Source organism: Pseudorca crassidens, chromosome 13 (assembly GCF_039906515.1).
Source record: "Pseudorca crassidens isolate mPseCra1 chromosome 13, mPseCra1.hap1, whole genome shotgun sequence".
Classification (NCBI taxonomy): Eukaryota; Metazoa; Chordata; class Mammalia; order Artiodactyla; family Delphinidae; genus Pseudorca; species Pseudorca crassidens.
In genome coordinates, this window is record NC_090308.1 from 45306625 (window position 1) to 45450803 (window position 144179).

At 39.3% G+C, this 144179-nt stretch overlaps 1 protein-coding gene and 2 long non-coding RNA genes across 5 annotated transcripts in view; 2 read left to right on the forward strand and 1 right to left on the reverse strand.

Annotated features, from left to right (window-relative positions):
• Positions 1-97, forward strand: part of LOC137204997 (uncharacterized) — an 11080-nt gene extending 10983 nt beyond the window's left edge. The window contains exon 5 of the long non-coding RNA XR_010933948.1: positions 1-97. This exon is cut by the window's left edge and continues 235 nt beyond it. This is a non-coding gene — a long non-coding RNA (uncharacterized lncRNA).
• Positions 98-16708: 16611 nt separating this feature from the next.
• MARCKS (myristoylated alanine rich protein kinase C substrate) lies at positions 16709-22738 on the reverse strand. Its single transcript, XM_067702316.1, has 2 exons — positions 22182-22738; positions 16709-20383 (listed from the first exon to the last, which is right to left on the reverse strand). The coding sequence occupies exons 1-2, from the start codon at positions 22281-22283 to the stop codon at positions 19481-19483; spliced, it is 1005 nt and encodes a 334-aa protein (XP_067558417.1). The 5' UTR covers positions 22284-22738; the 3' UTR covers positions 16709-19480.
• A 2425-nt stretch (positions 22739-25163) lies between these two features.
• Positions 25164-104166, forward strand: LOC137204998 (uncharacterized). Of its 3 annotated transcripts, none has more exons than XR_010933949.1 (4): positions 25164-25351; positions 28097-28229; positions 33534-33620; positions 103893-104166. It is a non-coding gene; the product is annotated as an uncharacterized lncRNA (long non-coding RNA). The 3 variants fall into 3 exon arrangements; XR_010933951.1 differs by lacking the exon at positions 103893-104166 and adding an exon at positions 78197-78378; XR_010933950.1 differs by lacking the exon at positions 103893-104166 and adding an exon at positions 70851-73141.
• Positions 104167-144179: the final 40013 nt, after the last annotated feature.

The window sequence follows — 144179 nt, forward strand, 5'->3', positions numbered from 1 at the left end:
GCCTCTCCTGTTGCGGAGCACAGGCTCCGGACGTACAGGCTCAGCGGCCATGGCTCACGGGCGCAGCCGTTCCGTGGCATGTGGGATCCTCCCGGACTGGGGCACGAACCTGTGTCTCCTGAATCGGCAGGTGGACTCTCAACCACTGTGCCACCAGGGAAGCCCCATGTTTGCTTTTTAAAATATCATTTTTTACCAGTGCTTTTAAACATATGTTCTGGACTAAATTTGGTTTAGAAAATAGTTTTAAATTTTGTAATATTTTGTGTAAAAAAATGAAATAGTAAATATTAAAAAAAATTAATGTCTTAAAACTTTACAAACTCCACAAAAACCAAAATTCTGTAATAAAAATAGCATGCCACAGAGATCATCTATACAATGATTTAAACTGAGATTGCTAACAAATTAAATGGATTATTAGATGTCAAATACTGTTGCTTTCCACTGTAATTCAAATGGAATATTCCTAGGCCTTAAACATCACCATGAACACTGTGCTCTAAAGCCAACCTCCCTATCCTTATCATTGGTCTTGGAACCCAACCAAGGGAGTTTAGTTACTGAATTGCTAACAAAACTCCCTTGATGAAATGATTCTCCCCGTTAAATGGTCCTAACAGTGTTAGAATCCAGCTCTTTTCCTGTAGGTAGTAGTATGTTTATGTTAAATCACTGTACTCTACATCCAATCAAAAGGATGCAGGGAAGCTTCAAAGTTTATTAATACCATGATGACTAAAATCAAGTAGCTTTGCTTTGTAATTTCCAGCTCAGCAGTATCTTACAGTGCAATGTGGCAGGAAGTCTACAAACTGGAAGCCTAGCCACTCCTGCTATAAATTAAACCTGTTTCCTTATTGTTATAAACAAAATGCTTAATTATCACTCTGCTTTTTCACCATCCTTTCATAGTATTCAAGACTCTTTGGTCTTCTTATTTTTTTCACCTCTAGAAAAGGACATTTTTTTAAAACTTCCGCCATTTTAAGGGCTTGCCTAGAAACCAAACCTGACTTTAAAACTGGGTAGAGAATTCCCCATGATATCTGAGCACTTGCTCTGTACCAGGCACTGGTTGTAATATTGTACTTTTACATATTTTATTACCTCATTTAATCCTCACAACAACCCTAAGAGATAATTCCATTATTCTCATTTTACAGGTGAGGAACCTGAGGCCCGGAGAGGTTAGTAGGTTACCCAAGGTCATGCCATTAGAATTCAACAGAGCAGAACATGTGCTCTTACCCACTGGTCCCCACTCCTATCCCCAATTTGAGCTTACTTGTTTGGTAGCCAAATTTCTAAACACTGATGATGCATGTAACTTAATTGCCTTCAGAACATTCTCCTGGTAAGCAGTGTTATTGCAAGTCTAAAAGCAGGCTTGTTAACACACTCATCATCAGAGAAAGAAATGATGCTCTAAACGTTCCTAGCCTGGCACCAGCTCCTCCCAGACTGCTCCCACCCTGTTTTTTTGTTTGATTGTCTGTTTTGCAAACGGTGCCCTTGATATTCCTTTTTCATGTTGAATACTTTGAATTTCACTTTAACTCTGAGATGTCTGTGCAGCATTTTAAAAGGAACTAAAAACATAGAGATTGCGTAGAAAATGTTAGACTAGAATTGGTAGTTGAAAAGTAAAACAAAAATCGATAAAATTACAAATATAAAAATAATACAGTATTCTGAATTTTTCAAAAGATAGGCTAAAAGACTTCCTTAGAAACAATTTTCTACATGTCATTCTCACTCAACCACTACATGGTATAAATGTGTATTTTCAGATAATTGGGCAAAGCTAATAACTTCAAAGCGATAAAAGTCTAAACAAACTGAAACCGCAGTTTGAAGGCTAAAACCATATTTGCAATAAGTGTAAATGTTAGTGCTTAAACTGCCCAGGAGCGTCCTTGGCCTTTGAATTGAGATACAGTGCACACTAGTGGCCTCTTTGTGTCACTGGTGACCTTTCCTGGACCCCCTTGCACCTCAGCTCTTGAATGGGTTTCCACTCAAGTGTCATAGATGTTCTTGCAAAGGCCACTGGAGATAATGGCTTTTATCACAGCGAATCTCTTCCCAAGACGTATAGTATTCGGGATGAAAAGAATGTTCCTGGCTAATTTATGTTGCTCAGAAAACTGAAACAGATAAAGGAATCACCTTTAAAAATCACCACCACACTGTAATATAATCAGGAACTGGGTAAACTCAACAATAGAAGGAAGTCGAATAGGCTGACCTTTCCCAAGTTGTTTTTAAACTGACATGTGAGTGGAAATTACTGGTGTGGTTTTGTTGCAGCTTCTGTTTTCCTAAGGAATTTGGAATTTGAGCAGGGAAGTAGTCTTGTTCTTTGGACATAGAACAAGAAAGAATACACCCATAAACAAGAAGTATTATTTATCTCTTACTATTGACCTGCACAGTTCTACACAGTGGTAGAGCTTGAGGGGAACAAGGTTTCAAAAGAAGTATTGGAATACACTGAGTTAATAAAGGGTCTCTTCTCTCAAGAAGTTTTTACAGTTTAACTCAAAATTTTTGCATTTTAAACATGTTTGGAAGTATTTAATTTTCTTGCATCGTCATTTGTCATTTTAAAAGTTACATCTATAGGGCTTCCCTTGTGGCACAGTGGTGAAGAATCCACCTGCCAATGGAGGGGACATGGGTTTGAGCCCTGGTCCGGGAAGATCTCACATGCCACGGAGCAACTAAGCCCGTGCGCCACAACTACTGAGCCTGCGCTCCAGAGCCCGCGAGCCACAACTACTGAGCCCATGTGCCACAACTACTGAAGTCCGTGCACCTAGAGCCCGTGTTCCACAGCAAGAGAAGCCACCACAATGAGAAGCACACGCACCGCAGCAAAGATTAGCCCCCACTCGCCACAGCTAGAGTAAAGCCCACGCACAGCAACTAAGACCCAACACAGCCAAAAATAAGTAAGTAAATAATTCAATAATTTTTTTTTTTTTCGGTACACGGGCCTCTCACTGTTGTGGCCTCTCCCGTTGCGGAGCACAGGCTCCGGACGCGCAAGCTCAGCGGCCATGGCTCACGGGCCCAGCCGCTCTGCGGCATGTGGGATCTTCCCGGACCGGGACATGAACCCGTGTCCCCTGCATCGGCAGGCGGACTCTCAACCACTGCACCACAAGGGAAGCCCAATAAGTTTTTTTAAAAAAATAAAAGTTACGTCTGTAGTGTCTACATAAACTGTGATTCCTGGGTTTTCTAACATGGTACCCAAATACTGTGTATGTTGTATACTGTGTTGTCTTTTCATGTAAATATATTATTAACAAATTACCAAAAAGTAGGGGACATTGTTAAACCATTTGTTTTTAGTTTAAAAGATATGGTTTTTAGTTTAAAAAATATGGTCACTCTAACCATGCGTCAGTGTTCTAAGTGGACTTATCCAATCTACATTATCAGTCCCATAGTAATACCCCCAAATAAAACAGTGGCAATACATTTCTAACAACCAACAGTAGAAGCAGAACCCCACGGTCCGTCATTCCTTGGATTGTACCTTTATCCAGAATCGTCCTGTGTTTGAAATCTTTGACTTCAAACCACGAATCAAATTGTCTTCTACTTGTCTAACTTCACCACCCTTACTCCCATTCTGGGTCCTCTCCACACTGCTCACTTTTCATTGTCTCCCATTTCTTCTGAATTCCTGTCCAGGATTGCAGGGTCCATCGCTTTTACATCTCTCACACCAGAGTCCTTCCATATTCTCTTGTCCTTCTCCCACACCTGTCTCATCCATCTTCAATCCTGGATCAGTTCATTATCTGTTTTCTCTGTATCTGAGTCAGCAGAGAAAAATCTCATCACTGTGTTGATGGCAGGATTGCAAGCTCAGGTCTTTTTTTGACCTGGCTCATCTAGTTGTTCTTGCTTGTCTTACTCATTTCCTATGGAAATGCTGCCAAAATTTTTCATTCTCTCTAAGCCTTCCCTCTTACCGTGAAAAATTCATATTCAAGAGATGACCTTGCCTCCTCTTTCACATAAAAAATAGAAACCATCAGCATTGACCCCTCTCAATTTCTTCTTACTGCAGCCTACCAATATTTTCAGGCCGCCTTTTCACTCTTCAAGCCTTAGCATAAAAGCCACCCTGGATCATTCTCTCTCAGTGCAGGTCGTCAGTTCTGTTTTCTGAGCTTCAATCACATAATGAATATAATCACTGTCAAAATGATAGATTTTTTAGGAATAGATTTTAAATTTCCTGCTCTCCACTAAATATATCTGATGAAATAAAAATCATACTTTAAGGAAAGACAAGAAAAATTTAAACATGAAATTCTTTTCTCTGCCCATTTGGACCTCCTCCCTCCCTTCTGGTATGCACTGTGCATCTGCATTATGATAAACCAGACCTTCCCAATGGCAGAGATACCTGCTCAAGCATAAAGATCAATTTTTCTTCTTCTGGCACCAGCCATGTCACTCTTTAAAAGGTAACCTTCCTTTCTCAATCCTGTGAGGGGTTACGATGACCCACTAGTTGCCTCAAACATGCATGTCTTTGGTGAATTTTATATACAATGCCAATATATCATTTTCCTTAAAGTTAGTGACTGATGCAGAACAGACTGGGTCAGATGACCTGGGGAGATACTGGGCCTCACCTAATGGAATTCTTAGCTTAAATTCTTATTTATGTCCTTATTAATGTTACTTGCTATATTGCTTGTATTCTGCCTATTTTACAAGATTATTGTTTCTTGCACTACCAAATGTGTGACTGAGCTTCTGATAAAATTAATCATGATTAGGTGACTTGAAATGATTGAGCAAATATATAGTTCTATGAGATCAATGATCATGATAGTAAAACTCGAGATATGGGAAGAGGCAACAAACAGGAAACATCTCCTGAACCATAACACACTAGTAAGACAGTCGGTCCAGAGGCTTTTGGCTGCTGTTAACAGGGCCAAGTCCAGTAATAGCACATTGAGTTACCTATCAATGAACTCCTCACCTGACGTGGGAACGAGCATTCCTAGCATCTCATGAAATGCCTCCCAAACTTGGATGAAATTAAGACTGAAGGGCTTCCCTGGTGGTGCAGTGGTTGAGAGTCCGCCTGCTGATGCAGGGGACACGGGTTCGTGTCCCGGTCCGGGAGCATCCCACATGCCGCGGAGTGGCTGGGCCCGTGAGCCATGGCCACTGAGCTTGTGCGTCCGGAGCCTGTGCTCCGCAACGGGAGAGGCCACAACGGTGAGAGGCGTGCGTACCACCAAAAAAAAATTAATATTAATATTAGCAAGCACACTTTCTGATTTATGCCTGAGTTATATATATATTAGATTTATATTAGACTTATTAATAATAGTAAGAATATTTGTATGCTTGCTATTATTAATTTATTATATGTATATAAATTAATATATTGACTACATATGTATTACTTGTAAATATACTTTTGATAACAAAATCGGTAGGCAGGACAGTAAGAAATTAGGGAGGACGTATGCTTTATGAGCAACTAGTTGTAATGAGCCTTCTTGATAACCAAAAAATATCAAAACTTTTTATTTTCTCAATAAATGTTTATTCTGTGTTTTAAGATATGGCAGAATGTTTCAAAAGAGCTAGTCTTCATTTGCTGTTACTATGACTATATTTTTTACTAACTGTACTAAATACTTCTTTGTCCACTAAACATTCATAAGCATGAAAAATCAGAGTGGTTCAAGATGGCAGAGTAGAAGGACGTGCGCTCACTCCCTCTTGCGAGAGCACTGGAATCACAACTAACTGCTAAACAATCATCAAAAGGAAGACACTGAAACTCACCAAAAAAGACACCCCACATCCAAAGACAAAGGAGAAGCTGCAATGAGATGGTAGGAGGGGTGCAATCACAATAAAATTAAATCCCATAACTGCTGGGTGGGTGACTCACAAATTGGAGAACAACTATACCACAGAAGTCCACCCACTGGACTGAAGGTTCTGAGCCCCACATAAGGCTTCCCAACCTGGGGGTCCGTCAACAGGAGGAGGAATTTCCAGAGAATCAGACTGTGAAGGCTAGCAGAGTTTGGTTGCAGGATTTGATAGGACTGGGAGAAACAGAGACTCCACTCTTGGAGGGCACACACAAAGTAGTGTGTGCACCAACCCAGGGGGAAGGAGCAATGACTCCATAAGAGACTGAACCAGACCTACCTGCTAGTGTTGGAAGGTTTCCTGCAGAAGTGGGGTGGGGTGGGGCAGCTGTGGCTCACCACAGGGACAAGGACACTGGCAGCAGAAGTTCTGGGAAATACTCCTTGGCCTGAGCCCTCCTGGAGTCCACCATTAGCTCCACCAAAGAGCTTCTAGGGTTGAGTGCTGGGTCACCCCAGGCCAAACAACCAACAGGGAGTGAACTCAGCCCCACCCATCAGGAGACAAGCAGATTAAAGGGTTTTTTTTAATTAATTAATTTACTTATTATTTATTTTTGCCTGTGTTGGGTCTTTGTTGCTGTGCGCAGGCTTTCTTTAGTTGTGGCGAGCAGGGGCTACTCTTTGTTGCGGTGTGCGGACTTCACATTGTGGTGGCTTCTCTTGTTGCGGAGCATGGGCTCTAAGCGAGCAGACTCAGTAGTTGTGGCTTGTGGGCTCTAGAGCACAGGCTCAGTAGTTGTGGAGCACAGGCTTAGTTGCTCCGTGGCATGTGGGATCAGAGCAGGGATCAAACCCATGTCCTCTGCATTGGCAGGCAGATTCTTAACCTCTGTGCCACCAGGGAAGTCCATAGATTAAAGTTTTACTGAGCTGTGCCCACCAGAGCAACACCCAGCTCTACACATCACTAGTCCCTCCCATCAGGAAGCTTGCATAAGCCTCTTAGATAGCCTCATCCACCAGAGGGCAGACATCAGAAGCAAGAAGAACTACAATCCTGTAGCCTGTGGAATGAAAACCACATTTACAGAAAGATAGACAAAATGAAAAGGCAGAGGACTATGTACCAGATTAAGGAACAAGATAAAACTCCATAAAAACAATTAAATGAAGTGGAGATAGGCAACCTTCCAGAAAAAGAATTCAGAATAATGGTAGTGAAGATGACCCAGGACCTTGGAAAAAGAATGGAGGCAAAGATCGAGAAGATGCAAGACATGTTTAACAGAGATCTAGAAGAATTAAAGAACAAACAAACAGAGATGAATAATACAATAACTGAAATGAAAAATACACTAGAAGGAATCAATAACAGAATAACTGAGGAAGAATGGATAAGTGACCTGGAAGACAGAATGGTGGAATTCACTGCCACAGAAGAGAATAAAGAAAAAAGAATGAGAATAAATGAAGACAGCCTAAGAGACCTCTGTGACAACATTAAACACACCAACATTCACATTATAGGGGTCTCAGAAGGAGAAGAGAGAGAGAGAAAGGGTCTGAGAAAATACTTGAAGAGATTATAGTTGAAAACTTCCTTAACATGGGAAAGGAAATAGCCACCCAAGTCCGGGAAGTGCAGAGAGTCCCACGCAGGATAAACCCAGAGAAGAAACATACCAAGACACATAGTAATCAAATTGACAAAAATTAAAGGCAAAGAAAAGTTATTAAAAGCAACAAGGGAAAAATGACAAATAATATACAGGGGAACTCCCATAAGGTTAACAGCTGATTCTCAGCAGAAACTCTACAAGCCAGGAGGGAGTGGCATGATATATTTAAAGTGATGAAAGGGAAGAACCTACAACCAAGATTACTCTACTCAGCAAGGATCTCATTCAGATTTGATGGAGAAATCAAAAGCTTAACAGACAAGCAAAAGCTAAGAGAATTCAGCATCACCAAACCAGCTCTACAACAAATGCTAAAGGAACTTCTCTAAGTGGGAAACACAAGAGAAGAAAAAGACATACAAAGACAAAACCAAAACAATTAAGGAAATTGTAACAGGAACATACATATTGATAATTACCTTAAATGTGAATGGATTAAACACTCCAACCAAAAGACACAGGTTTGCTGAATGGATACAAAAACAAGACCCATATATATGCTGTCTACAAGAGACCCACTTCAGATCAAGGGACACATATAGACTGAAAGTGAGGGGATGGAAAAAGATATTCCATGCAAATGGAAATCAAAAGAAAGCTGCAGTAGCAATACTCATATCAGATAAAATAGACTTTAAAATAAAGAATGTTACAAGAGACAAGGAAAGACACCACATAATGATCAAGGGATCAACCCAAGAAGAAGATATAACAATTATAAATATGTATGCAACCAACATAGAAGCACCTCAATACAAAAGGCAAATGCTAACAGCTATAAAAGAGGAAATAGTAACACAATAATAGTGGGGGACTTTAACACCTCACCTACACCAATGGACAGATTATCCAGATGGAAAATTAATAAGGAAACACAAGCTTTAAATGACACATTAAATAAGATGGACTTAACTGATATTTATAGGACATTCCATTCAAAAACAGCAGGTTACACTTTTTTCTCAAGTGCACATGGAACATTCTCCAGGATAGATCACATCTTGGATCACAAATCAAGCCTTGGTAAATTTAAGAAAATTGAAATCATATCAAGCATCTTTTCCGACCACAACACTATGATATTAGAAATAAATGACAGGGGAAAAAAACCTAAAAAACATAAACACATGGAGGCTAAACAATACATTACTAAATAATCAAAAGATCACTGAAGAAATCAAAGAGGAAATAAAAAAATACCTAGAGACACACGACAACAAAAGCATGACAATCCAAAACCTATGGTATACAGCTAAAGCAGTTTGAAGAGGGAATTTTATAGCAATACAATCCTACCTCAAGAAACAAGAAAAATCTCAAATAAACAATCTAACCTTACACCTAAAGGAACTAGAGAAAGGAGAACAAACAAAATCCAAAGTTAGTAGAAGGAAAGAAATCACAAAGATCAGAGCAGAAATAAATGAAATAGAAACAAAGAAAACAATAGCAAAGATCAATAAAGCTAAAAGCTGGTTCTTTGAGAAGCTAAGTAAATTTGATAAACCTTTAGCCAGACTCATCAAGAAAAAGAGGGAGAGGACTCAAATCAATAAAATTAGAAATGAAAAAGGAGAAGTTACAACAGACATGGCAGAAATACAAAGCATCCTAAGAGACTACTACAAGCAACTCTATGCCAATAAAATGGACAACCTGGAAGAAATGGACAAATTCTTAGAAAGGTATAACCTTCCAAGACTGAACCAGGAAGAAATAGAAAATATGAACAGACCAATCACAAGTAATGATGTTGGAACTGTGATTAAAATTTTTCCAAAAAACAAAAGTCCAGGACCAGATGGCTTCACAGGTGAATTCTATCTAACCTTTAGAGAAGAGCTAACACCCATCCTTCTCAAACTCTTCAAAAAAATTGCAGAGGAAGGAACACTCCCAAACTCATTCTACAAGGCCACCATCACCCTGATACCAAAACTAGACAAAGATACTACAAAAAAAGGAAATTAGAGCAATATCACTGATGAATATAGATGCAAAAATCCTCAACAAAATACTGGCAAACAGAGTCCAACAACACATTAAGAGGCTCATACACCATGATCAAGTGGGATTTATCCCAGGGATGCAAGGATTCTTCAATATATGCAAATCAATCAATGTGATACACCATTTTAACAAATTGAAGAATAAAAATCATATGATCAACTCAATAGATGCAGAAAAAGCTTTTGACAAAATTCAACACCTATTTATGATAAAAACTCTCCAAAAAGTGGGCGTAGAGGGAACTTATTTCAACATAATAAAGGCCATATATGACAAACCCACAGGAAACATCATTCTCAATGGTGAAAACTTGAAAGCAGTTCCTCTAAGATCAGGAACAAGACAAGGATGTCCACTCTCGCCACTATTATTCAACATAGATTTGGAAGTCCTAGCCACGGCATTCAGAGAAGACAAAGAAAAAAAAGGAATCCAAATTGGAAAAGAAGACATAAAACTATCACTGTTTGCAGATGACATGATACTATACATAGAGAATCTTAAGATGCCACCAGTCAACTACTAGAGCTAATCAATGAATTTGGTAAACTTGGAGGATACAAAACTAATGCACAGAAATCTCTTGCATTCCTGTAAACTAACAACAAAAGATCAGAAGGAGAAATTAAGGAAACAATCCCATTCACCATTGCAAAAAGAATAAAATACCTAGGAATAAACCTACCTAAGTAGGTAAAAGACCTGTACTCAGAAAACTATAAGACACTGATGAAAGAAATCAAAGATGACACAAACAGATGGAGAGATATACCATGTTCTTGGATTGGAAGTATCAATATTGTGAAAATGACTCTACTACTCAAAGCAATCTACAGATTCAATGCAATCCCTATCAAATTACCAATGGTGTTTTTTTACAGAACTAGAACAAAAAATCTTAAAATTTGTATGGAGACACAGAAGACCCTGAATAGCCAAAGCAATCTTGAGAGAAAAAAACGGAGCTGGAGGAATCAGACTCCCTGACTTCAGACTATACTACAAAGCTACAGTAATTAAGACAATATGATACTGGCACATAAACAGGAATATAGATCAATGGAACAGGATAGAAAGCCCAGAGATAAACCCATGCACCTATTCTTAGCTAATCTATGACAAAGGAGGCAAGGATATATAATGGAGAGAAGATAGTCTCTTCAATAAGTGATGTTGGGAAGACTGGACAATTACATGTAAAAGAATGAAATTAAAATACTCTCTAACACCATACACAAAAATAAACTCAAAAGAGATTAAAGACCTAAATGTAAGACTAGGCACTATAAAACTCTTGGAATAAAACATAGGAAGAACACACTTTGCAATAAATCACAGCAAGATTGCTTTTTTACCCACCTCCTAGAGTAATGGAAATAAAACCAAAAATAAACAAATGGGACCTAATGAAACTTAAAAGCTTTTGCACATCAAAGGAAACTATAAACCAGATGAAAAGAAAACCCTCAGAATAGGAGAAAATATTTGTAAACGAATCAATGGACAAAGGATTAATCTCCAAAATATATAAACAGCTCATGCAGCTCAATATTAAAAAAACAAACAACCCAATCCAAAAATGGGCAGAAGACCTAAATAGACATCTCTCCAAAGAAGACATACAGATGGCCAAGAGGCACATGAAAAGCTGCTCAACATCACTAATCATTAGAGAAATGCAAATCAAAACTACAATGAGGTATCACCTCACACCAGTTAGAATGGGCATCATCAGAAAATCTACAAACAACAAATGCTGGAGAGGGTGTGGAGAAAAGGGAACCCTCTTGCACTGTTGGTGGTAATGTAAATTGATACAGCCACTATGGAGAACAGTACAGAGGTTCCTTAAAAAACTATAAATAGAATTACCATATGACCCAGCAATCCCACTACTGGGCATATACCCAGAGAAAACCATAATTCAAAAAGATACATGCACCCCAATGTTCATTGCAGCAGTATTTACAATAGTCATGTCTTGGAAGCAACCTAAATGTCCATCGACAGACAAATGGATGAAAAAGATGTGGTACATATATACGATGGAATATTACTCAGCCATAAAAAGGAATGAAATTGGGTTATTTGTAGGGACGTGGATGGACCTAGAGACTGTCATACAGAGTGAAGTAAGTCAGAAAGAAAAACAAATATCGTATATTAATGCATATATGTCGAACCTAGAAAAATGGTACAGATGAACCAGTTTGCAAAGCAGAAATAGAGACACAGATGTAGAAAACAAACGTATGGACACCAAGCGGGGAAAGTGGGGGTGGGTGGGTGGTGGTGGGATGAATTGGGAGATTGGGTTGACATATATACACTAATATGTATAAAATAGGTAAGTAATCAGAACCTACTGTATAAAAAAAATAATTAAATTTAAAAAAAAGCATGAAAAATCATTGTGCTCTGTGTAAGAATGTTGAAAATATAGATTTTCTCAAGAGATACTAATGACAACTTTCATTATAGTTTTGAGAAGAAACTCTAGTATTTGCATATTTTTTTGTTTGAAATAAATACATCATTGGAGTGCTAATAAATTTCATTTCTGGATCAAATGAAAATTTAAATTTAGAAGGTATATACCAATAATTTTTTTTAATTCTCATTAAAATTTTTAAAATTCTAATTCCAAAATTTCTACCAATAACTTATGTTTTTAACATATCAAAACATATATGTTAAAAAGAAAATAAGACATTATTTGTATCAGTTTATTCCAATACTAAAACTATAATAGTGCCCCAGAAATGGGAGGAAAATGACATTGTCAAGATAATTAATTTTTCTAGTTAAAAATTAATATTTGGTAATATGACCTGACCAAGTCCTTAGGCTTCTTTTCCTTTATAATTTCACTGTGTTCTCATCTCTGTTGAAATGTTATGTATTTTAAATACTCAATTGCCTCATCCAGTGCTTGCCAATTTTTTAAAAACTTTAAAATAAGTAGCTCTAGTTGGTAGTTTCCTTAAAAGAGAATATTACCTTACGGTACTTAAATTCAACTTCCTCAAAATTTCTGTATAAAAGCAGCCAATTAATCCTGCCATATGGGGCTCTGGGCTCTACAATGAGTATAATTTTTCTTTAAAAATTGCCAGTTTCACTGACCTATGCTCCATCACAGATGTTTTAGTATTCTGCCGGGGAAATTAGTAATGCCTGCCGACCAACATGTTCTATTTAGTGTACTGCTTCATCAAGTGCTAAAATGTATGTCTCCATGACTAGTGATTGCTGAGGCTCCTCAATCTTGTAAATTTCCAGACATTTTTCTTACTACATGGAGTAAAGTGTTAAGTTCATAGATTTTGATGACATTTAAAATGATTACCCAGCAGTAATCATTGGGTAAGAGAAAAAATTGCAATGCTTCCTATTTCTTTGAAATTATGTAAACAGAAGTCTTCTCGACATGACACCTCAACTAAAATTTATGGGCATGCCCACATTTAAATATGTAAATCCAATTAATTTGAGTAAATATCGAGTTCCATTTGTGTTTTGCACATTCCCATGTAGCATCTTAATAAAATTTAAACTGATTTCATTTATTGAATTCTGTAAATTTAAAAGATAATCTACCATGAATCTATCAGAGCATCATTTACATTGCTTATATCAAGTAAGCTTAAATCGATGAATGTGTAAGGATATTAAACAACAAATACCATCATTGGTCACCTTTGGAGGATATTAAGGAACCAACTCATTATTCCGAAAATTGGTAAATAGAGGGAAAGAATCAAATATTTATTCTGCCTTTCCATAAAGAAATGTACCTCAGAACAACAAAATGGTTGATAAAGGAAAGTTTCTTTTTATAGAGTAGCTGCACAAATAATAGAAAAAGGAAAGACAATTAGAGTAATGCCATTTTACAACTCTAAGTTAAATTAATGGATTTAAGCAAAGATCAATGACTTCAAACATCACAAAAAGAGAAACAACCAGGCATATGTGCCTTCTGATAGAAATATATACCATCACCTATGATATAGTCCTTTGAACCTGAATCTGATCAAGCCTCTAGATCTATTGATCAATTTACAGAAAATACAAGAAGTACAGAAAAGAGGAAGGAATGTATTAAATGACAGCATGAGGTGCAATTGGCAAAATTCACACTGGAAATTATAGGACAAATAACTCAGTTTCTTGCACAAATAAATCGCAAGGAAAATACAAAGAGATGGATAAATTCAGACATAACACTACATTGTATTTTTAGGCAATATTTTTTTACTATTCATGTTTCAGAGATTTTCCCCACCAACTTATTAATAAAGAATTAAGATAGAGATGTAATCTATCTTTCTAATTTTAAAACTGTTGTTTCTCTTTTCTAGGGTAAAACAATAATAATAATGATAAAAATCTCAGGCTAGAAAGTAGTCTCTCTTCCACTGAAGGAGGAGAAAAAGCAAGCCTGTAAAATTCTTTACAACTTCAGCTAAGGACAGACAATCTTTCTGTTCTTACCCTGGAGTCCTGTTTTAGTTTGCTAGGGCTGCCATAACAAATACAGTTCTGGAGGCTAGAAGTCTAAAATCAAGGAGCTGAGAGGTCTGACGTCTTCTGAAGACCCTCTCCTTGACTTGCAGATGGCCACCTTTTGTCGTGTCCTCACATGGTCTTTTTTCTATACACATGCGCCTCTGGTGTCTCTCAGTATGTCCAATTATTTTCTTCTTTTAAAGACATCAGTCACATTAAATTAGGGCTGACCCTAACACCCTTATTTGAACTTAATCACCTCTTTAAAGACCCTGTCTCCAAATACAGTCACATTCTAAGGTACTGGAGGTTAGAGCTTCAACATGAATTTTGGGGGGGACAATATAGCCCATAACAAGTTCTTTCAAGAATCTAACCATGTTTATTTGTAACATCAATGCCATATTAACTGTTTAAAATGGTTTGAAATCTAGAAAAAACTTGATGTTGAGTAGAGAAACAAATGTTGACTCAAAAGCTAAGCCCTTGAAACTCATGGAATTAATTACAAAGCTACACTTTGCAAATAGTCTGTAGCCCAACACTTCTAATCATTCCTTGACTCTCACACCTTAATTCTCCAGACATGTGCCCTCCAATATGGTAGCCACATGTGGCCAGTAAGCATTTGGAATGTGGCTGGTCCAAATTGAGATGTGCTATTAGTCTAAAATCACTGAATTTCAAAGACTTAGTAAGAAAAAATATATAAACTATCTCAGTAATTTTTATATTTATTACATGTTCAAATATCTTGGATATATAGATTATTGAAGTTAATTTAATCTGTTCCTCATTTTTAAAAAATTATGGTTACTGAAAAAGTTTAAAATTACATATGTGACTAGAATTATATTTTTATTGGATGGTGCTTTCCCAAAATGCAGGTATGTGTCATTTGAATTAAGACTTGTTTTGAAGGCTTTCTTAGACTTCTGATTTATAACTGTCCCCAAGGATCCCTTTCCTTTTCTCACCCCCACTAATTTACACAGGTACAGAATTCTAGCACTTTATCCAGTCCATAACACACATTTCAAAACTAAGGAACACTTGCCCACTTGTTAGGAAGACAATCTGTAATGCCAACTTAACAAATTCAACTGAAATGTTATATTCATTGAAATTTTAAGTGATGAGTAATCCTGTTGCCTTTCACCTTTCCCTGGAAATGAGAGAAATTGTAAAAGGATCAATTGACAAAGATATTCTCATTTCGCATTTACTAGTAGTACGAAAAAGCGTTATGCTCTAATTTTATCAAGACACTAGAACTGAGGACTTCCCCGGTGGCGCAGCGGTTAGGAATCCACCTGCCAATGCAGGGAACATGGATTCGAGCCCTGGTCCAGGAAGATCTCATATGCCGCGGAGCAGCTAAGCCCGTGCACAACTACTGAGCCTGCGCTCTAGAGCCCGCGAACCACAATTACTGAGCCCCGTGCCACAACTACTGAAGCCCGCGCGCCTAGAGCCCATGCTCCGCAACGAGAGAAGCCACTGCAATGAGAGAACCCTGCGCAGTGCAACAAAGAGTACCCCCGCTCTCTGCAACTAGAGAAAGCCCGCGCAGCAACAAAGACCCAACGCAGCCAAAAATAAAATAAATAAATTTATTAAAAGAAAAAAAACACACTAGAATTGAGATTATCAGGATAGTTTCTAAAAATTTTGAAGGAATTATTTTACGTACTTTCAGCTGCTAGATCTTATGATGGAATAGAAATTTTGGTTTGTTTTAAAGTTGATGTTGAACAGTTGAGAGGAAGAACTATAGATAGGAGTACTTCAGGATCAGGAATTTATCACTTTTTCAGGAACATAAAACATGGTTAACATTCACATCTTTTAGAAGTATTTATTTTCCATTTTTAAAATAGCATTGTTGGGTGTAATTTAAAGGAGTGCTAGAACTTGAATACCCAGCAGGGACTGGAGCATCTGAAAGCATTTTAAAATTCCTGTTTGCTACACCCTGCTTTAAGCACTTTCATATAGCTGGGAAGTGGAGAGGGAAAAAAATGCTCAATTTGCACAGTGAATGATTAAAGGAAAGATAAAAGCTAATAGCCCTGTTACTTAACTAATTTTTTAATTTTCAAAGCTAACTTGGGCTATGTTAAACTACATGCCCCTCCCAGTTGGACCTACCTAAAATATATAAAAGCAAAAAGCACCCTTCCCCCAAATCCTTAACCTTAACTGCAGTTTTATTAAGTTTATATTCATATGAGGGGAAATATAAATAAATTACATTGTTTCTCAAACATATTATCAAGTTCTATCATTAAAATTTTTATTTGACTTGTGAGCATTGTAACTCACCTTCAATGGATATAATTTTATATCCTAAGTATGATGTCAAGCATACCTTCTAAATTCCTTAAATTGAATAAGTTATACTTACCATCAACACTTAAGATTTTAAAAATTTCTCTAAAACTTGCATTTTAAAATTAAATTTGTAAAAAATCCTATTTTAGCAAGCTTGATTATATCAACTGGTAAAACTTTATTTTACAAGCAATAGGAATTGGATCAAATGATTATTATAATCCAGAGGAATTATTTTATAACCATAGCAAATGCCATTATACATACTGCCAAAACAGATTTAATAGACAATACTGAACTGTACAAGAGTTATTTATTTTTCCTTAATCTCAAAGCTATTTTAGTAATACAAAAAGCCATATTAACATTTTTCCATTAGAAAACAATGTGATGTACAAAACTTTGGATGAAAGGATATATGTCAAATTTCACTTAATCATTTGGTGGAAAACCCACCACTCCATCAATACCACCCAAAGTGTTTTAGGCAATGATTAAAGTCAAAGTAAGCATCTTAATAAATTCCAGCTGTTAAAACAACAAACCTAGTAATATAGTTTGCTACATAGTATTTTTGACTACTCAGGAGTTACTTTTTAAAATCTATTTTTTTTCTGAGTCCTACCACATACCAAGTGCTATACTTGTCCAAGTGGGTATTTGAGAAGTTGGTAAGGTGGAAGACCCCATACAGCGGTCCTTGGGTTACCAGACTTGACTTTTAACTTTCAAACATCCTCCAAGATCAAGAAACACCAACTAAAATTACACACTCCTCCAAGTGTTATTTGATTTTATTAGTGGGGAGGGTAATAGTGGGGAGGGTAAAGAGGTCATGAACTATTATTTATAATCCATTATTCCAATTAAAACCGTATGTCAAAAGCTAATTTATTTTTCTAATGAGTTTAAGATTTGACATTATTACAAACATGGTTCACTACTGACTTATTGTGAACCCTACAAGGCACACTGCTCAAAAACAGCAAAGCAGGTGTGCATAAACGCTTTTCTTTGCATTTAGTGAAATAATGATATTTGATACCCATCTTTGTCTTAAAATTCCATTCAGTTTAGGGTCCAGTGAAGAAAATAAATCCAGTTACAGATGGTAAAGAGCAAAGAAGGTAAACTAGTAAGGATTATTACTATACAAGGAAATTTATTCTCTGTCTTTTCCTTTGAATAACAAGATGCTAACACACTACTTTCATTTAAAAAAAAAATGCAACTATTGAATTGAGGCAAGTACTAAAGGCCCATAAACTGACAAAGTCGTCCATTCACCACCATTACTTCTTTACATAAGCTTGTTTTCCTAAGTATAATGCGTACTCTAAGCTATAATTTGGAAATTAGCCAAGCACTAAGCAATTACAATGGCAGGTAATACACCATCGGTTTTTGAAACACATTCGGTCACTTTTCATGACCCACCTGCAGTTTGGATTAAATAGACTCTCACTCAGTATAAATTTGTTTTGGGATCTGCATGACAACAACAACAAAAAATGTAGTTTTATGACATTTTCACATAAGACATTTAAAGAGTCTTTGGGTCATACCACTTTTGTATTAAGTGATTCATCCTGACATGCTATTAACTACAATAAAAATAATTGTTCAATTTTTAAATGAAAACTAAATGCAGATAAATGGTAACAGATTTGACATGGAATGCTGTAAAATAGTCCTGTACGTAATCTGATACTACTGATTACAAATTTCCCAGTTTGAAAACTTCAGATTAAAAACCACAAGAAAATTTACTCTTGATGGCATGTGAGATCTTCTTCAAAATGAAACTAGAACCTCAAAGTCTCAGTATTTTATCAAACATAAAGAAACACAACAAATTTGTACATTTTATTCACATTTATTTTTCGCTTTTAGTGTGCTCACAGAAAATTAGAACACCTTAAGCAGGAGTTTAATAGCAATTTTTGTAAGCAAAGTTACATTCCATCTCTAAGTCAAATTGGTCAAAGCTTCTCCAGTATTTACAAAACATGATAGACAAGATGCTACACAAAACCATTGCATCTGAAGATTTTTTCCTTATTCTCAAAGACGACTGGAAAAGAAAGCATTGTCTGCTGTAATCAAAAACATACCACAGTATAAACAGTAACCATTCCACTTATCACAGCTTGGTTGAGTTTAAAATTTGTGTTTAAAAGGTCCAAGATGACTGCAGTTTTACAAAAATGGGCAGGGTGGAAAGTTGCAAACTTCATGTGCTTCTGGATATCAAGATTTGTTTTTATACAATAGTCACAGTTAAAAACACCCTGCTGGTAATACATAATTACACTTTATTAAGGTCATAAACCAGCAATAAACAATAAAGCCTATACAACTTGTAGTTCTACTTAATCACTGACTGGTACAGCTAACATGAGATAAGTGAAAAGTTCCTATGGTTTAAATGAACTCCTAAGACTATGATCTTTTTAAAAATCTGGGTATTGGTGTTTTTTTCTTTTTTTCCACTTTCCTTCTTAATCAAGACTTGTAGTGTTGTAAACCTGCCTCACAAAATACATCGTAATAACTTTTCTTTAAAAAAAAAAAAGACTAAGCCTTTACACCATCCTTTCTAGTGGTACATTGTCTTGGCAATGCTATGCACCACTAAATTTCTCCATCGTGGCTCCTATCACTTCATCGGATATCCCTTTTTGACCCACCCATCTCCTTCATATATGGGCATGTCCATAGATTGACAAAGAAAGTTTACATTTTTGAATAAAGATGCAAAGTATGCAAAAAACATTAATACTGATGCAAAAAATAAAAATAAAAGAGAAACAAGGCAGAGGAAGGTAACTAAGCTCTCCTCGACCTGTTGGAATGGTGGTAACAGAATGATCTGAGATGGGATCTGTGGGTAGGTGGTTAAAAACAAAATTTGCTGCTTAAAAAAAAGTAAAATAAGAAAAGACATCTTTAAAATCAATCCCTGGTTGTAGACAAGTTCTCCAAAACCAGTACCTGGCACCACTCCAACAAACAAACGGGGGGGGGGAGAAAAGTTCTTCGATTATCTCAAAAAATCTTGCCCTTTTACTCTGCCGCCTCCGCTGGGGGGGCTTCTGGACTGCACTCGGGCTGGGCCTCCTGTGAGGGAGCTGCGCAGGCTGACGACGCCGCAGCGGCCGCCGCCTCCTCCGCGGGGGCCGCCTCCTGCTCCGGGGGCGCGCTGGGCCCCGCGGCCGAGGGCGCCTCGCAGGTGGCCGCGCTGGCCCCGGCCTCCTCGGTCTTCTCCTCTGCCTTGCTGGGCTCCTCGGCGGCCTTGGCCTCCTCGCTAGCGGACGGCTTCTCGGGCACGACGGCGGCCTCCTCGGGCTTGGCCTCCTGCGGGTCGCCCCCCGCCGCCCCCTGCTCGCCCGCGGCCGCCTCCTCGCTCGGCGCCGCCGCCGGCTCCCCGGAGGCCGCGCCCGCAGCCTCGCCGGCGGCCGCAGCGGCGCCCCCGGCGGCCTCGTCCTTGCCGCCTTCGGCGGAGGCGCCGGCGGTGCCTTCGGCTTCACCGCCCTCTCCCGCTTCCTTCTTGTTCTTCTTGAAGGAGAAGCCGCTCAGCTTGAAAGACTTCTTGAAGGAAAAGCGCTTCTTTTTTTTTTTCGGGGTCTCGTTGCTGGGCGAGGGCGTGGCCCCGTCCTCGGCCTTGGGCGAAGACGTCGAGGAGGCGGCTGACGCGGCCTCCCCCTCCGCGGCCGTGGGCGAGCCGGGCTCGGCGGCCTCGCCCTCCGCGGGGGCCTCCTTCTCCGCAGGGCTGGCCCCGGCCTCGGGGGCGGCGGCGGCCAGCTCATCTTTCTCGGCCGCGGCTGGCGACGCCGCCCCGCTCCCGGCGGCCGCGGGCTCCTCCTTGTCGGCGGCCGGGGCGCTGCCGTTAGCCTGCAGCTCCTCCTTGGCGCCGGGCTCGGCGGCCGCGGGAGAAGCGTCGCCGTTTACCTTCACGTGGCCATTTTCCTGCGGGGCAGAGAAAGCGGGAGGTCACTGAAGGGGGCCTGGGCCTGTCATCCCCGCCCCCACTCCAGGACCGGGAGGGACTGGCGTCCCCCGGGGCCCCTCTGGTTTTGGAGACCTTCTCCTTAATGGGGAGGCAGTATTGGATGCCCAGAGGAGAGTTCCTCGAAGACCTGGGGGCAGTGCTGTTTGGGATGTCTAAAGGAACTGAGGAAGCCTCGACTACGCAATAAATGCCCCCGAGGCCTTAAAAGGGCCGAGTCTGAAACGTGGAAAGCAAAGGGTAACCCATTCCAACCTTTGCCTCAAGGGCTTTGGGATAAAGGAGTCACGTAATATATGATACGCCAAACGCCCTTTGGAGGGAGGCACAGAGCCGGAGCGGGTGATCTGCGCCTAGGTTACACATCCCCCTTTCTCCCTAAACTCTAAAGGCGCCTTCAAAACACCAAGAACTCCCAGGGGGATCCCAGCGTTCCAGCCAGAAGTGCCTGGGCTGCGCGCGCAAAGGCCCTACGCCCGCCAAGGGCCTGGGGTCGGCAGGGGGCGCTGCGGCTCCACGGCGCGGAGCGGGGCGCAGGCGGGCGCGGAGGGGCGGGGCGGCCGGGCCACCCCGCCCTGCCGGGTCGGGCCCTGCCCGCTAGCCAAGGCGCCCCCAAGCCCGGATAGCGCAGCGCGGAGTCCGCAAACAAAGCTCAGGTGGCATCCTAGTCTGGATAAAACTAACAAGGCAGGGGGAAACCGATTATTTCAGAGGTCTCGCCTCTTCTTCCACGCCCACCTTCGCCAGTGATTCTGCGAAGCCCGGGCGCGCCCAGGCGGCTCGTTTTGCATTTTTAACGGGTTCAAAGCCTCTTGGCAGAGCTTGCCGCCGAAGCAACACGGCCTCTGCTCTAGGAAAAGAGGCGTGGTGGGTGCCCGGTGTTTGCGAAGCAGCCACCCTTGGCCGACCTCTCGGGCCCACCCAACCGTAGCCATCCTCCTGGGTTCGGGCATCGCAGGGGCAGCCCCCGCAGTGGTCCAGGCGGCACGCACAGCAACAATCTCGACCGAAACACAAGAACTGCCTCTGGTTGACCATCTGGACAGGTTCTTCAAGGACCCACAGTCTTCCCACACTAGGGAGACCATTTAAAAGTCAGATGGGTGTGTAATTCCAGAGACAACTACGAATAAAGATTTAGAACAGTGGGAAAAGCCCACCGAAAGGTAGTGAAACCCTTCTGCCCAGCTCCAGCCAGCCAGCCAGCAACCTTTCCAAGAACCCGGGGCACGCCGCCTCGGCATACAATAAGACAGCCCTTCTTCCCTCCTCGCCTTTCTCCACCGCCATCCCTATTCGCCCTCCCCCCGCCCTTCCCTACCCACATACACAATCACACCAGTTCAGAAATCTTGAAGGCGACCCAGTCTCGACAACAAACACTAGAGACACTCAAATACCTTTGTGCCCACTAAACACAAATGCAACCTGGCTGGGTGCGGGGGTGTGGGGTAGCACCTAGCTAGTCACGTTCTGCCAAGCTCCAAACACGCCATTTTAGACGATTTATCATTCATTCCTCCCGTCTACACAAGAATTCACCAGGATTCTCCGGGAACCACTACTTTGGAGTGGGGGGAGACCCCACCTATAAGAAATTGACAATTTAAGCTATCGATTTCCATTCAACTTTCAGACTGGAATCTGGTCACGGTCCTCTCCGCCGAAGGCGCTTCGGGCACGACCAGAAGGGAAGGGGAAGCGTCGGGACTAGAGAAAGACACCAAAGAAATAACCAGAACCACAGGTAGAATTTACCTGCCCATTCGCTTTAGAAGGCGACGAGGCCACAGCCGCCTCTCCAGGCCTCTCCGCGGCGGCTTCTCCCTTCGCAGCGGTCTTGGAGAATTGGGCACCCATGCTGGCTTCTTCAACAAAGAAACTCAACAGATCCAAGGGGGGAACAAAGAGCTTCGGGTTGGTGTAACGACGGGGCAAGCAGTAGCGGCGGCGGCAGCAGCAGCGGCGGCAGCAGCAGCGGCACACACACCGGAGGGAGGGGGGAGTGGGGGTGGTGAAGAGGACAGAACAGAACCGATTAAATACACTCCGGATAAAAAAATTTTAGTCGAAGAGATCAAAAAGCAGCAGCGCAGGAGGGAGGGAAAAAGGGTGGAAAAGTCGAGCACAAAAAAAGGAGCCCAAGTGTAGTTTTTTAAAAAAAGAAGTAATAAAAAAATCCCAGATTTGTAGCCGCACTGTAGACAAGAGGAAAATGGAGAAATCTCCCTGGTTGCTAATAAGATGCGGGGTCCAACGCCCAAGTGCACAGATGAATGGGCTCGCGGGCGCTGACGCGGCCCCCGCGCGCGCCGGCCAATCCGCGCGCCGCACACAAAGCAGGGGGCGGGGCCTGTGCGCCCGGCGAACAATGGAGCCGCGCTTTGCAAACGGTTTGAAAATCAGCCTCAGACCGAGAATTAATGTCCTCCAAATAAATAAATCAATTAAAAAATACATGCCTCTCGCCTCCCTCTGCTTGAAAATACTAATGCATTACTTGATTGGCTTGCTTTGTTTGTAATTAATTAACGCGGGAGGGGTGGTACTTGTGGATGGGGGCGGAGAAAGCGTTAACTTGACTCGCTTTGACTCTGGTCGGTCTATATCCGTGTCTGTCTCCCTCCCCTCCCTCCCCTCCCCCATCTTTCCCGTGTGTTTCTGTGTATGTGTGTATGTATGCGAGTTTTTAAGACAATGGTGGGGATATGTGTGCAGCATGTTTTCTGTCTCTGTGTTCCATATTGGTTTCACAGATACTGCACAGGGTTTGTTTTTCTAACGGTTGCAAATGTGAATTAGCCCCAAATTGAAAGGTATTTAAACCAAGAAGATCGAATTTCATCAAACGAGATCGCGAGTTAGAATTAGGTCTGTAGGCCAGATGTAGAAAATGCAAAAGCAGCACGCAGACGAAGCCACACTCCCTTCTCTATCCCACACTGGCATGAAATAAAATATTTCGAGATTGGCCTGCGGCGCTCATCAACCCCCCGCCCTCCCCGTTCCCAATTAGTGATTTTCCCCCCAACAATATAAAGTGAGGGCCATGTACAAAAGATCGGAAAGGTCTGCATTTTATCATTGTATGAAATGACAGTTTTTCCTCTGTGGTGAAATGAGACACAGCCTAGAGTGTACGAATCCATATTTACAGTTGGGATGCAATTCGCGTCGATATGAATCTTTTTCAGCCTACTGCCAGCTTCGGAGGGACTCTTTTCTTCCTGAACATGTGTGAATGTGCACGCAATCGAGTGGGCTCCTGGGAGGGAGGCAGCCGCGACGAAACTCTGAACAACCGGATTGACTATTAACAGTTCTAAGGAGAAATTACATATTGAGAGATAGCAAGAACATCCCTGAACGCTCCAAGTCTAACTTGGGTTAGAAAAAAGGTCTACCAGTGTACCTCCATCTGCACCCCTTGCCACCGAAGTACCAGACGCTACTTGTGCGCGAAAGACAGCGCACTGATTTAAAGAATGGAGGGGGAGGGGGGAGAGGCAAAAATCAAGGATACACCCTTATAAGCATTCTCCTACCACCTACATTTTTGCTCCCAAAGTTTTCACTCGTGTCCAAATCAGACTACTTTTTCTCGTTTACATTTAGTGATCCTCAAATGAATAATCTTTAGGTTATGGAGGTGAGAAGCAGTCGGAGGAATGGTTCACTTCTCCCGGTGCTGGCTCTGAATTCTCAAAGTTTTATTTTCCTGCTCATTGTAGGGAAATGGGTCACACTCTGAGTGAAAAAGACGGTTGATTCAAGCCAATAACTCTTTGTTCAAGTACTGCTTTGAAAATCACCAAGCTGCAGATCGTTACATGAAGCTTCGTCTTCTCACTGTCCACTTCTTCAGATGCGTCATTATTCAATCACGAAGTCATATTCCCCAGAGCCGACGTTAAGACGTTTCCGTAGAAGTGTATCTTGCCAAACTTGTTATCACCCTAAGGGAGCCCGCTGGCCTGGCCCAAGACCCCAGCCGCCGCGATGGTTACGAATCCCTTGTATTAGCGTCGTTCCAACTTGAAAAGCCAACTGGGCTGATCCAAAACCACCATCCAGGCGATTCTCAAAAGCTCTTTTAAGCTGTTGATTTCCCCCTACCCCCAACGTGAATCATGCCCCTTCCTTTGCATCCCCCTCCCGGTTAAACTTGGGGCGATTGCTAGCTCGCTTTTGGATTTTCTCCTGACGTGTTCTTAGCCCTCCATTTGGGGGCTGCTTTTATTGCTCCTTTGTTACCAGGCTGCGGTGTAGCTTTCCCGTCTTTTTCTTTCTCGAATGCCTATTTGCCTGGTATCGGCTTGTCTCCTTGGCAACGGCCATGGAGGATTCGGAGCCCCAGGCTGGGGGGAGTGGGAAGGGGCGGAGCCGACGGGGGGTGGGCAGGGAGGTGGTGGAAGAGAAAGAGACGCAGAGCGAGAGACAGAGAGACAGCGAAGCAGATGGCCGCACGAGGGGGCGGAGTCCCGGCGGGGCGTGGACGTCGCGAGCTCGACGGAGCCAATCAATTCCCTCAGCTCCTCCGGGGCTAGAAAACAAGTGTAAACACGTAGATTGATTACCCACGAGCGGTCCCTCGTTTAGGGTAGTAAAGTTGGTTTTCTTTCGATAAGAGAGTGCATTTTTAGCGTAGGTTGGAAAGCCGACAGTCCCCAGTAACTGGCAGGGGGAGGCGGTTTGCGGGGCTCTGCCGGGGGGTGGCAGCGGGGGCGGGGGGCGCTGGGTCAACCTCTCCTCAAACTCTCCCGGCGTCGGGCCAGCCGGGGGGAAGCTGCGAATGCGCGAGGCGGGTGAAGGCGGAGGTGAGGAAGGAAGGGGCTGGGAAATGGGAAGAGGTCACTCTGTCTCGGAAACTACATAACGACTGAGAAGGACCTCCAAACAAGACTGGAACCAGTAGGAAGTTGTACAGTGTAAGTACATAGTTCCTCAGGAGTTCGGTGTTCTTACATCCCGAACTGAAGGTTTCAAATCAAGTTCTAAGTATATAAATATGATTATATATATATATATATATATATGACTAAAGAACCCAAGTGGTCATAGTGAAAATGTAAAACTGGTAAATGCCTGTAGCCATCTCACCAGGAGGAAACAGTCATTTATTCTCTTTTCACCACGCACTAGGGTATTTCTAAGAGGATGACAATCTGTATATGGTTTTCTCTAGAAAAAGAATGATTTATTTAGGATACCTCAAAGTTATTTTTTCCTTAAAATGTTAGCAGTAGAAGGGAATTTTTAGATAGTTCCACAGATTCCTCGAGGGCCTGCTGTATCCCTCAAGGCCTTGTTTTCCCATCAGTGAACAAGAGAGATGCAATGCAATCTTTGGCCTCCAGCTTACTTTCTTTTTCCGGCCGCGTGGCTCGCGGGATCTTAGTTCCCCAACCAGGGATTGAACCACTTCCCTGTAGTGGAAGCCTGGAGCCCTAACCACTGGACCGCCAAGGAATTCCCTAGGAGTTTGCATTTTAGTAGGTTGCTTTAGGTGAATTGGATTATCTAGTTTCATCTAGTCTCTTACCAGATGAAGAAACAGTCCCGGGGAAGTTGCCAGATTATGTCAGTTGGTAGAGCCAGGGATAGAGCTCACCCCCTTGATGATTCCACATCTCCGGCTTCTTCCACTGCTCCCGGCGCTCACTAACCTTCCCTTGATGGCACAGATTCTTTGGATAGGTTGGTTATTCATAACTAAATTATTTCTTCGGCTCCTGCTAAGTACTAGGAAGGGGCTAGACATCAGTTGACACCAGGGAAGAGGATGAACATGTCTGTCCTCTCATGTAACTTCCACTTCGCGTTATTATCTCTTAAAATTTCTTAGAATATGAAGAAAGAGTACAAAGGATGGGATTAACTGTGTGCTTAGAAGAAAGCAAACAAACAAAAAAACAATAACAAAGATGCGGGCCACGTTCTAGATTCCAAATTAAATATACCTTTTTCATTTGAAAGCATTCATTCAACATTCATTCATTCACAAAGTACAAGATCGCACTGTGTTAATGGTGTGGTGCTCCGTTTTTCATCTTAGGTTTTATATTACCTGAACTTTAATTCCACAGAAATTGATTAATGTGGAATACAGTGTGGAGCAAAGCAAACACAGCCCGTCATTCATTCAACAGGTATTTATTGATTTCCTATCATGTGCTAGGTATATGGAACATATCAGTGAACAAAAGAGACAAGAAATCTTTATGGAGCTTACATTCTAGAGTAGGGAGAAAACAAACTTTCATAAATGTAAGTAAGCAGATTATATGGAATACTAGTAGTACGTAAGTGTTGGGGTGGGGGCAAAGTTAGGGGGATATGAGTGCAGGGTTGAAATTCTATATAGGAGGTCAGGGAAGGCCTCACTGAGAAGATAAACTTTGAGCAGATTTGAGGAGGTGAGGGAATCGGTCAGGTGCACCTAACCTAGCAAGAGAAGGAGAAATCAGAGTTGAACAAAAAGATCACAAATAGATAAGTCATTATAAATAATCATATGTGTTCTGAAGGGAAATGTAGGGTGCTATAAGATGGTCTAATTTAGTTAAGAGGGTTTCAGAGGGCCTTTTAAAGGAGTGACATTTTAAGAGGAAACCTAAAGGATAAGTAAGCATTAACCAGGTAAAGTGGTGGAAAATTGTATTCAGATGGAGGAAAGCCCCTGAGGAGGGAAGAGTTCAAATGGGTTTGGGGGGAATGTCAAGAGATTGGTTTGGCCATATTTTTGGGTGCCTATAAAATGTTCTAGTAGAAAAGTTAAATGTGCAGGTGTAGGAGTCTGGAGCTCAAAGACTGATTTGGAATGCAAATATAGATATATGATCATTCCAGATGTCATTATTTTCTGAAGCCAAGTCATGAAAGTATACAGAGAGAGTGCAGAAATACCTAAATACCTAAATAACTCTAAATACCTTCTGCCTTAAGAGGCTGGGCAGATATTTGTCAATTATACCTTAATAAAGTATAACATAATAAAACATAAAGTAATAAAGTAAAATAAAAATCAGTGAATAGAAAAAAAGAGAGAGGTTGGGTAGAAAAGAAGGCTAGCTGGCAAAGAAAACTGAGAAGGAACCTCCAAGGAGGAGACAGAAAACCAGGACAATGTCCTGTCTGGAAAATCAGTGAAGACAGTGTCTCAAGAAGGAGTGGTTAGTTTTGTCAAATGCTGTTGAGAAGTCAAATAAAGACTGAAAAGTTTCCATTGGCTGTTGCTGGTTATAGAACAGCATTCTGTATACAGAATACAGAAGTTACTAGTTATGGGCTGCAGAGCAGTTTTTATCCTATGGTGAGAGTGGAATGCAGATTTAGTGTGTTAAAGAGTAAATGGGAGGTGAAGAAGATGACAGCATAAATAGTCCCTTCTTCATGAAGCTTGGCTGGGTAGAGGGTGTAGAGAGACAGGGAAGTAGCTGGAAAGGGAAGGTGTAATGTTTTTTGTTTGGGTTTGTGTTGTCTTGGATGGAAGATATTAGAGCAAAGTTAACTACTCTGGAAATTAATCCAGTAGAAAGGAAAATGTTACAGATATAAGAGAGAAAAAGAATAGTGAATGGAATGAGGTCCCTAAGAATGCAGGAGGGAATGGAGATGTAGGGCACATGCTGAGATACTGACTTTTGAAAGACTCTACTCCTTTCCTGTAACAGGGGAAGAAGAGGATGGTCAAGATTGACATGGCTGGAAGATGAGAGAACTCCCTCCTGATGGTTTCTACTTGCCTTTGAAATTCATCAGCTAAGGGCGAGGAAGAGAAGTCGGGGTGTGATTATATTATAGAAGGTATGGAATAATAATGGGGAAGCATAGGATTGAGACTTTTGGGCATAGTAAGATTTTAGAGCAATAATGAGCACCCATTTGAGGTTGATAAATCCCAATGATGCTTAGCCAGTATATCAGAGTTTCTCTCTCAAATAAATTCTTAAGTGAAAAATAGTATCTATTACAATCCTCTTTAAGATTACCAGCTATTCACTTTCCCAGCCTATACCCAGTTTTTTAAAATTGAAGTATAGTTGATTTACAGTGTTGTGTTACTTACTGCTGTACAGCAAAGTGACTCAGTTATGCATATATATGCATTCTTTTTCATATTCTTTTCCATTATGGTTTATCACAGGATATTGAATATAGTTTACTGTGCTATACAGTAGGACCTTGCTGTTTATCCATTCTATATATACCAGTTTGCATCTGCTAATCCCAAACTCCCAGTCCAACCCTCACCAATCCCCCACCCCCTTGGCAACCACCAGGCTATTCGCTGTGTCCCTGATTCTGTTTCATAGATAGGTTCATTTGTGTCATATTTTAAGATTCCACATATAAGTGATATCATATGGTATTTGTCTTTCTTTTTTTAAAAATTTATTTATTTTTGGCTGTTTTGGGTCTTTGTTGCTGCACGCGGGCTTTCTCTAGTTGCGGCAAGTGGGGGGCTACTCTTCATTGCGATGCACGGGCTTCTCATTGCGGTGGCTTCTCTTGTTGTGAAGCTCAAGAGACGGGCTCTAGGCACACGGGCTTCAGTAGTTGTGGCACGCAGGCTCAGTAGTTGTGGTGCACAGACTTAGTTACTCCATGGCATGTGGGATCTTCCCGGACCAGGGATTGAACCCATGTCTCCTGCATTGGCAGGCGGATTCTTAGCCACTGCACCACTAGGGAAGTCCCTGTCTTTCTCTTTCTGACTGACTTCACTTAGTATGATTATCTGTAGTTGCATCCATATTGTTGCAAATGGCATTATTTTGTTCTTTTTTATGGTTGAGTAGTATTCCATTATATAAACGTACCACATCTTCTTTATCCATTCATCTGTTGATGGACATTTAGGTTGTTTCCACCTCTTGGCTATTATGAATAATGTTGCTATCCAATTTGTATTATGCCTATACAGTCAATATCTGCACAAAAATATAGAGTAAACTAGGTCTTCTTTTATAAACTCCATTTCAGTTAATCCTGTATGATTTTGTACAGATATGTATAAACAGAATGGAAAAGGGAAGAGAACCTACTGGGTGCTAGGCACTGCACCATGTGAGCCTGTGCTAGGCTTGTGTTTCACCCTTACAACAAACCCATGGACTTGAATCATTATCCCCATTTTATAGATTTGGAAATTGATGTTCAGCAAGATTTGGGAAGTGAAATTCAACTAGTGTGTTAACCATTGTGTGTTGAGGGCTATCTGATTTTAGGAATCTAATAAAATCTCAAGTGGTTGTAACAGCAAAGTGGGCTGTCATAGTAGGAGCTTTATTAATTTTTTAATTGGTACCATGTACTGAAATTTTAACTTTAAACTTGCTTTAGTGTTCTTTATTAACTATCCAATTGCACTCAAATTAAAGATTCTTTCATGGTTAGGAAACATCAGAGTCACTGATTATCTGATCTGAAGGCTCAAGGACTAATACCTAGAATAGGAATGAAGCTTCTGGAATGTTAGATCCCCTCCGGATACTTAGGTGATTACTACAAAACCACTAGAAGCTTGAGTATATTTTTAATTACTGCTCTTCAGGCGTATTGATCGACTTAGCAAGAGTTTATATATTTGAAAAAGTCCCAAAGGGTAAGATACACTCTAGATTAGAGAAAGGTTAAAAAAAAAAGCAGGAAAACCCCCAAAATTTTAAAGAAAAAGTTTTCTCCAGAAATTTTGAATCAAAGCTTATCTACAGTAGCATTTTCTAGAATTTGCAGTATTTACCCTCTAAGGGACAGGCTGAAAACTTTCCGTATCAGCTCTTGAAAGAGCTGAGTTGGGAGAGGGAGATAATTCCCTTCCCATCTTTGTTTCCAGAGGTAACAGGCAAGTAAATAAAGAAAAACAATCAAAGTTTACATTAAAAGGATATGGTTCCTAGTCTTATAGAGTTATCTAACTAGTCAGCCAGAAATGAGAGTAGAAAATTCACATGGAAAAAAAGTTGAATTTTCAGTGTGACATAATAGGAACCATGCAAAGGTTCATTTTTCATTGTTATTTGAAAGTCATGGGGCTTCCCTGGTGGTGCAGTGGTTAAGAATCTGCCTGCCAATGCAGGGGACATAGGTTCGATTCCTGGTCTGGGAATATCCCACATGCCGTGGAGCAGCTAAGCCCGTGAGCCACAACTACTGAGCCTGCGCTCTAGAGCCCGCAAGCCACAACTACGGAGCCGGCGTGCCGCACCTACTGAAGCCCGTGCACCTAGAGCCCGTGTTCCACAACAAGAGAAGCCACCGCAATGAGAAGCCTGCACACCACAACGAAGAGTAGCCCCCGCTCGCCACAACTAGAGAAAGCCTGCAAGCAGCAATGAAGACCAAGCACAGCCCAAAATAAATTTATAAAACAATAAAAATAAAGTCATAAATACTTTCTGATATTAAAAAGTAGATTAAATCCCTGAGATACTTGAACTATTCTATGGCTCAAGAAATTAAAGTATAAAATCATATCAAACATTTATCTTTATTCCAAATGATAATGGAGTTTTTAAAAAAGGATATGTTAACCTTTAGAAATCACTTGTTACAGCCAATAAATTGACAAGTTTTTATTAAGCTGCTGCTAAACCAGACTTCATTAAGGCCCCCTCCAGTCTGATGGACATTTCAGTGCCTTTAGCACTCTGTTAGGCTTTCTGATGGGATGATTGGGAAGGATGATGACATTCATTTTTTCAACCGATATTTATTAAGCACCTACTTTATACCAAGCACTGGGTGATAGTGCTTTGCCTACGATAGCTCCGCAGAATCCTGTCTCCGTGGATTCAGAGATAGGATTACTCTGAATCCGCAGAGTAATTTTATAAGGTAGAAACCATTGCTTCCTATATCTTCACAAATCAAGTCCTGCAGAGGTTACATAACATGTTCAATTTTTTGCTGCTTTTAAGTGGTCTGGGCTGGGTTGGGTTCTGAATCCAGCTCTTGGTGTTTCCAAAGCTTGTGGCACTGTTTCCCTGGATACCATGCTGTCTTAAAGTAAGAATTTTACTGGCTGTTTCCAGTTCTCCTGAAGGTTACAAAAATGCCCAACAGACACTAGAAATTAACCAAAAGGCATTCAACTTCATTTATGCATTGTGAGAGAAGTATTTAGGGCCACGTCCATAAAATGAGAATTAGCATTCAGAAAATCACACACGCACACGCACACAAAATCTGACAGATAAGATTCTTGAACCTGGAAACATCCTTAGTAACTCTATCCAGAATATAGTTATTGCAAATCAGATATTGGTGTAATTAAATAAAAACATGGTTAAGTTGCACTCAGATCTCACCTCTATCTTTTCTGGAGGCAGAAGTGTGAGTCTGGCTGAGGGCAGAGTGAAGCCATTGGAATGTAGGTAAAACAGAGTGTAGAACTAGAAAGAGGAAGTTACAGTTGGGAAGGAAATCAAGATATGAGATGGGAGGTGAGATCAGAGATGAGAAGGTGCAGGACCACTGTAGGAAGACTGTAAGTATTCCTGCAAAGAAAGAAAATCACAGCAGAGAATGTAGGGGTGATGACAATGGGACATTCTTCCATTAAGTCTGCAGTTGGAATTTGATTTACATTGTGGTTGTAGGTTTTAAAATTTAAAGCAATTTTACATATGTTTCATTTAATACCCACAGTAAATTAAGTCATCAATTAAGTTAATTCCCAATGATAAGAGAGTTAAATAATTTGCTTCAAGTCCTAACTATAGCTGCTCAGACCAGCCAGTGTCTTGTGGTCGGCGGGGACAAACAGGGACTTTCTCACTGTCCCATCCTGCTGTCTCTGCCCTTGTGTAGCCTTTTCCCACTCCTATTCCACCTTAATACTTAATAAAAGAATAATCATGCTGTGTTTCTAATTGATTTCGAGTTTTGTTCTCATTGCTTCAAATACTACTTTTATGCCAGTGACATTAAAATCAGAAATACCTGTCCTAACTGCTACCCCAAATTCCAGATCTGTATTTTCTGCTGTCTCCTTACTGGGCATTGCTGTGTGTCTATTTCTCACCACTCCCTCAAACTCAGGTTATCATTTTCCCACCCAAACCAGCATCACATTCTGAAAGGATTTCTTTAGCTTTCTTGGAGACATTTTGGACTCATTTTTCTCCCTCACTTTCCAGGCTAAAAATAGAACCAGATATAGGACCCCCTTTAGGTTTCAGTCGCCACTCTACACAATATATACATATATTAAATCCTTACATTGTACACAAACTAATACAATGCTAATATGGCAATTACATCAATTAAAAAAAAGACAAACAAAAAGAATTAAAAACTAAAACAAACTAAAACAAAGCCTGAAGCTTTGCCTGTTTGGCCAGCTCATAAACTTTTCTTTCCATCTCCACATCTCTCTTTCACATCTTGGACACATTTTTCCTTATGTTACCTTTTCTCTCTTTAAAATTACCATTTGTTAGACTTTACAAGATATAAAAATAATTCAGTAGTAAGGAAAGTACTGGAATTCTCATCGTATGATTTATTACAGCTCAGAACACCCCATGGATCAGCTTTGTCAAATTATGTTGATTTTTTCCTTTCAAACAACTTTGGTATTTTCTCAGCCAGTGCTAAAATTGAAATCAAGGTTTTCGATGCGTTCTGCCTGAATTACCTCCTAGGTAGTTTCTCCCCTCTCTAGGACATTCTATGCCACAAATATCTCCCCTCTAACTCCCTTGATCAATAACTGACTTTCAGTTGCCTGGGATCTAACCCTCCTTTCCTGACTTCCAAAATACTTTATAATCTGTCCCCATAATCTCCAGGCAGAGGAGTAGTTTGGGTCATTGAGGGACAATTTATTAAACTCTTCCCTGTAATTGTTTCATCCACCTCCTGGCAAAGAACTAGTAATTACAAGTTGTTAGTATAGCCCCATTAAATATTCTTTATAGAGAGAAGGTTGAAGAACTTCTTCTTCAAGGTATTTCATAATTTAAAACAATTTAGGAAGCCAGTTCTCCACCGGCTTCTCTTCTTAGGGGTGAAAAAGGAGCAGATTTCAAGGAGATGGTGGACTGATCTCCCTTTTTGTCAAAGAGAGAGTCCTGACTTTGAACTTCTCATGTCCTTTTCCAGTCTCGTATGTTTGACCCAACCACAAGAACCATTGCACCAAAAGAGGCAAAAACCCCCTAAGAGGGAGAGAAGAGAAAACAGCAACTGGTAAATCATAGACATTTCCTCCTGATTATGTAGACAAGACCAGTTTTTCCTTCCTGATGAAAATATTTTTTCATGTCTGTAACATTTCATTTTCTCACACTAACACTTAATTTCCTTGGCTGGATCTCCTGTCTTTTTTTTTCCCCCACCATACTTTAAACGTCCTAACTACTTTTAGTGAATTTAAACTACACAGTGTCCATTAATTGCCTAAAACAGGTAATATTTCCCCCTGTATTTGTTTTATATTCTTTTCACTCGATGGCAAAAACTATCTGCAACTTTTGAATTTACAAAATCCATGTTATGATAATTGTGGTTTCTTGAGAGTATCCCATAATAAGCAAGACAGAATTGTTATATTTTAGACTTTAGACTTCATCACTACTTTTTTGAAAAGAATTCGATTTTCACTTGATTCATTCAATTTAATGGTAGAAAACAGTAAAACATTATTTGACACCAGATAGGCAAACGTCTACTTATGTTGTTATGTCCGTATCTTTCAACTTAATTCTTTTTTAAGTCCTTAATGAGTCTTCAGGATGATTTCATAAAATATATTAAGATGTAGTTTATGTCACTGTATGAATATATATATTACATTATATATTATTTATATTTACATTATCTATATTATATATCACATATGATTATTATAGTGTAGTATGCATGGGGTACAATAGGAAGTTGAGAACATTGATTTTCATTGTCATTGTATCAGCACTCATAGGAACAAGCAGCTATCCTTTGAAATGATCACTTTGTCAGAACACCCATCAGACAAGTGCCAATCTTTAAATCAGTTTGGGGAACATTCCTCTTTGGGTCAGGCCTCACAAGCCACACAAGAAACTCTGCCTCAGTATTTTATAACTGTGTTTTATGATGATAATTTTTATTACTATAAACTGTATACCACTTTGATCACTGACTTTAATAATACTAACACCTTCTAGGTACATGAAAAAATGTTCAATTAACTTTCAAAATATAATTTTATTCACTGTGCTTTTGGCTGTCTTTAAAATTAATACTTGTCTTTAGAGAGTGTGCCACTCTTGGGGTGAAGCAGCCGTGGTGTAGTGGGACTGCGGTATTTGAGGATATAGGTTCAATTTCAGGTTCAAACACTTGGTAGCTATGTTGTGACCTTAGACAGTTGACTGAGGTTCTCTGAGCCCTTTGCAAGATATGGATAAAAATTCATATCTTAATGAGTTTTTAGGGTAATGTATTATTGTTGTTTTAAGATGTACTGTGTGAGAGGTTTTCTGTTGGGATTTGAATGAAAATAGGCAGGAGATAAGAGAAATGTTTTGAGATAATACATGTTGTTACATGTATGTAAAATACTTGTTATTGAATGTATATATAATACATGTATTATATATACATGTTATTACATGTGTATATAATACATGTTATATAGCCTGGGAGCCAGCACTTAGTAAGTCCTCGATAAATGCGGGGGTTCTTTTTCTTCTTGGAATAAGGGGGAATCAGGGAAAACCTCAGAAGAGATTTTGAAGTAAAAGGGAAATAAGCAAACATATATCAGTAGAGCTGTTATTAAGTACTCGTTTAAGTAAGGATTTGCAGTGAACCCATATCTTGACTTCTCTCTTGGGCAGAATTCCTGAAGGAATTCTGAGAGAAGCTGACTAGAGACTAGAGAAGGTGCTAGAAGGTAGTAGAATTGGTAGTTGTCTTTTTCTTCCAGTAAGCCAGCTGCTCTCATGAGGGAGGTGGGATTATATTTCTTAATTAATGTTAATTTTAGTTAATGTTTAGACTTTTACATGATTAAGCAAATGCTATATCTCCACATTTTGCTTTTCTTATAACTGTCTTTTCTCAATCTGTGCTTTTCCTGAAATATGCTACAAAACCGAGCTGTTTAATATAAGTCGGCGTTTTGCCCTCCTTCCTTGCACATCTCTTCATCTGAGGCTTAGCCAGCAGAGAGGTGTCAGAATAAAACCACAATTTGAAAAATCTGCAATAGATTTTTTTTAATCCCACCCTTCTCATAGAAAGCCCAGGTAGAGTAATGAGTATCTTCAGGTTCTCGCTCTTTATTTTCCCTGAGTGCTAATTAAAAATCTTGTTAGCAGCAATCTATTAATAATTTATTTATGCCCTGAATTTCTTTGGGCAGTATTTTGTTATCCATATACAAATTTTATTTTTGCAGTTTTTGCTTTTTTCTCCAATTTTGAAAAAAATATTAAAAGAGGATCATATTTATAACAATTATGATCCTCACAGTGATTTTCATCATCATCATGATTACAAAATGTGAAATGTGTGTATACCAGGAGGCAGGAAGCATCATTCATTCTGCTTGGTGTAGCAGTTAGGAGTTCTACGATCAAATAAACTTAGTTTTGGGTCTAGGCTCTGTGAAGCAAGCACTGGTACCATTTCAATGATGGGAAAGATACCAAGGTTTGGAAAGGTGAAGTGATTTTGCTTAGATCACACTGAAAATAAGCAGCAAAAGTACTCTCAAGGGCCTGGAAATTGCGTTTAAAAGTGCCCTTTCCCTTACAGAGCAAGAACCTTAGAACTTCATGGAAGATTAGACATCACATTCAAACTGTGCTCTTGCTATGCAGTACCACCAGTATCATGTGATTCAGGGTTGATGTCTAGCCCAAATTTAAACGTACCTTCATGTTGAATAATGAATCTGACTGAAGAAAATAATCTCATAAGTCTCTGAATCATAAGAAATTGGAACAATAGACTCTTATAAGGTTAAAATTTCTTAAATTGGAGTAATACTTACATTGCTAGAATTTGGGGATTTGTTTATTTATTTATTTTGGGCTGTGCCGCGCAGCATGTGGGATCTTAGTTCCCCAACCAGGGATTGAACCTGCGCCCACTGCATTGGAAGCACAGAGTCTTGACCACTGGACCACCAGGGAAGTCTCTGGGATTTATTTTTAAACTAATATTTTTTTAAAGTCCTCACATAAGTGAAACCTCAGCAAAATTTCTTAAATATTAATCTCAAACTTCACCTATAAAATAAAGCTATAAAATGTCATCACATTCATAAAATTGAAAAACATTATAATTAAGCTTAGCATTTGTCTTTTATTTATTATGGTTGCAAAAGCATAGTCGTAGTTTCAGCAATTATCAGTACAGCATGACTCTATCATCAAGTGCTTTGACACTAGGATAAATCTGCAAATATCACTAAATAAAAGCGATACTAGAGTTCTCTTATCAAATACTTAAGTGGAAGTAAATGGGTAGATTCTGGCTTAGTGATGCATCCCAACAATTTCTCAGGTGGATAGTCAGGAGGAAGCCTGATGTATTGTATCCCTTGATTATACAAAATTCTCCAGCAGTTTCTCTAGAATAAGTAGGTATGTATTGCTAATTCCATATCACAAGGAGAAGAACTGTGAAAGATTTAACTACCTCTGTATCATTTTTCTATATTTTTAAGCACAGGGCCTTAAGTAAAATACAGTTATGCCTATTAGATTAGATCAAATGTAACGATAAAAATTTGCAATGTGTAGTGTAGGCAGCCCATTTAAATGTTGATCCAGTCAAATATAGATTTAGTAGATGATAAAAATCTGGCTTGTTCTAAATACAGAAAGGGTAGGAAAGGCACTGACTGAAAGGATCAAAGATGAAGGGATCCAGGTTGCCCAGAGTGGAGGCCAGTTGAGGTAAAGATCACAAAATAAAATAAAGAAAATATGGTTTGTCTTGGTTCAGGAGGTACCTGAATTTGCAGTGCTTGTGGAGATGATCATCAAATACTGGAGAGGGTCTTGGTGTCTTCATGAAGCCGTATGTGAGGATGAGGATTCTGACATCCTTGTTTTTAGGGGTGGCTCCTACCTTGATAATGAGTCAGCTATGAACCTTCCTTGATACCTGTTATGCAGAAGCCAAGTGGAGTGTCCCACAAGCGAATGATGGGACTTAAAGAAGTATTGTATTTTAGTGAAACTCTTATATCACTCTACACAGGGGTCTCACAGAATTTTTTGGCTCTGAATTTTGGTGTCTGTGGCTCTTCTCTGGTGAAATCGAGCCTGGGAAAGCATGGTGCAGAAAGTGATCCAGTACATTAAATACTATTTCTGTTCTTTGTTTTGCTATCTTTCGTCCAGGTCCTCTTGACAGGAAATTTATTATTATTTTTTTTTAGGAAATTTATTATTTTTTAAAAAAGAAGTATTTCATTTTGAAAACGAAAATGTTCATAATAATTACATGTCAGCTTCAATATCTCTACTATTTGTTCCTTGTTCTCATTGCTGCTCACATGAAACCCTCAAGCTCAGTCAGGTAAACCTCCACTGTTTCATGAGGCAGCCATACCTGGAATGAGAGCGCTTGGGATCTAGTACCCAGACAGGAGGTGGAAGTAGCCCTCTCAGGATACCAGTGCCCCAGCTTTTCACAGAGGAATTGATGCTTCTTTGGCTGACCCCAGTTTTCTCTGCCAAAGAACATTTGGAAGAGATTTGCATCATGTAACTTGCCTCGTTGGCAATTTTGTTTCTTTCTTAGCCAAGGAGAAGCAAGGGGTTCATCAAACCAAATTTGAACCTTCAGCTACTCCACTTGAAAAATCATGATGGTTGGTATAAGAATCAGCAAGGTCTTTGAAGTTCTCTGGCATGCAAGGCAAATTATAACTGGCTTCTTAACTGAAATTTAAGTTTCCTTTTGAGTTGTTTGGTATCCTGGGCACAGAGTTACCAGACTTCCATAACCATCACCATGGGTATTTTTATATTACAATTATATATTATGTTTCATCTTTCTCTCACTAGGTATGTTTCATCCTTTATTTGAATAGTTAGGCCAAGAGAATACAAATTTAGTCTTGAGTTGAATAAATTCAAGTTGCACAATAATTAGGTGATTATTGAGAAAGAAGTATTTTATTACCCTCATACTGGGTTTTTATATCCAGTAGAGCACCAGTAATGGAATTTCTTGTAATCAAGTATGATAGAAGTTCACTAAGAACCTGAATCTTCTTTAGACATTACCAATTAATAGAAATGAATATTCCATTTAAAGTTATTGTAAAATATTGGCTATATTCCCTGTGCTGTACAATATATCCTTGTAGCTTATTTGTTTTATACATAGTAGTTTGTACCTCTTCATCCCCCTCCCCCTACATTCCCCCTCCCCCTTCCCTCTCCCCACTGGTGACCACCTGTTTGTTCTCTGTATCTGTGAGTCTGTTTCTGTTTTGCTATATTCATTTATTTGTTTTATTTTTTTGGGATTCCACATATAGGTGATAACGTAAAGTGTTTGTCTTTGTCCATCTGATTTACTTCACTGGGTGTGATACCCTCCAGGTCCATCCATGTTGTTGCAGATGGCAGAATTTCATTCTTTTTTATGGCTGAGTGATATTCCATACGCATATATATGTATATACACTCATATACGTGTGTGTGTGTGTGTGTGTGTGTGTGTGTGCGCGTGTGCGCGTGCACCGTATCTTCTTTATCCATTCATCTGTTGATGGTTGCTTGGGTTGCTTCCATGTCTTGCCTGTTGTGGATAGTGCTGCTGTGGGCCTTGGGGTGCATGTATCTTTTTGAATTAGTGTTTTCCTTTTCTTTGGATGTATGCCCAGGATTGGGGTTGCTGGATCATATGGTAGTTCTATTTTTGATTTTCTGAGGAGCCTCCATGCTGTTTTCCATGGTGGCTACACCAATTTGCCTTCCCACCAGCCGTGTACAGGGGTTCCCTTTTCCACATCTTTGCCAGCATCTGTCATCTGTGGTCTTTTGATGATGGCCATTCTGATGAGCATGGGGTGATATCTCACTGTGGGTTTGATTTGCATTTCCCTGATGGTTGGTTGGTGATGTTCAGCATCTTTTCACATGCCTATTGGCCATTTGTATGTCTTCTTTGGAAAAATGTCTATTTAGGTCTTCTGTTAGGCACTGCTTTTTTGTACTTCTTCTTGCTCAAAGCTTTTACTGTCTGGCGGGTCCCCTGGATTTCTCTCCACTCTACTATTGGCTGAGTCTATGCATCTCAAATGCCCCAAGTCAGGGGATCTTCTAGAGAGTCAGTCACTACCCATAGAGCACATCTGTTGTACCGAGCTCTAGCATCAGGTCAGCACCAGCCTAGAGACAGATGGTTATCCTGGTTTAGGAGTTGCTCCAGGCTCTGCCCTAAGCAAACGTGGCCAGGGGGTTGATGTCGTGATGGCTACATTTGAGAGACTCCTCGAAGTGGTCTGTGGACACACTTGGCACCAGAGTAACTGGCAGAAGAAATAACCTTTCCGGGAGAATGACCTTTGAGGTCACTTCTATCTCTAAGAGTCTCTGACTGCCAATTCTGAATGAGATTCAATTAGTATGTGTTGGATGATTGCTGCATGCCAGGTATTCTCCCATACACTGTCTCATTTATTTCTTGTAACAAACCAGGGAGTGTTTTTACCTTAGTTCACTGAATCTAAGATGCTACTAGTTATAAGCTGAACCATTATTTTATGTACCATTAAGATTGAAAGAAAATTGCCAGTTAAATTTTGACACAATATTCTCATTACTTAGCTTTTCATTTAAGTGTGCATATCAAAACAGCTTTCTTAGACTTACATAGACATAGTTTCTTATTTACATATCATTTTTTGTATATACATTGAAAAGAAAATATAGTAAAATAAATCAGTTAAGGTATTCTGGAAAAAAATAGAAATGGATATTCAATAAATCAATCAACATGTATTTATTTAATGCTTCTTTTTTTTGCAACATTCCAGGTTTTTAAAAATATTTATTTATATATTTATTTATTTATTTTGGCTACACTGGGTCTTAGTTGCAGCATGTGTGATCTTTTAGTTGTGTCATGCGGACTTCTTAGTTGCAGCACGCGGACTTCTTAGTAGCGACATGCAAACTCTTAGTTGTGTATGCATGTGGGATCTAGTTCCCTGACTAGGGATCGAACCTGGGATCCCTGCGTTGGGAGCATGGAGTCTTACCCACTGGACCACCAGGGAAGTCCCTATTTAATGCTTCTGAGTTTAAAGATTTTAAAGTACTGCTGTCAGACTCTGTCGTGATGGCAACAGAGCTTCCTAGAACCTGGAAGGGATGGCATTCTCACTGCACCCGATTTGAGTACAGTTATAGTGGATCATTCTTTAGTGAGAGTCAGCTAACCGACCCCTCCCCTCAACCCCTACCTTTGATCATTGGCCTCACACACTAAAACATTGACTTCCTGTTATGCTCACAGAAAATAGAACCATGAGGTGCTCATGAACTTTTAAGTTGAAGTACCATTATTGAAATTCATGCACTGTGACGTAGGTGTGTGATAAACACTTGAAATAAATGATTAGTATTCTTTTCTTCTCTGGGATTAAGAAAAACTATAATACGAGTATATGTGATAAGAACTGCCCTCTCTTCTAATTGCCCTGCTGTCTCTAAGTGCTTTTATGCCCTTTCTAAGCCCAGTTTTGTCCTCGGTGGTTGGCCCGTGGTAACTTAGCCTGTAGGAATTTTCTTCCAGGGCACAATCTTCTGTACCAAGAATCAGCAACATTTTTATGGAAAGGGTCAGATATATTAGTTTCCTAGGCTGCCACTAAACATACCACTAAACAACAGAAATTCATTTCTGTTAGTGTTTGAAAACAACAGAAATTTATTCTCTTACAGTTTGGAGGCTCTGAGGAAGAAACTATTCATGCCTCTTTTTGAGCTTATGGTCATTGCTGGCAATCCTTGGTGTTCCTGGGCTAGTAAATGCCTCACTCCAATCTCAGTTTCTATCTCCACGAGATTCCTTCCGTGTATTTCTTTGTCTTTTCTTCTTATAAGGACACCAGTCATTGGACTTAGGGTCTCCTCTATTCCTGTATGACCTCATCTTAACTTAATTTGATCTACTAAGACCCTATTACCGCATAAGACCACATTGTGAGCGTCCAGGCTGACATGAATATTTTGTTTCTGTTGAACCCACTACAGAGGGCCATGAAATTACTCAACTTTGTTGTCACACAAAAGCAGCCACAGACAATACCTAAACAAATGAGTGGGCTGTGTTCCAATAACATTTAATTTATAGACACTGAAATTTGAATTATATATAATTTTCACATGTCCTGAAGCATGGTTCTTCTTTTGATTTTTATGCAACAATTTAAAAGACATTTCTTAGTTTGTGGGCCGTATAAAAACAGGCGGGGGTTGGGGACAGCCAGATTTGACCCATAGTTTGCCAACATCTGATATATAGTGTTGGTCAGCAGACAGAGGTAACTATAGGGTAATTCTTCTTCCTTCTGCTCATAAACAAAAGAACCAAATTCTGAGAAAATCTGTTTGTGATTTGCATCAAGCAGTTTTTGTTAGATAGCTTCATGTTTCAGCAGAGAGGAAACCAGACTGATCAGTAATGAGGCCTGTTTGGCAGCATCATTCCCAGTGTGCTTGCCAAAATTTTGGTGAGGATTTTGCTGTCAAGATTAAGAGGTGATGCACGCTTAAATGAAGAACATGACCTGGGGTCCTTATGTTGAAGGATTAGAGCATTTCCCTCATGGGCTCATAGTACTCCCGCTGCCAAATGTTTGAGTATGCTTTTGAGGTGATTTTAAATTAAAGGCATTTTGTGACTTAGTACTACATGGCATTCTGGTGAGATGTTGTCAATCCCTAGATACTCATTCAAGGCCAGTTATTAGATAATACTCTGCACATCTGAACAGACTTCATCTTCTAATGCTAAGAGTTGTTAAGTCGTCCGGGGGTAAAACTAAATCTAAACATTCTGGTTTATCGTGAAAATTGTTTCTAGTAAAATTTAAGTAATAAAAATTTGTTGAGGCTATTATTAAAGATTGAGATTATATATTTGCTTTTTTCTAATTACAAAACCAATACATGATCTTTGTAGCAATTAAAATAATTCCAAAAATTAATAATATAAAGAGTGAAAGTTTCCCATAATCCCAGTTTCCAGAGATAATTTCTGAAGAGATGTTGGTAGTTATTTTTCCAAAAATTTCCACCCCATGTAATTGTGAAAGCAAATGAAAAAGAATACTGAACAGATATTTTACATGTTTCAAGAGATTTGGGGACTAAGTTTATGAACATAAAGAGCAAAGTATGATTAGGTATAAATACCTAATTACACATTAAATTCATAGTATGCTGATAATAGGATATGAAAAAGTCATATTTCCTGTTCTTAAAACATATATCTTTTGTTTTGTTTCCAAAAAGTAGAGAATGACTCAGTGTAAATAATAACTTGCATGTATATATATATGTGTGTATATGTGTATATATGTATATATATATGTGTATATATATATAGTGAAATACTGTTATTCAGAAACTTACTACGCCTTGGGCTCAGTGATGGATCTTTTCTCTCTACTACAGAGAGACTCTAAACAGATATCCCGCTTCTTTGATGACATCAACATTTTAATGAGGTTTTACCATTCATAAAACGTATTAGTAGAGGTTTTATTCGGCTGGGAATTGAGAAAATCCTGTGAGCTTCAATTTGGTGTAGGGAAGAGTTGATTGCCAGCATCTCAAGTGGATTTCAGTGATGACTGGTGTGGTTTATGCACTTAGCAGCCCAGAACAGAATGGCTGAATTATCATTATTCCTAGATGACATGGAAATCTTGTATACGAAAGTGGATAGATAATCCTCCACTTGTATGCAAAAATGGGTAGATAATCTTAACACTTACAATATGCCTACAAGATGCCAGCATACTCTGTTACCAGTGTCTTATGGGCTTTGGAGCCAGACAGACCTGGGCATGAATCCTAACTTTATTCTCATTATCTATGGGAGCCTTAAGTTACTTAAACTGAGTCTTGTTTTTCTTATCTACAGAATGGGTATAAATAGTATCCACTTCTGGTACTATTGTAAAGAGTGTTGTAAAGATTAGTGTTACTGTGTGTGTAAAGCGCTGAGCCAACGTCTCACATTTAGGAGGAGCTCAAATAATGTTATTTCTTTTTTATTGCTACCATTTGAGAGAACTTTAGATGATTGAATCCAACCCTCTTATTTAACAGAAGAAGAAATTGGATTCAGAAGGCTTATTGCTCTTAGGTTGCTCAGGTAGCTGGTGGCAGACCAGAAAGGATAATTTTGACACTCTGATCCTTACTTCAGTTTTCTTTCCGTTATTCATTTATTCATCCATTTATTCTTTATTCACCATTTATTATGAACCTGTTAACTTCCAGGTATTGTGCTGAACCTTGAGACGATAAAGGAGAATAACATATAGAATGTGTTGAGAAGCTCACAGTCTAGTGGAAAACAAATGCATAAACAGATAAATTATCGGTCAGTTTCTTAGAGGCTATAATGGAATGATTTTATACATATTTATAAAAAACAGTTGAGATAGTTGTCTGACTCAGCTTTGGGGAGCCATTAAGGCTTCACAGAGGCAGCATGATATTTGAGTCTAGCCTTGAAGTATATTTTGAAGATTGCAAGACAGTTAAGTGTGTGTGTGTGTGTGTGTGTGTGTGTGTGTGTGTGAAGGTATTGGTTGTTGGAGGTAGTATTTTAGATAAAAGAAATAGCCTGTGCAAAAGTGATGGAGGTGTTAAAACATGGCATATTCATGGCAACTTTGATAGTTTGATGTGGTTTGGGTTGTGGGAAGAGGTGAGACCAGAGGATGTAACGCAGCATCTCTTATTCAACTGAAATGCTGTCATGCATTGTCTGGTAGCTGGAGTACTAATGAGAGTTAAATGTACATAAGGGGATAAATGAGCTTCTGTGAACTGATTTGGGAAACTGCTTACCATTTATAGTACTGCTTGGGGATAAAATATGGTCCAACTTCAAAATAACGGGACCAAAATAAACATTTGGAACCCAAATTGTACAAAGAAACTCCTTATAATGGTCGATTTACACATAGTAGGAGCTGAATAAATACTGGCTAAATATTTTTATACAGTGGTCCAGTTATTATAGAGTTACTTTTGATATGAAACTTTAGAACGACATAGTAATTTATGCAATTCCACAGGGTACAATAAAACTTTATTGACCTCTATTACTGTTATAGGTCTCTGGTTATTAATTCACCATTACAACCTGATTACTGTTATTTGACTCATTTTCCTGGAACTTAATCCAGATAAATTTGATATTGATGGTTGCTAATTGGGCAAGGGGAATAGTCTGTACTGTCGTAACTATGTGTCCTTAATTATATTATATCTCTATATCCAGTTGAAATTTTGTCTCATGTACTCAGTATTTTACTACCTTTGTCTATTCCCTGTTTTTGATTTTGTTGAGGTGACTTAAAGAATTTTTTTTGGTGTGTGTGTGATTAAAAAGTCCCACCATGTGTCTCTTTTTAGTGTAATCTAAATTATATCATCTTTGGAAAATAATATGTTTTCAGTCTATTGCTCTAGACCTGATATCCTAACATAACCATATTTCCACATTCCTTCTTATTTTGTTGATTCCGTGATTTATTATTTTTCTTCTTGGTTTTTCATGGAGTTATCACTGGGGCATGTTTATTGCATTGCATTTACTCAGAAAATCTTACAACTTTGTGATATAATTCTGAATATGATCTGATTATAGATACTTTAGGCTTTGTTTTGTTAAAAAGGATTTCTTATTTACACTCACTAATGTATGTCAGTCAGGATCATCCACAATTCAGAAATAAGAAAATTTAGATAGGCTGGAGGGAGCTGCTCAGAATTTTGCTATGCTAGGGACAAGGGTAAGTGAGGAGTGGGCGAGGAGGGTGGCGTAAAGTGTCAATGTCAGGGTTTAGTTGAAGAAAAATGTCAGCTAAGGGGGTCTCTGATAACATGTTTGCAATTGGTTTTAAAAAACTTAACCAAACTACTGTTTACTTCCCGGGTCATCTTTAGGGATTCTGAGTCTTAAAGGATTTGCTTGGTCCCTTGGTTCCATTAGTTGAGTAACTTTTTTCAGATAACATGATAACTGCACACAAATATAGTGTTTTAAAGTCTTAGAGGTCTTTTGAGCATAGGAATAGTTATTCCCTAAACAAGTCACTGAAGAGAAGTTTCTGGAAATTTCTGTAGATATGGCAACCACTTCAGGCCAAGGCATCAGTTAGCTTTTGCTACATAACAAACCACTGTAAAACTTACTTGTTTAAGAAAACAGCATTTATTCCTTCTCCTTTTTTGATGGGCTGGCCTGGTTGAGGTTGGAAGGTTTAGGATGGCGTCACCCACTCACATGTATGGGGCCTCATCTGGGTGGCCTGGACGATTGAAATGCCTTAGGCCTTTCTCCATATGGCATCATCCAGCAGGCTAGCAGGTCTGGACTTGTTCATAAGATCCCAACAGCAAAAGAACACAAACACCAGTGTGCCTTTTTCAAGTCTCTGTTGTGTCATATTTTCTAATATCCCATTGGCCAAAGCAAATCATACAGCAAAGCCCAGATTCAAAGATGAAAATATAGACTCTATCTCTTGATGGGAGGAACAGCGAAAAGGGCTTGAATAGGGGACTTAGAGAATCTTGTGATCATTTTGAAATTGATCCCAGCCAATCACTGTAGAAATTATCCTACATGTTCAATAAGAGGTTATAACGGTGAGCACAGCTTTCTATGGCTTCAAAAATTACCACACTCACATACAATATTTGCTACAAGCTAAGTCTATAAAACTTTAAAAAAAAAAACAAACTACCAATATGGAAGGCTGAATTTAAGAAGGGAAATAAGAAAATCCACTAATATTTCTGTATTGCTTCACACTTTACAAAGTACATTCACATATATTGCTTTTTTAAAAAATCTTTCAAGCCTCTTGGTGAGGTAAGTCTTAGATCATTACCCTCATTTCGTAGGTGTATAAACTGATGCCCAAACATGTTAAGAATCTTACTCAAAATCACTTACCTAGTAAGAGAGGTGGGTTTTGGACTTAGTTCTTGGTAGCCATGCCTCCAAGCTGTACCCAGGTGTCTCTGGGGGTGCTCCATTAATCATTTAATGCAGCAAGGGACAAATAAAAGTAATTATTAGCGATCTCTGTAATTCTTTAAGCCATACCACATATACATCATGCTCTCATTCAGTGAAAAGTCTGAAGATCAGTACTTTTTCATTTTTGGAAAAATGTGTGTATAAATGATACTCTCATTAAGAACTTAGTGAATTCTTTTTCTGTCTGTGTTTCATTTCTGAAGTTTGTTAATACGTATGTCCAGTTGTTTCCACAGTACACGTATATGTTTACTGAATATCACAAGAATTGCTGAATTTCACAGATTTTTTTGGATCCTAAATATTAACAATTCCTACATCCATTTTACTGTAAAAAAACTGGTTTATCTTATATACACATGTATACTGAAATTATGCATATATATGTATGTATATATGTGTGTGAGTATGTATATACGTATATATATGTATCACCTTATGTCTTTTATTTCACTCTGCACAGGCATGGTTCTCCAACAGAACTTGTAGACTTTCCACGCACTCAATGTATAGCATCAGGGAGAAGTAGGTTCCCAAAGATTTCTTTAGTGAGAGATCAAAATTCCTTAAGCCTGTACTTTCACACAATGTAATACCTTACATGCTTGATGGGAGGTTCAAATTAGGTAATGTAGGTAAAAATCATTTGTAGACCCTTAAAAGCTATAGAAACATGAGCTATTAATATAAACATGCCTTAAAAACATACCATTAAGAGGAGCCAACATAATTATTTTAAATTCGTAGTTACTAGATTTATAAAAATTCAAGGACTTTTGGAACCACTGTCTGTACCTTTCCTATATCTTTAGGCTCATCAATACTCAAGAAATATTCCGGGCTTCCCTGGTGGCACAGTGGTTAAGAATCTGCCTGCCAATGCAGGGAACGCGGGTTCGAGCCCTGGTCCTGGAATATCCCACATGCCGTGGAGCACCTAAGCCTGTGTGCCACAACTACTGAGCCTGTGCTCTAGAGCCCGCGAGCCACAACTACTGAGGCCACGTGCCTAGAGCCCGTGCTCTGCAACAAAAGAAGCCCCCGCTTGCCGCAACTAGAGAAAGCCCGCGCACGGCAACGAAGACCCAACACAGCTAAAAATAAAAACAAATAAATATATAAATTTTTTAAAAAAAGAAATATTACAAGTCTGGGAATAATCACAACTGCTCGTGACTGTACAGAGCCAGGAACTTAGTCCAGCAGTGAAATTTTTATGGTTAACTTCTCATCCCCATCCCTGGGCCTCACCCCACCCCCCCCCAAAAGAATGGAGAGGGCCTGCAGAATCTCCTCAGGGGTCTGTTCAAGAGGCAATTAACATTCCTACCTGACCACTCTCCAGTTGCTCCCTTCACACTGTGCAGTACTTAGACCCGTCCTCACCCTTGGTCTGGATTCTTTTAGTGAGTCCTAATTATATTCATGCCTTGGCTTTCAGGCTGAAGTAACATTTATGGCCAGTTTATGGGCTATTTTCAAAGAAATTTCCTAGTGTTTTATAGGGACTTTATTTACTTTTATAAGACCTTTTCAGTGTATTCATTATAAAGAACCATATTCGTTTGCTTTTCTACTCTTTCCTTCATGCTGCCACCTCTACAGGAAATTACATTGCAGGCAGAGGCTTCATGCAGAGAAAAGATGTCTCCTTATTCACTGGAAGCAATTTCTGTCTTATGTGTTACTTTGATTGTCATAACATTCTCAGGCATGAACTTCACTCTCTTGATTAATGTTTATAACCTCCTCTTTAGGAACCTGTAATGTCAGTGCCTGTGGAGGTGGGAAGCTCAGTACATGGCGGGCAGGAGAGTTGATACAGTCAGCTAATGCATAAAGAGACTGGGGTCGCCAAAAGGTCCCACTGTCAAAGAAAGCCCTGGGACTAGTTCTGGCTGCTCTAAGTAGTCAAAATTGGACTACTCATGGGCTCTCGTGACCCACTGGACTTGGGACAGGATACCCCAGCCCTCTGCAGATATGTCTACTTGCTACTGGTTTGCTCTGTGACTTTGGGCAATTCCCTTATGTTTGATACCTTTATTTCCCCAACTGTAACATGGAAAGTGTCTACATGGGGCTTATTATAAATAGGACAAGTGGTACGTCTGTGAAGCTGCCCTTAAGGTCTCCTGCTCTCAGAAAGATTAAAACTAGAATATCTTCCTCCCCCTGGAAAGAAGAGATTTCCAAGAGCAGCGTAGAGTTACAGGCACTGGAAAGGCATGCCTGTATCCATCATTCCACGGGCTCTCAGATACTGCCCACCTCTGGAATGACACAACTATGTCACATACCTCTAGTAGATCGTGATGCAAGATCTGGGCAGACTTGTAGTTTAAGGAAACACAAAAGGCTGGAATGTCTATTGGATTGATAACTGCTCATGAGACATTTAGATAAGCTTTTCTAATCTTTGTCATTAAATTCGTGGGTAATTTCTGATAAATCACCTTGTACTTGGTGTCCATTTTCATTATTCATTAATTACTTCATTCATTGTTATTCAGTCAGCACATATTCTTGGAGAACCTAGTATGTCTAAGATACCATAGAATTCTATCCTAATTTTAGGGTTCAGGTCTAATGCTCCATGAATTTTTTTTACCTGATACTCTCAGTTGCAGGTAATCTCTCTTTGCTCTGGTTTCCTACTTTCTAACTTTCTTATAGTACTTACCACATAATGATACATATTAATGTTACTTGTGTACATGTTTCTTTCTTATACTATAATTCTTATATATCATTAAATACTTAAACTGCCTAGCACATCCCCTTGTATTTCACAGATAGATATGTAATAGGAGACATGTAGAAAAATAACAGTAGTATAAGACAGTATATGATGTTATATGGACATATAGTGCTGCATGTAATAAATGCTTAGGGAATTAAGAGAAGGTGAATTGACGAGCAGGGAAAGACATTTGGAAGTAGTCAAGGTGGTAACAGGTGGAGTTGGGGTGAAGGCATTCCAAGTAGTGGAAAGGCATTAGCAACTGGCACATATGGAAACAATACATCTTTGGGGAGCCAGGGGACATGACAGACAGTAGCCACTAGAGGATGGGACATTGCAAATGCCAAGCTAAGGCAACAAGATTCTTCTGAGGGCAAAGGCTACTACTCAAAAATTTTTGAGCAAGTGAGTGACAAGATCAAAGAGGTATTTTAGGAAGATTCCTCAGGTAGTAGGCAAGGTAGCGAGACAGCCTAAAAACTGGGGGTATTAGACAAATTTGTTACTAGTGCAAGAGTACGTGAGAGTATGTGAGCGCCTGGGCACAGATATAAAGGCATGAGGCAGTGAGACTAGAGCAGAAGAGTGGACTCCAAAGAGTATGAAGCAAGGATCAATAGGAAGATGTGATTGAGTTTGAGGATAAGGAAAAGGGTGGAATAAAAACTGACTACAAAGTCTTGTGTTTGGGTGACTTTGAAAATAGTGATACCGTGACTTCCCTGATGGCGTAGTGGTTAAGAATCCGCCTGCCAGTGCAGGGGACGTGGGTTCCAGCCCTGGTCTGGGGAGATCCCACATGCCGCGGAGCAACTAAACCCAGGCACCACAACTACTGAGCCTGCGAGCCACAACTACTGAGGCTGCGTGCCACAACTACTGAAGCCCGTGAGCCTAGAGCCCTGCTCTGCAACAAGAGAAGCCACCGCAATGAGAAGCCTGCACACTGCAACAAAGAGCAGCCCCTGCTCGCTGCAACTAGAGGAAAGCTGGCGTGCAGCAACGAAGACCCAATGCAGCCATAAATAAATAAATACATTAATTTATATAAAAAAATAGTGATACCATTTATAAAAATTGGAAAATCAATTTTAGAGGGAAAACAATGCATTCAGCTTTAGGCATTTCAGCTCGAGAAATGCATTAGACTATGTGGGTGCAGAGGAGGCGGGAATTAAAGCAGCTTATTAAAAGGACAGGACTGAAGCTTAGGAGGGAGGTCAGGGGTTAGGAAGTAAATACAGATAAAATAGAGTTGTCCAGCTACTTGCCTTTGTTGTACGCTCCTTGTTGGCAGGACCAAGTACTGTTTGCTTTTGCTATCTACCTGGCCGATAGTAGGCATTTTGTGAGTCATTTTGCTTGAAAGCTACCTAGAGTCATAAGCAACGCTGTGCTCCCTGTGCCCGTGATTGAGGTGCAAAGGAAGCACTTACATGTGAAATTCACGGAACAGTGAAATATCCAGGAAACAGTCTCAGTCTTTTCTGTCTCCTGGGAAATATTTTATTAGTACACGTTACCAAATTAAAATTTATATTTGATTTAAGTATAAAATAACTTGAAAGACTTTAATCCTGTTACAGGTAGGATCCCTCGGTTAATTGGTATTTTTTACTTGCTGACTTCTCAGCTCCCTTAAACTTCTAATCTATGCTTCTCTAAGTTAGGTGGAAAAAACTCCACCTAGATAAATCTACTAATCCTTGAAATATTGAGAGTGTCCATTACATCAAACATCTCTCTTTTTTTCCCCCATGTTTCCCCATAAATTCATCCAGTACTGAGAAGTGATTGTGGAGCCTTGAGAAAGGGTACTTTTAGGTTCAGCTTCTGTAGCTTTTTAATCTGCTTCTTCTCTCCCAGCCTGGGAGAGCTCAAGCCATGCATCCTTCCAAGTGTGGAGGGAAGAAGTCAGCTTCCCCAGCTCTGTCAGTTCTCAGAGGTGCTGGACTGATGCCTGGTCGCCCCTGGAGAATTGCGCGGCCGCCAGTGCAGCTGCGTTCCTAGTTACACGGTGACCAAGCAAAGTCCCTTTCTATGCACTGATTTCTTAGCCCGTAGACATTGAGGCACCAGGATGTTGTAGGGATTGGGGAGGCCCTCTGCCCTGTAAATATGGCCTCCTCGGAGTTGCCCCCTCCTTCTCCTTGCTTTAGTCAACCCTACAGTCACACTGTAACACAGCAAAGAGACTGCAGCTGTCTTTTCTCTCTTCAGGAGAGAGACACTCATCCCTGCCGAAGTGCAGAGAAGGAAGGAGGATAGGATAGTAGAAAAGGGCCTTTTTTGGGGTGTCTCTTCAGTGGCAGAGCCCTAGATTAGGGCACAGCAGGAGGTCTGCTACTTCTAGCTGTGTGACACTGTTCAGGTTTTTCTACCACTCTATCTCCCTTTCCTCTTTGCAAAATGAGCAACTCTAACTAGATGATCTCTAAAGCCTACTTCCTCTCCTAATATTCTAGTTTTTAAAAATTTTATGGGATGAAAGAGAATAAACATTCCAAGTTGGTCTTGTCATAATCCCACTGGAGTACTGGGCAATGTCTAGCTCACAGATAAACACTCCTTTATGCTTTTTAAAGTACTTTGGGAAGAAGAGAGTAAAGAAAAAGTAAAGTTCAGAGGATGAAATTGATCCAGACAATTCCATTACATTCAGGAAACTACAACCTTGAAGTAGTGTTCCTAAACTGGCCAGAACTTGAGTTCTGAGGAGGTAACCACTTCCAGGCTGACTTTCAGACTTATGCTGGCCTTGAACCAGCAAGAGCTCTCAGCCTGAAGGACTGTGGTACAGTAAGGAGGCAATCTGGCTTTGGATTAAACTACTCCATCTAGCTTTGCTCGTGGTTGTTAGGGGTTATGCTGTCAGTTACCACTGTGAGTGAGCAGCAGGGTCCGCGTGGATACTTGGCAAGGGTTGGTATCTATAGGGTCATGCGCATTGTTTGTGCTGAAATCCCATAATGTCCCCAGGCAGTTTAATTCTGTGGTAGAACCAACTTGAATAATTAAACAAAGCAAAGATTTGACAACACTGTGCTTGTGGTACAACACAGCTGTGATTCCACGAGCTCAGCAGAGAGAAGGAGTTGGGGGCATCTGTCATAGCAAAAGCATGCTTTGTAACAAATAACAATTTAGCAGGCATCCAAAGTGCTACAGAAGCTACAAAGAATATGGTCTGTCAGGATCGAGGGGGTCATGGTGTCTGTTTGGGGCATGTTAGAGGGGTAGTTGATCACATCTGCTTGGTTACCAGCATCCTTTGAAATGAAACTGTGCCAGGGGAGAGTCACTACACCTTACTCCCCTTTTATAAACACTTTTTTTTAAAATTGAGCGTTATACAAACTGATTTATAGATCAGTAAGTAAACAGCTGGGGGGAGAAAAGATCACTCTTTGGAACGCTAAAAGTTTGATATCTTTTTTGTGTATCTGTGATAATCCTAAAGATAGAAAAAGACTACAGACTCTTTGTCTATTACATGTAACAGAAGTTTGTACATTTGAAAGGATTTCTTCCCTGCTGCCTTTTCTTATTGGGTTAGGCTTTTTTAAAAATAAAAAGGTTCTTAAGAACTAACTAATTTGCTGATGCTAGACCCTGAGATCTGTATCCCCAAAGGATTCTCTTTTATTTTATCCTGAATGTGATAGCTCTTTGTGTTCCGGAAGAGTACAGGGGATGCCTTCCAATAGCTGTTTCCTCCCCAGTCACATTCATTCCTGCAGAAGCCATTTGTACAGCAAGTGAGAACTGGAGCATGTTAAGTATCGGAATAATTCTACTGCACAGTATTTCTGCAGAGCAGAAATGATCTTGGATCTTAACGTTCAATACCTTTGAACTGCGGGGCTCAGCTACATAAGTAGATCAGCATATTATTATAAAAGGCAGTCATATTATGTGATTTGTGTGTTTTGACTTCAGAAATCTCCAAGAATAATTAAGTTACTGTCATACTTTTGTTTTGTGATTAACATAACTGCAATGACGGTTTTCTCAAAGAATCAATTTACATCAAAATTCAACATTTTTTCACTTTTAACATGGGCAATATATGTAGTTTAAGATCACAATAAAATGAAATGACGTATTTCACATTTTATGGAAGGTGTGTGAAAACAAATAGTCAATACTGATTTTTAAAAAACTCTTTGAAATCTTCCTTTTGATCTGGGCTGTCACGGCATTGATTACTTTTCTCCTTCTGTTCCTATTTATTTTTCCCTTCTTGACTCCCTTACTCCTCTTTTAGAGACTTTCCCCCTGTCTATGGAATGAGATTCCACTACGAGTCCACACTCTTTTCGTTGCACAGCTTCCCCACCGTACAGTGTCATCATCCTGGTTTGGTGACCGTGGCACCATCCAAATTATCTGTCCATCTCTCCACTTCCTCCTCCTTCAGACTTCCAGCCTCTGCTGCACAGTAGCTGCCTGATGGGTCAGTCTACACAGCCCAAGTCATTTTTTACAGAAAGTTCTTCACTTTACTCAGTTCCTACAGTCTGCCACCCTCCTCAAAACGCTGAGCTGTTCTCACTTGGCCGTTCCAAAACTCTGGCATTTCTGTGTCCCTGATGGCTCACCCTCCCATTCTTAGTTCTCTCACACCTGGATATTTTCACTTGGTCTCCCAGTCTGAGGTTTCTCAACTTTGATCACTACAAAATATTTCAGAACAAAAATTTCTTTTCTCTCTGGTGCGTTTGCAGCCCGCTTTGCTTCAAATTCATCAGATGTTTCTCATCTTTACCTTTAATTTATCTGTACATAATTTTTAGGGCAAAGCTCCCGGATTCCCACTACTTAAATTTCTTCATTGTGCTACTTGTACCTTGTCTATAAAGTCTTGCCCACTGTCGGACACATTCTTTCCACAGGCTTACTTCCAAATGTGGTTAACATCTTTTCCTCTGTTCTGGAGCGTACTCCTTCCTTTTCTTTGCCAAACCCACACCTATGCCGGGTAGTGGTTTAAAGTCTGGGTGCTGGAGCCAGATTGCCTGGGTTCAAATTCTAGCTCTGCCATTTACTAGGTAATTTATGTTGTGCAGGACACAATCTCTGAGCCCCTGTTTCTTCATCTATAGCATGGGAATGATAACAACAGACCTTACTTAATAAGGCTGCTGTGAGGAGTGAATGAGTTTACACACATGAAGTGCTTAGACTGCTTAGACTGCTTAGACTGTTAGATCTTCTGTTGCAGCATGTGGGCTCTTTGTTGTGGCACGTGGGCTTCTTTCTAGAGGAGAGAGGGTTTGAGGGCATGAGGGTTTTCTCTCTCTAGTTGTGGCACATGGGCTCCAGGGCGAGTGGGCTCTGTAGTTTGTGGCATGTGAGCTTTCTTGTTGAGGGTCATGAGCTCAGTAGTTGTGGCGCGCGGGCTTAGTTGCCCCGTAGCATGTGGGATCTTACTTCCCCGACCAGGGATTGAACCCGTGCCCCCTGCATTGGAAGGCGGATTCTTTACCCGTGGACCACCAGGGAAGTCCCGTGTATAATATTGTATAATATTGTATGATTGTACAATTGTATACGATATGTACAATTGTATACAATATGTACAATCATACAATAATCATACAAAATGTACTATTTTATAATTGGCTTCTTTCACCCAATATTATATCTGCCAGACACTGTATGTAAAAATATTGTTCTTTTTCATTGCTACATAGTATTCCACTATGTGAACATTTTACAATTTTCCATTCTATAGTTGGTGCATACATGGGTTCTTGTGTTAGACTATTAAACATTCCTGCTATAAGAATTCCTGTACTTATCCTTTGATGGACAATAGTCCTTACTGTCCCTGCATTTATAGTCAGGAGTGGAATTTCTGGGCATAGTTGTATGTATGGTTGGCTTTAGTAGGTGTAGCCAGACTGTTTGGCAAAGTGGTTGCACCAATATATGCTTGGAATAACAGTGTGTGAGTTTCAGCTGCTTTATGTCCTCATCAACATTTGGTATGGTCATTCCTTGAATTTTAACCACATTTTATTAGATTGGTCTATATGAAATCATCTTGTCATAGGCAATTTTATATGGTTTAATCTGATAGACTCTCATTTTCTCTTTAATTTGCATCTCTTGGTGACTAATGATGCTGAACAATTTTTTGTAGGCTTAATGGCCATTCATAAATTTCTTTTATGAAGTGCTACTATTTTTTGCTCTTTTTTGTTTTATTTTTCTGATTGTCAGTATTTCTGATTTTGATTTGTATTTCTTTATATATTATGGATTCAAGTCCATTGTTAGACATATGTAATATCCTCTTCTGGCTTTTGGTTTGCCCTTTCATCTCTACACGATGTCTTTTGGTAAACAAAAGTTCTTAGTTTTAACGAAGTCCAATTTATAAAATTTTTTATGGTTAATGTTTTTAATGAAATCCAATTTATAAATTTAAAAAATTTATAATATTTAACATTACACAAAGATTCGTGTTTAAGAAATCTTTGCCTACTCCAAGGTTGTATGTTTTCATTTAGAACTCTGTTTCAGCTTTCATATTTAGATTTATAAAGCATTTTGAATTTTTTTTTTCATATGTGGTATGAAGAGGTCCAGATTTATTTATTTATTTATTTATTCATATTGATATCCAGTTGACCTTAGCACAATTTATTGAAAAGATCACTTTTTTTCCTACTGAATTGCAGTGACATCTTTGTCATAAATCAGATAATTGTATCTGTGGATCTCTTCTATGCTTTCTGTTTTATCCTATTAGTATATTTGTGTCCTCTCTATGTACCTTTTGATAGATAGTATTTCTAAATCTAAATATAGTCAGATATACAGTCTTTCTCTTTATAATTTGCACATTTTAATGTCTTCCCTAACTCAAGGTAATAAAGATGCATTTTCATATTATTTCCTAAAAGTTTCATAGTTTTACCTTTCAAAATTTTAAGGTTTTTTTTTAGAATTAAAGTATTTAATGAAGTTGCAACTGATTTTTGAGACTGGTAGAGATCCAATTATATTTTATTCTGTGTATATTCCAATTGTCCCAGCACAGTTTATGGAATAGTCCCTTTTTTCTTCTTTGAGCTGCTATTCCAGTTCTTTCACAGATTACTCATGGGTTTGCTTCTAGGCTGTATGTTTTGTTCCATTGGTCTGTTTGTCTATCCCTGTGCCAGGATCACACCACCCTAATTACCATAGCTTCAAAACCTCCAACACTGGGCTTCTTTAGGAATATCTTGACAATTTCTGGCCATTTGTATTTCTATATGAATTCAGAATAAATCTGTCAATTCCACAAAAATCTCTGTTAGGATTTTGTTTGGTTTATATTGGATCTATAAGGTAATATAGTGAAAAAATTTATTCATTTTTTAATTTAAAAATTTTTAATTGAAGTATAGTTGACTTACAATGTTGTGTTAATGAGAAAATTTATAATATTAGATTTTCCTATAGATGTGTGTAGCGTATCTCTGCAGATTTTTTTATAGGATTTTCCTTAATGTCTTTTAATACACTTTTATAATTTTCTTTATGAGGATATTATAATTTATTTGTTAGATTACTTACAGGGAACTTATATTTTTGTTATTATAAATGATATATTCTTAACTATTTTAATCATGAAGTCTAGTATATGTTTGTAAAGACCCTAGCACACACGTATGCAGTTTAACAAATAATTATAAAATGAACACGCTTGTTATCACTATTCAAGTCAAGCTATAGAATATTTCTAACCCCGTAGAAAATATTCCAAGTTGTAGCCTCCCAGCCTCTCCCAAGAAGTAACCACTATCATGACTTTAAAGTAATCAGATCTTTATTTTTACTTTAGTTTTCACACCAAAATATGCCATCCTAAATAATGTAATTTAGTTTTGCCTGCTTTTGAACTTCATATGGATGGAATCTTTATGCATTCTTCTGTCATGTTTCTCTTATTCAATATTATGTTTTGTGATCCATCCATGTTGTAATGGTATCTTTTTTTAAAAAAATTAGATTTTTCTAACTTTTTTTTCCTGGAGTTTAGAAATTCAATTGATTTTGCCTGTTGATTTTGTATAGGAACTTCACTGAACTTTCTTACTATAGTTAATTTTTCTGTGGTTTCTTTTGGATTCTTTCTATAGATGATTGTATCATCAGCAAATTATGAAAGCCTAGTTTTTCCATTACAATCCTTATGCCTTGTTTATGTATTCAGTGTTTTCATTCATTTCTGCTTTACTGTGCTGGTTAGGATTTCTAGGGCAATGTTGAACAGATTTAAGAGGAGCTGATATATGTATTTGTTCATGGTTTTAAAAGGATTTCCATTGCTTATGATGTTTATTGTATTTTTTATAGAGATCTTTTAATAGGATAAGGAAGTTTCCTTTTTTTCCATTTTGATATGACCATTTAAGCAAATCATGAATGGATTGAATTTACTCAAGTGCTTTTTTTGCATATATTGAGATAGTCATATAGTTTTTCCCTTACATCTGTTAATGTGGCAAATAAAATCACATTTTCAAACATTAAACTATTTGTTTTCTTGTGGTAAACCTAACTTGACCTTTATATAATATCTTTTATATACAGTGTCAAAGGCAGATTTATAGTGAACCTAAGAAAATTTAAGCTTCAGGACCCCACACTTGCCCAAACTCTCTCCAACATCTGTCAATCTATATGTATATTTCTGTTCCCAAAGTATATCATTTTTATTTTATTCCAGGATTATAAGATTGCTTAAATGCCACATAGGGAAAGATTTATTTTATTTTTTTCAAAAATGTCTTGGCTGTTTGATTGCATTTTTGCTTTTAGATATATTGTTAAATCAACCCTCCCTTATTTAAAAAAAACAGATCCTGTGGGCTTTTCATTGGGTTTATATTAAATTTATGGTTTAATCTGGGGACAACTGACATCTATACAATCTGGCCATGGTGGAGTCATGGGGCCAGATTTACCTATTGTGTTAAACAACTAAAAGCAGGACAAAATATGTAAAATAATGATTTTCAGATATTAGACAACAGTGCAGAACTGTGACCCCTGAGAGAGGAAAATAAATGAAGAGGGCCCTACAAATAGGCTGCCATGCAGTGGGCGAGAACCCACACAGAGTCTGGTGGGCTACTTGAATTCTGGATTTTTAGCTCAGAATTCAGGGGTGCCAAGGCTGCTAGAATTCATAAGGCAGAGTGCCAGAGGAAAGAACTGAAGAGATCTCTGGAGTTCTGCAGAGGGTTCTTCTCAAATCTGCAGCTGGGTAATGATTGGCACACATGTGTGAAGAAGCTATCTAAGGCCAGGGAAAGAACTTCATGAAAAGATCAAGCGGACAGTCCCCAAATCTCATACAGGGCCAAGAATAGTTTGTGTTCCCATCATCCAGTGTCAAAAGACCTAACACACAGGATATCAAGTAGAATATTCACAAGGGGTACTTATTGGTGAGACAGTCCTAGACCAACAGGCTGTTCTGGTCTCACCTAAAAAAGCAGGTTTCAAAAGGGCCAAGTAACTTAACCATGTCCCAGAGCAAGATCAAGAATATTTATAAGAATACAAAAACATCCAGGACCCAACAAAGTAAAATTCACAGCACCTGGCATCCAATTTAAAAATTAACAGGCATACAAATAAGCAAGAAAATGCAATTCATAATGAGGAAAAAGATCAGTCAATTGAAATTAATCCAGAAATGACACAGATGAAAAATTAGTAGAAAAGAACCTTGAAATGCTATTGTAAATATACTCAATATGTTCAATAAGGTAATAATATGTTCAATATGTTCAATAAGGCTGGGGTTAACAGAAGATTAGAAATTATAGAAGAAAAGACCAGTGAGTTTGAAGACAGAGCAATAAAAATCTGTCCAAAATGAAACATACAGAAAAAAAATGAACAAAGGATTCATGGGGCTAGCTGTAGAGCAATGTATAGAGGCTAAATATGTATCTAATTAGAGTCCCAGAAGGAGAAGTGGATGAAGTGAGGTCAGAAAAAAATTTTTGAAGAAATAATGTCTGAAATATTCCAAATTTGATGAAAATTATAAATCTAGAGATCAAAGAAGCTCAGTTAACAAAAAGGGCAAGAAACATAAAGAAAACTTCACCAATTCATGTCATAATCAAATTGTTTAGAACTGATAATAAAAATATTTTAAAAGTGGTAAGAGAAAAAAACCCATAAACAATGTAAGCAGAATACAGTTGGGCAACACCTCTAAAGTACTGAAAAAATAATTCATCAATGTAGAATTTCATACCTGCCAAATTACCTTTCAAAAATAAAGACTCCTTCAAACAAACAAAAGCTAAAAGAATTTACTGCCAGCAGGCTTGTGCTATAAGAAACATTCATGGAAGCCCTTCTGGCAGAAAGAAAATGATACCAGGTGTAAATCTGGATCTACACAAAGGAATGAAGAACACCAGAAAGAGTTAATAGGTACATAAATATAAATGACATTTAAACAAATCTCTTTAAGTGATAATTGAATGCTTAAAGCTAAAATAATAACAACATATTGTGAATTTTATAACAACAGCAACACATGTAGATATACAATATATAAAACAATAGCACAAAGCCTGGGAGAGGGAAGTTGGATGTACACTGTTGGGAGATTCTAATACTATTCATGAGTGTAGACAATATGGAGCCTTCTTTTCCAGGATCACTACTTATTTTTATATTTCTTCATGTTTTCTTTAATGTCCTTCATAAATGGATTAATTTTTTAACGTACGCCTTGCAAATTTTATATTAAGTTTATTTTTAATTCAACTTTAATTTTTATCAATGAACACATGTACATAATTTGTCATATGATATTACAAAAACAGTATTCTTCCAACTTTCTCCATCTCTATTGTCTGTTCCACTACAACAAATGTTTTCCAATCTTTAAGTTATTTCTAATAATATTTATTTTCATATTTCTAATATCATTCTTATACTGCTATTTTTAATTTTTTCCATTTATTTTATTCCCTACTTATTTCATGCTTTAGGAGAGAATTTAGTGCTCTTACATTACCCCAACACATACTGCTCCATCCCCACATACTCCTATTTGTTACATCATAAAGTTTTTGTTAAATAAATATTCAATGTCAATATTGACATGATCGTAAAAATTTTGTTCACAGCTAAGCTACACTATGTACTGTAATTACACAAGTGTGTACTTGTACAATCTTATTTTTTTCTCATTTGCTGAGTTTTTTGTATACCTATCGTTAATTGAGCCTCAGACTTCCCAACAAAGCTACAAAATTTATTTCAGTATGGTCAGTTAAAGTAATATGTATATTTCACTTTTTCTTTTAAAAATCTTCCCTTTTGGCCTGATTTCTAAGTGACCGTAGTAAGCATAGATTGTCTGCTAACAAAGTTAATCTACAAAGAACATGTAGAGTGAGAGAGAAATTAATCTCAGTCTAATTAACAGATTTGGGGGAGGGTTGTTTATTACTGTAGCATAACTTAGCCTGTATTGACTGTTATAATATTCCTTTAGGTAAAAATAACTGCTCTGTCACAGGCTGAACTTCAGCCATCCCATGCTTTGCCTCTGCCATCAATCTAGGAAGCCCTTTGAGCTTTTCATTTTCTTTCATCCCTGCTTTTTTGAATCTCAAGTCTTCCTTTTTCTTATTTTACTCCCTTGTTTTGGTGGCACATATTCTTCAGTAGCTTCCTTAGAAACACTTGTGGAAAGCAAAGTTTTTGAGACCCTAAATGTTGAAATGTGTCACACTAGATATGATTTAGAACTTGGCTGAATTCAGGTATTTATGTTAGCAATATTGTCCCCTCAAAATTTAGAAGACATTAATTCCTTAATTACTTGCTGAAAGTGTTATTATTTGAAGTCCAATGCCATTTTAATGTAACCTGTTTTCCTTTCTGGAAGTTTGCAGAATATTCTCTTTGCCCTAAGTGCTCTGAAATTTCACAGTGATATGCCTTGGTGTGCCTTTGTGCTTTGTAACTGAATCTGGAAACCCATGGACTTTAGTTCTGGAAATTTTCTTACATTGTTTCTTTAGTAATGTCCTCCCTACCATTTTCTCTGAGCTCTCTTTAGAATTCCTATTATTTAGATACTGGATTTCCTCAGTTGATCCTCTAATTATTTTATCTTTTCTCTACCATTTTCAAACCCTTTATCTTTGTCTTCTAGTTTCTTGGAGATTTTCTCAATCTTTTCTTCCAACCTTTCTCTTGGTTTTGCTTTCCATATATATTTTTAAATTTCCAGATCATTTATATGTTCTCTGAAGGTTGTCTTCCTCTCTTTTTCTTTCTATAAATGTATTTTTTTGATGTGGACCATTTTTAAAGTCTTTATTGAATTTGTTACAGTATTGCTTCTGTCTTATGTTTTGGTTTTTTGGCCACAAGGCATGTGGGATCTTAGCTGCCCGACCAGGGATCAAACCCACACCCTCTGCATTGGAAGGCAAAGTCTTAACCACTGGACTGCCAGGGAAGTGCCAAGGTTGTCTTCCTTTCTTCCTTCTTTCCTTTTTCCCTTCTTTCCCTCCGCCCTCCCTCCCTTCCTTCCTTCCTTCTTTCTTCCCTCCTCCTCTCTATAGTTTTTTTTTTTACAAATTTATTTGTTTATTTATTTATTTTTGGCTGCATTGGGTCTTGTTGCGTGCGGGCTTTCTCTAGTTGCAGCAAGCGGGGGCTGCTCTTCGTTGCGGTGCGCGGGCTTCTCATTGCGGTGGCTTTTCTTGTTGCGGAACATGGGCTCTAGGCGCATGGGCTTCAGTAGTTGTGTCACGCAGGCTCAGTAGTTGTGGCTCACGGGCTCTAGAGTGCAGGCTCAGTAGTTGTGGCGCACTGGCTTAATAGCTCCGCGGCATGTGGGATCTTCCCGGACCTGGGTTCAAACCCATGTCCCCTGCATTGGCAGGCGGATTTTAACCACTGTGCCGCCAGGGAAGTCCCCTCTACAGTTATTTTAGAAATCGTTTTATTGTTCTTCTGCTCCCTGCATTTTTTTCCTATGTGCTTGTTTATTTTTATCTTGTTAGGAATTTCAACCAAATGTCTAAGGATCCTTGACTATTCATTCATATTATGAGTGAGTCACTAAAAAGCTAACTGGAATCTCTGGGAATGTGGGATTCACCATTATATTTGTTGTAGAATTCTGGTCGGTTCTATACAATGCATTTATTTAAGAATATTTATTTCCGTTACTAGCTGGCTAAGATGAAATTAAAAAAAAAAGAATGGATTTTGTATTTCAACAATGCTTTCTTGGCATCTGTTGAAATCATCATGTACTCTTTAACCTTTAATCTGTTAGTGTAGTTTCTGAATGATAGGGTTTCTAACAGCAGTACTTCGGAAAGGCTGTGTTGTCCTTCTCTAAGGAGAAGCTAAAATTTTCTGCTAAAAAAGGGGAAACTGGGGCGGGAAGGCAGACAATACTGTCCATGCTGCCCATGTTTAGGTCTGGGGTTGCACTCTCCTTGCTCTATGCAATGCAGAAGTTAAGATTTGACTTTTCAAAGCAAGGATTTGACCCTAGAAAGGCTATGACATATTTTAAGGAGTCAACTAAGTTTGTTGTTATTCTTAGACTTTTTGTGTTTAATATCAGTTTTTGCTTTATCAACAGCCCAAATGGAATTAAATCGCTTACAAGTGTGTCATCTAAAGCATTTGATTTGACACATTTTAAGGGTAAGAAAGGGTGTTTACAAGATGTTTTTCAATGAGCTCTTCATCTGTGGTTTAGCTACTTTCCTTACCACAGCATAGCTTTCCTCCTACTCTTTATCGTCACATGGCAATCAAAAGACCAAGACTTTTTTTTTCCTTCTGCAGTATTTTACTATTTTACATACTTCCCCAAAGAACAAGGAAGAGTAAGAGGGCTGTTCTGATCGTTAGCATTGGCTACAAAAGAGTGTCTGATTTGCCTGGTATACCAAAGGATATTTAGCTAAGATTTTTCCCTAAGCATTAAGCTAAAAAGTCTTAGAAATTATTGGTAGATTGAAAAAATGAAAAGCAGCCTACAGGTGTCATGGAAGAGACTTAGATCTTGAAACCAAGCCCGGAGGTGTTAGGCTCACTTCTCACTCACTGGCAAGTCACTAGCCTCTCTGGGCCCTTGTTTCTTTGTACATAAAATAAGGAGGTTTGACTTCACTAGGTTGTCTCTATGGTCTTTTGGGGCTCTAACATTCTTTTGTACTCAAAAGAATAGCAACTCTAGAAAATATTCAGTAGATGGACATATGCACTTCATTAATTAGATGTAAACTTCATTAATATTACATTTCAGAATTGAATATTTTTCCTTTTTGTTCTGAACACTTTGGTTTTTACTTTATTTATTTATTTATTGTTGGCTGCGTTGGGTCTTCGTTGCTGCATGCGGGCTTTCTCTAGTTGCGGCGAGTTGGGGCTACTCTTCCTTGCGGTGCACGGGCTTCTCATTGTGGTGGCTTCTCTTGCTGTGGAGCATGAGCTCTAGGCGCACAGGCTTCAGTAGCTGTGGCACGTGGGCTTCAGAGTTGTGGCTCGTGGGCTCTAGAGCTCAGTAGTTGTGGTGTACGGGCTTAGTTGCTCCTCGGCATGCGGGATCTTCCCGGACCAGACCTCAAACCCATGTTCCCTGCATTGGCAGGCAGATTCTTAACCACTGTGCCACCAGGGAAGTACTTCTGTTTTTAAATATATGAAATGGAAGGCTTCCTGGAGAACTATAAAATATCCCCATAGTAGGCAGAATACTACTCCACAACCCGAAATGTCCACGTCCTAATCCCAGGAATCTGTTAATGTGTTACCTTACACGACAAAAGGACTTTGCAGATATGATTAAGTTAAGGATTTTGAGATGGAGAGGTTATCCTGGATTATCCAGGCGGGCCAAGTCTAATCACAAGGGTCCTTATATGTCAAAGAGGGAGGCAGAAGAGGTCAGATGTGAGGGATGAACCTGCCGTTGCTGGCTTTGAAAATGGAGGAAGGGTGCTCCCAGCCAAGAATGCAGGCAGCCTCCGAAAGCGAGAAAAGCCAAGGAAACGGATTCTCCCCTAGAGCCTCCAGAAGGAATGCAGCTCTGCTGAAATGTTGATTTCTAGCCTCATAAGACATATTGTAGATTTCTGACTTCTGGAACTGTAAGGTAATAAATTTGTTTTGTTCTCAACTGCTAAGGTTGTGATAATTTGTTAGAAGCAGTGGTAGGAAACTCATATTTCTATCATGTTCACATAGTAGCAAACACTGTTCTGCCTAAAAAACCAAGGATTGTGCTATATTGAGCTATTTGTTTATATTACAGCTAAAGGAATAATTAGAAAATTAATTCATTATGCTTCTGTGTACCATTATATTCCTAAGTTTACTTCCTGGGGCTATGTTTTATTCTTAGAATTCAAAGAACGTTGGATCTGGAGAGAAGCATAAATATAATCTAATGAAGTCTAGTACTGTCTTTTTACAAGAGAAGAAATTGTGACCCATTGAAATGAAAACCCTGAGTTTCTCCATCATCATCCAGCTAGCTGCTTATAACACTAAGGTTGCAACTGAGGACCTGTGGCTCCCAGTCTAGCAGTAGTTCCACTGCACCATACTCTTTCCAACTGAAAGTGTTAGGACGTGAAGATGTTTAATAAATAGTGTGAAATGTGAAGGAGTATGAAATTCAAATGCACCTTGTCTGACTCAAGGCATTCTCACTTGAGAAGCAGTGTAACAGAGTGGATCTGATCTAGGACCCCGGAGCAAGATTGCCTTTATGCAAATCCCATCTCTAGTACTTCCCAGCAGTGTGACCCCTGACAAGTTACTTAACCTTTCCATGCTTTCACTTCCTTATCTGTAAAATGGAGATGGCAATACTACTGAACTCACAGGGTTATGGGAAGATTTAAATATATTAATAACGGTAAGCCTCATAGAAAAGGGCCTGGACCATATTTAGTACTAAATAATTATGAGCAATTACTATTATGAGCAGTAGGCTGTGTAATAAAGACAGACTATTTCTGTTAAATAAAAGAATATTTTTATTAATATTTTTAAATTTTTGTATTTATTAATATTATTAATATTTTTCCTGCTGTGGTTTTAGCCACCTCCTATGGTGAAGGCATGAATACCTAATCCTAAAACAGGGGCCAGATATTCTGGTAAGTTGCCTGTAGACTGAAAGTCTTGTCCTCTTCCATGCCTGCAGACGTTTTGTGGACAGTGAACACATGACTGTCATGAGTGCTCTTGCTAATTAAAGTCTCATTAATACCAAAGAGCTGTACAGTGACTAGTTCTATACTGTCGTTTCTGCAAGCTGCATTGTTTCAAGGACAAAGCGGCTGATGTTCTGTTTTGTTTCTCTCATAATGCTGAGCATGGCTATCTGATAGAATTGCTTAGGCTGGCAAACTTGTGAGCAGAAGTGCTAGATTTGTATGCATCTTCAAGAATGAGGCAGTTCAAAGCTAAAGTGAGCTAGGAAAGAAACAGGAAGTGAAAAAGTAGAGCGGAAAGACATAGGTAGATAGAGGAAGAAAAAAGAGGAAGGAAGAAAGAAGGAGCCATGAAAGGACATGAAAGATAAATGAAAACATTTAAATGGAGAAGAGACTTTAAGAGGCAGTTTAGGCAAACAGGAGACTGTTTTATCTGAAGTGTTTCTGATGCCTAAACCCGTGCTTCTCAAACTTTAATGTGCATCAAATCACCTGGGGGACTTGGTAAAATAGTTTCCTGGGTCCCATCGGCAGAGATTCTGATCCAGTAGGTCAGAGTGGAGGCCGGTAATGCAGTAACGCAGATTCTAACAAGCTCAAAGGTAATACTGATGCTGCTTGTCTGGGGACACTGAGAACCTTTGGGTTAAACCGTATTCACACAAAATAAGTATAATAGCTTTAACATCATTTTTATTTAGTTATATTTTACATACAGTAAATCGCAAGGCTATTAATGTTCTTGGTTTCCTAACATAAGTAACTCCCTACTAGGTCATAAAAATATCTACCTGTTCCCATATACTGTCTCTGTCAAGGATACCAAGAGACGTTTTTGAATAAAGTCCTAGTGGCCTGATGTTATTTTCCATCAGAATGAACTTCAGTAAGTTTTTTAGCTTTTTGAAGAAAAATATGTATTTCTGTAATCTGGAATTGAATGCCAAAGAACTAGAAAGCACCTGTATTACTTTGACTACACCTGGAATTCTCCTGGTCTCATCTAAAGTACAGCCCATTTTCTGTCTCGTATTTGTGATCCCATTTGAAAGGAGGATATTTTGGTGTGTTACATTGAATTCTCTCTCATTCTTTGTGTTAGCAATTTACTGGATGTCTATAATAAGTAATCTGAGATGTTGGGCAAGGAAGTTATTGAGTTGAAATCCTTCAGCTGTGCTTCTTGAACTTCATGTACATCTGAATCCCTAGGGATCTTGTTAAAAATGCCAATTCTGATTCAGTGGGTCAGGTGTTGGGTTCTAAATTCTGCATGTGTAACAGGCTCCCAAATGATATTGATGCTGCCAGTTTGCCGCTCACATTTTCAGTAGTAAGGCCCTGTGTGGTGTGTGTAGGTGGTTCTCAAACTTAGCGAGTATCAGAATCAGTGGAGGGCTTGTTAGAACACAGATTTTTGGCCTCTACACCTGAGTGTCGGGTTTAATGGGAGTGGGGCCTGAGAATATGGATTTCTAAGTCCTCAGATGATGCTGGGGAAAGTGCAGGGAACACACTTTGACAACTACTAATCTGTTGACCAACCTCTTCATTTTTCCGATGCTCATTGACTTCCCAGAAATTTACACTGCTGGTTGTTAAGATCTACCCTTAAATGTCCTGACAGAGTCACCAGTGGTCTCTTCATTGACAAATCCAATGGACTTCTCTGAGTCTTACATTACCTGGCTTCTCAGTGGCTTCTGAGTATTGTTATTCCCCTCTTGATACCCTCATCTCTCTTGGTTACTCTCATAGAATTTTCTTTGTTTCCTTCTTACTTCTCTAACTCAGACTCTATTCTATCTCAGATTCCTTTGTAAGTTTCTCTTTTTATCCACCCCTGTGCTTTAATCTCACAATTGTGCCTGACATCAGCCTCTATCCTCTGTTACCTAGACCACATCAGTGCTCTTATAATGAATCTCTCTGCCTTGAGTCTCTAAGCCCCTCTTCCCACCTCTACCAGAGTGATCTTTCTAAAATACAAGAGTGGTGATATTCTCACTATGCTTAAAACCCTTTAGTAGCTTCCCACTTGTTCCCATTGTTCCAGTTGGATGCATTCCAAACTGTTTAGCTTGGCTAATGTGGCTCTCTATAATCTAGTTCTTATCTACCCTTTCCTCTTGTCACGCCTACTTTGGAATCTTAGTAGACATACTTAAAAACAACCAATTTCAGTAGAGACTACATGACTTCATGCCTCCATACCTCTGTTCATGCTCCATTCTCTTCCAACAGTTCCCTCCTTCCCATATCCGTTTAGCCAGCAGACACCTTCTCAACTTTCACATGTCCCTCCTCTGTGAACCCTGGGTGACTATGCCAGGAAGCAGTGACCATTTCACATTATAATGACGTCAGCTATCCTTTATTTGTACTTCTTAGTTTACATGTCTGATTCTTTCTATCGGATTATAAAGCTCTTGAGAGCAAGATTAGTTTTCCAACTCAGGGTCCCTGTGCATTGCTCAGTGCCTGACACGTTTGCCTGTTTGTTTTGTGAACAAATGAATGAATAACAGAGTTTGAGGAAGCAGCAACTGATGAAGACCTTGGGTGACTGTATTAGTTAACAAATCTGCCGTGACAAATGACCACAAGTTTGGTGGCTTCAAACAACAGAGCCTATTCTCTCATAGTCCTGGAGGCCGGAAGTGTCAAATCAAGGTGTTGCCAGGGTCGCACACTCTCTGGAGGCTTCAGGAGAGATTCCTTCCTCTCTGTTGCCAGATGCTGGGGGCTCCAGCGGTTCCTTGGCGTGTAGCTGCATCACTTCAATATCTGTCTCCGTTTTCCCTTTTTCTCTTCTTCCTCTTCTAAGGACACTTGTTGCCTTTGGGGGCAACCTGGATAATCCAGGATGATCTCATTTCAAGACCCTTAACTTAATTTCATCTGCAGAGACTCTGTTTCCAAATAAGGCCACATCTACAAGTTCTGGTGGTTTGGGGCCACCATTCAACCCCCTACAGTGACTATGAAAAAAATAAGGATGGCATTCATAAGTAGAAATAGGAAAGTGGGAGAAACTCCTCTGCTGCCCTCTGGATCCCACTTAATAGCAACGAATAGAAGGTGGTGGACGTGCGCCCTGTTTTTTCCAGTTCTTTTCAAACCAGTTATCACCACAAGCTCTTCTTAAAAAAAAAAGTACATGTGTGTGCATGTGTGTGTGTGTTTTGAGGGACATGGTTCAAGCACTAAGAATATTCTCCTTTCTGCCTAAATCAGAGCAAACCTCCTTAAGCTTCAAAAGAACAAGGAAAAAAAAACAACAGAAAGCGAAAGGATCTCATCTATTTGTCTTTGAAAAGTAATAGTTTCTGAACTGATTTCGGTTTTCTTGTCACTTTACATTTGTCCTAGAAGAGAGGGAACTGTTCACTTCTTGTTATAGTACCTTGCCTTCTTCACCAATTAGGCACTGAAATACTTTTGATGAGAATATGAATTTGTATTGGATGAGAACAAGCAAAGAAGTAAGGTTGGGATAAGCAGTTATGGAAATTGTGGGAGTGGGAGACTGGGCAAAGGCCTGGGAACGCTGGTCCAGATTCCAGCCTCACCACTTACTCTGCAGTTTGCACATGATCCCCCAGCACTGAAGCCAGGGTTTCCAGAGCCAACAGCTTTCATTTCCATTAGTGAATGACTTAGTCGCCAAGATCAAACCTTTTTCCCTCTGACTTTGCAATTGAAGGTCGAAGGCTTTCTCATCTAGTCTACCGCTATGGGAGAGCTCAGGAAAAGTGGGGAAAACGTAAAACTACAGGATGAAGAATCTATAGAGCTACAGTTCCCTGTATTTTTCCACGAGACAGGAGAACAGCACAGGATACTGTAATTTGTCAAACCCCCAAACAAAACAAAACAGGTCTGTTGTTAATACAGACAAACGGTCACAGCTGCAGAGAAGTTTCCACATAAAATCTTTCAGTCCTAAACAGTCGTTTTGCAGTTTTGTGATCGCTTTTCCAGGATTCTTTTTCCCCCTCAGTGTTTATTCATGTTAACTGTTTGTTCCCTGTTACAAGGTCCCTCCTGTTAGATATACTTCTGACAGTGCTGCTTTCCATACAGTAGTTTTAAAAAATATTAAAATATTCTACTCAGTTTCATCAGTACATTTCACTTGGCACAATAACTTTAGCAATGAAATGTTTTGATTACATAGAAGAACTGCTGTTATACTTCCCCTCCGTACCCCCATTCTCAGCATTTGGGTGATACAGCTCCCCCCCTGCAAGCGTGTGGCTAACTGCTGTACCACAAATTAATGCAGTGAAGCTTGAAACCCAGGTTGTCATACAGCTCAAATGTAGGCCAGGTGTGTTGAGAGTTTTCCAAGTGTTTGACTATATTTTGGTTAAGTTAAATTTTCTAAGCTGGCTTGAATTGCTGTAAAAGTGAGAAAGCCAGGCCGAAAGAACTGGTGTTTGATCGTTTAAGGCTGAAATTTAAACCTCAAGCAAAACTTAGGGAATCCAAAACCGATTCAAACAGAAAGAAGAAAGTTTTATGTGACATTGCTCTGATGGAAACTGATGAGTTATACATTTTTACTGTTGATTCTTAGCTTGTCTTCCTCTTTTGCCAGAATATATTTATCTCTTTGGGAATAATACCATGTTACAGTAAAACTGCTTTCATTTTGACTGCATTTGTGATACTCAAAGAGGTTGATGTTTACTTTTGCCCCGACGAGAGTTTCCAAAGAATGGTGTACAAGCTTGTGAGATAAATGTTTAACCCATGTAAGAGAAAAGGGATATCTGGGCCTTTGTAAAACACTTTACCAGAAATAATTTGAATGTAAATAATTATAAAATCAAAATGACAAAATATTCATATGTAAAAGCAGAGTCCAAAGTTTTTTACTTGGCAAATTTTATGGACTTTCAGAATTATTCAATATAAATGAAAGTAATAAAAATTGAACTTAAATATAAAGCAATTTTTATAAGACTTTTTACAATGTGTCCACTTATTCAGATGGTCTTTTATCTGAATTAGTAAAATATTACTGTATTTGAGTCATACCCATGAATTTTCTAAAGATACTTTTATTTACATGCATTTTAAGCTATAATTTTATAGATTTTATTTTACAGTTAAAGGAAAGAAGGAAAAATAAACATGAAAATTAAATGTTTTATTCATTTTTAGATATAAAGTATTACAGGTTTATTGTCAAAAATTAAGGAAATACAGAAAACTCTAAAGAAGACAAGAAACGGGCTTCCCTGGTGGCACAGTGGTTAAGAATCCTCCTGCCAATGCAGGGGACACGGGTTCAAGCCCTGGTCCGGGAAGATCCCACATGCTGCAGAGCAGCTAAGCCCGTGTGCCACAACTACTGAGCCTGTGAGCCACAACTACTGAAGCCCACGCGCCTAGAGCCCATGCTCCGCAACAAGAGAAGCCGCCACAATGAGAAGCCCGTGCACCGTGACGAAGAGTAGCCCCCGCTCGCCACAACTAGAGAAAGCCCACGTGCAGCAACAAAGACCCAACATAGCCAAAAATAAATAAATTAAATAAATAAATTTAAAAATAATGTTTAAAAGAAAAAAGACAAGAAACCACTTCTAATTCTACCACTTAATAATAATAATTGTTAACATTTTTAGGATTACTTTTAGCATTTTTGGGTGTATATTATCTTTTTAAAAAATAAATCAAGATCAGTTAATGTGCCAGTGCTGCTGGAACAACTGAATATCCATATGGAGGAAAACAAATGAACTTTAACCCATATCTCACTCCACACAAAAAGTTAATTTGAGATCATAGACCTAAACTTAAAACCAGAAACATAAAGCTTCAAGGAGAATAAAAAGAGGCTATCTTTATGATCTTGGGAAAAAGATTTCATGGAAAAAACACAGAAAGCATTAACCATAAGAGAAATAATGTTAAACTGAATTGTGCAAAATTTCTCTGCTCATTAGAAGACACCATTCAGATATGATCAGACAAGTCATAAACTGGGAAAAAATATTCTCAGCATGTATGTATGACAAAAGACTTACATCCAGAATTTATAAAGAACCCCCCAAATCAATAATAAAATAATACTCTACAGTAATTATTTATTGCTGTATAACAGATCACTCTAAAACTTAGCTTAAAGTAACAAACATTATCTCATACTTTCTGAGGATCAGCAATTTGGGGGCAAATTAGCTGGATGGTTCTGACTGAGTGTTGCTTATGAGGCTGCAATTAAAATATCAGTTGGAACTGTAGTCAGCTGAAGATCTGACTGGAGCTGGAGGATTCATTTCCAAGAGATGACTCATACGGCTGTTGGCAAGAGGCCTCAGCTCCTTGCCACGTGGGCTTTTTTATAGGCTGCCTGAACGTACTCCTGATATGGCAGCTGTCTTCCCCCAGAGTGAGCAATCCAAGAGAGAGCAAGGAGGAAGTCACGGTGCCTTTTATGTTCTTATTGAGACATCCACATCATCACTTCCACCATAGTCTGTTTATTAGAAGCAAGTCACTAAGTACAATCCAGATTTAAGACGTTTGGTTTCACCTTTTGAATGGAGGAGTATCAAATTTAAATCACTGCAGACACTTCACAAAAGAAGATGCATATAAATGAGCAATAAGTATAAGAACAGAAGTGGTCAACTTCATTAATCATAAGATAAATGCAAATTAACTCCACTGTAAAATACTATTTCAACCCACTAGCAGGGCTAAAATGAAAGAGATTGACAACACCAAATGTTGGAGAGGCTGCAGAGCAACTGGAACTCTCGTCCTTGCTGGTGAGAGTGTAAAATAGTACACACACTTTGGTGACTTTCCTAGCGGTGTCATATAAAGTTTACACTTAACTCATTCCACTTCTAGTATTTTCGTGAGAGAAGTAAAACATATGTCCACAAAAAGCGTTAAACACGGCAATATTAAGTTTATTCATAAACACTTAAAACTGGAAACAACCTAACGTCTATGAACAGGGAGAAGGAAAAACAAATTTACACAGTGGAATGCTTACAAAATGTATATTTATACAATTGATTATTACTTAGCAATACAAAAGAATGAACTCCTAATATGAATCTCAAAATGTAATTACCTAATCTAATTAATTATTAAGCAGAAGCAAGTAGACATAAAAGAGTAAATATTGTATGATTCCATTTATATGAAGTCCAAGAACAGACAAAACTAATCTATAGAGACAGAAATAAGAAAATGGTTGCCTAATGAGAATGGAGGAAAGGGATCAACTGGAAATGGGCAGGAGGGAATCTTATGGGGTGGATGAAAATGCTCTATTTCTTGTTTTGGATGGTAGTTACACTAGTGTACACAATTTCCAAAACTCATAAAACTGAACACTTAAAGATCTGTGCATTTTATTGTATTAATAATGCTGTAATAAAAAATAAAAATGAAGATCATATAGTGTTTTATTTACTGCTTCTTTGACTAAAATTACATTGTGAGTGTTTTTCTATTCCTTTTATTACTTTTTGAGAAAGTGTTTTGATGACTACATATTGTTTCAGGATATTGACACCATACAAATATAAATATCATGATATGAATAAAATTATATACCAAGATATGAATATATCAATATTTAATTTATAAATATTAAGATTAATCTCAAATTTTATAATAAGCATGAGTAAATTTTCTTTTATCTCTAAGCATCTTGTTTTGTGTGCATTTATGATCATAGGAACATTATATTTAAGCTTTTAGTTCAAGGATATCTGGTGTTCCTGATTAGGTAATGGAGGTTAATGGTCTTTCATTATTAGATGTTTCCTGCTGAATCTTTCCCCCCTCCCTTCCTTCCTTCTTCCTCCTCCTCCTCCTTCTCTTTCTCTCCCACTTTGTGTTTTTGTTTTTTGGGTTGTTTTTGTCCATGCTGCTCAGATTGCGGGATCTCAGTTCCTCAACCAGGGATTGAACCTGGGCCACAGCAGTAAAAGCCTGGAATCCTAACCACTAGGCCACCAGGGAACTCCCCCACTTTGTGTATTTTACCTCATTTTTTATTTAAAAAAATTTTAATTCTATAGAAAAGTAAAATGAATGACGAGTATAATGAATACCTGTGTACCTTCACCTAGATTCACCAATTCTTAACATTTTGCTACATTTGCATGCTGTGTGCACGTGCGCGCGTGCATGCGTGTGTATGTGTGTGTGTGTGTGTGTGTGTGTGTGTAGGCATGTACATTTTCTTAAGTTGCAGATGTTACTTCAGCATGTGAAAAATCCTGCAGAATCACAATAAAATGATTACTCTCAAGAAATTTAACATTGATGCGATTATATTATTTAATATAGAGTGCATATTCAAATTTTCCAAATGGGCCCCAAACTTTCCTTTATACTTTTTGTTGTCGTTGTTTCAAGATCCAAACAAAGATAATGCAGTGCCTTTAGTTATTTCCTTCGTCTCCTTTAATCTACTCTAGAACAATCCCTCTACCTTTTTTGTTTGACATACATTGATATTTTGAGGGATCTAAAACAATTGTCTTGTAGAATGTTCCTCAGCCTGGATTTGTCTGATTAATTCCTCATGATTAAGTTCAGGTTAAACATTTTTGGCAAGAATACTACAAGTTATGTGTATAATGTGTTGCCTTATATAATGTCAGTGGATTCCTTTGCTGGTGAAGTTAATCTTGATCTCTTGGTTAAGATTATTTTCACCAGATCATTCTTTGAAACTAAAAACTAATCAGTAGGATGATCATATGAATATTGTGTCCTTCAATAACCCTTCATCCAATAGTTTTGACATTTATTAATGATCCTTACCTGACTCATTTATTACAGTGATGGTTACAAAAATGGAGATTTTTGTAATTCTGTCCTGTTTTTTACACTTATTATTAGCTGTATTCTTCTGCACAACAGTGCTTTTCTATTTCCTCCTTCTCTATTTTAGTATCATGGACTCTTAAGAAATTTTTTTATTTAATGTGTTATAATCTCTTTTGGACATTTTAGTGTTCAAATTGCCTTGAACTTGGCCAACGGAGACCAGAGCAAATAATTTTAAATCATTTTAGATTGCTTCAGGCCATTCTAGGCCCCCCAAAAGTCCTTCCATAGATTTTCAAATCAAATTTATTTCTTTAGTGTTCAAAGATGGTGTCCAGTGGTGTGATGGTAAATATTTAGCAATCAGCTTTCTCAGAAAAAAAAAATTCCTGTTTGTGGTGTTTGCTAATTTCTATGGTCTACATACTCCTGCCTTGGTTGATTTCTAGTTGCCAATGGGGAGAGAAGCATGATAACTTACTACCGTTTTGTATTTCTACCATGCAGGTACAATAAATATAAATAACTTCAAGAGCATATGTAATAGTCAAATATAATCAAATTATTAGGAAGTGATGAGAGTTTTGAATTACCTTTTTTTTAAAAAATTAATTAATTTATATTTTGGCCACGTTGGGTCTTCGTTGCTGTGCGCGGGCTTTCTCTAGTTGTGGCGAGTGGGGGCTACTCTTCGTTGTGGTGCATGGACTTCTCATGGCGGTGGCTTTTCTTGTTGCGAAGCATGGGCTCTAGACATGCAGGCTTCAGTAGCTGTGGCACACGGCTTAGTTGCTCCACAGCATGTGGGATCTTCCCAGACCAGGGCTCGAACCCATGTTCCCTGCATTGGCAGGCAGATTCTTAACCACTGAGCCACCAGGGAAGTCCCTTATTACCTTTGTTCTTAATGTCATTTGTTTAACCGTAAGTTTGTGTAGTTTAATGTCATTTGTTTAACCGTAAGTTTGTGTAGTTTAATTTTTAATAATATCTGTGTTTAACAACTGGCTCACCAAATTCCTTGCCAAAGTTTAACAATTGGCTCTTAGAGCAGGTACATAGCAGTATCCGATCAGTACCCGATCCCAGTGTCTATTACCAATCAAGGTTTGAGCCTGACTTTTGGCTTCAGTATTAATTAAATGTCAATAAAATTATACTTAAAACCAGATTGGAAAAATCTTAGCATATTTTTTCCCCAAAGCAATCACTTTGTCAGAGAATCAATTTCCCTCCCTCTTCTCTATCTACACTTGATGCTCTTAGTTTAGTAATGTCAGAAACCATAACTGTCTTCAATTTACTGAATTGGAAAGTTGGTAAGAACTTCAGGTAATGTGTGAAGGAGAAATGAAAGACCGTTTAGGGACAAGAGGCAATCATGTATCATCCTGTCCAGATCTTCTGTAGGGGAACATACACTTTCTTCTGCCCTTCCATCCCTTTTAGAATCAGCTCCCCTTTTCCTGGTAAGTGTCCTTCCCCCACGTAAGCTATATACCTTCTCCTTCCCACAGTTTGTCCCTTGGGAATTTTTTAACTGGATCTGGTAAAGAGATTCAGTCCTTCTCTGGAGGAGAAAGTGTGGTGTAAAACATGGGAGAAACTGGCAGGAGAAGTTGTGTGACCAGATTTACCCCCTAGCCTCCGTGCTGGTAGCACCACTGCAAGGCACTGCCCCATGTGCTCTGTGTCTCTCGTGGTCCAAGGATGCACCTCCTTAAAGTGAGATGGAGAAATTAGGGTTGAGCCACCAATTGCAAGTCCCTAAACACTGATTCTTGAAATGAGAAGATAACCATAATCTTGTTCAGCTCAGTCCAACTTTATTAAGTGCCATCCTTGTGCAAAGGAACAATGTTATATGCGGGGGGAAAAGGAGGAGAGTTACATCTATACCTTAAAGGATCTAGTCTAGTGGGAGAGAAGTGTGTTATATCAAATACATATAAATACATGGACGTGGCATGTCGTACTGCATATCTATACAATGAACACTCAGCAGCCATTAAAATGATAATCTATATGTACATTTGTGAAATACTACATAGCTACTAAATCACATCTCTGAAGAGTATTTCTAAATAGAGGAAAGAATCACTATATGCTCATTACATACACACACACATTTTATATATATACACACACACATATACTCATATATATACTCTGCATATATATATACATATGCATATACACACATAAGTATACACACATACATACAAAGCATATATAACTAAAATTAAAAAACATACATAAGGGGGTGGCTCTGATTTTACTTTTCTAACAGTATATATATGTAGAAAAAAGGACAGAAGGAAGTACTATAAAGTGAAGAGTAGGTGGTGGATTGTAAATGACTTTATTTCATTATTTTTTTTTCTGTTTTCATAATTTTCAAAAATTTCAGATAGAGGCTAATGTGACTGACATCAGTACTCAAAATATTTTATTGTTTAAGATATTACTCAGTTAACATAGGTCTTAATTTTTGCAGTGTATTAATCTTCTAGGATTAATACAAAATACCAGAGACTAGGTGGCTTAAACCCGAATTTCATTTCTCAGAGTTCTGGAGTTGGGAGTCCAGGATCGGGGTGTCAGCACATTTGGTGTCTCCTGTGGTCTTTCCCCGTGGCTTGCAGGTGCCCGCTTCTCTCTGTGCCCTCAAGTGGCCTTTCCTCTTTGTGCTCACAACTCCTTGTGTCTCTTCCTTACCTTGTAGGGACCCTAGTCTGTTGGATTAGGACCCCACTCATATGACCTCATTTAACCTTAATTACCTTCTTAAAGGCCCTCTCTTCAAATGCAGTAACATCAGGGTTAGAGCTCCAACCTATTTAATTTTGGGGGGTATACAAATCAGTCCATAACAAACAATTTCAAAAATGAGCTCAAACTTAAAAAATTGATTCAAGATAAAGCAATGGAAGTCCTGAAACTAAAAGAAATTTTCATGTGGCTTATTGTAACTGGTGATTATTTTTAACATCTTTGTAGACTTGAAAATCAGTGTCTAGCTTCTAAATAAATGTTGCCCTCTCCATTTCCCAGATCTGCTACCCAAATATTTTTTAAATTATATTGTCATCTGATTATGTGAGTATAGGTGATATTATTGTTAAAAATACTCTGTCCCTTAAAACATGAGTTTATCTTTGAAACTTTATTACAATGCATTAATTTTCTTTTCTAAAACACAACCAGGTGAATGCTCTACATAAGATAGATAAAAACACATATTTTTCTCTGATTTAAAAATAATATATGTATGGGAATTCCCTGGCGGTCCAGTGGTTAGGACTCCATGCTTCCACTGCAGGGGGCACGGGTTCGATCCCTGGTTGGGGAACTAAGATCCCACAAGCCTCGTGGCCTGGCCAAAAAAAATAAAAATAAAAATAATTTAAAAAATATATGTTCAGTGTAGAGATTTTAGAAAAGACAGAAAAGCACAAAGAAGAAAAGCATACACTTTATCCCAATGTCCAGAGATATCTGATGTTACTATTTTGCTATGTATTCATGACTGGCCTCCAAGATGGCATCCAAACAGTCCTCACCTCCCTTGTGTAGTCTCCTTGCCTGTGGAATCAGGCTGATCTGTGTGAGCATTAAAATCATTTGAAAGTGGCTATGTGTGAATTCTGAGAGTAAATCATTAAAAAAATCATAGCTGCTCTTTTGCTCTCTTGGGAGTCCAGCCACCATGTTTGGAGATACTCAGGCAACCCTGGAGAGGCCTATGGGGAGAGGAACTGAGCCCTCCCACCAACAGTCAACATCACCTTGCTAGCCACATGAGTGAGCCACCTTGGAAGTCGATCCTCCAGCCCTGGTCAGACCTTCAGATGACTACAGTCCTGGCTATCGTCTGCTTGCAACCTCATGAGAGAACATCAGCAAGAACTGCAAACTCCACTCCTCCCAAATTTCTGACTTATAAAAACCATGAGAGATAATAATTGATTATTGTTTTTAGCCCTTAAGTTTTGGCATGATTCATTACACAATAGATACGTCCTAGAATATTCTACTTTTCTACTTTTTTTCTACTTTTTTTTTATTTGACAAATGTTCACTAACACTTGCTACATCAGTCAGGGTTGACCCAGAGAAACAGAACCAGAAGGGAATATATATATGAGGTGTGTGTGCACATGCGTGTGTGTGCGTGTGTATTATTTACAAAGAATTGACCTACGTATGCTCTCATGGGGGTCACTAAGCAAGCCTGAAGTCCACAGCACAGGCAGGCAAGAAGGAAAGGTCATGAGCAGGTTGGAGCCCTGCGAGCACAGGCTGAAGCTTGACCTTAGGCAGCAAGCACTCCGGAAGGAAGACCTAGGGGAAAGGGAGAGGAATTGCACATCCAGCTGCTGTTTTGAAGTCTTTTAGCTCAGGGAAGTCCTAAGCTTTCTTTTAAAGGTCTTCCAACTGTTGAAGCCAGGTCCCCTAAGGGTAATCTCTCTTTGTATTAGTTTGAAGTCAACTGACTTGGGACTTTAATTACATTTGTAAAATCTCTTCATAGCCACACCTAGCTTAGTGTTGATTGAAAAACTGGGAGGGAGAGAGAGAGGGGTAGAGGGGGAGAGAGAGGAAGAGAGAAGGTTTTATAATATTATGAGGAATTGGCTCACATAATTATGGGGGCGGAGAAGCTTCGTGATCTACTGTCTGTGAGCAGGAGATCCAGGAAAGCCAGTGGTGTAATTTAGGCTGAGTCTAAATTACCAGGGGAGCAGATGGTGTAAATCCCAGTCTGAGAGCCGGAGAAGATGAGATGAGGTGTTCCAGCTCAATCAGTAAGGCAGAAAGAAGGGGTGAATTCCTCCTTCCACTGCCTTTGGCCCTCAATGGATTGGATGATGCCCACCCACATTGGGGAGGGTTATCTACTTTACTAAGTCTGCTGATTGAAATCCTACTCTCATCTAGAAACTACCCTCAGAGACATACCCAGAAATAATGTTTAATCTGGGCAGCCTGTGGCTAGTCAAGTTGACACATAAAATTAACCATCACAGCTGGTTTCTCCATATTATCACCAACCTAACATGCTACTAGTTGACTAATTTTGCTTATTAAGAGTCACATAACATGAGCCAGCAAGCAATATTCTACATCAATTCTGTGTCTTTCTTCCATGACACATACAGTTTTTTAGAAAGGTTTTTAGAAACATTCATGCTGTTTTCCATATTGATTAATATATTTAAGATATCAATACAGAGCTATAATAACTGACTTAAGAAATCATCCTTAAAAATTAAACACTGTTCAAAGAAAGCAGCTTGCAGTGTTTATTAGCTATAGATTAATATTGTGTCTTGCTTTTGGATTGAGGTTTTCTTCCCATTTTCAAAATACTTTCACATCTGTATCTCACATGATCTCCACAGCATCCCTGAAGGTAAGCAGGGCAAGATGTCACATAACAAAATGTACAAGTTTGAAAGCGGTCTTCTGGTTCATTGTGAGTCTACTGAGTATAAGACTTAGAAGGTACAAGGATAAGAAAGAGTGTTTCTATCTTAAGGAGTTGTCAATCTTGTAGGGGAGAATAATATGTAAACAGATAGCTCTAAGAGAAGATTTGATGTGGCAAGTAATGTTATGGCTAGCAGACAGGGATGGGTTTGGGGAACACAGAGGCAGAAGAATCCGATTGAGCAAAGTCACGGAATATGCCAAATACCTCACCAGAGAGCATATCACGGTGTTCTTGGCACATGTTTGAAATGAAAAGTTGGGCCAGTGAAAAGTCATGAATATAAGTAACAAAAGTAATGTTTGAGCCTGCCTCAAATAATGTTTCTTTGAAACTAAGCGGAGAAGATATTATTTTACCCCATTGGGGAAAAAAGCTTTTTAGAAAATGTTAACCCTTCCAGGGCCTCAATTAAACTCTGAATTTTCTGTGGCTGAGAATTTTCATCAAGACTGTTTATGACATTGGGTAATATTTGATTTGGGAGAGGACTGAAATCTTTTTGTATCTGAAATACATTTATCATTTTATTTATTATTATTTTTTAAATATTTTATTTATTTATTTTTGGCTATGTTGGGTCTTCATTCCTGTGCGTGGGCTTTCTCCAGTTGCAGCGAATGGGGCCTACTCTTTGCTGCGGTGCGCGGGCATCTCATTGTGTTGGCTTCTCTTGTTGTGGAGCACAGGCTCTAGGCACGTGGGCTTCAGTAGTTGTGGCTCGCGGGCTCTAGAGCGCAGGCTCAGTAGTTGCGGCACATGGGTTTAGTTGTTCCTCCGCGGCATGTGGGATCTTCCCAGACCAGGGCTCGAACCTGTGTCCCCTGCATTGGCAGGCGGATTCTTAACCACTGCACCACCAAGGAAGCCCCTATGTTTATTATTGAAATCTTTTAGTATTTGAAAACCTGTGAGGCCGAACACAAGTGGAGCAGGACTAGAGAGAAAACAGTGAATGACAGGAGCATGGAAACCTTTCTGCTTGATGACCAAGCTCAGGACAAAGCCTGAGAACGCATTCCTGGCCCTGGGGTGGTTGGCACTACCAATGTGTGGCTGGTGGAACCACAGTGCCTGCCCTCCTGGGAGTCATCTTGCGTCCTGCAAGCACTACCAGACTAGTGTGTGCATTTCTTCCAGCAGGGTCCCTGCATCCTCTAATTGCAGTCAGTGGAGCCTACCATCAACAGGAGCGATAAAGGCAAGCTCTGTCCTCTCTGTGTCAGGGGAATGAAACCAGGGGTCATTTACTTTACATATTTATCTTTTAAGTGACATTTTCTTCCAATTGTAGCTAAGTAGTATTGTCAGTAAGTCAGGGTACTCTGTCACAATATGCTAGTAACCTCTCACTTAGCATGGTGATTCCTCTACTGCTATTCTGAAGTGTTTTATGGGCACAGTTTGAGTAATATCATTGTTTTTTTAGACTGTGCTCAGGACTAATCCCATTAAATCAAGGCATGTATATATGTATGTACATATGTATATGCATATACGTATGTATGTCTGTATATGAAAGTCCATTGCAATAAAACTGGTTAGATTATAGATCTCTACAGGATGAAACTGTTCTGACAGCTTGTTTATTTCAAGCACTCTTTCCTTTAATACTCTTTTGACCTCCTATAAACTTAGACTTTCTTAGATGTCAAAATACATAAAAGATTATTTCTAATATCTGAAAAAAATACAATTATTCTTTAAACTATTAATAACCAAAGGAAAAACATGAGGGAAATATTCAGGACTTAAGGGAATGAGCTATCCTAATTTTTATATAAAGGACTTGAATAATAAGTATAGGTAATTTTACAATAGGATTCAACTGGGTGAACCAAGAAAGAAACCTTTTATTTTATGTGTCTATTATCTTGATTTGGATTTAGAAACGCTTAATTAACTGGAATTCAGTAAAGTGAAATTGTAAGGAAACATCATTTGCTTTCTTAGGATTTCTCTATAAGAAGAAGAAAGACAAATCACAGATTGGCAGGATGCATGGTGGTCCAGCTGAGAAAAGAATGTGACTACACCATACTTCTGCTAAGGGTCTATGAGTAGCTCTAAAATACAAACAAGAAAAAACAACTCACTTCAAAGAGCTTAAAAGGCAACAGAATAATTACAGGGTATTTCTTGGGGTCAACATAGATTAACATCAGTATGTTGTACTTTCCCGTCAAATCTGCACAACCATTTAATTGTAATTGTCATCGATGACTCTAACGCACTGTAACATTTTCAATCATAAAAAATCATTAAAGCAATTTTTACTCTGTTTATTAAAGTATGGAATCTATTAAAAAAATTAGAAAAATTATCAACCACTAAGTTTGAAACAAAAAGGGATTTCATTTGAGTCCCTCTGAGGTTTTCATTATTTAGAAGATCTTGTTCCTCTAACTTCAGGAAATCACTGACTTAATGTTCCATTTTGTTTCGGTCTAGGTATTGCTACTTCTGAAATGAGTTTCAACAGCTAAAAGCATAATCTATTTAGGAATTACTAGAACCCTTTCCTGAAATTCTGAAAAAATTAGAAGTTTCAAAATAAGCGTGTCATGGAATTTAAACTAACTGCTCCCAAATTAATTATAAATGTAGTCATGATCAAATGATCATGTATATACTATATGTGCTGTTTTTTGTTTGTTTATTTGTTTTTACCATTATCAGTGCTAATTCACTCAACAAGAAAGATCCCAAATGTCTGGAAAAATATTATCTGCCTGGTTTTGTGATATCCATAACAAAGGAAATTTAGCCAGGCATCCCATTCCAGATTTGGTGTGGATGACAGGTTTGACAGGAAGAAGAATATGTTTTACAGATTGAAGAACAGAATGTCAAAATGAGTAGATACTTTCAAAAAACATTTAAAATATACTGTCTATATAGAAAGCTGATAAAAACATTGAATTAAAAATAGGAGCTGGGGCTTCCTTGGTGGCGCAGTGGTTGAGAGTCTGCCTGCCGATGCAGGGGACACGGGTTCGTGCCCCGGTCTGGGAGGATCCCACATGCCGCAGAGTGGCTGGGCCCGTGAGCCATGGCCGCTGATCCTGTGCATCCGGAGCTTGTGCTCCGCAATGGGAGAGGCCACAACAGTGAGAGGTCCGCGTACTGCTAAAAAAAAAAAAAAAAAATAGGAGCTATCTCTTTAAGTTGATTTATGTGGTCTGTATCAACATTGACTATATCAATATTTTATGTTCTATATATCCTTTGGTAATCTTCTATAATATTTTCATGTACAAGCTCAGTATACAAACGTGCACTTATTGGCAGTAAACTCCACCTTCCTCTTACACCAGGACTTATTTAAAACTAACAAATACATTCTGGATTTTAGGTATATATGCTATAGTATTTTTTTTGTCCCACAAATTAATTACTTTTGTAAAGATTCTATAAGGTCTCCTTCTTATTGTAAATATTATGAAAGCATGCATAGAGCATGGGGATCTTCCATCTAAGGATGACCTTTTTCTACTGGTGATTAACTCGACATCACCAAACAGTACCCTTTGGGTTCAGTTTCCTGATCTGGGAGTTGAAGGTTTACAATGGCTAATTGCTAAAGATCCTCTTTATGATTATATAAAGACAATTATCTTTGAAATTTCTTTTAAAATAAGAAATGTGGGAAATTTGGGATCTTTTAGAATAAGAACTTAAGAAAATAGGAATCAGGAACATATAAATGGATGTTACCCTAAGATATATGCTTTCGTCATAAAAATATTCACTCAGAACTAGGTAAAATGAGAATCCCAGCCTCAGTATCTGCATGTGCTGAATATTTTTTGGTTTTAACATGGTTTAATATACTGTTGTGCCAGTACTAAAATGAGTTTTCAAGCAATAATGTTTTCCCTAAGGAAAAAAACAAATGCCAATTTTGTCTGTGTAGGAAGTGTGTAGGCAGGACTCTCAACTTTCAGGAAAATTTCTGTCTTTATAGAAAGATATTTTCCAGTTACCCTTTGAATTACTTCCCTGAAAATGAAAAGACTATGAAAATGGAATTGTCACAAGACTTGCTTGATGGCAGAGGTGATCTGTGTCTGCTTCCACCTTTGCTGGAGTTGAGAGCAGAACCTGAGGAAGGACAGAGGAGGTGTCGCAGTGTGGCTGGGGAGGGAGTGAGCCCAATAATGCTTCAGAAAATGGTCTGATTGACCAGTGCCCTGTGATGGCTATAGATTTTTGACACCCGGTATAGGTTGAACTGAGTGCCACCAAAGTTTGTCTGTTGAAGTCCTAACCACTAGCGCCTCAGGATATGACTTTATGTGGAGATAGAGTTTTTACAGAGGTAATCAAGTTCAAGGTCATTAGGGTGGGCGTTAATCCAATATAACTGGTGTTCCTACAAAAGGGGGAATTTTGAAGACAGACACACATACAAAGAGAACACCACGTGAACATGAAAAAGACCATCGACAGGCCACGGAGCAAGACCTGTAACAGAGCGTTCCCTCACAGCCCTCAGAAGGAGCCAACCCTGCCAGCATCTTGATTTTGGATTTCTAGCCTCCAGAACCAGGAGACAATAAATTCCTGTTGTTTAAGCTACCCAGTTTGTGGTACTTTGTTCAGCAGCCCTAGCAAACTAATACAACACCCAACCTGAATAAATTTAAGGAGTAAATAAGCAGCAGAAATCCTGATTGTATTTGAGTCATTCCACAGAATAAAGTGAAATTTTATTTGTTTGAAATGGAATTAAGTGGGAGTTTTTGTGATTTTTATTTGTAATCAAAAGAATTTTAACTAAAAACAATGACATATACACATATATTCACACACATATATTGTTTTAAAAAATTAAACTATATATAAATATAAAATATAAAATGAGAGTCATTCTTCACTCCTCTTCCCCCAATTTTAATTACCCCCCTAGTGGTTAGCCATTTGAAATCTAGCATTGTATTTTTACAGTGCTGGATTCTTAATATTACACTGTACAAATTTGAATAAGATTCCAGCCCGATACTATAGTTTTGCTAAAACATCACATTTAGACTCTGTGCTGTGGGACAATAAGTAGGATCTTACACTTCTCTTACTGCAACACCATGGATAGGCTATAAAATAGGTAGGCCTGTTATTTTAAATTCCATCCTCTACTAAATCACATGTTTAGAATTTAGTATATTACCAACCAAGAGTGAATTTTTTAAAAATCACCTCTCATTTGGGGTTTTTCCTGACTTTGTTTTGTTTACTACTTCAAATATTGTTATAGTTAAGAAACAACTGACTACCTCTTGTTAAAGCTCTTTCCTAGGAGTCAATAATAAATTATCTGCCTTATATGAAGCTTGAGTCAGTTCTAGCAGAGTGATACCCTTTTGATGGAGAGCTCAGTGAACCAGCAGCTCTCCTACCTAATATAATAGTCGAGGACTTGAGCTATATAAAGACCTCTGAATAAACAATACAAATGTTACAAAGTCCACACACGAAAGCTCAGAGCTTTATTGACAGACAGGTCCCTGAGTCCTCAGCTGATGTCTGTGTACTCACGCTTTGTATATAGTTCCAACAACTTTGTTGATGTAGTTCCTAAGTCCAAAGCAGAGTGGAAGTCATAAAAAGAAGGGGACATTTTACTCCTCCTATGCACGATGACCAGACTCAGAAGGAAAATTTAAAAACTCAGTGGCTAGGAGGGAACCAAAACGGATAAAATGCTACCGTAAGTTAAAAACAGTTGCCTGGAATCATTTAATAACAGAAAAAAGCGTTCTTTAGGTCTTGAGGTCATTTTTATATTAGAGTGTGATATAATAATTGAGGCTCAAAGTGGCCCTGAGTCATTTTGAAAAAAAAATTTATTGTGATCAATATGCCCTGTTTATGGTGGTAGAAAATTGCATAATACAGTTAAGAATGATTTCCATTTAAAGTTGTTCAGGGCTTCCCTGGTGGCTCAGTGGTTAAGAATCCACCTGCCAATGCACGGGACATGGGTTTGAGCCCCGGTCCAGGAAGAGCCCACATGCCACAGAGCAACTAAGCCCGTGCACCACAACTACTGGGCCTGAGAGCCACAACTACTGAGCCCACGTGCCACAACTACTGAAGCCTGCGCGCCTAGAGCCCATGCTATGCAACAAGAGAAGCCACCGCAATGAGAAGCCCGCGCACCGCAACGAAGAGTGGCCCCCACTCTCCACAACTGGAGAAAGCCTGTGCACAGCAACAAAGACCCAATGCAGCCAAAAATAAATAAATAATAAAAACATTTTTTTAATCTTTATATAAAAAAAGTTCAAATATCAAAAGGATTTGTCACTTACAGAGGAAAAGATTTAGTAATAGGAAAAAAATTTGGTCTCTACATAGTTGAAGTTTTATTAATACCCCAATTAAAGTATTTCCTTTGCTAAGATGGCTCCATTGATGATTGTACCTTAATTTATCGGACCTTACTTCATAAGATAAGGCATTTATTCCACTGGTTGAAAATAAATTGTGAAGCAATACTTAAATGTTTGTAGTACTCTTATTTATTTAGGCACATTGAAAGCTGTATTGTATCAGAATAAGGGACGCCCACAATATCAGCATACAGGAGTTCACCAAGATGAATGGACTTCGAGTGAAGAGATTTTATTAAAATGTATGCCTCTCATTTTTGGAGCTCTATAGCTAAAGGAGAAGCAAGAGACCATAAACAAGGTGGTATATTTTCAGCGGTGTTTCAGATATCTTCTTTTTCTCAGCATCAGATCAATTGGTACATTGTTATTCAAATTATATTCAAAGAGTCCAATAATGTCAGTTTAGGATTGAAAAACAAAGGCTGAGATCATATCAGATGAAGTTCTCAGTATTATAATTAAACGAAGGTAATATTTGTCATATTGAACAAAGAAACTGTCTAACAAAATTTACCCCAGGTTTTGAACGATGGGCTCACGCTTGCCTACTCTTTGGTGACTCTGCGACAGCACTCTAAGTGTGAAGTTAGGTGCAGGATGCTAACGAAGGAGAACAGCTTATTTACAACAGCATTGCAGGCAGAGTTCTTTCAGAGTTCAAGCATACCATCTTTCCTTCCCAAGGAGCAATTGCCTTGCACATATGCTCTACAAATACCAAATACAAGGAACCTGGTTTTTAATTATGAAGTAAAATATCATTCCAAAATTGCATGATTGGTGGTTGCCTTTTGCAACGCAATGAACATAAGGGGACCTGACATTAAATGTCTGATGTGTTGCCATGACATTTTCTGGAATTTTATTTTATGCCACTTTTAAGCTGCAAACTACGTTAAATTTGAATTCCTTGGGGAGTAATAGAGTGGTACAGAATTAAAGAACCTAACTCTGATGTTGGAATGTCTATGCTCACAGAGTGTATAGTTCAGATTTTAGAAAAAAAGTAAATACAGAAATAGAGACACACTGGGATCTTTATTCTCTCCTTACAGTAGTTATATGTTTTGCTGGATATAGAGGCCATTTAGTCAGGGAGGGATGTCTCTAGCTTTCCCTTTGAGTAAAGGGAAACATAATAGAGTGGAAGAAAAGACGATGGCAGTCAGTGCGCACCACATTTGAGTGTGCAGCCCACTGAAAGTGAGAGAAAAGGGTCACAGACTGTAGTGTGTATATAGGTATGTGTGGGGTGTGTGTGTGTGATTGGTTTCGTGAACTCCCGTGGATACCAAAATCCACAGACGCTCAAGTCCCTTAACTAAAATGGTGTAATGCAGTTGGCCCCGTGGGTCCTCCGATTCTGCATCCGCAGATTCAGCATTTCCAGATTCAATCAAATGCAGAATCCGTGGATATGGAACTCCAAGATCGGGGGCCAACTGTATTCCTACACATTACAGAGTTGCTGGAAGAAGCAGTAGTACGACTGACGTTGCTCTAGTTCTCTCTATTCCAAAGTACCTTTTAGAGTAAATATTATTTGCTCAGCAGGTTTCAACCCGTATAAACTGGAAGATAATGAACGCTAGTTTTTCCCCTTCCTATACCTGTATTTTCTACACCTGCAACCTTCTTTTGTTCGTTACTCCCCAAAGATCTCTGACATTCTGAAAAGTGGAGAGCCCAAATCTTAAAGCTGGAAGACACTCCAAGACATCCTCTGTTCTGTCACTGTAAGAGCAAAGGGCAATTAGGTATCATGATTATAATATGGGCTTATATAAATAAAACATAATATAAAAAGCTGGGTCATCCTACTTGAAACGGTTTTCAAAGGTTCAGTATGGTCCAAATGCCTTTGACCTCTAAAACACCCAGTACAGCTAAACATGATACAGTAAATTTAGTGAGTGAATAGTTACTATTTTTTAGATTATCGTGAGGAGGGTTGATACAGAGACTTTAAAAATCTATTGTCTTGTTTTTAAGTTTCACACCCATAGCTCATGTATGCACTTTTACTCCAACAGTCAGCTGAATGTGTGGAAATAAATCCTTATTTCTTTCCTCAACCCCTCCTAGACTGTTTTTGCCTTCCCCCCTGCCTGTCCCAACCTTCAGGGCCAATCCAAAAGGTCACCATCCACGGGCCTGTCTCCATAAGACCTCAGTATTATAATTTTCGTTGACCTTTCACTCATTTTCTTGTATTCCACTGTTCCTAACAGAGTGTTTTGCATATAGCAATTATTTAATAAACGTTTGTTGACCTCAGTTAACAGCTGCCCTCCTGCCAACTTTAAGATACAATTTAGAATTTTCTTAGGGTCAGGAACTAAGTCATCTGCTTGTTGACCACTTCCCACTCCACAATGATAAAATGCAATCTAAAATAGAGAGATTGAACTGACCTCATTGCTTTGCTAAGAACTACTTACATGCAGTAGTATGCTAAAATTACATACAATAAACTGAATCACTTTGATGCACACCTGAAACTAACACAATATTGTAAATCAACTAAACTCCAGTATAAAATAACAATTAAATTAAAAAAAGAAAAAAAATTACATACAATAGCTAACATTTATTCAGATTTACCATGTATCAGGCACAGCAAAGTCACTGTGCTAAGACTTTTATAATCATGATCTTACTTATCTCTCATAATTTTGTTAAAATTGGTAATAATGTTATCCCCACTGAGACCTAGATTCATTAAGGAATTTGCTTAATCCTATTCAGCTCATTAATGGCAAACCAAAGACTTGAAACCGTGCACTTAACTACTGATTCTATTGTGCCTCTTCAAGTGCCCAAAGCAAGTCAAGAAGTAGGAAGAACTAAGTTCTAGAGTTTCTAGTGCATGGTTGAGCAAACAGGTCATCTGATTTCTTCATGGTTTGTTTTTAAACTAATATTATAAATCCAGTAGTATATCTGTACTACTAGGTACATAGAAGGCTTGAGGAAATATTAAGCCAGCTTCTAAATATGGCATTTATGGAAACATGATACTTTATGTCAACTTTTAGTCCAAGAATTATGTTTCATTTATATCAAGTACTATAATTGACAAAGTATTTTCATATATATTATGTCATTGGATTCTTAAAACCATTCAGAGACTATTATTATCTGGCTTTACTGAAGAGGATTTGAGTTTGTGAAAGGTGAGGTAACTTCCATCAAATCATACAGCAAGTAAGTGTGAAAGAATTAGTTCTTTTAATTATACTCATTTTATTTTATTTTTATCATACTCTTTTTATTATAATCATTTATAATAATGATTCTGGAATATCTCAACACATATTAATATCTCAACATATATGTGCATTTGTAATCAACTTCACTAAACTACTAAAAAAAGTTTACAGTTTACTAATAACAATAATAATAGCAGCTTTACCACTTCCACACAGGTTGAACACATGAATTGTCATCCAAAGCAGGACCCCCTGAGAATGACAAATGCCAAACTAATTGGGAAGCTGAGGCAACAGTCATAAATTGGACCAGCCCAGGCAAACTGGGACATGTGATCCCCCAATTGAAACAGCACCTATCTTGTGCTATTCTAAACACTTTACATGAATTAACTCGCTTAATTCTCAAACCTTATGAGGTAGGAATTATACTCATTTTTCAGATGAGAATTTTGTGATGTGTTTAAGGTCACACAGCATTTGTGGATTCTTTTCAGTGCTCTGTGCTCTACTGAATCTCTTCGCTTGCTTACAGTAGGGAAAGGGAGAGCAAAGGCCAAAAGAATAGACCTGGGTAAAGGGAAGCAATGGTTATGAGAATTTCGTAGGTGAAAGAGACAGCTAGCTGTTTCCTAGTGCCAGTAGCAGGGTTGGGGGAATAGTTTGTGGGAAGCAGTGGCAATTAACTAAGGAAGTATAGATAATATAACAATCTTGCTGGTTACTGTTTTTTAAAAATTATTGCACATCTACACACATTAGATGTGGTTTTGATGTACTTGCTACTCTTGGATAATTATTTAATGACCTGTGAACAATTAGCTAGGTAAGCCCTCTAAGCAATTGACTTTTGTATGTTTCTAGGTAAGATGAGTGAACCGATCAGGATTAATTTGTTATATTAATTGGATCCAGCCTGGGATAGATCCCAGTTTCTCACTGTGAGAAGCCCTCAGGCTTGTCGTGCCTCTGCTAAGGCTAAAGGTTGTTTGTTTTTTCCTAAGTGGGTGTCATCTGTGTGAAGTCCTGGACCCTTTCTCTTAACTACATTCCTTTTCTTCTCTGCTCTATCGCCTCTTAGTTTGTTGAGAGAAGGCTGTTGGCATTCCACTTCACTTGTCAGGCTGCATATAAAGGCAGAGATTGGAGATCTACAAGTGAAAAGAAATATTTCAACAAACAATGCCTGGTACTTTCAATCTGATCACTTTACAAACAAGCAGATGCTTTCTTTATTGTACAGATGACCTCAGCAGGGAAAGTAGATTAAGCTCTGGATCACCCTACTCAGAGCCATCCTCCAGCACTTCTCAAATCACAGGCCTATTCTTCTGCTCTACTCTTCCCTTAGAAAAACAAGGACAACTCCAAGTAACATTCATCTATTCATGTTTTAAAAAAAATGGGTAAATATTTATACCTCAAAGAGTTAAACGTAAATAATGTTTCACTAAGTGTGATAAATTGCATTCACAATGATTTTAAAGCAAACTGTGTTTGGGGCAGGCATTATGCTAGAATTTCTTTCGTAACTTATTTAATTCTCACAACATTCTAGTACTCCTTTCCCATTTTAAACATAAGATAACCGCAGGTTAGAGAGATTACATAACTTGCTCAAGGTCAACAGTAATCTCTTCAAGAGACGAATAAGCTGTCTTGGTTTCTACCAAAATTAAATTTTTTTTAAAAAAGGTGCACAAGAATATTTGCACTTCTCTTTAATAATTTCAGTTAATGATATATCACTTTTGTGCATTTACTACATACTAATCATTATGCTAAATACTTTTCATATATACCTGTACTTTTACCAAAACCTTAGGAAAAAGTCACTATTATCTTCATAATACAGATGAGGAAATGGTAGCTAAATAATTTATCCAAGCTGATTAATAAGTTGGAGAGCTGGAATTCAAACCTGGGTCTGTATGACATCAAAAAAATCTTAATTATACTAAAGTATTTTTAATAGTGTAAGCGGAGTCCTTTATTAAAGCATTGATTTTGCACAGCATTGATAGTCTTTTTATAATTTTATATTTTTTTAAATTTAAGTTACTTACATGCTTTTTTCCACAAAATTAAATACAGGTTGATGACCTTCAATTTTCTATTCAGGATTCTTAAATACTTCTGTCATAGGATCTGGACACCAGTAAGCCAACCACTCCACCTAAGGAGGTATAATTGAAACCGAGCAGGACCCTGTGGGACTCCTAGGTACAAATCCTTTCTGTGCACCCTATTTCTTGTTTGTAGGAAATCGGCTTCTTTTAGCCTCCTTGACCCTCCCTGAGTTCCAAAGGGCAGATTCAAACAGTTGCTAATCAGGGAAGGGAGAGAATGCAGAAACAAGGGACGAGCAGTCAATAAACAATAGTGTAGACTTGGGGCAGGGTCCTGGTTCCTCCTCAAGGAACATACATGACAATATCTTTGAGCTCTTCCGCGGAGCTAAGGCCCCCCCACAGCCATGGAGGCTGGTAACTTCTGGCTGAGCCCAAGATAGCTGGAGCACTGCCCTGTTACCTCACCACCAACCAATCAGAAGAAAGTCACACACCTTGCAGCCCTCACCCCAAATTTTGCCTTTGACTGCTCTTCCCTTGTTTCTGCATTCTCTCCCTTCCCTGGATCTGGAGGTGGCCATCCTGTTAGGTCTCCTGTTTGGCCACTGCCTGTTTCAGCTGCTTACAAAGTTTATGTCTTACAAAATTTATGTCTGACACTCTTACAAAGTTTATGTCTGACAGACTAAGATGTTGTTTCTATGTGGGTGGAAGCTGGTTTAGATACAGAATACGTCCATTTAGATCAGGTGGAGAGAGACTTTTACTCTACTAGATAGGACAGAACCCACTCCTACTGGAAGTACTTACTGAAGAAAAAGACCTCTGCCCCAATTCCCGGGAAGTGTCTTGAGTGTGAAGTCTCTCAGCGGGGAGTCTCTCACCAAAACTGCCTACCTTGGCTAGGCAATATAAGAACTGCTTGCATGAGTTGTTCACAACAGGAGGTCCCAATAAGGAACACAGTGTTGCCAGGATACTTTGGGAGGGGCCTATAAGAGGGAGGAGATGCCAGCCCATAATATGTCCTGCCAACCTCCCAGAAACCCTCATGCTGGAATCCATCTTGGCTGAGAGACGCTCCCACCACCAGGAAAGACCCTGAGTCAGACCAAATATGGTCACAATCAAGATGATTGGCCAGAGACAACCCAGAAAGCTAACCCCATCTCCCTAAAACCTGAGACTGCAAGCCACACGGCAGAGCATTTCTCCTGGGTTCCCTTACCCAGCGGCTCTCCACTCTAGCACCCTGTCCCAATAAAGTCTTTTGCTTTGTCAGTATGTGTGTCTCCTCAGACAACTCATTTCCGAGTGTTAGACAAGAGCTCACTCTCAGGCCCTGGAAGGGGGTCCCCCTTCCAGCAACAATAGTATAATAAATCCCATTTCTGAGGTAACCAGGAAGTGAAGTTGAAAGATCAATCCATCACTGGAGAGCTATGAAGAAACAGAGAAGGGACTTCCCTGGCGGTCCAGTGGTGAAGACTCTGCACTTCTACTGCAGGGGGCATGGGTTCAATCCCTGGTCGGGGAACTAAGATCCCACATGCCGTGTGGTATGACCAAAAAAAAAAAAAGAAAAGAAAAGAAAGAAACAGGGAAGAGTGAAGAAAAGGCATTTAGAAGCTCAGGTGTGAATGTAGAACAGTCTAAAAATTTACCCTTGACTCTTGTGTAAGAGAGTAATATGTGCTATAGGTCAGGATATCTCCACCTCAGCACTGTTGCTATTTTGAGCTGGATAGTTCTTTGCTGGGGGTTGGGGAGGGGATGCCCTGTGCATTGTAAGGTGTTTAGCAGCATTTTTGGCCTCTACCTGCTAGATACCAATAGCATCCCCTGTGTGCTGACAATAAAGTGTTTTCGACATTGTCAAATATCGGGAAGGGGCAGGATGCAAAATTGCCCTGGTAGAAAACCAATGCTCTAAAGCTCTGGGAGGGCTTGGTGGGTCCAAATCCCTGACAAAATACTTTTTCTTGGTCTTTGCTTTTTTCTTTTGCTATATTATATCTTCAGGTGTTGGAGAAACCAATTAATTGAGCACATGATTCTCAGATGTTGAAAGACTCTATTTACAGCTAATCAGTTGACTTTGATACAAACAATGCAGGTTTTTGTATTACAAAGGAGCTAAAGACATCAAATGACATACAGTTGTGTTTCATTATCAGTCATTAACTCCACCCTTTTCCAGATCATCAGGCAAAGTATGCCATTTAAAAGATAGGAGCCCACTTTTCCAGGATGACCTGACTTTATATTTTGTTGTTATTGATCACCTAACAAAATGAAAGAGGAAATGTATCTTGTCCCACAACATATTTTAAAACAATATCTTACACTGTTGTTTTCAACTTTTTTTTTTTTAAAGAAAGCAGAACTCTCTTCCTTAGACATCTGTTGGAAAAAAATTAACATTTAAACTAGATGAAAACAGTATCCTAGTAATATGCTCAGCTGTAAGGTCAATTTGTACTATTTGCTGATTATAGTCAGTCATGTTAAGAGACTGTTCCTATGAATATTGGTATTCAAAATGAACAGGAAAGATTAAAAAAAAGTTAGGAAAGATTGTGGCAGGTTTATATCAGTTTTACCATCCAATTTTTTTCTTTATTTGAAAAATAAAATTGACTCAAGAAAAGTTATAGTTCATACTGTTAGGGATTAGTATCTGAATTTACACTTTTAGCTATACAGCCAGAATCTTTCCAAAATTAAAAGAAAAAATTCAGGCACATTTATTAATTATTAATAAATGACACATTTGCAGTAAATTCAAATATCTACATAGAAGTGGCAAGAGAAAGTGGGTCAAGTGAACATACTGATGGTTTCTTATTTGGTATAGAACGTATTTCAGTGTATAGATTTTCTTTTAAATTATAATTCTTATATGTTATTGAATGTATTTTTATTGTATTTTATTTATTTTAAAATTTATTTGAAAGCATATTTTTATAATGAAATTTGAGCTCAGTATTTATAGAACGGTTGAATCACCTTCCAGAAATTCTCAGAAAGACAGCTTGAAAAGCATAACCTTACTTTTTTTTTTTACTTATTCAAATGCCAGTGATATTTGTGAATCAAAACTACTAAGCATTTTATCATCTGTACTTGGTAATTTTCATATGGAATGGTACTTAATTTTTTTAAAATAATGAATTAAAACCCTTTTATTTTAGCTCCTGTTATGAAGGAACCTCTGAGCACTTATACTTTATTTTTTCCATCTGTGTTGCAAATTTCTCCCCCCTCAGTTTTTTAAAAACTTTAAGATTTTTTAAAAAAATGACTATTTCAAACTTATAGAAAAGTTGCATGAACAGTTCAAAAAACTTCCATATCTCATGTAGACACGATGCTTAAAACTCCAGTGTACATTTCTCAGAAACAAAGATACTCTCCTCTTAATCCCAAATAATCCTCCAAATTAGAAAATTGATACGATGCTGCCTTTCAATCCACAGACCCCATTCAAATTTTGACAGCTTTTGCAGTCTTTTTCCTTTATGAGCCAGAATCATGCATTGTGGTAATTTTGACCACTCTTTACTTTTCTTGAATCTGGAGCATTTCCTTAGTCTTTCCCTGTGATTCATGACCTTGACAGATTGAAGAGTACAGACACTTCATTTGATAGGATATCCCTCAACCTGGGCCTTTATGAGGTTTTCTTATGACCAGACTCAGATCATTCCTTCCTGGCAGGAAGGCCTCAGAAATGATGCTGTGCTCTTCCCAAGTTGATCGCACAATGGAAGCTCAGGATGAGCATCTATCCCACTCCTGGTGATGCCAACCTTTAGCACTCGGTCAAGTTGCCAGCTTTCTCCACCTTAAAAATCACCATTTCCCCCTTTTTTTAATTGATAAAGATTTTATGTTGAGATAGTTCAAGGCTATGCCAAAGGCTTCAAACTCATTAAGCCTCCACTCACCAGCCTTAGCATCTGTTCCTAATTCCTGCCTGAATTAATGACTATTATATGACTGTCAAATGGCGATTTTCTATTTCCATTATTTATCAGTTGGCATTCTAGAGTTGGATAGATTTTTTTCCCTTCTCCTTCATTTATTTCTTCATTTAATAGTTATTTTTCATATCAGTATAGATTTATGGATTCCTATTTCATTCAATGCATTGTGATCTGTTACTATCATTACTCTGATGCTCAGTTTTCCAGAACTGTCCAGTTGGAACCTTTGTAAACTTGCTCCCAAGTCTTTTTGACAATCTTTATATCATTCTTTGAACACTTCCTTACGTTCTATGACAAAAAGATAATCCAAGTCCATATTGTATCTTCCCCACCCAAGTGCTGGAATCAATTGTTTATCTAAGGAGTCCTGGTTCCTTTTAGTGGAAAATGTTATTGGAAACCAAAATCTGCTCTCAGACTGCTCATTGCTACTGGAGTGTCATTGCTTCTAGACTCCCTTGGAAAACAGAGCTGAACTTCTATATGTATATACATACAGATACATATATATGTATGTATATATATTTATATACACAAATCTATATTTATCATCTATTATCTAAAACTACAAGTTCACTCTAATATTTCCAATTCCAGTTCATAATCTCAGGGTTATTTCTAGCTTTCTCTTTTCTTTCACTTCCTTTGACAGTGAGGAACCTGGCTCTCATTATTGACAATATAGTTACATTTTCTCAAAGTGATTGTCTATAACTAACCTTCCCATCATGCTTTGTTCCTCCTCCACCATCTGCAAGGGGAGGGAAGGAAAATGAAAGCATCTATACTTTTCAGTTTATGGGGCAATTGTGGCCCTGATCATTCAGTACAGTGCATCTCTAGAAGTATTTCCTAATCATTTTACCTGTCTTTCAGTTTCTCTCCACCTCCAGGTTTGGTAGTAGAATGATTATAGAATATTTTGTGGAATTAGAGAATAACGTTCAACAATTGTCCTCAGTCTAGCTACTGTTTCTTCATTTTATCCCCCTTCCCCCTCATCTGTTCTGCCACTGCTGTTGGCTTATTTCTTGCTTGAATTGCTTTAACAGGCTCCTAAATGCCACAGATCTGGTTCCCTTGAAGATCTTCCACATAAACATCAGAGTGATCCTTTTAAAACACAAAGCTGAGTACAATATTCTACTACTTTAAAATTTCTCAATGGCTTCCTTATTGCTCCAGACTCATTAACGTGGTTTATAAGGAAATCTATAACTTGATAGATTCTTGTTTTCTCTCCAAATCCATCTCTAATCACTTTCTTTTCTGAACTTCCTATGTCAGCTACCACAGGTGTTTGTATGGATACAAAAGTCATTAAAAGAGTGCTTTTTGATACCAAGCTTTCTGGAATTGAATCCTCTTTCATTGCCTGATTAAGCTTGTGTTTTGTTTTTTTGACCCAGTTACTATTGCTATGAAACTAACCACCCAAAACTTAGTGATATAAAACAATAACCATTTTAAAGCCAGCTTTTGTGGATCCAGATTCAGGAAAGGGCCAGTGGGGACAGTTGTACGCTGGGTCTGGAGGATCCATTTCTAAGATGACTCCTCACATGACTGGTGCCTGGGCTGATGGCTGAAGAATGGTTTCTGCTGGTAGCTGGACATTTTACTGGCAGCTCAGGGATCCAACATGTTTGTTTCAGCAATCCAGGTGGAAGCTGCTTGGCCTTAGAAGTCACATAGTGTCACTTCCACTGTACTCTATTGATCGTAGCAAGATTCAAGGGAAGGGACATAGATTCTTTCTTTCTTTCTTTTTTTTTGCGGTACGCGAGCCTTTCACAGCTGTGGCCTCTCCCGTTGCGGAGCACAGGCTCCAGACGCACAGGCTCAGCGGCCATGGCTCACGGGCCCAGCCGCTCCGCGGCACGTGGGATCCTCCTGGACCGGGGCACGGACCCGTGTCCCCTGCATCGGCAGGCGGACTCTCAACCACTGCGCCACCAGGGAAGCCCATGATTCTTTCAACGTTTTAAAACTGTTTCTCCTTGGAGGTAAAATGGAGGTACTAGCAGTCTGGGTTAAATGAGTATTTTATAAGGGGGCTAATACACAGTAAGAGGTTGATAAATATTAGATATTTTTGTTTTTCAATGACATTTCAGCCTGGAATTTGGGTCCTATTCCTCACTGTCTGATGAAGATGGAGGTAGTTCAGCCCCTCTCCCCGGAAGTCTTCTCTCACTCTTAAAAGCCGCCTCAGGAAGTTTCCTGGTTCCCTGACTTGTACAATGCTTTATAAACGCCCGTGTATGTGCTTATTTTCCCTACTAATCTGAGGCTTCTAGGGCAAAGACAATCAATGCAGTATCTCTAGCATGCAAGGACTCAAGACCCTGAGATAGGGTGATCGTACAAACAATTTTCCTGGGACGTTTCCCTTTTACATCTGCTGTTACAGTACAGTTAGTAGTCGTGCCACATTTTATTCTCAGAAAGTTCCCAGTTTGGATGATAAATTATGCAGTATCTACTCAAAGAGCCTTCTAGAGTCTCAATCATGTTCGTAAAGGAAAGACTGCCCTTGACCCTCTGACACGCTTTCCTATTGTAGCAGCAGTGCTTACGGGTAACACTGGACCCTGGGAAACTTGCCTCTCACCGAGGGGGTGGGGAGGCTGTGAGGGAAATATGCCTTATGATATCCCAGGGAGCCAGCCTGTAGTGCTGAATCACTGGCAGCATTTCCCAAAAGTGAGTTAAGAAACCATTTCCCACTGACTCAGAGGGTGTGGGGCTCTCACTGGTCCATACCGACTAGGAAGGAATCACCTGGTTTGCTTTGACTTCCGTTGAAAAGGTAGCGAAAGTCCACTCTGAAACCCCATTCCCTACTGTTCTCCAAGCGTCTTCTGGTATTGTCTCCTAGATGTCTTTCAGGAAACACTGGCTGGTGAATGCGCTTAGGTTGTGCTACAGAGGAGTTCGAAATGGAACAAAACTGAATGAGGACTAAATTGTAAATAAACTAATGCTCAGATGTTTGTACTTACCTGGAAAAACAGGTTTAAAAGATCCAGGAAATAGAGCCATAGGTTCACTCAAGAAGGGAGTTTGAAAGAATGTGTCATCACCTCCGGTAGTCCTGCCAATTGCCATTTTCGGAAGTGAATGGGGACTTTTTTTGCCTTTTGTTTGGTCTTCTTCATTTTTCAAAGCCCAGTTTAAGTCCTGCTTTGTCCAAGAAACATTCCTGAGTTGCCACAGACAGCCTCACTTCTCCCTGACCTCTGCTTCTCCCTAACTCACCTTTATTTTAAAAATTTGCTTATCTGACAATTCTCCTGTAAGGTCAATAACCTGTGATACAGCATTTATGGGTGCCAAACTCTGTGCTGAGTGCTTTGCCATAATCATTCCTTCTAATCCCTTACCACCAGGTAAGCACTGTTACCTACATTTTACAGGTAAGGAAACACAGGTAACATTGTATTATTATTTATGTTATTAGATTACATCGCCTCTCCCCATCTAACTTGTAATCCTCTCAAGAACTGCAAACAGGTTTCTTATCTCTTGGTGTCTTAGTTTCCCCACATGCCGTAGGAACTCAAAGGAGCAAATTGTTGATGTTAATGGCTGGTTTTACTTTCTGTCTACTCCATGAAGACGGAATTTTAAATGTAAATACATAGATGTGCTCTACAGGCCATCTTTAAAGCCCTAGAAACCTCACCTCAAGCCAGGAAAATTAAGTGTGAAGAGAAGGAATAATACGTACGTGGGACTTGCCATTTTGAGAGTCCATTGATGTCGCTTTTGAGTCACAGGAAGCTTTGCTTCAACATTTAAAAGAGGAAGAAAATGTTAGGCACATTGTGACTATTTGAATATTCTCTTGGGTTGATTTCCTGCATTACATCTTTGAAAGTGTCCTGATTTTCATATGTATTCCAGTGCTGAGTGGTATTTCCTGTCTCAGCCTAAAAAATGGGATTTGACTCTTAACAGGAAGTGTCAGTAACAGCATCAGCTGCAGTGACAGAGATGCTGCAGCAGTGACTAGCACATTGTAACACATTTGAATTTGGATCTTAAAATAAGCCACACACGCTGAATAAGTATGTAAATGTATATGAAATAAGTATGCGTGCCTTATCATAATTTTAAGTCTGATTTTTATTGTCAAGAATGTTTCCATTTAAGAGTTTTTAAACTCTTGCCTTAAAGGGTTGGCCAAAGATCATTTCTGTGTTTTTTAGTCTCTTATATCCAAATTGTCAGATATTATGTGTGAAGAGACCATTCAAGGCAGAATCATGAAAATTACAGATGGAAAATTAGGTCATTTTCTTTTTCCTTTTCCAATACAGGCTGCTTTCCTTACAGAATATCTTCAAATATTTTTTCCATCCTTGTTTAGAATGACGTACACGAATGATGGGGCCATTACAGGTTCCCCTGGGAGGTTATTCCACAGAATAATGGGACTTGCTGTAGGTATATTTTTTACCTGATTTTTAACCTAAACTTTTTTTATTTTTTGCTCCATTTCATTCTGTTACCCCTTGGACCACCTATACGGTTCTTCATAGAAGGTTGCAGGATGCTCCTTTTGATAGGAATACTCAAAATAATTAAAGGGAACTAGGTCCATTTATGTTTGACGTGCATAAGTCTGCTTTGTTTATCATGTGCTTATTGACATGGCCTAAGGAGGCATAATGATAGTGGGTGATTCTTAAACATAGTCACAGAACTGGATAAGAAAAAGTTCATAAATATTCTTTTAAGTAGGTGTAAATAATATTAGGCCCCTTCTTTTGGTCATACGTCAGGTCTCTCATTTATGGGAAAATGAATGAAATAAGCAACCTGATCAGTCTCGTCTTGGATTGTCTAGAACTTCTCCAGTAAGTTAGACTTGCATTAGTATGTTCAGTTCGGCTTCATACTCTAGCCATAAACTGGGATTTCCAATATGCCGTATCCCAGAGACACCAACCTTGAGGCTTGTTGTGTCCTTTATTGGTCTCTGTATGTCCATGGCTAAGCCCGTGCCTGGCAGATATCAGGCAATTTGTTGGATAATTGAATCCAATGAATTATGTACTAATTAGAAAAAAAAGTAGTGAGAGCAGCCATGAATCTAGTATTTTTGACACCCAGCGCCAATCATTTTCAATACCCTTATATGAAAAATGTATTTCAGTAATAATTGTGCAATGAAATGAGTAATAACAGCCAGAAAAGAAATATAGACAATATAGTTTTATTAAATGTAACAGATAATCATGCAAATAAATTAATTAAAAATAAATGTTACAGAATAAAAATATTTTAGATTTATATATATATATATAAATTAAAATATAATACATTAATGATTTCTTGGGAAAAAGGAAAATACTTTATACTGCCATTTATTCCATTGCTTCCAGAGGCGGTATTGAAGCGACTCAAGTGTGCCTTCTTTGTCTTTACAATCATTGTTTGTTTTGAATCTATTGTTTTAAACACTTGAAGCTGTAGTACCCTAGGAATTGGAGATGCTAACTGCCCTCTAGGTAAGCTCAAAGGATTCCAAACCATTTTGAACTTACTCTCTAAGTGAATGTGGACAGCTGAGTCTCTGGGTATACAAATGGAGGTTCCAGAATACGATGTTTATTTAAGAATAATATGTTTTTATATATATGAAGATTACATACGTATTATTAAAACTCAGCAGTAACCACAGCAATTGCTTAGAACGTGGACCAACGAAAGATACTTTAAGGGGGAGGAGTATTTTATCATTGACATTGTTTAGAGTTGGCAGAGCACAGGGAAAATAAAAAGCAGTGTGCCTTTGAGCTTGTCATTTCTTTTAGTTTATTACTGAAAAATTCTTAATATTATTTAAAAGTTTAAAATTTCTCTACAGACCATGATGACTTGCTTGCACCTGGGGCAGACCGTTCCCATTTCCCTGTCCTGGGCTCACCACTGTGGAGGATACTAATTTTGCTTTGAACAAAATTTTTGAAAAAAAAAAGAAAATTAAAAATTAAAATTAAAAATTATAGTTTGACTTCCATGGTTTGCAGGCATCCAATACATATTTTTTGAATGCCTAACGAGGAGAGAGAGTGGAGGATGGGTGAAATCCCTCAGAAGGGGGCTGCGGGCATTGGAAAGTAGCAGGCCAGTATCAGGTCCCCGGGGGCAGCAGAACAAGGACATCAGCAATTTAGAAAGGGAAGTGAGCAGTAGAACAAAGAACTGATGTTTTGTTCTGTTGGTGATGGTCATGGGCTGCTGGCGGGAAGAGCAGAAGCAAGAGAGTTTCTCGAGGCTTAACTTCCCATCTCATTCTTTTCATTTCTACCTTTGACCGGGGTTAGCCATACATGTTTTCCCCATTCTATTGCTCAGTTCCTGAGAAAACCCTTCCTACTCTTCCTTCAGTGACTTATCTGCTTCTGTCGATAATCTGGAAATTTTATGGTGAAACTGCAAAATGGTGAGACACTAAAATGCATCTCAGGTCATGTGGAACATTTGTATGCCAGATGCGTGGTACAAGTAGGGAGTACTTTGCATTAAATTCTTTCTGACATTCTTCTCTTCCCAGGCTCAGTTTTCTCTTGCTGACTTTTTAATTTTTTTTTTTTGCGGTACGCGGGCCTCTCACTGTTGTGGCCTCTCCCGTTGCGGAGCACAGGCTCCGGACGCGCAGGTTCAGCGGCCATTGCTCACGGACCCAGCCGCTCCGCGGCACGTGGGATCTTCCCGGACCGGGGCACGAACCCGTGTCCCCTGCATCGGCAGGCGGACTCTCAACCACTGCGCCACCAGGGAAGCCCTTTGTAGGCATTTTTATACACTTCCTCTCCAGTTAGAGCAAGGGTAACCAAGAAGTGCAATCCTCTGAGACGGCTCTTAGCCGTTCTGTTTTAGTCCTCATCACTCTGTCCAATAGAAATCTCATACAAATATATGAGAACGCCCTGTAACCTGTTTCATCTTGGCCCCTCCATCTCCTACTCTCTTATAAAAAATAGAATTTCAGCGTACCCATTAGGATGGCTATTAAAAAAAAATAGAAAATAACAGGTGTTGGTGAAGATGTGGAGAAATTGGAACCTTTGTGCACCGTTGGTGAGAATGTAAAATGGTGCAGCCACTATGGACATCAGTATGGCAGTTCCTAAAAAAATTTTAAAAAGAATTAATAGATGTAGCTAGTGGGAAGCTGCTGTGTAGCACAGGGAGATCAGCTCGGTGCTTTGTGATGACCTAGAGAGGTGTGATGGGGAGGGTGGCAGGGAGGCTCAAGAGGGAGGGGATATATGTATAACTGATTCATTTTGCTGTACAGCAGAAACTAACACAACATTGTAAAGCAATTATAATCCAATAAAGATGTAAAAAAATTAAAATAGAGTTAATATATAATCCAACAATTCCACTTCTGGGCATACACCCAAGAGGACTGAAAGCAAGGAGGAGGTATTTGCACCCCCACGTTCATAGAAGCACTATTCATAATAGTCAAGATGTAGAAGCCGCCAGGTCTGTTGATGGATGAATGGATAAACAAAATGTGATATATCCATACAGTGAAATATCACTCAGTCTTAAAAAGGAAGGACATTCTGACACATGCTATGGCTTGGCTGGACTTTGAGAACACTATGCTAAGTGAAGTGAGCCAGTCAATATTGTATAGCTTAATTTATAGAAGATACCTTTATAGAGTAGCCAAATTCATAGAGACAGAAAGTAGGATGGTGGTGACCCAGGGTTAGGCTGAGAGGGAAATGGAGAGTTGTTGTTTAATGGGTACAAAGTTTCAGTTTGGGAAGATGAAAAAAGTTCTGGAGATGGAGAGCGGTGATGATTGCACAACAATATGAATGTACTTAATGCCACTGAACTGTACGCTTAAAAAGGGTTCAGATGATAAATCATCTAACGTTACATGTTTTTAACCTCAGTAAAAAAAAAAAAGAAAATCTGACAACATTATACACCTTAATCCCAGAAAACTGCATGTGAAAAATAATTATGGGTATTTTACCACAATAAAAGATAATTAGAAAATAGAATTTCAAGTTTGATTGTTACACATCACTCTTCATATAAAATAACAGAGAGCTATTTTAGGGGAGTTAGAGTCTGATGGCATGGGCCACATGCTCTGGCTCAGCCTAGGCAAGTTTTGAAACAATGCTTGGTGGTTGGCGTGGTTTGAATACAATACATGGTTAAGCGGTATTACCTTGTTCTTTCCAGGTCAAGGAGAGGAACAGAAGAGTAAATCAGAAAAGGAAATGGCCACCCCTGTCTCATTAGATGGTACCCTCTGAGATGGAGAGATTACATCCCCAACTCATCTACATCACGTTTAAGGATCTGAATGGTCACTTCAGCTCCTGTTGCATCTTAGTGGAGGCTGCTTGTGCAAAATGACGTTTGGCAAAATCAAGTAAGCAAATTGGATGTCATGTGAATTAAAAGCAAAGTTGGGAAGAACAGAAACCTTCAAAACCTGCAATGGGATATCCACCTTTTGACAATTAGGTTACCAGGCCAGCGATGGCATGGGATATTAGTAAAAGAAAGCTATGAGGGCCTTCCCTGGTGGCGCAGTGGTTGAGAGTCCGCCTGCCAATGCAGGGGACACGGGTTCGTGCCCCGGTCCGGGAAGATCCCACATGCCGCGGAGCGGCTGGGCCCTTGAGCCATGGCCGCTGAGCCTGCGCGTCTGGAGCCTGTGCTCCGCAACGGGAGAGGCCACAACAATGAGAGGCCCGCGTACCGCAAAAAAAAAAAAAAACAAAAACAAACAAAAAAGAAAGCTATGATTACTTTGGAGACTATTGGGCGATAAGAAATAGCAATAATGATGCTTTGAATTAAGGCATTTCTCCCCAGGGCTCACATATGCAATAATTTCTTTTCACAATATACTGAGAAACCAGGGAGGAATGGGTATTATTATCTCCAGCTTATAGTTATAGAAAGTGAAACTGAGGCACAGAGAAGTAATCTGAGTTTGAAGCTGTGTCTCATTGGCAGGGGTAGCAGTAGAAAACAGGATTAATTTCCTGATCTCCGGGCCTCCTGTCTATAAATAGCTTGCCTTCTGTTCTGTTGATCCTGCCCAACAAAGCTGCACCCCAATGTCCCCAAACATGGCAACAGTTGGCTCCCCAAATACGCTTTTAAAGCAGAGAAGCCTTACAAGAAGACTGGGACCTTTAGGCCCCTCCAGAGGCTAGCAAATGTGTGGGTGACCATCACATAACTTCAGGGTTGGCTCGTGAACCTCAGTTTCCTTCACTGTCACATTTCTCTGTTTCTAACTTCCTTTGAGCAGGGAGAAAAGACAACTGGAATTTCAGTGAACTCCATTTTCTTGGCTTACAAGTCACAAGCTCCAGTTAAGTGCCACCCTGAATAAGTGGCTCCTTTGTGTTGAGGGAGAGACCACCCCCTGACCCAGAGATGCGGTTTTGCAACACGCAGATGGAGATTTCCAGAAGTCCTCAGCTGGAGCAGCTAAATGTGACTGAGACAACACAGTCCCATAGACAAAGGTCAGACCTATTTTAATCTCTGAGTGAGGCTATTACTCTGGGACAAGGCCCTTCTTGTCTGATTTCCTGCTATTTTCAGTGATTCACAAGCCTGACTCTCTTTCATCTGGGAGTGCAGAGACCCATCCCCCTTTTAGATTTGTTTGTGAGTTAAAATAGTTCCCATCCTCAGTCTTCTCGGAGTGTCTACTTGCAGCCGTAGAATTCCTCAGGCTGTGACCTGGAGGAGTCCCTGGGAGGGAGAGTCAGGGCAGCTTGGAATGCAAGCCCAAGGGAGGAATCCGGAGTGTAACAGGAAGTGGGGTTGCTGCTTGCTTGCCCAGAGGCTTGGGGCCAATAGATCAGTGGGGCTGACTCCTCTGACAGTGCTCTGGGAGGCTTCTGCAACACGGCCTTACGGAGGCTTGCCCTGTACTGTCTGCTGAGGTGTAAGCATCGTGCAGGTGTTTCAGTCCAATCCAGTCACTATAGAATCCGATGCAATTAGGATGAAAGACGCTCCTTTACTTTCTTGATGACACAGCCCTCATGTTCTGTAATTACTGGTCCATTTGGATTGATAACCCTCGTATTTATGGGTTATTTCTCCAAAGTGAATGCTGCAATATAAAAGCCTGCTTATCCAGTTATCCTGTGGCTTTTGAGTGTGCTAGTTCCCTCTTTTCTTTAAAAAAATTTTTTTAAATAACTTTATCTACTGTGGAAACATCTCAAATCACTGTTTCTTAATTGTTTAATACCTCAGTTTGATGTAGACAGAGAAGAAATTGAGAAATGTAGCCAAAGCTAGCCTTCAGGGAATCTGCCCAGAGTAATAATAATGATGAGTTGACACTTGTTGATTCTATACTCCTTGCCAGGTACTGTGCAAATGCTTTATACATGTTCTCTCATTTAATCTACATAAGAATCCCATGAGATCATTTTACTGAAGACAAAACAAGGTTTAGGGAAGTTAGGTAATTTTCCCTAAATCACACAATTAGTTTGTGGATAGAACTAAAATTCCATCTCAGATCTTCATGCTGCTAAACACAATGGAACAATTTTGCTGAAACTTTGAGAATAAATGTTGGATCTTCCCTAATGTCATGGTCTTTGTGGATATCATACAGTTAAAGATTTTCTACATTTTCTTCTCATTCTTTTTAAAGAAAAGGTCCCTGAAGTCAGTGAGAAACTTTGGTGAGTTGCCCTTTCCATTTGTTTATAAGAGGAAACGTTAACTTCTGTGATTGTTCCACACATTCTTGCCACTTCCCTAAATCAAAGAAAAAAAAGAGCCAAAAAACATGGCTGTAATGCCTGTTTTCATATCAGAAGGTCAAAAAACAAAGATCCATGAGGAAATAGTGGGAAGAGAGTATTGTCACAAAAACACCAGAAGTTGCATAAATAAATAAATAAATAAATAGTTTTGAGGGGGATGGAGAGAAGAAATTAACATTTTGTTTCTGAATTCTGATTCAAATCTAATGTTTTCAGAAGTGACAATTCATCCCACAAAAGACTGAAGGCTTTTGGATTTGGTTGTATAAACACTCCACCCACAGAGTAAAATTGAGAATTGATTACACCCCTCCCCTTGCTTGAGGTCAAGCAAGCAGCAGAATCCACTACTTTTTTTTTTTTTTTTTTAATTTTAATTTTTTTTTTTTTGCGTTACGCGGGCCTCTCACTGCCATGGCCTCTCCCGCTGCGGAGCACAGGCTCCGGACGCGCAGGCCCAGCGGCCATGGCCCACGGGCCCAGCAGCTCCACGGCATGTGGGATCCTCCCGGACCGGGGCACGAACCCATGTCCCCTGCATCAGCAGGCGGACTCTCAACCACTGCGCCACCAGGGAAGCCCCAGAATCCACTACTTTTGCTGTGGACTTTGTCTACACCCCAGAGCAAGGTGGAGAGAGAAGCGAATTATCCAAATTTTCAAGTCAAAGAAGCAGTACTTTGGCTTTAATTATCTGGTAGAAAGTGTTTGGAAACCTGAATTATTTGCGTATATTTTTATCTTTGCTTGATACAGAGTGACTTTGTGTTTAGGCCATTTCAATTGATAGTTATTCAAGATTTCCTAGTTACTGGACTTGTCTCTGCTCATGTGAAGAGAGGTAGCTTCACTTTCCACTGGGAGAGAAGGGCTGAGATCAGAGATTTGGTTTTTAGGTCACTGCCAACACTGAAGAAGGATGCAAACAGGGCTTCTCAGCCCCAGCTTTGCAGGAGAATCACCTAGGGAGCTCTTAAAAGTGTACCAGTGGCCCTGGTCCCATATAAGGCCAACCAAGTCAGGATCTTTGGGGTTGGAGCTGAGGCCAGGACATTTTCTAAAAGCCCCCTTGTGATTTGAAAGCATCCATGGTTGAGAATCATTGGATTCATCCTAGATATTATCATTCTGATGATGATAAGTATAAAAAAGATGGAGAATACTTCAGTTCCATTGTCCAAATGATCCACAGACATTTGATTTTTAAGAATATCAAAAAGAGATAAGGCAAAATGACAGTGTAAGTTAATCTTCTTGCCCTTTCCAGTGGCACTGTGGTCTCGTATACCTGTCTCAGATAAAATATGCCTTATAGTTCTCAAAGTTAGTTATGAAAGCAAATTCTAAAACAGAAAACTCTTTCAGAAGGATGAGAAAGAAAAATCTCTATCTGATGAGTACTACCAAATAGAGAACAACATTGACCAAAAACCATACTTTTAACTGATTCAGAAATCACCTTCACAAATCTTTTGGCTTTATATTTTACTATTCGCACAGGCACAATTATTTTCCATACCCATTTGATGGTTTAAAGAAGTAGTGGTTCTCAAACTTTATTGTGCATCTAAATTACCCAGGGAACTTGGTAAAATCCAGATTGCTGGGCTCCATTCCTGCGGTTTCTGGTTTGATGGGTCTGGGGTGGGATCCAATAATTTGCATTTCTAGTAAGTTCCCAGGTGAGGCTGGTCGTGGGACCACAGCAAACTAAAGTAGAACTTGAACACTTCTCCCCAAAAGCTCATTATAAGTTTGTGAAGAATAATGTGAATATTTACTTTAGTATTATTTTTATTCCAAAATGGATTTGAATGATTCTCTAAAAGTACACATAATAGGTTAAATTTTTAAATTAAAAAAAAGATAAGGAAATTAGGGTGAAAAGTAAAGTTTGGGTACTAAGATAAAATCAAAGAGCACATACATATAAAAGGTATTTTAGGGCTTCCCTGGTGGCGCAGTGGTTGGGAGTCCGCCTGCCAATGCAGGGGACACAGGTTTGTGCCCGGTTGGTCCGGGAAGATCCCACATGCCGCGGAGAGGCTGGGCCCGTGAGCCATGGCTGCTGAGCCTGTGCGTCCGGAGCCTGTGCGTCCAGAGCCTGTGCTCCACAACGGGAGAGGCCACAACAGTGAGAGGCCCGCGTACTGCAAAAAAAAAAAAAGGTATTTTAAAAAGTAAGATACGGAAAATGAAATATATTTTACTATTTAACAAAATATACATTTGAGAGTATCAATTCTATATAGCAAATCTTATATCATTCCTGAGCTTTTTCTTACTTCTGAATTCCTTTGAAACTTAGATAATATAATATTTAGCTATTCTAAAGTAAAGTAAAAAAGGAAAATTGCCCGGCCAATCCTAGGGATACTGGCTAATGATGTGAGATTCTATTTGGCTCTTCCGTATATGCATAGACTGCTTTCAAACAGAATACAATAAAATGAAACGAGGGTGACATGCCTGGTTTATTTAATAAAACTGTGTGTACAGTAGATAACTAAACTGAAGAAATGATTTAGAGGCTTGAAATGTTTAGATTCATTATCTACACAGTAACACAAAATCAAAAGCAGGAGGCAGTCTGAGCAAATGAAGCAAGTCAGGTGGAGAGTGTGGTCCCCTGACATGGCGCCCTGTCTAACGGGAGCACGTGGCCCTGTGCTGTCAGATAGTTGATTTATTGAGAGAAGCTAGGGCAAATTTTTATACAAAATGTTATGAATTTTAAATGTTGACAACAAATTCAATTAAAATAAATAACACTATGTGAGTCAAACAGAATCGATTTGGGCCAGATTTGGCTTTGCTAATTTGAAAACTTGTCTTCAGGAATTAATTTTTTCCTGGTTAATTACCAACTCCTCTTTGCATTCTGAGTAGGTTTCTACCCAGGCAGCTAATTGAAGCAGAGCCAGACAAATTACTGACTGCTATTTGCATGGCTTTCCTTTAACCCACTGGTTCTCCAAGTGAGGTCCTAAGTTGTATTAGCATCTTCTGGGAACTTGTAGAAATACAAATGAGACTTGCCCATCCCAAATGGGCTAATTTCATATGACCCGCCCCAAACTTACTTAGTCAGAAACTCCGGGAATGGAGCCAGAAATCTGTTTTAACAAGCCCCTCCATGTGATTCTCATGCCCACTAAAAGTTGGAGGGCCCCAATTTACTTGAAGAGAATTTAAGGCAGCCTCATTAAACCAGAACAGATCTACTGGGTTGGTAATAAGATGAATACCTTACCAGCATCCGGAGCCAGAGCGCTCTGGTTATGCGACGTTCCAAATGGTGCTGGGTATCATTACCCTGTTAATAGATACTCTGGTATATTTCATTGAAAAAGATATAATTCCAAAGTAGCATGGAGAGTCTCATTTGAAAAGTTTGCTGAAGAATATCTGTCAGTTTAGGGATCGTGTCAATGGTTATTTACTCTTTCTCACCAACTGCTCCGGTTGTCGTGCTTGGTGTCAGCTGAAAATATTCTCACTTCCTTTCTCATTACGTTTACCAATTTTCGGAGGGTCACTAGAATGTGAGTATAGTTATAGATCCTTGTAACTAGCCTTCTAATGGGAAAACAGCTTCAAATATACAAATAAGGGTCAAGATATATCTATAGAAGAACACTTATTCTCAACAAAAGAGAATTTAATCTTAAATCAGTATATTTAGCAATATCCAGATGTGTGGTAACAAATACCAACATTTCAACTGCACATGCTATTTTCTTCCCTATATTTGACATTTGGTAGTTAGCTGGAGCAGTATAAGAAGCACTGGTGGGCACTAAGGAGGCTTGGTTTCTTCATGTCTGTCCCTATCCCTCCATGTGCCTTGGACGGGTCGTTTGTGACTTCCCTTTTCTCAGCCTGTAAAAGGAAGGCCTTGCACTGTATGATCTCTGAGAGCCTTTCAGCTCTGAAAACATTCCGTGATATTTAAGGCTTATTGTCATGTGGGTTACTAGTCTTAGCTGAAGCTTCTTTAGTTGTTTGGCTGTCTGTGGATTGTATATTCACGTGCATTCCATTTAAATCACATGCTCTGAGCTCATTTACTTGAACTTTTATAGTAGTACTTAAGCATTTATATATTGCTTTTTATCTTCAAAGCACTTAACATACTTAAGAATCCTTCCAGCAACACTTTGAGGTAGCTAAGTATTATTAAAATAGAAAGAGGAAGAGGGTGAGGGAGAAAGAGAAAGAAGGAGAAAGAGAGAGAATTGTAAGTCATTTAATGATTTGTCTCTGGCTAAAGGAAGAGAATATACCAGGGCAGCACAATTAGAAATTTTAAAAAATATTTTTTAAAAAGGGGGGTGGGGAGGAAGAGAGAATATACCAGGGCCAGAATGAAAACTGCTTCCCTGTTTCACATCAGACTTGGTATCAAACTTTTCTTCCACCACACGTTCTTAGGGTTTAGAATCCTCCCGGCGCTGCTCTAGGATCTCCTCGAATCTTTGTAGGCTGAAGGCATTTTGATGTCGTCTGCCTCATTGGAGGGCAGAGACCACATCTTGCACAAGTGCTCAGTTCATAACTGAAGTTTGCTGTTGGGTCCTTTCCTATTTTAAGCTGATGTAACCAAAAGCAGAAGGAAAGAAAGTGAAGGCTTCTATTGCAAGGAAGCAACGAATCCATGGAGTAGATGCTTGGGCTGCTAGCTTGCAGGTTTGCAGTCTTAAATTCTCCTTGTAGCTTACCACAGAGCAACGCCTTTTAAAATAATGCCAAACACATGTTGAACTTTAGTAACCTGTACTCTTTAACGAAAATGTAACTCTGAGCAGGGTGTATAATCAAGGACCTAATAATGAAAATATTGCTTAAAAATTTAAAGTTTGGTTTGAGGTTTCATGATGCTGACACAGGAAGAACAGTGTGAATGGAGAGAGAGAGGATGTGCAGAGGGATGGCAGGGAGAAAAGGGCAAAGGGGAGGGAAAGGAAGATGAGTTCTCTGGAGGAGACTCTGCACAAGAACTTCAGCTATCACCGCAGTGTCCTCCAGACATGTTCAAAGACAGGAAGACCAGTGCTAAGAAATGAATGTCAGAAGTACCCGCATGAATGCCTCTCTTGTATGAAGTTAGATCGCCTTTAGCATAATGTTATGTATTTTACTTCAGAAATTAGATCAGACTTTTTTTTTGCTATCCACTTTAATCCAAGAACTCATTTCTTTGTAAATTTCTAATCCACCATATAACAATTTTAGAGATGTTTTATGGTTATAGAAATTTGTGAAACGGCTGCTTAAGCTATATTTATACATAAGCTTATATGCTCCAATTAAAAAAATAACACACAAAAAACAACCCAAAGCTAGTTCATCAATGTTTAATGTTGAGATTAAAAAATGGAGCTTCGCTGAACCGTGTTTTTAAGTTGGACAGTCTTCTCCTGGCAAATATTTTATTTTATTTTATTTTATTTTTTTTGCGGTACGCGGGCCTCTCACTGTTGTGGCCTCTCCCGTTGCGGAGCACAGGCTCCAGACGCGCAGGCTCAGCAGCCATTGCTCACGGGCCCAGCCGCTCCGCGGCATGTGGGATCCTCCCAGACCGGGGCATGAACCCGCGTCCCCTGCATCGGCAGGCGGACTCTCAACCACTGCGCCACCAGGGAAGCCCCTGGCAAATATTTTAGATGGCCTGCCCTGGGACTTGGTATAACTGCCTTGTTCACACTGTTGTAAAAACATGCATTTGCCTCAGAAAGTAGTTTCCTGTTTTCCTATTTATTGGCTCACTGAATTTTATTTTCCAAAGTGCTGAAATTTACTGTCATTTGAAAAGACGTCATAGAGGATGGGGCTGGGCGTGGCCTCCTGTTTGTTTCTGGCGGAGCTGCTCCTGGTGCTGGCACTTCCCTGAGGTCCCAGCAGGTATTATTCCTGGAGCTCATCTTCCCAGGCTCTGAAATGTGAGGTTTTCTGTTGATAGAAAGTCGGCAGGGCTTTGAGGCGACTCCCTTTCTCATGCTGGTCTACTCATGGCAGACCTGTTCATAGAGACTTAGTAATTTGTACTGTGAAATGGAGATAGATAGTTCGTTTTTGGAATTGGTCTGGGATTCCAAAAAAGGATTCCTGGGTCTCAAGACATCCTAGGTCAGTAACCGGAAGATTTCTGGTGGTGAAAACAATCACCACATAATGAAGGCAGCTGGCCAATCTTGGGTGCTATTTTGTCCAGGTAGTTGTAGAGCCAGGGAAATTGTCCTGTCTTCATAAGTGACTGGAAGTCACTTGAAGTCCTCAGAAGGTCCCTCTTCCTTACACAATGCTGAAGGAATACTTGTAAATTTTTACTTTGCAATTCTTATTTTTTTTGACAGTGCAGCTATCCAGGGGGAAGAGATTTCTCTGTGCTCTGCAAATCTGTTCCTTAACAGCTTACTACATTCTACTTTGTATTTTGATGAATTGTCTACATAACTTATTTGCTGTATTAAATTTAAGTTCTTTTTGGTAGGAATCATATTCTATTAATTTCTATGTCTCTTTGTGCCTGTAATTCTGCCTTGCACTCCATAGAAATTCAATACGTAGGACTTATCTATTTGTTGTATGCATGTATGCATTCTACTTATTGCCAGGTCCCCCTTATTTTTTCTTTTTCACCAAATAGTTTCTTCTATGAGGTACCTGGATAATGATCTGACTAGAAAATAATCTCCACCCCTAGTATTTAAAATATATTATGTCATGGATCCACAATAATTTCCAAAGAAACACAGCACAGTCCTCCTCCTATACAGCCATCAAGTGTGAAACCCTGTGGTTGGAAATAGATTTTCTAGCCAATACAGCTTCCCCCTCACCAAAAATGCAAAATGCCATTATTTCTTCAGACACTGTGGGAAATCTATTAGAATACCAAAATATAAATTGCTATATCCTGAAATTCTTCTCATATAGTTACTCTTAAGAGGGTACCAGGAAATAGTGTTCAGGCCCCATATATATAAAATGTGTTAGAACATGCTTTTTGGGATTTTGCCTAGCAGCATTGTGAGATGCTATTCAATTCAGCCCACAATATTTCCTTAGAGTGAGTTTTAAGAAGAAAAAAAGAAGAAAAATATCTAAGGCTCTACTTATTAATGCCAACTAGACTTTGAAAACTAACTCATCTAATTTGCTTTCCTAACTCTAATTCACTGACCCTTTAAATAGGTGACACTCTTCCATGGTTCGAAACTGAAAGGAATAAAAACTATTTGGAGATGTTTCCTATCCTTATCCTTGTCTTCCTGCCCCCCATCCCTATTTTTTTTTTAAGTAGTAGTTTCTTTCTTTCTTTTTTTTTTTATAAATGTATTTATTTAATTTATTTATTTTTAGCTGTGTTGGGTCTTCATTGCGGTGTGTGGGCCTCTCATTGTGGTGGCTTCTCTTGTTGCAGAGCATGGGCTCTAGGCACGCAGGCTTCAGTAGTTGTGGCTCACGGGCTCTAGAGCACAGGCTCAGTAGTTGTGGCGCACGGGCTTAGTTGCTCCGCGGCATGTGGGATCTTCCCAGACCAGGGCTCGAACCACTGCATTGGCAGGTGGATTCTTAACCACTGTGCCACCAGAGAAGTCCCCCTATTTTTTTTTCATTAAACAATATTGCTCAGCAATCTTCTCATATTGTGCATAAGGAGTTTTCTCATTCTCTTTTATTGCGACAGAGTATTTGTTTGTAAGGATGTACCACAATTAATATAAAGTCTTCTACTGGTATACATTTAGGTTGTTTCCATTATTTTAGTATTATAAACAATTATTCAATGAATAAATTTGTACAAATGTCATTTTGCAAATTGGCAAGTATATTAGTCAAGTAAATTTTCAAAAATAGTATTACTGGAAAATTTTCTCTGTGCGTTTATTAATTTGTTAATATTGACAATTGTCATCATAGAGATTTTTGTCTAAATTTTCACTCCTATAGGTATATTTTCAAGTCATTGAATTTTTGCCAGTCTCCTAGATGAAAAATAATATCTGAGTGTAATTTTAATTTGTATCTCTCATAATGAGTGAGGTTAGTATCTATTCATATGTTTAAGAGTAATTTATAGTTCTACTTTTTGAACACACTGTTCATATAATTTGCCCATTTTGGGGGTTGCCTTTTTATTATTGATTTTTAGGAGCTCTTTATATATTAGAAAAATTATTTTTCAATTTAACTTGAAAAATTTTTTTGCCAGTTTGTTAAATGACTGGCTTGCATATGTGTGTGTCTATGTTTCAGAATTTCTTTTAAATGTTGTTGAATTTATCAGCTTCTCTTATGGTCTCTAAATTTTGAGCCATATTTTAAAAGCCTTCCACACTCCAAAGTTAAAAATATTCTTCTGGGCTTCCCTGGTGGCGCAGTGGTTGGGAGTCCGCCTGCCAATGCAGGGGACGCAGGTTCGCGCCCCGGTCCGGGAAGATCCCACATGCCGCGGAGCGGCTGGGCCCGTGAGCCATGGCTGCTGAGCCTGCGTGTCCGGAGCCTGTACTCCGCAACGGGAGAGGCCCGCGTACCGCAAAAAAAAAAAAAAAAAAAAAAAAAAAATATTCTTCTGCGGTTTAATTTTTCATATTTAAATCTCTGATCCCTTTGGAATTTATCTTGGTGTATAGTGTCAGATATAGATCAATAAATTATCCTTTGACATAATCAGGAAAACTAAGATAAAACCTTCCTATAGTTTGGAATAAAAACTGAATCTGTTTACTAAATAATGGCTCAGATTGGTTGTCTACAATGATTACTCAACCAAAAATCCCTTTTACTGCATATAATCTGTATAACTTCCAACTTTTCCAAACTCAAGATTCCAACGTTGAATTAACAAAGAGGAGTAACCCCTCATAAGACAAGCCTAATTAATCATATTATATAATTATTCAGAATATAATGAATGCCTTTAAAGGTCTATAGCACTAAACACAATAAATTACTTAGTTTGAGCTCCACATTCAAATTCCAATAGTCTAATATGACTATTAGACTAAGATCAAGATCACCCAAAAGTGAATACAGAACATTGAATTAGATCTAGAACATCTATATCATATAGTTCAAATGGGGTATAAAGGTCCAAAAAAAGAGCATAATCATTAGATAAAAGGTTCTGATTCTAACTGGGAGGGCTTACTGAAGACATACATTTTGACAGTACTTCTGAGGGAAATGGCTATAGGAGCAAATGGCACAGGGGCACAAAGTGCCCCTGTAGTAGAAAGAGCTTCTTGAAGCTCCTGGACAGATTTTTACTGGAGAGGGCAAAAAACAGGTGTGACTTGTTGACAGAATTTGCCATCACTTTTAAAGGCCTACTTAGGGAAACCAAGTGTGAAAGAGTCCATATGTTCCAAAGATAAGACTATACAACAGAGCTGTTGCTAGAATCCTGTATCTCACCCCAGATAACAGGCACTTGAAGATGACCAGGCCAACGACAACAGATGAAAAAGGGCAAACCTCACTCAGTCTGCAACTCCACACCACCCAGTTCACATCAGGGGGAATGGCTCCTGGTTGGTATGGTCACTAATGACCACAATGAGTGTGAGTTTCATGGATTAGTTAGTAGCCTGTTAGTTGCCCTCAGCATATAAGGAATGATTAATTGGACAAAGCTGTAGTCTTGGAGTAAATTGCTTTTGCAGATGTTCTAAATATCTCAGTAAAATGTTCTGTGTAGATGTTTATATTGAGCATTTCAGGAGTTCTGAAATATGGAGAGAACACTGGACTGCATGTTAAAAGAACCGAGATTTAATTCTGGTTCTGCTATTTAGTTGCCTAGTTGTGTAAACTTGAGCAGATCACTTATCCTTTTTGGTTCTGTGTTCTAAATTATTCAGCTTTGCTCTAGGGATGAATAACTGTACAATCTCAGGGGCTTACAACAACAGAAAATAAAGTTTTTCACATTCTTGACATGTGAGAAGATGGATCATATGCTTGTCTGCTTCCAGTGTCCTCTTCATTCCAGCCTGAAGGAGCTGCCTCCTCCAGGACATGTGAGTCTGTGGCAGAGGGAAAAGAATAGGGAGCTGGCAAGCCCACATGATGACTGTTAAAGCTTCTGCTTGGCCACAGCATATGCAAGCAATGTCCCTTCACGTGCCAGTGGCCAAAGCACATGACCAAGCCCAATGTCAGTGGGATAGAGGTATATACTTCTGTACGAGGCATTGCATGTTACATTGCAATGGGTGGAATGAATTAATCTTTTCATATGAAAGGGAAATGAATATTTGGGGACAGAGGTACAATCTATTCCAAGTTCTAATATAATTTTATCACTGCTTCCTGAATATGCAACACAATACTCTCTCTGATCTTCAGCTATTAAATGGGGGACTTAAATGATCTCCATCATCCTTTCTGTTCTGAAGTTCTATGATTCTGGGAAATAGTCATTTCTATTTGCTGTCAGAATCTGGCTACAAGAAAGGAATGTTGCTTCTGGACTCTGATGACCTAAAGGCAGGGCTCTCCATTCTATCTCTGCTCCTTTGAGTGCCTAGGATATGATGAATGACAGGTATAGCTGGTTACACTTAACTGGATTATCTCATTTCACTAGGTGATAACTGATGGAGTTTGGATTAAAACCCAGAATTGTTGGATTCTCTGAGCTCAAATATTCTTGTCTGTTTAGGTCTGAATCTCCCAAATTCATTTGTCAGTACAATACTTTTAAAAGTATAACACTGGGGAAGTGACCACTGGGGAAGTCCCCAGAATTTTAGATCAACTTTTAACTAGAATTACTTATTTCCTTTTATTCAAATCATGGGCTACATACTTGTGAACATTTCATTAAAGAGGGATTAGGATGAAAGATACATCTTCTTTGACATTATTCTAAATGTTGACAGGATTGATCCGTCGGTTGCCTGCAGGCAAGTAGATAACCTCTCAAGATGTTCTCCATTTCTCCTGTATGACTTCTGATGTGCAGAGGTAGGAAATGTTATTTACAGGAGAAATGATTGCGTAGAATGACTTTTAAAAAATAACAGCTTTGTTTGGCTATAATTTAGATACATGAAATTCACATCTTTTAGAGAATACAATTTAATGGTATTGTATTAGTATATTTACAACATTACACAGCCATCATCACTAATTTAAAACATTTTCATCACCTCCCAAAGAAACCCCTTACATGTTAGTAGTCACTCCTCACCCTCCCCCATCTCCATCCCTGGCAACCACTTATCTTACTATCTCTCTGGAATGGGTATGGGCTATACCCATACCGGAATGGGCACTAGATTAATTATATATATATAAACATGTACACATTCTGTCTCTCTCTATATAGACATACACACAAATACACAATACGTGCATACACATACGTACATTTATATGTTATGTACAAAGACTTTGTATGAGAGAAACTCCTTTAGATTGCAAAAATGGAGACACAGGCATTCAGGCATTCATGTGCATTCAGGTGTTAGAGATAGCATCAGATCCCACAGGTTAAGGGCTCAGTCCTACAAGATTCCCCCTCCCTGCTCCCGTCCCAGCACACACACTTCAGACTCCTATGGCAAGTCCAGGTTGTCATCTGTGATTCTGACCCATTGACTATGAAACAGGAGGAAAGGGAGTAGGGCACAACCTTCAGAAGAATGACATAGTCATGGAGGATATGACAAAACCTGGTTAGAACCAATTAGACTCAGGATGGTGGAAGATTTGACTTCCAGTAAACCTTGAACCTCATTATATGCTCATTGTAATACATTAGTGTATATGCTAAACGACACACCCACGACAGTTCCAAGGCTGACCATAAAAGGCCAAAAATTGGGTGGTGACCCAATTCTTGGGAATCGCCACCCCTTCCCCTGAAATAGTTGGGATAATCCTCCCACTCGTTAGCCTATGAAATTACCCAGCCCATAAAAACTAATCACGCAATATTTCAGGGCTGCTCCCACCTTTTGAACGGACCACATTCTGTCTATGGAATGTGTATCTCCCAGGGCCTCTCGCCTTCTGATGTGGTCCATGCTCTGTTTATGGAGTGTGTATGTCTCTCAATAAATCTACTTCTTACCTATCACTTTTCCTCTCACTGAATTCCTTCTGCTCTGAGACATAAAGAATTTGAGCTTCAGCAAGTCCTGAGACCGGGTGTGCGATTTCAATTAAAGGACAGTGATTTTGAGTCCCAGTCTATGGGTTCAAGTCCCAGTCTGAGTTCTGGCTGGGTTCGAATCCCATGTGAGGTTATGAGGTTTCAGCTGTAGATGAGAGGTTCCCACAACTCCTTCCTTGGGTTCCATTAATTTGCTAGAGTGGCTCAGAACTCAGAGCAACATTTTACTTACTAGGTCACCTGATTATTATAAAAGGATATAACTCAAGAATAGGCAGATGGAAGAGATGCACAGGGCAAAGTATGTGAGAAGGGATGCAGAACTTCCATGCTCTCTCTGGATATACCACCCTCCCAGAATCTCCATGTGTTCACCAACCCAAAACCTCTCTGAACCCCATGCTTTTAAGTTTTTATAGAGGCTTCATTACATAGGTGCAATTGATTAAATCATGGGCCATTGGTGATTGAACTCAGTCTCTAACCCTTTTTTCTTCTCCCCTCCCCAGAGGTCAGGGAGGTGGGACTAAAACTTCCAACCCTCTAATCACATGATTTGTTCCTCCGGCAACCAGCCCCCGTCCTTAGGTGCATCTCAAAATTGCCTCATTAACATAAACTCAGCTGTGGTTGAAAGGGGTTTGTTATGAATATCAAGGTCCTCCAATCTCTCTTATCACTTAGGAAATTCCAAGAGTTTTAGGAGCTCTGTGCCAGCAAAGGGGATGAAGACCAAATATATTTATTATAAAAAACAAAATTATAGCCATGGAACCACCCCTCCTCTGGGTTTGACTCTTTATCAAATCACTTAATAGCTTTGCTCAGGTGTTTCCCCATTTTTAAAATAAGGATGATAATAGAACCCGCACCATAGGAATTATGGGAAGGTTAGATCGAAGGACACATGTGGAGAACAGAGAGCAACACCTGACCTGCAGTAAGTGTTATTTAGATGTTAACTATTATTACTGACATTTTAATATATCTCTCCCGACTCAACTATTTGATCATTTTTTGAAAGTAACTGACTATTGGCTCTGTTAGTAGTTTATACAGCAGGGTGACTCAGCTTAAATCAATGAGCCACAATTTCTCTCTACTCCACTGTCTACATTATGAGTTGTACTGCCTTTTCTGTGGTTTTCTCTGGGCTTCCTCATGACTCCACCAACCACCAACTCTTAGCTTCTCTAACCTGTAACAGAAAATCTGACAGATTTGACAAATCCTAATAGAACGGAGGTGTCTGTGTTGAGTACAATGTCAACTGTAGTTCTGAACCAGGCTATGGAAGCAGGTCCACACGACACAGAGCCTGGCTACACACACACACACACACACACACACACACAAAGAGCTCTGAGCTTGGTGAAAACTCTGAGGCTTCTGAAAAGAGGGAGGTATAATTTTCAGGCATCTTGCATGGAGTATCCACTACACTGTCCAGAATTTATTTGTTTTTGTTTTAATATCTTTATTGGAATGTAATTGCTTTACAATGTTGTGTTTCTGCTGTACAAGAAAATGAATCAGTTACCCTGATATCCCCCTCCCTCTTGAGCCTCCCTCCCACCCTCCCTATCTCACCCCTCTAGGTGGTCACAAAGCATGGAGCTGATCTCCCTGTGCCATGTGGCTGCTTCCCACTAGCCATCCATTTTACATTTGGTAGTGTATATATGTCAATGCTACTCTCTCACTTCGTCCCAGCTTCCCCTTCCTCCCTGTGTCCTCAAGTTTGTTAGATATTTGCTATATTAAGTGAGAAAAGAAGAATACAAATTTAAACACAAAACTATGGAAGAAAATTAGAAGAAAATATACAAATTAAAAAATACATTTTGATTTAGTCAGTGAGTTAATGCTCTTTTTTTTTTTTGGCTGCATGGCCTATCGAATCTCAGTTACCCAACCAGAGATTGAACCCAGGCCCTTGACAGTGAAAGCATGGAATCCTAACCAGTAGGCCACCAGGGAACTTCCTATTTTTCCTTTCTAACCTTTAATATAACCAAAGTCTATCTCATGTGCTGATACTACTTTATATAATGTACCTTATAGATAGTGAAGTCTAAATAAAAGTATTCTTTTTTTTTAAAGAATAACTTTGTTTTATTATCATGATTTGTGAAAAAAGCAGGGTAGACAGTTCAAGAAAGGACACAGACAATGCTGTTTTAGGTCCCAGATTTCTTCTTTTTGATGGGTGGTGGGACCTGATGTCCTCCAGAGGCCATTCTACTGCCACCAGTGCTCTTTCATCCAAAAGATCTGTAAAGAGTAGAGGCTTATATATCTTAGAAATTTTAAAGGCATGAGCTGTGATGTATTCTTTAAAATGTAACCATTTCTCCATTTAAGGAGGTGCACAAGAAAAGTAGAGAGCAGTAGTAACTACTTAGATAATTTAGTTGGGGATTTTATACTTAAGAAATGGAAAGGCATTTCAGATCAGATTTCTTGTGTTGTCCAGTCCCACTTTTCCTAACTGACACAATTATATAGTCCTCACCATGTTTATTTTCATGATCGTGGAGACCATGTAAAGTCCTTGGTTCACCCTGCTTGTTGTGGACACGCTGACTCTTCAAAACAGAGTTTAAAAAATAATCTCTCTACTTGGAGGAATCTATGACATATGGCTCTCAGTTTGTTTGCCAGCTGTTTTCTATTAACCTTGACTCTGAGAATTTTTTCCCCCAATAATTTATATATCAAGGCAGGATGCAGGTCAGTGGGGAGTTGTACTTTGGACGTGAGGACGTTGAGGCACAGAGCATGAAAAGAGAACTCGATTATTTTAGCAAATTATAGGTAGGTCACTATTTATACTTTTCAGTTCTTTCAATTCTTTCTCACTCTCCCATAGTTTTCCTTCTCTTTCCTCTTTCGCCTTTATCAAACGTTCAGATATACTGTGCTTTGCCCTCATCTGAATAACTTGTGTTTCTGGAATAATTCTAAACCTCTTTGAGCAGCACCACTTTTAAGGTCACAGGATCATGGGAGCAATTAATTAAAAACAGCAGCCTCTTACCTGATGTCTTCAGGATGACTTTTAATTACACTAAATGCCCTACTTTTCCCAATGAGGATATTCTGTAAACCTGCACATGGTTTTCCCCCACTGCCCTTACGGACAAACACTGTGTCCAGCAGGACTGCTGCTGCCTGCCAGCCCAAATCCTTTCTCTGGGACAAAGCCTGCCATTGTGTCCCCCATGCAGCCCCACTGATCTTTCCCAAAGGGCCTTTTAGAACATGTGCACACTTATTTCCATTCCCTGATGTGCTGGATGCAGTAATAGCCAGAGAACCATGGTAACTTGCCTGGACTCAACGCTGTCTAGTGTTCTCTGAAAGCCGTATCTGGCAGCTGGACGCGTGCGTGTGTGTGTGTGTGTGTGTGTGTGTGTGTGTGTGTGTGTGTGTGTGTCTAGTTGGGGGAGGGCAATCTCTGGTGCTTTTGTTGGAGGGTGAGGAGGGAATAAAGAGCTTGAAGAAGTGACAAGGTGTCAGTGTCCTCCTGACTCAGCTGTTCAGGAGCCTAATCCCAGCCCACAACTGGATGTCTAAGGGATTGAAGGAGAACATTCCTCCTGGCTAATTTCCAACTGTTTCCACATGCACTTGATAAAGTTCCATGTGATTTTTTTTTTTAATGTCGCACCTGCTCTAGCAATCCCAAAGCAACTTTTTTCCCCCTCCATTATACTCTACATCTGTTATTTTGCTGACATGGAAGCTAGCATAACAATTAGATTCATTACTTGCCCAATAAGTTGATTCCAGCTAAGCTTAAAAGACATCAGTGTATTCTTTGAGCATTTACCCAATGAGAGAACACATTTTACAATCCTGTCTAAGAAGGATTTTTTTGAGTTAGACCAGTGACATGTCATTCATATAAGTTTGTTTCATTTAAAGGTGATGATGAGATGAAGTTAGAAAGCCTGAATGATGGGTAAGACAATGAGAGGTGGCTGGGAATCATTTTCAATTTCTCTTAAGCAGAAGCAATTTTGGGAAGGTCCTTAAAAAGTCCTAAATTTTCTGCTTTCAGAACAATTTTAACAGATGAAGACCTTGATGGGGTGACAGTTGCATTTTTTTCCCTTCACTTCCTCTCAATAATAAAGATAAAGAAATAGGTTCTTCTCTAGAGCTGAATTTATTTTTTAAGAATGAAAAACACATACTTTAGTTGGGGCAGAGATGGGTAATGAAGGAAGGTAATTTGAAAGTAATTTGGTTCAGCCCTAGACACTGTCTTTGTGTGTGACCGTGTGGTGTACAGTAAAGTTTCACCAAACAGAACATCTTCTGAGAGAGAGTAAATAAACTGGCTAAAGGGATGCTATGGCTGGAGGTGCTAAGCCCCCAAAAGAGATGCTGGCAGTGGAGGTGAAGAAAGTTCTCCCAAGTGGGAAACTTAAATTGACAGGATAAACTTAAGTATACCAAAACACAGCCGGGGGCTTCCCTGGTGGCGCAGTGGTTAAGAATCCGCCTGCCAATGCAGGGGATGTGGGTTCGAACCCTGGTCTGGGAAGATCCCATGTGCCGCGGAGCAACTAAGCCCGTGAGCCATAACTACTGAGCCCATGCGTTGCATCTACTGAAGCCCACGTGCTCCAGAGCCCATGCTCCGCAACAAGAGAAGCCTGTGTGCCGCAATGCAGAGTAGCCCCCGCTCACTGCAACTGGAGAAAGGCTGCACGCAGCAACGAAGACCCAACACAGCCAAAAATAATAAACAAATAAAAATTAAAAAAACAGCCAGTTTATATAGTTCAGACTCTAACTTAGAAATTATTTCTGTCTAAAAAGTTTGCCTCAAATTTTGTTTAAGAAACATTGATGAAACTTTTTAAATAGAAATATTCTTATACTTAAATCCTATACAACAAATATAATTAAGCACCTATTATGAGAAAGAATTGTGCTAGTGGCTGCAGGGAATACAGATGAATAAGACAGAGCCTTCTTGCGGTGCTTCTAGGCTAATTGCAAAAAACAGCGATAAGAAAATATGAAACCTCACCCCAAAGCTCTATTTCAGGGCAAAAGAAGGTAGGTCCCACAATTAACATGTATTTTAAAAGGTATTTGAGCTTTAAAATATAGAAAATGTACATTTTGAAAAATGGATAGAATTCTAATCCATGAAAGGGTACTCCAGGTCCAGTTAGCAGGACGAGTTAAGACTGGAAATGTCTAGCCATGTTATTTTTTCCAACTAACTCACAGAAGTCTAGTATGGAAATGTAACTTTAACAGTATGATTAGCATATATATATATGAATATATATAATTTGTATATGTATGAATGCATTCATATATGTATTAATTGTAATCTGAACCAGATTACTATATATTTATATATATATACAGTTTGTATATGAAATAATTTAGAAGACTATCAATGAGGGGGAGAATATTAAAAGAAATGGTTTGTTTTCCAGGGTTCTGGGAAAACCTCTGGTGTACTTTGCCAATTGTAGGTATGAATGTTTAAAAGTATGAAACATGGGAGTTAGTTACAAAGTATTTATTTTGCATGCATTCTTTGAACAAATATCATCGAGCACCTATGATATAAGCTATGTCTAGGCACTGGAGATACAACAATGCAAAAGCCTCACTCTTCTGAACCTAAAGTTCTCATGGTGAGACGTAATAGACAAACAAATAAGTAAATATATGATACGTCAGATGCTGATAAGATCTATGGAGAAAAATGAATTAAGTAACGGGGGAGGATGGTATTTTACACAGGTGGTCAAAGAAGATATGCCATTCTAACAGAGACTTGAAAGAAGTAAAGAAACCAGCCAGGCAAAGATTTGGAGGAAGGGCATGCCAAGCAACAGGAACAGGAAGTGCAAAGGCCCTGAGGCAGGAGCATGCCTGGGGGGTGACAAACAACTTTGAGACCAGTAAGGCTTGAACAGAGTGGGACAATGGGAGAACATTAGGGGATTGAGAGCTGTAATCTGGGAGTAAGATAGGCCTTTGAAGTCATTATAAGAACTTTTACTTTGACAGGAGTAGAGACATTGGATGCTCTTAAAGTGTGGGGCACCATGATCTGACTTCCATTTATATAGATGCAGGTGACTTGGGCCAAGGTGGCAGTGGCAGAGTTTGGAATATTCTGAAGAGCCAACAGGATTTGCTAATGAACTACAAGTGGAGAGTGAGAGAAGGGTCAAGAATAACTTGGAGGGTTTTGGTTTAAGCACCAGGAAGGAAGGAAGAAAGAAGGGAACAGTGGGAAAGCCATAAACCAAAACTCAATCACAATCTCCAAAGCTGGCCCCCACATTTCTCAGACACTCTGTGACAGGTGGCAGTTTTTCCAAGGAGTTGACGGCGGTCAGACTCCGGCATGGCACCGTTCACACAACTGCTGCATGGTATGCGTCCACATGCAGGAAACCCACAGGTCTCAAAGGGCAAAAGCTGAAAAGGCTTCCTGCAAAGCTTTGCTCATAAAGGAGGAGGCCAGATGCGTTCTGAATTTTCAGTCATTTCACACACTGTGGGTTAACAGACCATAAAGTTTTATTTTTATGAACTTTGTTTTCTAGTGGGGGAAGAGAGGGAGATAATGAACAAATAGTCAAGTGAATATATGATATGTCAGATGTTACATGGCCACTTGGGGATTATTTCTCAGCTAGCCCCATATACTCTAGAATAAGAAAACATTTCCTTTCTCAGGACTGAATTAACATCTAGACTAGAGCTGTCCAATAGATATATAATGCAGGCTACAAGCTTAAGCTACACAGGCATTAAGAAGGAAAAGGAAATGGGTGAAATTAATTTTAATAATATATTTTATTTTACCCAGTATATCCAAAATTTTATCATTTTTGCATGTGATTAATATAAAGATTATAATATTACATATTCCTTTTCATATTAGATCTTCAAAACCCACTGTGTATTGAATACTTAGAGTATGTATTTTATATTTACTCAGACAAGTGTTCAGTAGCCGTATGTGGGCAGTAGCTACCATTTTGGACAGCATAGATTTAGATTTGGAGTCAATTCTTCCATATTTAAAAATCACAAAGAATGATCCAACTCTTTTTAGATCTGGATAGATTCTCCTCAGGTTATGTGTATACAAAAATATACATCTACAAAAAGTTTAGATATATTTAGATAGAACTGGACATAGCATTGCATTATTCGTCAAAGTTAAGGTTTAATTGACAATCACTAAAAACCACCAAATGGAAAAAAATACTTTCCCTTCTCTGAGTTTCCCACTTTGGGGAAATATATTTCAATCAGAGGAAGGAGGAAGTCTTATTTCAGGGTCAGTGTGTGTGTGTGTGTGTGTGTGTGTGTGTGTGTGTGTGTTTGTGTACACATACTCACTGGCACGTTTGTTTATGCATCCCTGTGTTCTCTGGAAGATGAGGGGCCTTGCCGTTTAATGAAAGTCATAAGGCCATGGAAGTATCGGTAAAAATCCTGGCCTTAGCGCACAGCAGAGTACAGCTTCCTGACTGCCGTCCCAGTGTGGAGAGACCAGAATAATTATCTACGATAAATAAAAGCTATTGAACATTCTTGAAGTAGAAGGATATATTCCTTCTGAAAGAGAATGAGTCTTGAAGCTCTGTACCTATAATCATTAGCTATAAAGAATTATTTGTGACCAAGTTTATATACCTATATATATATTAGTTACGATACTAAACCCTAGATTCAGTGTATATAGTTGTCCACTAGGCATTAAAGGATAGAAACCAAATATATATTCTTGGCACATGGGATATTTAATGCAGTGGAATGGTTAGCCTTAAAAACAGACAAAATTGTAATTATTATTTTGCGAGGGGAATGCTAAAATACAGGATCTAGGAAAGTAGGTGGAGTGGGTAGAGGGAAAAAACCCAAATGTGAGAAGGTAATCAGAGAGGGAAGTGAAAGGACAGGAAAGGCCAATGTACCCTACTTCGCTCTTTTGCCCAGAGATCAACCCAATCCCAGGGCACTCTTCCCTGTAGGCAGTCCCCTAGGCCAACCCTCCTCCCAGCAGAGAGGACAGGGTAAGAGGGAATGCGGGTGAGCTTATTTCTCACACATTCCACCAACTAGAAAGTCACCCGGTTGTGGACATCTTTGTGCAACAAATGTGTCATAGAGAAGCTTATCAGTCTTGTTAACGAGGTAATGGAGCTGCTCAGGGCAGGAGGAGAGCAAACATTTGGGATCTATTCTCTGCCAACTACTTTACACATGACATCTCAATGAACCGTCACTTATTTATTATTTATATTTGTATTCAAATGTTTTAAGTTGCAGAGATGGTAAATGAATATACGCTCATTGTAACAAGAAATTATGTATGAACCCAATGTACACATGAGACCGCTGAGATTCAGAGAGGTTATGTGGTAGAGGATGGATTTGAAACTAAGCTGTACCTCCTTATCTTAAGAGTCTCCTGAATGACTTAGCTAAGCTATGGATATTTTAAGGTGGACTGAAAGTAGGGCGTAGAAGAAGGGCTACTTTTGTAGAATGAGGATAAGGGGCGAAGGGCCGTGAAGATGGGAACACCAGTGCTACTTAGACCATATGCTAATGGCCAGGTCCTTCAGGCTTCCTGCTCCTGGCTTCCTTGTGCATGTGTCCCGGTAATAATCCTTGCTTGTTTCGTGGATTGAAAGAGGTAATAGAAAGGAGTTTTTACACTGTATAGTAGTATATGTTAATACTGCTAATAATAATGGAGAATGTTTGGCGTTCATAAGGGTGAAAAGTGAAAGTGGAGGCTTTGGACAGCTGTTGGGCAATGTGTAATTGATATCTCAGGGGGAGAGAAAAAACACCCCCCAAAACTGAGAAGGAAGTTGGGAGTTACCAAAGATACACATCTCATACTTACCTGTGTTGCCCCAGTCCTTGTCATTTATCTTACAATTTTTTTTTTTGCGGTACGTGGGCCTCTCACTGTTGTGGCCTCTCCCGTTGCAGAGCACAGGCTCCAGACGTGCAGGCTCAGTGGCCATGGCTCACGGACCCAGCCGCTCCATGACATGTGGGATCTTCCTGGACCAGGGCACGAACCCATGTCCCCTGCATCGGCAGGCAAACTCTCAACCCCTGTGCCACCAGGGAAGCCCTCTCTTACAATTTGTTCACCAGATTTGTTCTCAATTTGTTCTCAGTTTCTTGATTGAGAGCCAGATGGAACCAGCCCAGAATGTGGTGTTAGGATTCACTGCTAAAAGATCATTTATCAGCCAAGAAGATAAAGGATTTCTGGGAAGACAGTTTAAGCCAGTGGGGTCAATGGCATGGCCATGTGCAAAAAGGAAACTTCTGTCAAGTTTCAGTCATTTGTTCTTCTTTGAAAGTAAGTTATTTTTGAATTGGGTATCTGTAGATGTGAGGACACGTTTATGTCAAGCTGGAAGAATTTTGAAAACATTGTAATGTACTTGATTATTGGGAGAATCCACGTGGTCAGCTGGAAAGAGACTCGAAAGTAGGAAAGTGGTCTCATCTCAGCTTTACCACTATCCGGCTATTTTTTTAAAAAATTATTTATGCTTCTTTTCTTTGATTTCTAATGATCTGACACTGTTCCAAAATTCTATCCTGTTAGTTCTCTGTTTCTGATGCTGTTTTTAGATTGCTAAAAACAGCTAAATATTTATATCTAAGCGTAGAACCCTCTCCTTCCCAATAGATTCCTGAGGAAATCCAAATCTTAGTGGACATATAGTGAGAGAGGTAGAGTTTTAAGGCTTCTTTTCTTTTCTTTCCTTGGCATTTTGCCTGATTTTTTTTGCAGTACGTGGACCTCTCACTGTTGTGGCCTCTCCCGTTGTGGAGCACAGGCTCCGGACGCGCAGGCTCAGCGGCCATGGCTCACGGGCCCAGCCGCTCCGCAGCATGTGGGATCTTCCCGGACCGGGGCACGAACCTGCGTCCCCTGCATCGGCAGGCGGACTCTCAACCACTGTGCCACCCGGGAAGCCCTTGCCTGATTTTTAAACTTCACTCTGATTTCTTTAAAGCTGTGGTTATTGTTCTTGCTGGCATGGAACACTTATCGTGAGCCCTGTCATTATTTCATGGGAAAAAAAAAATTAAGCACCTGGATGCCTTCTAGAACTTCTCTGATGAGACTCTAATAAATTTTACCCCGTTTTCCAATCTGACAGCAGTGCTCTTCAAGGCTCCAAGCCTTTGTCTGTGCTGTCCTGTTTCCTGGTTAGTATCTATAATCCTCTCCATCCTTGAAAACCAATCTCAAATATCACTTCCTCTGTAAAGCCTGCCAGAGAACTTCCACTTTTGCATTCATCACATTGCACCGTAATTGTTTGTTTACACATCTGTTTCCTCAACTAGACTCAGAGCTCCCTGAGGTCGGAAATCTCTGTCTTGTTCAACTTTGCAGCTTCCTGTTGGCTGCAGGGAAGTCCAGAGCCAGAAAGGTGGCCCACCCTTAGCAAGTATGTGACCCTTCAGGGAAGGTTTCCTGCCTCCAAGTTTGCCCCTTCTTCTTCTTCCCTTGGCCTTATCTATCTTATGTACTTCTAATTCCTGTTATCTGGCAGCATTGTTTATATCTTAGTAAATCATCTGAAAAAAAATTTAAACTTGGAGGGTTTAATAAGGAAAATATTCATCTGTGTATTCCTAGGGCTTAACATACCACTGGTACCTGGACAGTACTAAGATACTCAATAAATGTATGTTTAATACACAACAAAATAACAGCAGTATTTGAATGTTACTATGGACTAGGCAGTTTATGTGTATTCACTCATTTAATTTTTCCAACCTAGAAGCAGAAACTGTTTTTATCCTCATTGTACATGTAAGAAAACCGAGGCTCAGAAAGTTTAAGCAATTAGTACAGGTTACACATTTTGAAAGCGGCAGGGTCAGTATTCAAACAAAGATGATATCACAGGAAGAAGCTAATTCATTTCTCAGTTGAATCATTGCCAGGATTTCATAAATGAAAATTATGCATATTAATTGAATACGTAAGGACCACGGATGAGGTAAAATTTTGGGTTCACATACGAAGCATGTGTGGTGGGTTTTCCCTTTAATTTACAAGCCTATGTTTTATGGGAGTTGGGAAAATATCACCCAAGGGCTGCTATGCTCCTCGTATCTCAGGGAATATCGACAACAAGAGGCACAGAACTGAGCCACAGGAGTCTGTCTCCATAACACGTGTGCCCAAAGCAGCCTCTGAACCCCTTGAATGATGCAAAAAAAGTGTGGAATCAGCAGCAAACTGCCTAATCCTCATTTTAACCTGGGCCGTGCAACATAAAACATGTACCTTCAGTGATTTCTTAACTGACTGACTGAGTCATTCCAGGGATCCTGAGTTCCAGGGCAAGTGGGCCTTGCTGTGGAGAAAAGGCAGTAAGAGGAAAATCTCTTCCCCTTTCCTGCCCTCTGGGTCAACCTCCTTATTTCTCCAGCCTCATTACACGTTCTTCCACTTTGAAGTCCCCACTACTGTTTCAAGTCAATATCACTAGACTAGCTCTGTGCCTCAGCTCCCTCCTCTGCAAGATGAAGACAGTAATAGTCACTACCTCCCAAGGGAGGAGTAGGGAGGCACAGGGTGCAGTGAGATCTGTGTAGGGGCTGGAGGGGCGCCAAAGGAAGGAAGGGTGAGGTGGAAACACTAGTAGGGAAGCTCAAAAGATAAATGTGAGTAAAACAGAGGATGGATGGGGGACTGGTGGGAGAGATTTGGGCTATTTCAAGTAAGGGTTCTGACTTACAAGAAACCAGAGGAGGGTGGGCTGATTCCAAAGCCTGTGCTCTTTCTCAAGCAGCAGATGGAGAATGTGGCTCCTGTTCTCCTGATGCAAGTGAGACCACCACGGGAGTTGCTGGGAGAAAGAAAAGCTGACTATAATGCCAATTCTCAGCTAACAACCAGATTGTCACCCCTACTGCCTAGACATTCTCAATCTGCCATTGGTACAATGACATCATTATATAAGACTACACACATTTGAGTCACTCCTTGTATGTTTTTCTATGATGATCACGGATTCTGATCTGTGCATTTGTATATCTAATATTGTATTCAGAAGAGGGATGAATCTTCTACCCAGTACCGTAGATTAAAAAAAAGCAGAATGATCCTGAGTCACCCTTAGGTGGGGCAATGTTGGCTAATTTGTCACTATGCTGATGAGACATTCCCTGATGTAAAACTGTAGTCATAGACCTAGGAAGGACCTTGAAGGTCATATAATCTCTTTCTTGGCTTCTCAACCATAACAGACAGATAAGGAAATTAAAGCCCAGGCAGTGATTTGAGGACTTGAGTAACTGGGTGTTTCCATTTCCAGCTCTGTTGGCCATTAGTTGACCAGCTGACCATAGATGAATCTCTTAACCTTTAAAACACTAAAGCGGTAATTTCTGAGTGCAATGCATTTAAAAATCTTTTAATCTTCCAACCCTGCTTTGTAAACAGTGAAGGACATGGACACATGCTCTAGAAATGGCTTTGCTGTTTCTCCAGTGAGACAAATTTTCCAAAATACCATCTTCAGGTCGAGCAGACTGAGTTTGAAGGCAAGGCCAACTACATCATTCACCTCAGTGGCATCCACCTGGAATGGAGGATTTTAACTCCAGGGGAAAGATAGATGGTGACAGCCTCTGGCGCACACACACAGTGTACTGTGGTTATATCTGAGATGGATGGAAAAGCCCATCTGATCAAATTTACCTTGGATATATACAACCCCCAGACAGTCATCCATTTTAGGTAACGAGCTAAACTTTTCAAAGAGAAGCGTCTCTGGGAAAGTTAACTCACTGTAGTTAACTTTCCCAGAGATGCTTCTTTTTGATAACCCCTCACACCTTCCTGTGACTTTGTTGGATGCAGATAAGAAGAACAATCTTATGTGTGACTGAGGAAAGGGCAAGCTGCAGTGGGGAGTTGATGCAAAGGCTCTGTCCTCCCCAAGGGCATCCCAAGGAATAACCTGATTATTTCAGGGAAGAGAAAGCAAGATTAAGGGAAAAAAGGAGATTGGAGAAGAATAATGGCCAAAGAGCTATTTTGCTATTTCCTAATGATAAAAATAGGATTACTGAGTTAGATAGGAAGAAACACCTTATAATTACATATTTATTTTTAGTTTTTTCTCCTACTTCTCTTCCCCCTCTTTCTTCTTCTTAGGAGACCTAAGTTACCATTTTCTAAGGAAAATCTCTGAGTCCCAAGTGACCAAAAGCTTTGCTTTGGCTGAAAACATGCATAGAGGAAGTTAGTTATGAGTTCTAGCTTCTGAGGACAAAGACATTTGTTGGGGCCTCTTTCATGCAAAAATGATTGAAATTTTTTCCCCCTATTTTGAATAGATTTAAAAAAGAGCTTTATTGAGATATAATTCACATATCATACAATGCACCCATTTAAAGGATATTGGGTTTTGGCCTATTACATTATTTTTTTTTAATTGTAGCAAGATATATACATATATGACATAAAAGTTGCCATTTTAACCATTTTTAAGTGAATATGGAATGCAGACTTTTTAAATCATCTTTTACAGGGGAATTCTGTGACTTATCTCTTGCTTATAAATATGAATCTGAAAAGAAAAAAATATTGGAATATAGAAGACCAGTTGAAAAGACCTGCTAACATGGACTCTTCTGTAAACGAACAGCAAGTTATTAACTGTTCTTAGGAGACCCCATCTGTGGCTCCCAGAGGCCTTGTAGATCCCAGACTCCCCCCAGCACCATCTGCCCAGAAATACTGCTCCAGGGTCATTATCACAAAAAGGTAAGTGTTCAGAAGGCGAGGGTTTCTCACATCTTCCCAGCAACTCTGGCTTGTTAGAATGTAGAGAAAGCTCTCCAGGTGATTCTGATGCGTGGACCTGGCTAAGAGCTGCTCTGTCATGTGGTTCTGTTACTCAGATTGTTGACTGCCATTATCTGAGGCTTCCTTGGTTCAAGATTTCACAGTAGCATCATTTTCATGTTTTGTCCATGTTTTTGGTTGAAAATAATAGTAGCTAACAATTCCTGAGCACTTCCCAGGTGCTGTCTTAAGTGCTTCACATACATCATCTCTTGTGATTCCCACAACAAATCTGAGAGGAAGAGGCCCTTATTATCTCCTTTACACAGACAAGGAAATTGAGGTTTGGAAATATCTAGTAACTTTCTGGCCTAAAGTCAGGTCATATAGCTGGTAAGTGGCAGAGCCAGGACTCCAACCCAGGCCCCAGCCCTGGTGAATAGAGACGCTAGGCCAGGAGGACAGATCACAGTAAGGTCCTTGAGTTGTTCCACGTAAGCCCCTGCTGTGGAAAGGTCTCCAACATCAAGAGCTGAATCAGGAAAGCTCTGAGCCAGGCCAGCCCTGAAATGATATTCCTACCCTCCAGGGGCTTTCAGTCCAGGGCGAGAGAGTACAAGGTAGGCTCTAATAAGGTCTATAATAAAGCTACCAATAAAGTAAGTTGGGGAAACTTTTACAATTTAAATTTCTTAATAGCTGGATGCATTTTTGTCCTAGATACAATGATATGCAATTGAAACGGACCAGGGTGAAAAGATACACACTATGCAAATCATTTTTTAAAGCTTCTTTTGTATTTTCTGATACTTCCTACTATAGTAGCTGCTGAGCTAAGAGGCCTCCAAGGTCCTGCACTAGCTTTGAGAAAACGATGCTTGCTTCACACCCAGAGCAAACATGCTGGTCCTTCCAGTGCTCTTGTAATTAGTCTGTTTACTCGGAACACTTGAGCCGAGTTTACAGGGCCACTAACTAAAGCCTCCATCACTTAAGGGCTGTGTACCTCTCCAGGAGAGATGTCAATTACTGCTTTGCAAATTCTATCAACTTCTTGGCAAAATGGCAGTCAGCTGTCAATGTGAACACAAGGTGAATCATGTAACTCAAGAAAGGTAGAGGAATTTGCAAAAGCAAACTTCCAAAGAGCTAGACATGCCTGCGAGCATTACAGCCTTTGGTTCCTTCATCTTTCACATCAGCCAAGTACATTATGCTCAAAAAAGATATTAATCCTTTTTAGGTCCCTGACCTTTGTATGCCTGTCTAACTTTTCTCTTTTTGACATTGTTTGCCTCTATCTTTAAAAAGTGCTGAAGCATAAATGCTATTCTAAACTGTGTTACTTGTGAAAATACTTTTAAAATTATTTTTGCAGCCAAAAGTAAAGTAAAATAAATTTTTGCTTGTGTTACTTAAGTATGGATTTAGAAGCCAGGGGTGAAAAAGAAATAATCCAGGATAGGTATTATGTGTTAACATAAAATGGTTAGGTTAGCAGAACATCAACATCTGTGTTTTTCAAAGTGTGGGCCTCACACCACCTGCTTCAAAATCTCTTTTAAAAAACAAACAAACAAACAAACTCCACCCAGGACTACCTGAACTCAGCTCTCTGGGATAACTATCTGCATTTTTAATCAGATTCCCATGATTCAGTAGTGTATTGTGGATTTTTCTCTTCTTTTCTGATTATAAATGACATGCTGGAACATTCACAGTTCTGGCCGGTCACGTTTTTCCCAGTGACTGTGCTTGCTGCCACAGTGAGGGTTCCTAACTTTTTGTCATGGACTCCACTGGGAGTCTGATAAGTCTATGACTCCTTTCTTAGGATACCATTTATACATGCATAAATAAAACACATAGGATTACCAAAAATCAATTATACTGAAACGCAGTTATCAAAGGAAAAATGTAATATCTGCCTTTTTAAATGAATATATAAAATGATAATACTGAATGGTAGATGTAATAACTACCAACATTTCAAAGCTGTGATGAGCATAAATGAAAATTTGATAGCCTTAACAATTGATGTATCTGTGATTGTATTAATGAATTCTATTTCTATTACTGGTATTGCTAATACCACTGCTTTATTGCCTACATTCAAAATAGAAGGAAATGCTAAAGATTAGTTAGAGGTTAGCAAAAATAAAGATGTGATTTTTTTTTTCCTCATCAGGGAGTTCATGAACTTAAGATTAAGATTCCCCTTGTCAAAAGAGGTAGATGGTAGTCATGTAAAAACTTCTGTTGCTTCCCAGTTCAAATATGTCACTACTAAGAAATTTCTTCCTAATAAATTAGAGAAAAAGACTATATTAAATATAGCACATGGCAGGGCAGCAGACACACAAAGATGCTACTCTTGTTTGCCCTAGAGCAGTGTGGGATGCCTGACCTCTTACTTGCCCACCTTACAGACTGATTGTGTGAAGTTGCAGACAGGTGTTGGATGTGAGATTTGGTCACCCCTCCGGGCAGCTTTCCCTCCTGGACCGTTCATTCTCCAGATCCCTGGAACAAGCTTCCTCCATGGCTTCCCACACTGAGTTGGAGAGGGTGAAAAAAGACTGCTTACATTATGCTGGTGGAAGATTAGTCCTGGGCCCTGGAGCTGTGAGTCTGAAGTTGGAGTGTGAAAATAAACCATGGGTACATTTATCTTAAAACCTTCCCCAAAGCTCCATCGTTTCACGATTTACCCCAAAGGGCCATTGCTGTGGGTGCTTCACCTCACGAAGGGGAATGAAGTGCTGAGAGCTCAAAGGATCCATTTTCTGGGTGGACACTTGGGTCTGTCCCCACTCGGCTCCCATCATGGTGCGGAGTTGCTGAGTGAGTGTAGGTCCTTCAGTGTGACCGCTACTGATTAAAGTGACCCTTCAATGACCTCCTGATGGTCCGGTCACTCACCTGGGGAGGTGAGGCACACTGAATTCGGTGTCAGGAAACAGGGTTCCAGTCCTGGAACTGATACTGACAGACTGTGTGACAAGAGCAGCTCCTTTTCTATCTCTCTGCCAAGGGTTCCTCAGCTAGAGTCAAGAGAGTTGTATTAGGTGACCTTTGTATTTAGTGATTGTATTGGTCTTCTAGGGCTGCTGTAACAATGAATCACAGACTGGGCAGCTTAACCAATGGAAATATCAATATATTGTCTCAGTTCTGGAGGCTGTATGTCTGAATCAAGGTGTTGGCACAGTTGGTTCCCTCTAAGGGCTGCGAGGGAAAGGATTTCTTCCAGGCCTCTGCCTGTGGCTTGTGGATGGCCATCTTCTCCCTGTCTCTTCATGTCATCTTCCCTCTGTGTGTGTCTCTGTGTTCAAATTTCCCCTTTTTATGAAGATACCAGTCCTGCTGGGTTAGGGCTCACACTAGTGACCTCACTTTATCTTAATTACCTCTGTAAAAACCCTCTGTCTTTATAATGTCCCATTCTAAAGTACTGGGGGTTAGGACTTCAACCTGTGAATTTGGAGGGGACACAATTCAGCGCATAACTGTGATCTTTTGGGTCTTCTTCATGTTAAATGATCTTAGGTATGGGCTAAATGTTCAGCTCTCCTAGGTGTAACAGGTGATTCTGACACTTTCCTACAAGAGCCAAAGCACTGGTTCCTGACGCACTGAGAGGAGATGACCCATTTTTGGCAGGTCTCTGCAGTGGCCTGAGGAGACTTGTGGGGAAACTCATTCCTCACCCCACAGAGAAAAGGCTAGAAAACTGTGACTCTCCTTTGGGAAATCAAACAGGGGAGCCAGGAGGGGTAGCGCCATCGTTGCCAGAGGCAAACTGAGAAAATCCACCCCTCCCCCTCCCCCCCCCCCCCGCCCCGCCTCCCCACCCCAAAAAAGCCAGTTCCAGCTTGGCTCAGGCTCTCTGTGCGGAGGGAGAGGCACAGGGTAATTACTAATGAGTAATCTTCCCAGCCCAGGGGAGGGTCGTGGTCCCACCTGACCCACGCCCTTGCAGCACCGCCTTAGATACACAGAGCCAAGCAAATCTTCAATTCAGAAGAGGAGAGACATCATGGAGTGAACAGCTTTCACACGCTTACTCTGGATTTCAACAGTAAATTGCTGGGTGTTCTCATAGTGTGTTATTTACTCTGTGTCACTTTATCTGTGTTTATAAACTATCTACTTGGTTTTCCTGCCAACTTCAGTGTGGGATAATTGAAATTTAAAAAAAAGAAAGAAAGAAAGAAAGACACCCAGTGCCAAAGTCTGAAATTGTCATCTGTAAAACAAAATAAAAAGGCAGCTGACTTTCCAAGCTAAAACATGTACAATCTGATGTAGAACAATTATTTTTAAAACAAAATCCAAAGGAGAGTATGTCTTCTAATTACCAAGGGATTTTGAACAATTGAGAGAAAAATATATAACATCTTATGGTGATTTTGATTCCATTAATGTTTCCTTGTTACCTTAGATATATACCACCATCTATGAATGTGAACAATGAACAGTTATCTAAAATTTTATTACAATGAGGGAAAAGCAATTTTAAATCTATTTGGAGCTGTGAATTTTCAACTTCTAAATTTTTACGTTAAAAATTTATCTAAATCTCTGTGTCAGGCGTGCTATTTTTTCCTCCCACAAATAAGATGTCACTCTGCTCCGTGACGTGCTTCTTTATCTTAGTTCTTTCTCTAAATTGAATTCAGTGATTTTGCTCTCATTGGGGCTCTGCACAGTCTGGAATCCAGCTTGATCTTCTACTTCATTTCATAGCTTTTACCCTTGTGTCAGCTTCTGGGACTGTTGTTTTTTTTATATACATATATTTATTTTCATGCTTTGTTTTTATGTTGCTCACAGAAAATGTAGCTGTCATTTACATATCCAGTCATCTCTTCTTTTTACATCTTTCTAATGTTCACTTCCTGAACAATTTTCTGCAACTCTGCTTTACTTGTTAGCCACTCTAAATTTTGACTGACCTAGATACCTCGATTGTAAGCGCCTCAGGGTAGGGATCTTGTCACTTGCTGTTTTATAAGGTGTTCCAGAAACTTCTTACGTGAGTTTGAGTTATCATGATACGCAAACCACTATAATTATAATAGATTAAGAACCTACGAATGCAGTATGTCCTGCAGATAACAGCTTGGTTAGGGTGTGGTCAAATAGTATGGATAGTCAGAGGTCGGGAAAAGGATTAAGCCAAAGGAAAGCTGGACACAAATTTACTGAAAGTGTAAGGGAACCCAAACCTCTTGCAATGTGGCTCTTAGTGCCAAAGAGAAGCTGCTGGTAAACTCTCAAGCCCCGGAGAAGACTTGTACTTTAAGAGGCATGCAGAATAGGCTACATGAGAAAATAGAAAGCCCATGGCTGCTCACTTGGGGCTTGTTGGAAACCGGAAAAGAAAAACTATTCCTCGAGTACAGAAAGTCAATGAATGTTTTAAAAATGTGGTGGTAATACAGTGCCCTGCTTGGAAACTGATCTGACTAGTCCATGACCCAAATGAACTTCTTTCCTGTCTCTATATTGTTATGGCTATGATCGGTACGTCTCCTAGGAGCTTGGAAAGTGACAAGTCAGAAGTTTGGAGATACTTCTTCTCTAGTGTCAGGTCACTTCTGGTCACTTCCTCATGGGCCTTATCAAATCAACTGAACAGCTATCCTCAAAATCTCCATTAGGTATCTGGGGAATCAATATTTACAAATATCGAAAGTTGCCTTCTTCATTCTCTTTCAAGAAACAAAATGAGATAAAGGAATAGAAAATTTTGAAAAATTTTGAAAAATTTCAGAGTTAAGAAATTTAAAAACTAATGTTTATGAAAAAAAGAAAGCCCTCCTCATAGAGATTGCCCATGGGGACAGTGGCTTCTGGGAAGCCACTTTCTGGTTACTTCCTCAGGGCTACTGCTGCAGCCACCCTCTGGGAGCATGGTACGGAGTGTGGATCTCCATCAGATCTCCAAGGCCCGGAGAGCGCAAGTATAAAAGAGCTGTTCAGACACTGGGGCTAGGAGGCCAAGGCAAAGCTTTGCAGCATGTTATTTGGGTGTGTAAATGCTCCTGAGCCTCAGTCTCTCCTGAGGCTCCCAAACTTGTGAGCAATTAAAGGGGTGACATCACAGGGTCTGGAGGGGCTATCACCCAGGTCGACTCAGGGAACAGAAGAGTTAGTGACCCCTCACAGTACAAGCTGGCCTCCTGGAGAGGAACGTTGGCAGCCTCTGCAGAGGTCTAGGGAAGATCTCTCTCTGGAGGAACAAACAGGCACAAGAAGACATAAAGGTGGCAAGATGAAGGACGTGAACATTCCAGCTTTCCTGGCAAGCTTTCTGAGGTGACAGGGGTGGATGAGATTCACTCAGCAGATCTGGCAAATCTCCATGGTGCTAGCCCCTTAGGGGCTTTAGCCCTCTCTTTAAGGCAGCCTAAAATAAAATTAAAATAATGTAGGGTGTTATGGACTGAATGATTATATGCATCCCAAGTTAATATGTTGAAATCCTAACCCAATGTGATGGTATTAGGAGGTGGGGCCTTTGGGAGGTAATTAGGTCATGAGCGTGGAGCCCTTATGAATGGCATTAGTGCTCTCATAAGAAGAGAGCTTGCTTCCTTTCTCTGCTCTCTACCATGTGAGGATATGTACGAGAAGACAGCTGTCTACAAGCCAGAAATAGGACTCTCACCAGACCCGCTGGCACCTTGGTCTTGGACTTCCTAGACTCCAGAACTATGAGAAATAGATGTTTGTTGTTTAAGCCACCCAGTCTGAACAAAGACATAGAGTATGCCCAGAACACTGTGGGAAAATGTATGCGGGTAGTTCACAAAAGGATGAAAAACTAACTTAATATCTTTGGGGACAAAATGAGCATGATTTAGTATCAAAACTGGTACAAAGACCAAGGAAACCCTGATTTAAAGTTTTTCTTTTTTATTGTCTTTCTAGGAATCTTCCCTATCATCTAAGAAGGTCCTTAATTAATCAGAAAATGTACACTCTGAAAACACTCCATGGAATTAGTAGTTTTGTTATCGTTTCTGACTCACTTTATACATAAACTGTAGCATCAAGAGTGTCAAACAATGGGACAGTGTTCTCTCACTATAATCAGGCTTTGCTCTCTCATATCAAATATTGCTAATTAAATTTTTTTTTCTTGCCATCTTCAAGGTTGTTTGTTACATAATTTCTTATAAAATAAGCCAAAAAGCTCAGTTGGTATTACTTTATGTCTTTGAAATGAAATCTAAGGAAGTGTAGTTTAAAATTCTCAGTTATAACTGTTAAAATAGAGATTAAAGCCACTGACCTCAAGTGACCAAACAGAAATTATTATTTTTTTATTTTATTTTTTAAAATTGGAGTATAGTTTCTTTACAATGTTGTGTTAGTTTCTGCTGTACAGCAAAGTGAATCAGTTATAAGTATACATATATCCCCTCTTTTTTAGATTTCCATCCCATTTAGGTCACCACAGAGCATTGAGTAGAGTTCCTTATGCTATACAGTAGGTTCTCATTAGTTATCTATTTTATACATAGTAGTGTATATATGTCTATCCCAATCTCCCAGTCTATCCCACCAGCCTTCCCCCCTTGGTATCCATACATTTGTTCTCTATATCTGTGTCTCTATTTCTGCAACCAAATAGAAATTATTAAAATTAGAGTTATATTAAGATATATTACTAAGAACAGTTTAAATACAAAACTGTCACAATTTCTATATCTCAGTTTCTAAAGATATTTTGAAATATTTGATGATGATGACATCTTTCATAATTTAAGGAGACCTTAGTAGATAGGACTGTTATCCCCATTTGTAAACCTATTTGAAACTTATGTGTTTGAAAGAATTTTTTGTTTTGTTTTTTTACTTAAATCAGTTCCTCTATAGATGTTTCTAAAAGAACTCAAAGCAATACTGTTTATTGCAAAACTTTCTTATTTTCTTTGTGTGCACCTGCTGTTAGATTGGGCAGAGTTTAGAAAACTCAAAGCTTGGGGATCCAAGTAACACAGGAGGTTTAAGTTTGAAGTGATGCTTATTTGCAATATTGTGACCTTTTCAGGTGACATATACTAAAGGTACACATAGATGTTACGTACATATATATGGATATACATACACATGCAATTATACACATTTTTCTCTTTCTATAATTAGCATTTGTTTTTGATTCTCTCTATGTGTGTTGTGAACCTGATCACACTGGTTTTTCCCTGGGATTCCATGTAGTATAAACCATGTAAGAGTTGAAAGGGAAGATTTTGGGGCTACATTTGGTGATGAATCCTTGGGATAAATCCATATGTCTAGTGTATTTGGCATTCCTCAGCTGTACAAAACAAGCAACCTTCCCATATTTCCTTTAAGGTTAATATCAACACCTTATTCAGGGGTCAAGATGCAGTAAATCTGTGCTTGCCAGCCTAGTCCAACAGGGAGCCTTCCCTGATGAGGCTCACCTTAACAACAGCTCATTCTTTTTCATCCCCTCAGCACTTAGAGTTTCAAGTTGGATTTAGTTTTTTTTGTAGATTGCAATTTTTCAACCAACACAATATGGTTTTGTTCCTACAACTGCCCCCAAATTGTTCTTTTCAAGGTTACCAACCATCGAAATTCTTGTCACCAAATTCAATAAACACTTGTCAATCAGTATCTTGTCTGTTCACAAGCTGTCAACATTGTGACTCACTCCGTTCCCTGGGCTCCTCTGTTAACATTCAGTGTTTGTTTACCTCTTAACCCCATGGATAGTCCTCTTTCTTCAACACTTCTATATTGGGTTTCCTCTCAAACCTGCTCTTCAAGATCTGCTGTCTTATTTAGTGAGAGGAGCCATCCACCCAAGATGGTATGGATGGTATGATATTGTTGTCTGATAGATAAGACAGTTAGACACATCTGGATCCAAGACTTGTCTTTGCCATTTGGGTGCTCTTGTGAAAATTACATCTCTGGCTCTAAGCTTCTTCATCTGAGGTCGAGGTGGTAACAATTATGTCATAAGGTTATTATGAAGATTAAATAAGGTCAAGGGTATGTACAACTAGCACAATGCCTAGTACATAGAAAACCTTTATTAAGTGTTAGGCTCTTCTTAATTTGTTCCTAATTTCTTTAGCTAGAAGTCATCTTGGACACTTTTCTCCCTATAATTAAACTCCATGATACAACTGTTCACAAAGTGCTGTTGATTTAACCTTCTAAAATTTTCTAAGATTCATTACCTCCATCTAGTCTCATGGTTTCCTTATTTATTGACTGGAGCATTGCCAGTTTCCCTGATCCACTTACAGCTAAAATAAAGATTTAAAATGCAAATCTAATCTTGTCTGGACCCAATTTAAATTCTTCAATGGCTCCCTGGAGAGTTCACAGTCAAGTCTGCCTCCACAGCATGGTGGGTGGAGAGCTTCCTGACCCGCTTTCCACTATCTCTTCACAGTTAACTCCCGCTACTCCCCACCACAAATCACACCTGGACAGTCTCCGACTGTCTTTACCTTCCCGTGTGTGGTTCTCACGCCTTAGACTCTGCCCATTCTCCTCTGATTCATCTAGTTAACCCCCAGACTTCCTTAAAGTCAGCTCAGGCTTTTTCTCCTCTTGGAAGGCATCCTGATGAGCCAGCCTCGTTTAAGTGCCCTTCCTTCCACTGTGGTTTCCATCGCCATGTGCATAGCATGGCCATAGCATGGATTACATCATGTTTTCCTCATTGATTTAATTTCCAGTTTCCCTAGTAGCCTGGAAGCCCCTCAGACTTCTTATAAGATATTCTTATCTCTTGGATATAATATATACCTTATACATGCTATGTCTCAATATGTGTATCTTGAATGAATGGAATGTTGAGTAATTCATTGTAATGAAGTAAAAATTGAATGAATGATTCGATGGATGGATTAATGAATGACTTGGAGTCTTCAGAATGGGCCGGGCTGGCAGGCATTCTTTTCACAGGTTGGTTTCAATACCTGTTCACCCTTTTCTATTTGCCTAACTTTTGCCTTCCTCTGCTGAGTTAAGTGCCCAGACTCCAAATCCCTTTAACACCCCTTACATGTCTCTGTATTAACACTTGCCACCATGTTCCTGACAAAAGACTGAACTAAATTCATGTCAGGTTTGTTTCGCAGTAGAGTCCAGAGTCTAGGCTCACCAGTGGGCTCTAGGGCTGTGGCCTTGTCTGATTTATCAACTGTACATTGTGGATATTATTATTAACCCTATTTAGAGATGAAATCTGCTTAGAGAGGTGAAGTGACTTGTGCAAGCTTACAGGCTTCTGCAGTGGCAGAACTAAGATTTAATTTCCAAATGCCATGCTCTTCTACGCTCCTTCTAAGAGTCAGAAACAAAGTAGAAAAAGAATCACATTTTATTCATTTCAATTTTTATTCATGTAACTGCTGGATCTAAATCAATTATAGTCTAATTTCTGGTCCTTAACTAATATATGCAGTTCTCATTAGACATTTTGGACTAATGTTATAATTTCTTTTAACAAGGACAATCCAATATGAACCACTTCCCTATTGTGTATGATCAGTGAGGAGAAAGAAAAGAAATGGATTATAAAGTTTTACTCATAGTTTGTTGGTTTACAGACTATTTCATATTGTTATATACAATAATAAATGTATATATGGTGATTTCTAAGACAGTTTTATTCAAGTGTTGTGACTGACAACAGAAGAAAAACCCAAATATACTGAGATAAAATTAATTGTTTCCCCTGAGTTGTTGTTAGGTTTTAGCTGAGCAATCACTTCTTTACCTCCTTTTCCCCCACTTTTTTTTCTTTCTTTCATTAAACCTTTGTTTCAGATCCCTATTTCTTCCATATAGAAGGGAGGCTTCTAGACGAGGCCTTGTTTGGTTAGTTAATGACCTCACCTGGACAAGTTCCCACCTTATCTTTTTTTTTTTTTTTTTTTTTTTTTTTTTTTTTTTTTTTTTTTTTCTTCCACCTTATCTTTTATGTCTTTTGTGTGCACTAGACAAATAAAACAGATGGGGAACAATATTTTGAGCCAAAGAACACAGGACAGTTGGAAATACTTGCTGCATGTAGCCATATCCGTGTTTATTGTTGTTCTAGATAATAGATGCTAAAACACAGACTGGAAGATAGGAGACCCTAAACATACTACCTTCTTTCTCACGTCCACACCTTTGGTCCTGCTGAGATTGCTACATGAACTGCCCTTTTCTCTAGCTCTTGGGTGAAGAGGAGTTCATCTTTAAAACCTTAGCTCTCTAGGGCTTCCCTGGTGGCGCAGTAGTTGAGAGTCTGCCTGCCGACGCAGGGGACACGGGTTCGTGCCCCTGTCTGGGAAAATCCCACATGCCGCAGAGCGGCTGGGCCCGTGAGCCATGGCCGCTGAGCCTGTGCGTCAGGAGCCTGTGCTCCGCAACGGGAGAGGCCACAACGGTGAGAGGCCCGCGTACCAAAAAAAAAAAAAAAAAAACACCTCAGCTCTCTAGCAAACCCTTTCAGATCTGCCTCTGCAGAGGTAGCTGCTACCTCTTTTCAGCAGCACACTTTGGGTGTAGCTCAGAGGTAGCCACCACACTGAATAATAACCATCTCTTTGCACATTTGTCTTCTCTACTAGGTTGTGAGCACCTTGGGAGCAATAGATTGTGATTATTTCACAACCGGGTCCTCAGAGCCAAGCTCTAGGTAAGGCAGACACATAATAGTCAACTCAAGT

Excerpts from the sequence above, each read along its gene's own strand:
- MARCKS (XM_067702316.1), bottom strand. The coding sequence starts at position 22,283 with ATGGGTGCCCAATTCTCCAAGACCGCTGCGAAGGGAGAAGCCGCCGCG. Across the intron at positions 20,384-22,181 it reads CTTCTAAAGCGAATGGGCAG|GAAAATGGCCACGTGAAGGT; the intron begins GTAAATTCTACC and ends TCTGCCCCGCAG.